Genomic DNA, 135553 nt, shown 5'->3' on the forward strand with positions numbered 1-135553 from the left:
TTTCAAGATGACTGAATCTTTTTGCTTTTATTTTAATTTTTGTGTCCAAAAAAAGCTTCAACAAATCCCAAAAAAAGAAAAGAGCGCAATAGCTCTGGTATCAAGTTTATACTTGTGCGGTTTCACTTCAACAGGTATACACCGATACCCTATTACTGAATATATTGTTGACAGCATTGGACTCACACTGTGACTGAGCCACAAATGAAATGGTTTGCACTTATATATAAGCATATCTCTTAGTAAATACAAACAGTATCTGGGAAATGCTTTTTCTGCAGAATGTTATCATAAAGTAGTGCACAATGCCAATTTTCCTTAAGTCATTTTGCCTGTTATGACAATGTATTTTTTGTTGTGTGCATGTTATGTAACACCATGCATTTGTGAGAAATGACACCCTAACCGTGTACCTTATCTTAAACTTGGCCATTATCTAAGTGTCCATTATTTTTTGGCGCAGACGATCATCAGGTCTGCAGAACTCCTCAGATAAAAAAGAACTTCTGTGCATCAGAAAACAAACCCTATCCTCCTCAGCACTTCCAGCTACCAGTGACTTTGATTGACCAACAAGGGAGAACAGAGGTTCAATGACACTTTCTGTTAAAGACTAATAAGGTCTTGCGGTTCAGGCGGGCAATGTAGAGAATGTCCCCTCTTCAAAACTAAATGGGTTTATTGGCAGGTAGCTGTCATTCAGCAGCAGGGAGAGCATTTTAGACAGACTGCTGAAGGGACACTAGAGTGTCACAGTCATTCACAATCTGATTTCTGGGTCCCAGTTCAGGACAGCGTCCAATTGGGAATCACTTATGAAGTGCCTGGTGATAACAAGCTAGCCCAAGGCTTCTATCAGGAGCAGACAGATTTGCACTTGAAGCCACCGTCCAAATGAAAACCCTATTCTGCTCAGAGGAAAGACTGAATCCAAGCCACTATTAGTATAGATTGCTGGCTTGTGGTATTCCATACACTCACGGGTGAAATAAAGCAAAAGGAGAAAGAGACCTAATCATTGGGTGTAGGCTCATAGCACATTTTAACAGAGCGATTCCAAGTCAAAGTTTTCATGATTGCCTCTTTTGGGACCTTCAATCAACACTTGCCTTCAACTAATGGAGTCTAGTCAGCTGGAGATGGCTCTGTTGGTGTGTGTAACCGTTGGCAATTTTGGCTTTAAGTTTGTCCACTTCATTTTTTGATGTGTGCTTTGTCATGAAGTGTGAAAGAGGAGACTTAAATGTATTGGATGAAACATCTTCAAACTTTTAAATATGTTGCTATGTGTCATTTTCACTCTTGAACTCTTGGCAATATTGTGAGAATCAAAATACAGGTGTGGTTCAAAGTAACTGCATGACTGGAAATAATCTCTTTTAGGTGAGAAGTTGTCTCCTTCTAGAGCTTGCCAGATGCAGACACATGACACCAGAGAACTCTCTGGACAATTACCTGCTTTGTTCTCACATATTCAGACTTTGCACTAGAGAGCTGGCAGGGCAGGCTGTTTAATATTCAAACCAACAGATTTGTTCTCTTACACACAGCTCTTCTGTGTAGATCTAAAAAATGTTATGGCTATACAACTGGATGCAAAGGAAAAACCCACTGCATGAGCTGGAGGTTGCTGGCCGATGCTAGCAAACAGATTGCCCCACCAAAAAGCTCCTTTGATTGCTTTGGTTCCTGGCAGATTGTTGCAATCGTCCATAGTTTGCACCACAAATGCTAACTTATCTGCAAACACTTGAGATTTACTCTCCAAGCTGCAGTGCGGTGCAACCTAAAAAACATTCACCTCCAGTGCAAAAAAAGTAAAAGAAAGTTGTGCCTTACCACTGCAACCAACACATTTCAAAAGGTACAACTTTTAATTTGATTACGAACAGACTACTGCTTGAACCCTCAGTCCAGCAGTGATCCCCATAGGGTGACAAACTTTAAACTACAGCAATGGCGATGTGAAAAGTTTGCAATGACAAAAGAAGAAAAAAGATGTCTTGATGCATTCTCAGTCATCCAGGGAAGTAAATCTCCAAAAAGCTGATTCTGTTCAGTCTCAGACTGAAGAAGTCACTTGGATGAGTGACGAAACATTTCTCCCACAAAATGCTAAGTCCAGATGAACAGAATCAACTTTTTGGAGAAGAAAAAAGATGTTGAGGGGGAAAACACAGTGGAGAGAGGAGTAGTTTATAACCACTAAGTATAGTGCTTCAAAACTAAATGCTTCTACTCTAGCCTTCCTTGCTGGGGAGAGGAATTTAAAAAAAAATTCTCACAAGCACCATATTATTTATTTTGTTTACTTTGATGTTTAATGTTAGTTAAGTTAGCTAGCAGAGCAGCTGATCAGGTTTTTGTAAGTGTTTATGATGCAATAGTGATGTACGCTGGTTGAAGAGGTCCCAAGTGTATTTTTGCCAAAATACATTCAATAATGAGTCTTTGCAGACAAATCTGCATTTTCCATGCAAACTACAGATGACCAGAGCAATTGCAAGGAGGGTTTTGATGCCTCTGGAAATCCCCGACCAACACACACTTTTCCTTGGCAACCAGGAAATCACCTACCTGTCTCTTGGCCTGTTTGCCTTGGGCTTTAGCGATTGATTTCATATCAACTGCCAGCAACCAGTCTGGGAATACACATTTTCCCCTTGCAACCAGTTGTTGACAGATGGTTGCTAACCCATCTATGCCTCTGCCTCTCTATGCCTGTGTGACTGGGGCCTTATAAGTGCACTTTCCAAATCATCATAAAGCACTTTAGATGGAGCATAATTGGTTAATTTTCACTAATCAGATTGCCTCCTGCTGCTCTTTTTCCAAAGTAAATTAATTTGCAAATAGAGATAGAACTAACAGATGCTATTTGTTATTCATTTCTATGTAATACGAGTCCTTTTCATTAGTTTACCAAGCCAGACAGTCTTAAATATCACAGGAAGGACTGTTAAAGAAGAAACACACACTAGAAAAACACAAAGTCTATGACTGTTCATAGCCCTGAACAGGTACCCCAGTCCTATTTGTAGGAGGTATGACTTTCATTTAATGCTGAGTGCTATTTTACCCTATTGTAAAATATAATGTAATCCATTTAGATTGAATACAAAAATCTAATTGAAATAGCTATGAATGCATTCAGACTTTTAAAAATGTGCAATGACCAGCAACAGCTCAAGTATAGCAGTCAAAGTAATCTTTACCTGCAGATCTATCATAGCCGTGCCATTTCACATATAAACTCCATTCAATCACAGCTGTCATTAAAGCTGTGTTTGATGGCCGCCTGCCTGCCTGCCTGACCTGAATTTGCCATTTGGCGCTCCCGTCTGAGCCCTATGAGAAACAAGACAAAGAATTGAGAATAAACCGGCAGGCGGGAGACAGAGAGTAAGGGATAGATGTGACTGAATTGTTGATTTGTGCACATCACAAGGAAGAGTTTGGATGGATACAGAGATGTAAAGGGAGAGAGTTGGTGGATGCAAAGAGACATCCCAGACTGGGAAACTCTTGCATCACAGCTTGAAGTCCATCAGAGCAAAAGAAATAAGGCAGTCTTGAAATGAACTCGAGGGAGACAGAAAGGGGGGAGAGTCAAAGGATCAAGATGAGTTGGAAGATGAGATGAGATCATGGGGATGAGCATCACTCGAATGTGTAACTAAGAAAAGTTGTATTTGGCCTTTTAAAAAAGTTGTTAAGTCAGCTCTTACTAAGCTAAGGAAAGTCTCCTATTCAAGAGAGTAGGGCTGTGTGATATGACCAAAATCTCATATACCGATATAAGACCTCTATCGTCCCGATAACGATATAAATCACAAAAATGTAACATTTTCTGTAAATTCTGTGAATCTCGGGCAGCTCGACTTGCGGGAAGTGTTTCCAGCCGTACGTCATGTAGCTGGAGTCGAGTATTTTAACCGATGCATGAAACGATACATTTTTAGACATAGGTTGGTAACGGCCGCCATTTTCTTTGTGAGTATTTATTACACGTCGTGCTGCGGGGAAAAGCCTGTTCTAACGTTTGAGTCTAAGGTTTATTTTTTAGCACCTGGCGGCTCTTGTTTTGCTTCTCATCCGTAAATAATCTGCTCTTTCTTTTTTTTCTTTTTTTTTTGTGTCCCGTTTGGATCTTTAGCCATCAGAGTTGTTGTCTTAAGGCCAAGAAAGATGCCAAGCGGATTTATTTTACCAAGTGGATCATCATGGCCTTGCCATATTGGTCCATTTGATTGACCTTTATTATAATTATGAATTTATTTTATTTTCGGTTGCTACAAACAGGACAGACATGACTGGGGGATAGGACAGGGAGAAAGAATGAAAGAAAGAGAGGGACAGAAAGAAAACCAAAGGGGAGAAGAGACGGTGAGAAAGGGGGGAAGAAAGAAAAAAAGAACAAACAAACAAAAAAAACCCCACCTGGATCACCTGTATGGAGAAAAAAAACAGAAGAGAAAGCAAACAACAAAGAGCAACATAATAAAAAAAAAAACCAGCATCATCACAATAAACTAGCTAGCAGTAGATAACAGTAGATACTAAATAATAAACGATATTGTGCAGCACGCAAGATAGACAGCGCACAATGTGCTTTGAGGCAGCAGCCAAGAAAGGTGTAGTCCGCGTCTGTGAACACCCGTGTGTACACCTGTGTGCACACCTGTGTGGATCAGCATGCTTGCATTCCAAAGGTTTCTCCATGTAACGATCTGCTAGGGAGTGTGGGGGGGCCACAGCCCCGTCCTCCAGGGTATGAAGCAGGTATGGAGGAGATCCAGGCCCCAGATATCCAGAGGCCCCAGAGTACAAGGACCCGAGGAGGACCACCAAAGGGGGGGGGGAACCGTGCCACCCTCCTGGGTAGAGCCCCAAAGGAGAGGTCACCCCACAGCTACGGAGCAGAGACCAGAGGGGGTTGCAGTGGCGTGCCCGCGGGCTCTGCCAGCAGCCAGCTGTGCCAGAGATGACCAAGCTTCAGGCCCAGAGGCCAGAGGCCTGAGGGCACTCCACCCCCTGGAAGGAGCCCAGCCGGGCCACAGGTGCCCGGCCCCGCCAATCGGCCACCAGGAGTGAGCCGGTACATACATGAGCGCCCAGCTCCAGACGACAAAGACCACCTACACACCAACGTCTGAGGGCATCAGCCACCAGCAGGGAGTGTGGTGAGGGGAGATAGGCCTCCGTACTTTAGAGGGCCTGAGATGTACCCAGAGAGGTTGAGTCTAAGACCCAACCTGACATATAGACACAGACGAACAGGCACACGCGGACACAAACGTGCATTCCCACCCCATATGCACAACCAAATACTCGGCACTCACCCAACGTGTAGACAGACACAAATAGACACTGCACAGACAGTCGCACTCCCCAAACATACTCTATATCCCAGGTCCAGGTACCCCCGCCCTCAGAGGGGCAAGCCGCACCTAGACCCAGGAGATGTAACCCTTCTCTCTGGGGTGGAGGCAAGCGGACCACCTCCTTATCTGCAGTAGCAGGGAGGCCCCGCATCCCAGACCCCAGTCTGATGGCCAGCACCTCCTCCCAGCCCCCCAGCCCTGACGGCTAACAGAACCGGGGTGAGTGAAGACCTCAAACCTCCCTACGCCCGCTCATATGTAGTGTTGCTGTGTGCTGTTCTAAAGTGCATTTAAAACTCAGGAGAGCATGGTACTAGCTTCCTCTCAGAGAGCAGCACGGCTCCTCCCGAAAACCCTTAGTGTCTAAATGCATTTAAAATTGAGGGTAGGGCACCAGCGCCAGAGGTGGGTTGGAGTACACCGACCATCCTCTGGATGCTGTAAAACGTGCCCACCCCCAAGGCCCTATATGTATGTGTTGTGTGAGAGTGTGAGTAATGTGGATGTCTAGGTTGCAGAATAAAATTGAGGCACAGGCGGCCAGAAGGGGACAGAGGGGGAGTGCCTCCCCTGCACCCTGGTGACATACCTGCACCCCAAGCCCTGCGTGTGTGGGTGGGTGTGGTAGAGCGGGAATAGGGAGGCAGCTGAGGATGGGGAGGGAAGAAAGGGCTCTTTTTTTGCTTCTCATCCGTTAATTATCTGCTCTTTCACGTGATTCAGTTTATTTTGAAAGGTCTCAACAGGATCTTGAGCTTTATTCTGAAAGGTTTATATGGAACATAAACAAGCGGACACGCGATGGTTTTACCGTCGTTGTTGGTAACCGCAACGCATAAAAACAGGCGCTTGTCCGTCCGTAGTGTGGTTATATTAAATATAAGAGAAAGAGAGAACTTTAAGAAATTAATATAGCCACTACAGTGACCATCAAAACGATGAAAAAATATTGCCGTAAACAGTTTATTTTGCGACACCACAAAACAAGCGATAGCGTAAAATGAAACGATAGACGTTTTTATATCGTCATCCGATATATATCATTATATCGAACAGCCCTACAAGAGAGTTATTTAACTTCTCGTATAAGGACTCACAATGTGAGCTCAGGCCATACAGAAATAGCGACAACCATTTTTTAACCAAAAAAATATATATCCAAGCATCACTGCAGTCTTGTCACTACTGAACACCACTTATCCTGACTTAACGCCATGTTGAGCCTTGTCAAGCACCTCTAGTCCGCGTCTGAGTGTCTCTGGGGCTGTGATTGGAGTGTCAGGCCGAAGCACAGCACAGCACTCCATAAAGTGGCTATCTGGTGCTCCATTTGGGAACACTTAAGACTCTCCCTCTGCTAATTATGTGGCTCTAATTAGCTTGCGGGTAGAATCCAGTAAATGCCTAATTGTCTATTGACATTATGCAATGAGCTACAACAAAACCCTCTATCTCTGTTACCGTATCGCCTGAACAGCGAAAACTATAGGCTGCTGAAAATGTCAGTCTTTGGGGTTTGAAGTGCATTTGCACAAGACGGCACAAAAAGGAAAGAGAATCCCAATATTCATATTCAGTATTCCAATCATGACTTTTCAAAGTCAGTGGAGATATGAAAGACTCAAGTCTGTCAGAGTTAGGCTGAAATATGTCTCCTTTTTTTTCTGGCTCTGCCTTCCAGTGTGTATTTATTCTTTTTATCAAATCTAAATTAAATGAGCTTTGTTGGTGGAAAATACTCATGAGCAACAAAAGTAACAATTTAACATAATGAGCAATGCTCAGCTGGCAAATGAAAAAGAGAGGGCATAAATTGATTAATGGTAACACTCACTCGTGCTATTGCGGGAGATCCCACGGGCATTTTCAGGATTCTCCAAAAACTCACATGCCTGTATAGAAAGTGTGAAAGAAGGGATGCTATATAGATGTAACCATTTGAAGATTCAGCCTTTTCTGCTTTGGGAATAAGCACATATTCAGTACCTTGTGTGTATCTGAAGGCACTTATGCCTAAACCTTTTCAAGTAGAAGAATTAACACACCACAACAGCAGTAACTGATGCATGTTATTTATGCATTTAATCCAGTCTCTCTGGTGTGCAGGTGGAACATTTGAAGCATCAGCAGGAACACGGTGAATGGTCAGCTTTCAAGGTAACATTCACCAGATGTAGTCATTTCAGTCCTCCTTTGATGTTGCGAGTAAAGTGAGGATGTAGAAAATGGATCAGGGTATTTTGATGTGCCACTTGAAGCATTTAATGTCTTTATGAAAACAACGACTGGTGCATTTTAGAGCCTTTCTCCTCTTGTCATATTTTGTTCGTGTATCGGACAGAAAATTGCTCCTATTTCAAAGCTTACTCACATTCATGGAGGAAGTACATCCTGTTCAGACAGACTCTGATGAGATCCAATTATCAGAGTAATAAACACAGAATGTAAAAGAAAATGCACCTTATCAAATAAAATTCTAATCTTGGGTTTTTCTGGCAAAATGAATCTTGTGTATAGCCTGTATTAAATGACTGACATATGAATATTACTCATATTTGTTGCTAGCTATTGTCTATAAAGACTAAAGAAAGACAGAAAACTTACTCTGCAATGAGAAAACGTATGTTTTCTTGGGCTACAAGCCTCTGATGATGATGAAATGTAACTGAAATATTTAAGCACATCGGCTGCCATGCTAACTAGCCGGTCATTACTAGTGAATTCAGACACTGGGGGAATAAATGGTTTATATTCCTGTTGCTGTTGTTGTCTCCCCTTTTCTATCATGTTAACAGAGGAGCTCTGAATCTAATTCAGTGAGTACCACAGAGGAGTTGTTTCGGGTCATAACGTGTCGAGTGTTAGCTGACAGGCGCTACCATTGGCTCATAATATTCTTCTCACACATTACATTCTGTCAGACGAGCTGCAGGTTGTTAACAACACTCATGACATGCGTGGCATCTGTCTTCTGGGAAACACGAAGAAAGTCAAGACCCCAACAGCCTCTGCTGTACATATTGCATCTTGCAAAAGTTGGCAAGCTAACACGTTGAAATAAAAAGCTAAAAGTGGTCGGACTTGTAGAAACACAGATTATACTTGAACTGTGCTTTCATGCTTGTTTACACCCACAATATTATTAACATTCTTGCTATAGTTTCTTAGATACAGTGGTTCTGACCCTCTCTGGCCACCTTGTACATTTTAGCCATTCACCATGATTGTTGGACTTCAGATTTTATCTCTCTAGCAATTTCCTTATAATGAACAAAGCAGCTCCATATAGCCATCCAGACTCTTCCATTAGCCTATCAGATCTGTACATGGACTATAACCATAGCTGTCTGTCATTCAGGTGATACAACAAAATGCATGCTGGGAGGATGTTCACAATCTGACATCATGGTGTGTGAACAATAACTTGGTCTTAAACATGACAAAGACCAAAGAAACCATTTCAGAGTTCAGGACTAAAAAGAAAACCATAGAGACACGCATACCTCTATACATCAATAGCAGATCAAAAGCAATTTTCCTGCACCCCAGCAAACACAGGTAAGGTTCAAATAAGGATTCCTTATTTCTTAAGAAGGATAAGCAGAGCAAACCTCGCCCCAAAAGCTGCTTTTCAACTTCTACAGATGCACAACAGAAAGCATTTTCACAAACTGCATGACAGCCTGGTACAGTAGTTGCACCAAAGCTGTCAAAGGCCCTCTAGCTTGTTGTGAAAATGGCTTAAAACATCATTGGCACAGAGCTACTGTCTTTGGAATATCTATACATCGGCAACTGCGTGAGGAATGCCAACCAAATTATGCAAGACTCTACAAACCCTGGACACCATTTGGTTAAGCTCCTCCCATCAGGCAGGTACCTCAGAGCTATCCTTACACATCCAAAGGCTGTGACACTGCTTCAGTCTGTGAATAACCTATGTACAATCTTAATTTCACAATGCATTTCATAACTTGTGCAATCATTTCATATACTGCTGATGAACTTGCACTCTTGTGATCCTATTTTAATGATGTTAATTGTAATTGTAGTATTTTTTTTTAATGTATACTAATACTCTCTTTATCAGGTTTATGGATATGTGTCACACTTTATTTCTTACTCAGTTTGCCACAGCAGAGAACTCGATGTATCTCATTTGCCAGATTTTTCTGCTGGATGCTCCTCCTGTCACAAAGCCCAAGGCACTTGTGCCTTCTCCCGGGATCAAACATTTGTTTAACTGTGTAAACCTACACAGAGACTACAGAACCAGTAATCCTGAATCTAAAAAATTTCACCCGTAATATGTGTCTAATAAGAAAATCTGTGAATTTATAGGCTTCATCAAACACATTCAGACAAGTTCGTATGTAATTATACTGTATTAAAAAAACATGTCCACTAAATTGCTACTTTAAAATACCTGTTCTTACAACCTTTCTAGCAAACCTCTTTGGAGAATCAGACATTTTCATTCTGTACAAAGGCAAGTAAAAGCAAAAATCTCCCCTTTTTCCCCCTCTTCAAAACCAATTCTAATTCATTTTGTGCTGTCAGGGGCTTCTCAGGACTCAGATTACTCACTATGGCAACAAACTTAAAAAAAAGGCTAAAGTCTAAAGAATGATACTGGCAAGAATTACTGACACTTCAACTGAAGTCACCTGGCAAGTGCTACTTGTTACTGTGGCTTACTATCTTTGTCCTAATCCCTGTTTGAGGGCAGGGAATAACAAAAAGGTATCATGTAAGGAGAGTTTTGCCCAGTAACAGCAGTGCGAGCATGAGAGAAAGTTCCTTTTGACAGAACCATTATTAATTCATTGAACTGTTTATAAATTTTATTGAAGCTTTTTTTTTTTTCTAAAGCTCACAAGCAGCCGCCTTGGGTAATGTGTGTGAGCAGGTGCACTCATATAAGTTTTTTTAAATGTCCGTGTGTGTGTGTGTGTGTGTGTGTGTGTGTGTGTGTGTGTGTGTGTGTGTGTGTGTGTGTTGGCTTGTTGGTATCACTTGGGGCCAAAACAACAGTTTCACTGAAATACAAACACAGCAGCTCTGCAGAAAACTGCAGAGAATTACATAGCTGCAGGTGTTGTTCATGGTATGGAGGGTCCGGTGAGAGCATTTCTGTCCATCATGTGTGCGCATGTTCAAGAAGATGTGTGCATGTGAGGCTTGTCTAGGCAGGGTACAAGGGGGATATCATGAGAACCAGTACCTGAGTATCACATCGGTGCATAGACTTTGGAGAAAATGTTACTTTTTTTGAGATACTAAAAGCACTGGACAGTAAACACAACATGTTAGTCAGTGCAGGTTGGGCAACATCTCTCCTGTAACTTGCAAGCAAGTCATCTTTATAGGTTAGATTTTAGACAATAAACAATTACACAGAATTTAAGATGAGGGAATAAGTGGTTGATAACTTTACATAAAAAACAAACACAATATTTGTATTTTGAATCTGCCACTCCCTGGTTTTCAACAACGTACTAGAAGTCACATGCGCAAGTCACATGCGCAACCCAGCAGGATTACAGCACAGTCGGCAACCTTAATAGACAATATATTTACTAATGAAATAGAAAACAGATCTATAAGTGGTCTCCTAATTAATGACATCAGTGATCATCTACCTGTTTTTGTAGTGTATAACAGCAATCACAGAAAGGTCAAGCAGGAAAATACAACAAAATACAAACGAGTGAGAACAGAGGAGTCCATAAATGCATTCAAAAGTGATTTACTCAAGCAAGAATGGGAGATGCTGTATAAGGAAAAAAATATTGATAAAGCTTATGAGATTTTTTAAGGAAAATTTAAACTGTTATATGATAGTCGTTGCCCAGTAAAGAAATATAGTAAAAAACAAAAATATGCAGAGTGCCCATGGATCACAAAAGGATTACAAAATGCATGTAAAAAGAAAAATACCTTATATCGTTAGCTTCATAGCATAATTGCCTAAGTCATTTGACTAAGTCAATGACTTAGGCACTTATGCTATGAAGCTAACGATATAGAGAATTTATAACGAACAGAAGTGCAGAAGCTGAAAATAAATACAAGAAATATAAAAATAAATTAACTAGTATTTTGAGGTCATGTAAAAAGGAATATTATGAGAAATTATTAAATATGAATAAAAATAATATTAAAGGGATTTGGAAAACATTAAATACCATCATTAAAAATGGTTCTAGCCAGTCAAATTATCCTTCTTATTTCGCTAATAATGATAGAAATATTACTAACATGAGTGATGTGGTTAATGAGTTCAATAAATTCTTTGTAAGTGTTGGGCCAGACTTGGCTGAAACAATTCCTGATATAACAGATTCTGCAGAGAAAGAAACTAAACTCATTGACTGCAATCCTCATTCAATGTTTTTAACGGTGGCAGAAAAAAAGGAAATCATTGATATTGTTGGGAAATCACAAACAAAAAATTCTACAGACTCTGATGACATTGATATGGAAATCGTTAAGAAAGTGATAGATGGCATCTCCAAACCCTTAACACACATTTGTAATTTGTCTCTACAAACTGGTGCATTCCCAACACAAATGAAAACAGCTAAAGTAATACCACTGTTTAAAAATGGAGATAGACACCAATTCACAAATTATAGGCCTTTTCAAAAATACTGGAAAAAGTTTTCATTAATAGACTTGACAAATTTATAGATAAACACAAAATAATAATGGACAGTCAGCATGGTTTCAGACCAAATAGATCAACATCTATGGCATTAATGGAACTAATTGAAAATATCACTAACAATATAGATCAAAGACAATGTATAGTTAGTGTTTTCATTGACCTAAAAAAAGCTTTTGACACAATTAATCATGAAATATTACTTGATAAACTGGAGTACTATGGCATTAGAGGAGTGGTGCTAGAGTGGGTCAGGAGTTATTTGAGAGACAGGCAACAATTTGTGAAGATTGGTGAATATCAATCAGAGTGCCTGGACATTGTTTGCGGAGTTCCACAGGGGTCAGTATTGGGACCAAAGCTGTTTATCCTCTACATCAATGATATATGTAAAACATCTGATATATTACAGTTTATTTTATTTGCAGATGATACAAATATTTTTTGTGCTGGCGAGAATTCACAGCAGCTTTTGGAAATTGTCACACAAGAAATGATTAAACTGAAAACATGGTTTGACAGAAACAAGTTATCACTAAATTTGAAAAAAACTACATTTATGTTATTTGGAAATTGTAAAAAAGATGCCGGAGCAAAATTGTTAATAAACAATGTTGAAATAGAGCAAGTTTCTGATACAAAATTTCTGGGTGTGATAATAGATAACAAAATCTGCTGGAAACCTCACATAAAGCATATACAAGCTAAACTGTGAAGAAGCATCTCTGTACTGAGTAAAGTTAAACATTTTTTGCCTTCCAAATCACTCCGGGTACTTTACTGTTCACTTATATTGCCATATTTGGAATACTATGTGGAAATCTGGGGAAATACATACAAAACTTCACTTCAACCACTATGTAAAATTCAGAAAAAAGCAATCAGGATGATTACTAAAGCAGGATTTAGAGACCATACTAACATCATGTTCTTGAAATTAAAAATTCTGAAGTTTATGGATCTTATAAAATATAAAACTGCAAAAATTATGTACAAAGCCAGATACAATATGTTACCAGGAAATGCACAGAGGATGTTTTTTGACAGAGAAGGGGACTATGAATTGAGGGGGAAATTAAATCTGAAGACTCTTAAAGCATGGACAAAGGTTAAAACCTTTTGTGTTACTATTTATGGGGTAAAACTGTGGAATAGTTTTACTGTGGACCTACAGCAATGCTCAAGCATTAGTCAGTTCATAAAGATGTTTCGAAAACTGCTTTTGGAAGAATATGAAACTGATAAAGTTGATCACCCATTGTGTGTATAAATATACTAAATTGTATCTAAATTATATCTATTTCTGTAGATATGTTTATACATGTTCTCCTTGTTTATTTAGCTGGGGTAAGTGATGATGGGAATTAGGTGAATAGTGGGATTCAATAAAATGTTGAGCATGGGGTAGGGATTAATAAGTATGTTATACTTCTTCCTACTCCATTTCAGACCTAATAATTGCCTAATAATTTCATGTCATTTAGACTTTGTTTTATTTTATTTTATTTTATTTTTTGTTTTATCTGAGCACATACGTGTGTGTGTGTGTATTTACATATATATTCGTATTTGTAAATGCAAGTATGTGTAGTTGTGTATATATTGGTTTTTTTTCTGTATATGTCTGAAATAAAGATACAATACAATACAATACAATACAACTACAGGAGCTGCTCTGCTATGGAAAACTAAGCTATCAAGCTTCTGGCAGACAGTGTTTGTTCTGATGTTAATGACAGAGAAGGTTTGGAAATGTGTAGTTATTGAGTCAGCAGAGTTTAGCACCTCAGTACATCGTGATCATGGTGTACGAGTTTGTACATAAGTTGCTGAGGTTTCAAAATTCTTGAAATTTTTTGTGTGTTACTAAATACATTTGTTTTCATGCTTTTACTATTTTTAAATATAGAAATGGCCCATCTTATAATTCAGCCTGTGTTTGTGTGTTTTGCTATTCTCTGCAAGTGGAATTCTCTCTCTGTTTTACTAAAGCAGTGGTTCCCAAACTTTTTTTGCTGGGCCCCCCTTTGTTTTACAAAAATGTTCGTGCCCCCCCCGCGTGCACACACGCACACACCCTCCAACCACACACACCCATATTTTGCTCCATTGCGGTTTATTTCACACCTCAAACATTTAGTAAACAATTAAGCAAATACAAGTAATCTGCGATAAATTACAGGTAGTAAGAAAATAAACTACTAACTAATTTACGCTACGTCCACACCAACACGGGTATTTTTGAAAACGCAGCTGTTTCGTCCACACGTAAACGGCGTTTCGAATCACCGAAAACTGCGATTTTTTTAAAACTCCTTTTTTGCGTTTACGCGTGGACGAGGAATAGAGTTCATCACGCATTGTCAAAGGTATGTGCCTTTTTTCACATCACGCTGTGCGCCACGTTATTGTTTACATGAGATGAATTGCAGAATGGCAGATAGAGAAAAAATACTGTTAATCTCACTATCTGTAGGTTTTACACGCTTACATATACACACGCAGTTACTGTCCCTCTATTTACAAAGGCAGAGGCATCACGGTGTGATTATTTTACGTGTAGTTGTTTTTTTCCTGTGTAATAATATTCAACATTGATATCAATACATTTTTCAAAGAATGCCTCTCTGTGCAAAATAGGTTTAAAAACATAAACAGCTGTGGGATACTGTTTGTCCGTGATTTGAACCGGGGGAACAAATCGTGGCAGGATCAGCCTGGTGTTATTTGTATCCAGCTGTAACTTTACTGTATAAAGTATAGTATAGTATGTATATCTTCAAAATGTCAGGAGTAGTTAGTCATTACCAGAAGTGTTTGTGAACTAAAAATCACGAATGTGGGATACTGTTTGTCCGTGATTTAAACAGCCCAGCGCTGCTCACGATGAAGGGAAAAGCAATTCTGCAGGGGAGACCTACCTCGGCACTTGTGCAGGTGAAGCCAAAGGGCAGATATGCTTCACCATATTTTCTAGTCTTTGGCTTAGAATGAAGTTGGTTTGGAAACATATTCAGCGATGCTTCCTCTCCTGCTTTGCATTTCTGTAGGCGCCCGTGCTAGCAGTGTCCAAGCGTTTTGTTTTTTTCCCCCCCTTTTCATCCCGTGCCCCCCGTCATGGCTCTGCGCCCCCACACTTTGGGAAGGTCTGTACTAAAACATGAACTGCAACATACCCTTGCCTTAATGTATTGACCTGGTGTTAGAAAATAGTAAAAGTTTCAACAAGAAGACTTGAAATATTTCAGAAGTTTGCTCTAAAATTCTTTGACTACTTTTCACACCTACCCAGTTTCACCTCTACCTTATCTGGGTCGTTTTCTGTTGCTTTCCTTCTTCTTCTTTTGTCTCCATAAACACACAGCACCCCCACATGCCTGTAGGATTTATAATTGATGCCTGGTGTTTGTTATGATAGAATAGTATTAGCTATATTATTTCTCCTTTTTGAACACCGTGCCAACAAATATACTCCCAATTACCTTCATCACACTGTTATTTCAGGTTGCTGATACTGTGATGTCCAGACATGAGCTTGCTGCGTCCAGCACTGTGTGCAGAAGTTCAGAAGACACAGGTGTTTTGTCACAGGCTGTCAGGCTGTGCAGATGTCTCCCCCCCCCCCCCCCCCCCCCCCCCCCCAGGCAGTAGCCACTGGTCATTCGGCACAACTCAGACTTGGCACCTTCTTTAATAGCAAGTACCAACTCCTCAGTATTTCTGGGAAAACCGGAGCTGTGTTAAGTTCAGAAATCTGCCCTGAAGCCTTACCATACTTTTTCATTTGGAGAACAAATACCTCGAAACACTCGCGGAAGCACACATGAGTACTCCCGGGCCCTTCACTTTAAAGCGTGATAATAATTCAAAGTAATTACCGAGGTGAGGTGTCTGAAAAACTCCCTTTTAAGCAGCTTTTTCCACCAAACATCAGCTCTCAGACATAATCACGACAAGCACTTAAGGTACATTAATACTCATGGGCTGAATGACTGATGGTGCACTATTATCACATAGTATTCTGTATCTGTATGTGACGAGGCGTGTGGATCTTTGATACAAAGACACAAATGGTTCAGTAAAGCGCCGATATTGGCAGCAGGTATGGCAGCTGCATGTCAAAGGGGTTGCCATGGTGACTGTGCACAGTCAGCTCAGCCATCCCCTCCCTTCCTCTCTCTCTGTGTGCCTCTTTCACTCACTTTTCTGTTTTTTTTGGTCCTAGTTATTTCGTCTCATACCAGTGGTCAGCTTTGTTTTGCTGTGGTGGCCTTGTGTTGCAACTGACAAAAGCATCACAGCAACATTCGCAGCATCACGACGCTCGTCATTAGCATGCACCAACAGAAGATCTCCCAGAACACACATTTGCAGGAAAGCGACACTGGAAATGGCATCATGCCTTCATATCCTGATAGCTCTTTCCCTCAGAGCACAGTAATTGGGGAGGAAAAAAGCCTGAGCGAACCCAGAGCTGATAATCACATCCTGACAAGAGAAATTATCGTGTTCAGTAGCAGAGCAGGGCAGTTGCGTGTCTCAGACACAAATGTCACACTGCTTTATGCTTCCCTGCCTTATATGCTGAGGTCATCAAGTGCCTGTATGTTAATTGCTTTCCCATGGACTCTGATTCGCAGAGAGTGCAGACCCCCTTTCAAATCTCTGGAGATCACAACCGGCACATTTCTTCATAATCTTAGGTTTTCTGGCTAGACCCATTTTGCGATTTCGTGCTGGCCTCAACCCACACCACTTATATATTAAACCTTCCTTTCCTTCAGTGTATTCTCACATCACTAATTAATGCAGCTTACGTAGTCTTGAAGCCAATCATTAATATAGTCGATTAGTGCAGAGAAGCTACAGCAGGAGAGGAAATGCAGATTATAATGGTTAAATGTCACCAATATTCTCACTGCGATGTGCGCCCATAATGACAACGAGCTCTGAAAATAGGAGTGATTGCTTGTGATGGGAGTCTCATGCAATGACTCAATGGGTTCTTTGTGTTTGAACTTGCATACAGGAGCTCGGTGACACACATACACAGGCATTCGCCGTGCAACACTAACGTTTAGATACACGCACACACACACAAATAAACTCATGGTCACATGCCAAGCCTTTTATTTTAGTCTTGCAATGAGCAATGTGGAGCACAAACACTGAGTCATGAAGTCACACACAAAGGGAAAATGATACAGAGTTTAATGCAGTCAGTACAACCACTTGCTTACAGAAATATATTACACGTATATTCAAGAACCTGAGCCATAACGTGGACAGATTCCCCCCCAACAAATTGAAGCATCTGACATATTCTCTCCGTTTCTTCCCTTTCATAAAGAAGGGAGCAGCTTGCTAAGAGAAATCTTTCTTCTTTTACAAATAAGACTGTGGCTTACAGAGCAGTGGGGAAGAACAGTAAGGTACAGAGCACTGCCACAGAAAGTCTTTTGGAACAGGATTTATAGTGCAACCAGCCAGTATTTGCCATCACTCCCATGTTTCTAGGGTTTACAGACAGCACAGTGTGTAACGAAACAGCCTTCTGTGTCTTCAAGACATCATCCATGTCCCGCAAATCCACTTCACAAGTTGTTTAGAAATGTAAGATGATGTTTCAGGGAACCAGTAAAATCAGCACTTTGAAAACAGGATTAACGTCAGGTTTATAGTAAGAGTGCGGTCCCTGGGTAGGTGTCTTAATCAAAAACAGCCAGTTAGTTTTAGCATTGAGGACTCCAGTAAGACTCAGAAGTGATTCCAATTGGATTACTAATTTGATGTCTAACACTTGCCATATTTTCCTTTCAACACAAATTTCACCTTTAGACCAGGTGGCAGAGCTGTAGAGACATTGTTTGTTTCCTTGGATGTCTGTGAAGAGTAAAAATGGGCTAATACTGATGTTTAATGTAAAGAACAGAAACTGCATTATTATGCTGCTACACAACAAAGAATAAGGCTGTTTCAGAAACAAGGGTCAGGAAATATTCCTTAAATCAGTAGTTTTGCAGATGTATTTGGTTTTGAGTTATCATACCACCATCATCCCCATCGCCAAGAAGACAGCTGTGGCCAGCCCAAATGACTACAGGCCTGTTGCACTTACGCCTGTAGTGATGAAGTGCTTTGAGAGACTGGTCTGTCAGCACATCAGGGCCGGTCTGCCTCCCACTCTGGACCCCCACCAATTTGCCTACAGGACAAATCGTTCCACCGAGGACGCTATCACCATAGCGCTCCACACTGCGCTGAGTCACCTGGAGCACCGAGGAAGCTATGTGAGAATGCTCTTTCTGGACTTCAGCTCAGCATTCAATCATATCATCCCGGAGATCCTGGTCCAGAAACGGTCTCACCTGGGACTCTCCACCCCCATCTGCCTCTGGATCAAGGACTTCCTGACAAATAGACCACAGTCTGTCAGACTCGGCCCCCACCGGTCCAGCACCATCACACTCAGCACCGGGTCTCCACAAGGATGTGTTTTGAGTCCCCTCCTGTTTACGCTCTACACATCCGACTGCTCCCCTACCCATCTCTCAAACACCATCATAAAGTTCGCGGATGACACCACAGTGGTTGGACTCATCTCAAGGGGGGATGAGTCGGACTACAGAGATGAGGTCAACAGACTGACTGAGTGGTGTTCAGTTAACAACCTCCAACTGAACACCACGAAAACTAAAGAACTTATCTTGGACTTCAGGAAGGGCAGAGCAGACCCGGCCCCACTTTACATTCACGGGAGCTGTGTGGAGAGGGTACACTCCATGAGGTTTCTGGGCGTGCAGATATCTGATGACCTCTCCTGGACTGCAAATATTACAGCGGTGGTTAAAAAGGCCCAGCAGCGTCTCCACTTTCTGAGAGTGCTCAGGAGGAACAACCTGGAGGAGAGGCTGCTGGTGACATTTTACAGAGCCACCATAGAGAGCATCCTAACGTACGGCATAACAACATGGTATGCAGGGTGCTCAGCTGCAGACAGGAAAGTACTGCAGAGGGTCATCAACACAGCCCAGAAGATCACTGGCTGCTCTCTGCCCAGCCTGGAGGTCACTGCAAACTCTCGGTACCTCAGCAGAGCTGGCAATATCATCAAGGACCACTCTCACCCCAGCAACCAACTGTTTGAACTATTACCGTCAGGCCGACGGTACAGGTCACATAAAACCAGGACAAACAGATTCAGGGATAGCTTCTTTCCCAGAGCTATCACCGTAGTAAATAAGCACAAAAACAATTGAACCTATTCCATACCGTCACTGTCATTATATTATGCTGCTATTCATACTGTCATCATATTAATGCTGCTATCCTGTATATATTGTACATACTATTGTTTGAGTACTTACGATTGGTTTTTTTTGTACTTTTTATATTTTACATTTATATTTATTATTGAAACTTGCACCAAGGGAGTGGCACTCCAATTTCGTTGTACTCTGTACAATGACAATAAAGGCTATTCTATTCTATAACAGTGGTAAATTATGGATTTTATTCATAAAATGTCTCAATAAAAAGGAAGGTTAAATTTTTCAAACTCACATGGGCCCACCCCTGGGCAAAAATTCACCCATATCACCTGCCATCTTTATTTGATTTACCTTTTACTTTGAGTAAGTTCACATCTGTAGCTCTCAACTCTCACTGGATGTTGGACAAAGAGAAGCTTAATAGTTGTTTTACCACTAGATCAAGGGGTTTTTAAAGTCTGGCCTGCAGGCCAGTGGTAGTTCTTGGTAGCATTTTACGTGGTTCATGACCTTGACAGGGAAAGACATGCTGCTGTATACTTTATAAATTCATAGTTCACACTACAGTGAAAAACAAGACCAGAGCAGGGCTCTTCTTTCATTTCCACTCTTCTCTTTGAGCCATACAGCCGACTAAACCTTCATAATGGTGACAAATACATTTTGTGCGTAAACAATATAATATAAAACACTGTCTTCTCAAAGACATTACAAAAGCTGACTAAAAGTGTTTGGGTGCATTTTCAATGCAATCCTCTATTATGCTTTGGCTCCCAAATCGGTAATCAGTCATGAAAAATTTAACAACGTCTGACCTACAGTTGAGGTCAGAAGTTTAAATACATTCACCGTGGGCATGAATGTCATGAATGCCTTTGAGCTGTTCTTTTTTCAGGTTGGAAAGATGGTACAGCATACATCTTTAATGACTTTGAAAAACAAATTACGTGCACAAGTTTGAATTTGTTTTGCATTTTCTCTAATCGACGCAGGGTCACAATTATACAAACAGGCTCAAATACTTACAAAGATTTACTGAAGTCTTTTAATAAGTGGTGCTGAATGTTCTACAGTATTTTTTGACTTGACAACGCCAAGGCCTCTTAACTTCTCGTTGGTGATCATGATTGACTACAACTGGGAGTGTCATAGTCCCTGTGTCTCCCCGGTGGCTCAGCGTCAGGCTACATGTTTTTTTGTTATTGTTTTTCTCCGCTTTCTCTCTCTTTTGTCTCTGCCTGCCTGGGTGGAACACATTACGGGTTCCCGCCATTGGTACACACACCTGGGCTGATTAACCACCTGCTGCTTGTTAACCTGGTTTCCTGGCCACTACCTCAGCCAGTGGCTCATGGCTTCTTGTCAGTGGATCGTTGATAACCTTAGCTAGTGCAGCCCCAGCAAATCCTAGTCTCCATACGAATCTCTTGCTTGTTTTCTTGTTCTAAATAAACTTTTGACTTTTCATTCTAAGAACTATGGGTCTGCGCTTGAGTCCATTCGGTTCTGTGACAGGTAGTTTCTCTTTGCCAAGGTGACAAGGATTTGGCGCACTCACCGAACTGACCACTACAATGGGAAAATTCAAGAAAATTTGCAGCAGCCATTACGGACAAGTCAAATCCCATTTGGAAAAAAAAAAAACATTTTATGGCCAGACAAGACAAATATTGAGCTGCTTGGCCACAGTGACAAAAGGTATGTTTGGAGGAGAAAATGTGTCTTTTAAACTTCAAACAACTGTACCAAATATCAAGTACATTGATAGGTATGTTGCACAAAGTTATTGGAATAATGAAGAAGGAGGACTACCTCCAGATTTTTCAACTTCACCTCAAACCAACAGCTAGAAGGCTGAAACTTGGACACAACTGGGTGTTCCAACAGGAAAAATCTTAAAATACACATCAAGACTGGTTTTAGAATGGATAAACAGGCTAACATTGGAATTTGAGGGAAGCTGACCTCAATCATGTTAAAAAATTGTGGACCACAGCCAGAATCTGCACTAACCAACCAGTTTAAATGAACTCTACCAATTCTAATATCCAGCCGAAATTATGCCAGAAACGTATTGTTCACTATCAAAAGGATCTGGTTGAGGTACAACTTGTTAACAGACATTAAACCAAACGCTGGGACCTAATTTTGTGTGTATTAGAGAAACTTCAAAATTAATTCAAACTTCTACATCCAAGTAATTAAAATGTATGCTGTGCAATCATTCTTCCCTGGAAAAACAAACAGTTCAAAGAAATCATTAAGAGCCCTGGATCACCGTGACATTTGGGCCCACGGTGAGTGGATGACCTGCCCATGAACATTAAGGTGAGCTAGGTGTTAGTTTGTTTTTCCTGTGTAAGTCTCAGGCTTATGTTTGTTGAACAAGGGTACTTAGAAAAGCTATCTTTCAAATGAAATGTGTCCACTGTATGCATACTGTTTTGGTTTCCAGGTTTTTGTATTAACCTCTTTGTCTGACTGAGCCAGCCACCTTCCCATACAGAAATATTTTTTGATAGGGTCTAATGGCTTCAAGTTTGATACAGCAAGAGCAATTACTGAGTGCTGAGTGCTCCGTGAATTGCCAATTATACAGTTGGCTCAACATGTTTAGGTCAGCCCAACCACACTTTAAAAGTTCAACAAGTTATTTCAGCCCAACAGATGGATAGCCTCTTTGGCTTCACGCAATATGACCGGTTTAGCTTTCTAAAAGGTCTTACATTCACTCCTTAAACTTTGTAGTAGCATTACAAAAAGTCTTTCCTCTATTAATAATTAAAAGTTCATGCACATTTTCCTTTAGTTAAGTTGCATCTTTACCAGTTAATAAAGCGCTAACAAATGCCATGTCAGTGACAAGCATCTTAAAATGAGTAACTGGAGTTGTGGCTCAGGTGTATGTGAGGCTTGTCTGAAACCCCCAGCCCGCTTACTGCATCCCAATCACCTGGCATGCTTGCCCAGTGAGACTACCCACACAACAGGACAATCATGCCAAATCCCCTGTTCAGCCAGGGGCAACCGCGGCAGGTAAGGCAGACAACAAAAGGGAAGAAAAGAAGGTATGTTGTAGGGGATCTAGTATCAAAGGATTCATTTTGTAAGGAATTTATGGAAGTGATTTCTGGGGAGCTAACCATATTTCTTGGCTATAACCCCCTGCTCAGCCTCCTTTATGCTCAGCGGACTTACTTTCAAGGTTCATCCAGCTCAGCTGCTTGGACAGATGCCATGCTAGGAGGTTTTGAAGCCACAGGTTTATCTCAGTTGATGGCCTGCACATCAGTCAGGAGCCCATAGTAGGATGCCATGGGTTGTTTTCCATCTTCCATCTCTGAGCCTTATGCTCATGATTCACCTGACAGTGGATCTATCACGTTATTCAAGTGTGTGCAAGCATTTGTTGACTTCCTGGGTTAAAAAGGGGTTAAGAGTCATCTATTAAACTCCACTATAGCTTTTTCCTTCCAACTTCTGGGGATATTTCCTGTGCTAGGCTGGAACTTGTACATTAAGCAAGCTTTGATTGTCAGATGGGCTGATAACCCTTCTGCCTCCCTTCCCAGCATCTGTCAATCACTGTGGAGGCTGTGAGCCACAAGAAGCATAAGAAGCTACACAGCCAGAAGGGAAGAGAGTGACACACAGAAAGAATTAAACAGGAAACCAGATTGAAACACACACACAGTTTTATACTGTATACAGAAAGGAGAGACTAAGGAAGCTGCTTTCCACCACTACAGGTTCAAACCAGCAATGCACTGGCTTAACTCAATTGAAGCCTGTTTCAGCATTTCTGATCATTAAACCAGTGCCAGAATTAAGGATGGAACGACATCCCCCATTGCTTCCATTAATCTATTAGTGTTTATTGACTGATCTAGTTCTTTGCTTGGAGATAATCATGTTTCCACAGTGAGCCCCATTTACTTTACTTCCTTTGCTGATTTGACAGATTTGCTTGTTGCTGAGAAAAGCTAACATCCACAAACTGTTACACACTGGGGCACTGCTATTGCTGGGGTTGTGTCCTTTACACGTCATACTCTGAATGCTGCTGATTAGTGTGCACTGAGGCCTGAGAGCTGAAAGATACTTTAACCAGTATAATAGCTTAGAAATGGGGGAAGAGTCAATGGGTTCAAATGTAATTAAACAAAGAAAATCTCCTTTTTTAGCTGATTAATTGATATATTTATTATATATTTTTATCATTTATAGTAACTGGCAAAAGTTTTACTTTGTAAAAAAATTATTGGCAGACAACAAACTTACGCTGCATCATCAGGCTGTTTTAAGGAAAGCCCAGTCTATTGTTGCTGATCGTAAGCACCCTCTTTATTCTGACTTTGAATGAATGTCGTCAGGACGACGTTATAGGATGCCACTATCTAAGGAGATGCTGTGATGTTATTGTTGTGTTAAACATTTGTATATGTATATGTTTAAATGTGGGTTAATATGAAGTGACTTGATTGATTCATTTACGACTTGGTGAGCCGAAGGCAATTTTCCATTGATGTGGATGATAAAATTATTATATTCTATCCTATTTATGTGAATAAAATAGTTTTTTAAATGAATCTAATGTACTTTAATGGCTCATTCACACCAGCGTTCAGACAATGCAAGCTCAATGTTTTTTAGATTACAAAGACTTTTAAGACTACATGATGAAAATCATGGACCATTTAGCAGCTGAAGTGACGGATAGAAAGATGAGAAATGCACTTAAACAGTGATAAATGTTTCATCTCTATTTAGCTGACGGCAAAAAACACAATTCAAGTTAACCGACAGTGAATTCAGTATGTTAAACTTTGGTGTATTTTGACACATTAATTTGTGCTTTTTGCAAACAAGTGGCAAAGTGTCTCAACAATGCTCAACCTTTCTGCGAAGAGAAGGCATCAGTCAAAAATCCTGAGACGGGGCTGTATTAGATTTCTGCCACGATTCCAAACTTAACTTTCAGACCACGAGGCAATGTCAAAAGAGCTTTCAGTTCCTATTGATTTTGTCATGTATTAAACACACAGCAGTGGCAGCCAACTTCAGAACTGTAAAATTCAAACATGAAGAGAATGCAGTCCCTTGAACACACAGCAGAGTAAACTAATTACTTTTAATAAAAGTAGAAGGCTGAAATGGGTTTTTACAGTACTTCAATTGGTTGCGGTCGCAATCTTTCTTGTGAACAGATTAATGAAAACCTTTTACATGACACCTCACCAGCCAGAACCTGTTTCAAACAGGTATTTTTCCCCCACTTCAGCAGCTGCAGCAGCAGTAGAAGGTAATTTCTGTAAATTAATGGTTGCACGCTGCCTTCATGACACCTGCCTCTTCATCAAATTCCAATGACACTATTGTGAGAAACCCATACAGGATTATACAAACAAAGACTGGAGGTGTGATGAAATGCCAGAGCAAAAAGAACTGATCATCAGCATGTGTGAGATGCCCACCTGTAATTATGTAACACTGTGTGTGTATGCGGATCTTAATTAAATCCACATATATGTTTACTTATGCAAGCATTTGAGTTTTATTGATGTGCACATCTGCTTTTAGAGGATTTGAGGACATCCATGCATGTACGGGAATGTGCATACCTCTGAGCCTGTGTGTCTGTGTGACAGTAATAAATGTGCTGAGAGGGAGGTGGCAGAGGAGAGTGATGGATCGCCTATGCGCTGCAGGCTGAGTCTCCAGGGAGGGACACTGCTACATCCTACCAGGGAGGGACAACTTAGAGTAATTGGGTCACTGGTGCTGGGGAGGAGAGTTTCCACCCAGCCATGCTTTTAACTGAGAGAGCAGCACAGAAGGTAAGGAGAAGAGTAGAAAGCAAGGTAGGAAAAGTGATAAATAATGAGAATGTGGTCTTTGTGAAGGGAGCAGGCAGAGGCAGGGAAAAGCACGAAAAAACAAAAGCTAAAAACGGAGCAATAAAAAAACAAGCAGAAGAATCACAGTTGGAAAGAAATGAGCCGCTACTTTGGTTTTGATATCGTCTAGAAAAGCTCCAGTGATTACAAGGAGCCATGGATTCAAAGTTTTTTGGCTTTTGTGCAAGCAGATTTCATCCTGCATGGCATGGCCTCATGTTGGGAAGTATGCAATATGTAGAAAACAGGCTGAGGTAGCGCTTATGTTCATGCTCTGCTTCTCTTCTTCCAGTGGAGCTCAGCGGTTAAATCAGATCAAACTCTTCTTTAATGAACAGAAAGAGGTGCAAAAGACCCGTCTGGGAGTCTTCAGGCCGCTTATGGCTTCTGAAAGAGAGACTGAAACACACGAGAAGAAAGAGGCAGAGATGGAAGGAGGGAGACAGAGAGGGAGATGTGGGCGTCCTCTTCTTCTCTGGCAAGAATTAAAGGTCAGAGATTGAGTATTGTGTAAATCTATCACTACAATGCCGGAAGGCTAATACGCTAGAGCTGGCTGCCTCCCTGCTGATTCTGTTTCTCCTGCACTAACCTGAATAGTTTATGAACCTATACCTGATATTATATGTAGTTTTGTTGACTATGCATCTTTTCAATTTGTTATGATAACCCAAAATATTTTGGCTTAATATATATAATAAAGGCTGAAATAAGTGATTTTTGACATCACATAATTAAAAAAATAAAGTTGTTAGACACTACTGATGCCAAAAAAATGTAATACTTCCATTGTGATATTTTAGCACTGTTGGTACTGCATTTTATCAATCAACTTCAAGAAACTATAGTCCAGCTACTATATTTCCCCAAACTTTTTTGGTCCAGCTCTACTGACCCAGTTTTTCCTTCTTGTGAAACAATGTAAAATGCTCAACTTTGTAGGCAGTGAAATTTAAGCCCCAGTCACTCAAGAATGAGACTAGCTGCTGACTCTTTAGCAAGCTCTGGTTATTTGGCGAGATTGGTGAAGGTTTGCAGTTTGTATCACAAGTACTTGCAACAGGGAATACTGATTCCCATCTGGGCACCAGATGATTTCTAGGCCTTACTGACCAAGGCCATAAGTATTCAAAATATCATTTCATTTGATATTATTCACACAGATGACAAATATTTCCCAAGTTTTTCAAAACTGCAACATGCATTTCAAACAATCATTTCTGATTTCATGATTGCAAACGTCATATAGTTGCATCAAAGTATATTTTAATTTCCTGGAGAGCAGCACAAGTAGGTTGTAAACAAGACAGACAAATAAAAGCTGACAGAAAAACTTGAATATCCATAACCGTGGAAAACATCCATTTCAAGACTACCGGTTATGTGCGCCAGTCAGTGGCATTCCACCGGGGCAAGCAGGGCAGGAGTGATTGTCCAGTGAAAACAGGTATCAATTTAAACCAGAGTAGATACATGATGTCTCTCCTTAAATCTCAAACAGTGTTCCATATCATTGTCTTTTTGCTTCCTATAAATTACTTTAATTTTGTTGTCCCAGTTGGCTATTGCTTCTGGAAGTCAGCTTGACTCATTTTGAGCCAACAGAATCTGTAGTTTCAGGCATTTTCATGGGTATGTCTGTTTCCAGTTAACCAGTTATCCAGTTCCAGTTTTGGCAGCAGCTTTTTTTGGTTGTTTGCATTTGCACATTGTGGATAAACCTGACTTATAAAAGAACAACATGCCGAATGAGCTGCTCCCAGCTTTGCTTTCACTGCTTTCAGATCGTTTAAGTTCTGTGAGTTATTGTAAATGCGAATATATGTGTGTGTAAACAAAGGTAGCAGTAGCAGATACTGTAAATGAGCAAATTCCTCTGTGTTTTTCAACTTGTGTGGTGTAGAGGAGTTAGAGTATAGTGTGAAAACAAGGAGAGCCTTGATAATAGAGATGAGACATCAACTCTTACCACATCCACCTTAATAAAGCAGTGGAGGTAAACAGGTTCATAATCTCTGTTTGACTTTCTATAAAAGTCACCTTAGACCACTGGTGTCTGCCTCATTTGCAAATATAGTTACTAAATCATCAACAGCCAAAGGTTTTGCGATTGCCTTGTAATATTTGCAGTCTCTCTTTTGCACTGATGGAGTCATTACAGGTTGCTCATTACTTTTCTTAAATGTAATGCAGAACATCAGTTATATGTTATAGTACTCATATTAGTTTTGCCCTGACGTACACTGGTAACAAAAAAACTGAGACTAGAGTCCCACACATTGACACAAATCCCTAACCCAATGAGGCCAAACATACAATCTTTATATATGACCAGATAGCAGTTGAAATCTAGAGACTTCAAATCAGTTACCACAGTGATTCTACCTTTGAAATATGTAGAGATAGAAATAAAAGCTACAAAAATACAGGCCTGGCTGCTCATCATTGTTTCTGTTACCTGTTGAAGATCAGGCAGAGCTGGGCTGAGTCACTAGGAGTTGTTTGCTAGCTTGTGTTAGCGTGCTGTTCGGACAGATGCTTGCAAAGAGCCAGAGATGTGTTGCTTCTGTCCTGGATGCAGTTTGTACTTTACCACCTGTGCGTGTCCTTTCTTGCAATAAAGATACAAGATAAAGTCCATTAAAAGTTGTAGACCACTCCACAAGTTACCTCCTCCCTGAACAGGTGATTGAGCTGTAAATGTACAGGAACAAAAGGGTGTGTTTGATTTCTTTTTTTGGTGGTGGTGTGGTGTGTGTGTGTGTGTGTGTGTGTGTGGGGGGGGGGGGGGGGGGGGCGCGTCTATCTACCTCTTGTACAGATACCCTTACCATAAAACAGAAAGTGACGTAAATTTTGCAGAAACTGTAGGGTTGTTTTCCTCCATGGCCTATCAAAGCTCCATTGGTGTTATTGAAAAGACATGTTTGACTTTAAGGCTCCCTGTATATGTCCTGTGACACTTAGAGCTTTGGTTGCACTTGTAAGATCAGTTTATTTTGATGCACATGCTACCGTTTTGCAAATTGTGCACAGTAATATCTATTTTCATTTTTGTTACAGTTTTGAGTGTATCTCAAAAATGAAATTATGAAGACACATTTAAAACAAATTTCCTGTGGCTGGACACTATTTTGTGCAACTTTTTCTCTTTTACAATTTTGAGGGATATGCATTTGACATTTCTGTAACTAGAAACATGTAAAAACATTGTATTTCTTTGCAGTTTATTGCTTTTTTAAAGCAATTTATGTAGTTACTAGGGACTTATTACATGCATATTATTAACATTTGGGATATAAATGTATAATGTATATGATGTATAAAAATGTATAAAAACTACAGCATGTAAAAATGTAAAGACAAGCTCTGGCTAACTTGTTTTCTTTGTCTGGCTGAAAAGTATTAAGAACCCTTGTATTGCGAATAGCAACAGAGTTTTAATGTAATTACTGATTTTTGTACAGTCACGTATGATATTATTGTGTTATTGAAAAATGTGATGGGATTACAGTAACATCTCAATTTGGATGTTACACCAAATGCTGCTTTTTTGCTTTCTACACAGTTTACCTGCATGCATTTAAAGCCTCCTGAAATATTTATGGTCAACAGAGCCGGGACAAGCCGGTACAAGCTAGTGACTAAAATAAAGGTTTGCCTAAAGTAGAGATGTTTGGCCCTAATGCACCATGTTTGGCAAAAAAGAAACATATCATATCATCACACGAAGCACAGTGGTGGAGAGATAAAATGCTGTGGTGGGACCTTGCGAGAGCTGTGCATAAACAGATTCCTGCAACCTGGATGAACTGATGTAACAAGAAGTGGGCCCAAATTCCCCCACAACAATGTGAAAAACTGATAAAATCAAAGAGAAAATAATTATTTCAAGTTACAGTTGCTAAAGGTGGTTCTACAAGCTGCTGAATCAGGGGTCATTTTTAGTTTTTCACAAGACTGTGATTGGAGTGAGCCAGATAACTGCATACATATATATATATTCTTATTCTATTGTTTGTAGTCGCTTTGCTTATATTATTTGCATCTGCTTTCATTATGTAACAAACTGCAATAAAGATGTTATTTAACTTGGAGTATTAAATTCTCCATTCTCGCATTCATGAAAGAAATTAATATGTTGACAAACTCAGGGGAACAGATTTGTCATTTTACAAAAAAAATGCCTCTAATGAGCCATTTTTCTCTGCAGAAAAAGTCAAGTGTTTTACATCTCCAGCAGGCACATCATCGAACAGTAAGAGCCACCTTGGATAAACAGACAAACAGAAAAGCACCGCCTACAGAAACTCCAGCTCCATCAACAGAAGAAGAAGAAAGATGCAACTGTAGCCACACTGACAAGTAATTTCTGTGAACACCCCAGTAAATACAGGACCAAAAAAAAAAAAGAGGAATTGTACATTAAATTTTATGCCTCGCCACATCAAAAATAGTGGTTATTGTTTGATTTCAACTTTAGGCGTTGTTGCACTGTTACCCACAAAGACTCGACAGTGTAATCGTGAAAAATGGGAACAGGAGAATCAAATCACTTTTTTTTTTTTTATTGTCACATCACATGTGCAGGCACTCTGGCACAGCACATGCGAGTGAAATTCTTGTGTGCGAGCCCCACAAGCAACAGAGATGTGCAAACACAACAACACAAACGAGCAAAATACAAGAATGGCCAACCTGAAACTAATAAATATATGTACAATATATAATAGTGTATGCATTTCTGGATGTGTATACTAAATATTTTCCTACGTGTGTGTGTGTGTGTGTGTGTGTGTGTGTGTGTGTGTGTGTGTGTGTGTGTGTATACACATTTTTACAAATTAAATAGTAAAAAAATAAAATAAAATAATAATAATAATAATAATAATAATAATAATAATAATAATAATAATAAAATATATAAAATATACAGAGTTGAATATGTGCAAAACAAGTGGCAGATCTGACATACTGTAAAGGTCAAAACCTTGAATCAAACCATTGTGGAAGAAAATATGACAATCCTAGAGAAAAGAAACTCACTCTTTCTATAACTCCTACACTGATGTTTTCTCCTGTTCATATTTGTATCTCATCTTACTCTTCTGTCCCTCACTTCTTCCGTCGTTATCTAGTCCTCACATCTTTGCTCCCATTCTTCTCGCCGTCTAATTTCCTCAGTGCCTTGTTCTCCTGCACCACTATCCATCAGCTGTTCAACCAGCCCTCCAACCTTAGATGCAATATCACTGCAAGTCTGCAGAACGTCTTTGTATCTGATCCATTTATTGAGTTTGCATTATGACTAAAAATGGTTGAGAAGCAAAAAACATTGCTCTGTTTAGCCGTTGTGGAGTAAATGAATTTTAAACCACAAGTTAGACCACCGAGCTTGCAAGTTTCATATTTTAATTGGGGGGGAAAAAACGCATTACTAAAATTTCATTATTTCAAACAGGTCTTATTAATATGATGCCTTGACACGGAGACTGCAAGCGCATTCTTTTATAGATGCAGGATTTTACTTAAAAGTTTTATAGGCAGTTAACCCCTGAGATATTTATTTTTTCTCTGCTATGAAACTGTGTGATGTATGATCAGCCAAGCAAATATGAGTTGCATAGTCAATAAAATTCATTAACTCATGACTTCTGGACATGAATTGACTTTATGTCTAAAAATCAAAACTGACTGTCAAATGTAAGAGGCCCAGAGTTTAGCAAATCACAAATGAAGGGAGGAATTCAATAAAATATACTTTTATTAGGTTGTAATACTTCCAGAAAAGGCAATTAGTCTGTGCTATTTTGCAATCCCAATTTATGCGTCTGGAAGATCAGAAAATTAATGTTTAATTCTCGGAAGCTTCATAAGTGGATGTCATTTTAAATGTAATTCCCCATAGATGATATTAATTATTTAAAAGAATATACTGTAATGCCTATCTGTGTAATTAATTCTTAAGTTTTTGACAAGAATAATAAATAATAAACTCACTTTACTTTTTAATAGACCTCCAGGCAACATAGTGATGCAAATGAAAGCTGACAGATCACCTGAGAATCAACAATTTTAATGGAATAGTTCACGGAAAAAATCTTTTTTCTGTCATGTTTTTCACCCCCTCCAGTTTCAGCGCTCAAACCCCTGAGTATAATCTGACTGTTCTGCAGCAAAATGATCAAACTGTGAATTTAAAAGTCAACCACAGTATTTACCTCACTCTCGCCTATATTTCACTTGATGATAATAACCTAGTCAAATCGCACTATTCACCATAAGGTGCAACTTTTCTTCAAAATGCTCTGCTTATGCCGCTATTTCAGCTGTTAAAGAAAGGACTGGGATGAAACAAAGACACTAGTTGAAGAAACAGCAATGTCAATCACATGAAACACTTTGCTCTGAATGAAATATCTCCACTGCTGTCAAATGAATTGATATTCATGGTGTAGCATCATTAAGCTGATGTTTCTGGCTTTTGAAATATGTCTCAATGGCTACTGAATAGATATATGGACAGTTAAGTCAGTATGTTTTAGCACAATGGGACATTTTTCTGTGAAAAAAAAGTGGAATGGATTATGAATCAAACAAATAATATTAATTTAACAAACAATTTAACAAAAGTACTGCAGTAACTGTGTAGGAGGCTCAGGTCGGGGGTTGGAGCCTATCTCAGCTTCGAGAAACAGGGTACACCTTGGACAGGTCACAAGTCTATCGCAGGGCTTACACAGAGAGACAGACAACCATTCACACTCACATTCATGTAACCTATGGGCAATTTAGAATCACCAGTTAACCTAACCCCACTTGAGGAACTCTTGGATTGCTTTTGCAATATGTTCTAGGCCAGTATCTGATGATATATGTCTGATAAGTTTTGCAGTATTTGGCTGAATCTAAGAAGAAAGTACAGCTCCGTACGCCACAGAACTCAACCTGGTCACGTGATCAGGAAACACTTGTTGCCGTCTTCCACTTTCACTGACAAGCCCATGCCATCACACTACCATCATCATGTTTAACAGATGATGTTTTTTGCTTTAGATCTTGTTTAGGTCAGGGTTATTTTTTCCTGCAATCAGAGTCCTGATCAGGAGCTGCCCGACCATCGCGCATTGTGGTAGGAATAGCTAATCTGTATGAAGTGATAAATGGCCTTGAACTCTATACCTGTTTGGAACATGGCCAATTACAGGTCAATTGAACTAACTATAGATAGACTATAGGTATGCATATGTATCGAACAATACAAAATTTTTAATTTATTTTATCAACTTTTCTTCTGACGATGCTGTCTGTGTTGAGAGCTCAGTGGATCTGCGTTCGACTACTCCTGCCCCAAGTGGAGGAGTTCAAGTATCTCGGGGTCTTGTTCGCGAGTGATGGGAGAAGGGAGGGACAGACGGATTGGGGCTGCAGCTGCAGTAATGCGGACGCTGCACCGGTCCGTCGTGGTGAAGAGGGAGCTGAGTGTAAAAGCGAAGCTCTCAATTTACCCAGCGTCAGATTATCAACCTGTCCAGGGTGTACTCTGCCTTTCATCCTGTGGTAGCTGGAATAGGCTAGTAACGCAGATAAAAATAAGCAGAAGAGAATGGATGGATGCATTTGGTTTCAGTTTATACATATGAGGCATATTTTGTTTTTGGATTGTAGTTTATCTGTTCCTGCCTTTATGGCATGTTGTATCTCTGTTCTCTGATATGACCCATAGTAACATTAGATTATTTAGTACCCCGCAGGGAGCAAAACAATATGCCACAACCTCACTGTTACATAGAATTCAATTTTCTCAAATGCTTCCTGTGTCCACCTATTCCACACAATGTAAAATGTCAGTGGTGATGTCATAACATACAGGTTTATCAGCCATGTTTTGTATTTCAGATACCTTTGTTTATTTTTTAAATACTATAGCTAGATGTGGTCATTGAAAGATCTGCCACCTAGACCAACTTTTCTTTACATTTTCAAATGAGATGAGTTAAGCTTTATTTCAGTGTCCCATTTGAACATTTATGCTTTACATTGAAATTCATATTAATTTTCACTTGATTTCTAGAATAACTCACAGGTTTAAATAATAGTTTTTGTTAGGTTTTGGAAAAGTTTTGAAAAGTGTTATAGTACCCCTAATGAAAAAATATTTAAAGGGGGGCTGACAGTATCTCCAACACTGCCAGCAAGTTGTCTATAAATGTGACAGACATGAAATATATAATAATATATAGCTGAAATATTAACATTATATCATCATCGCACTATATGACATTGCATTCTTATCAACTAATGATACTACTACTACTACTACTACTAATAATAATAATAATAATAATAATAATAATGATAATAATAACTGTTAAACATAACCTGCTTTACATTCTTTAGGGAATGTTTAAGGATTTTGTTTACTTGATTAGACAGGCTAATTGTATTTTGTTTGTTTTTTTCCTTTCCCTTTCTTTTCTTTTCTTTTCTTTTCTTTGTTTTTTTAAGGTCAGTGTTGCCCTGTTACTACAGAATACTCTTTTCTTCCTCTGAGTACTGGAAATACACAAATAAAGTGTTCTTTGTTCCTACCTTTTATGTGTCTTTTTTTTTCCAAATATCAGACTGTAAGAGTTTAAATAAAAACATTTCTCTGTTTGATAGTTAAAAATGTAGAACAGGTATTTTATTTAATAAAAGAATCACAATTCATGTTTATTAACAGATAAATTAGTACATCATACCATGATATGTAACATATAGTGTGACATTTTCTTTACTGTGACAAGTATGGTTTGTCATGAAATTACTACTATTTGACTACTTTTATGATTAAATGGCACAAAGGAATATGAAGATAAAACCAGTCTTATCAACCTTTACCTAAATAATAGCCTTGGAACTTTTTCAATATTGTGATATTTCACAATTTTTAGTGTCTGGCACCAAAAAAAAAAAAAAAAATTCTAATGAACACAACCAAATTTACTAATAACCGAAGCATCTGGCATGCATAATCAGAAGATCATTCTATATATTCAAGTTTCATCTATATATTCAGACTTTGATTGTAATATATATATAATATTTTCCTAAAGGGCATTCCATAAAATAAATATAAATATATATATATATATATATATATATATATATATATATATATATATATATATATATATATATATATAAATACACCCAGCACGCCCCTGCGGGCGGTTTATCCTTCAAGCTCGGGTCCTCTACCAGAGGCCTGGGAGCTTGAGGGTCCTGCGCAGTATCTTAGCTGTTCCCAGGACTGCGCTCTTCTGGACAGAGATCTCCGATGTTGTTCCCGGGATCTGCTGGAGCCACTCGCCTAGCTTGGGAGTCACCGCACCTAGTGCTCCGATTACCACGGGGACCACCGTTACCTTCACCCTCCACATCCTCTCGAGCTCTTCTCTGAGCCCTTGGTATTTCTCCAGCTTCTCGTGTTCCTTCTTCCTGATATTGCTGTCATTCGGAACCGCTACATCGATCACTACGGCCGTCTTCTTCTGTTTGTCTACCACCACTATGTCCGGTTGGTTAGCCACCACCATTTTGTCCGTCTGTATCTGGAAGTCCCACAGGATCTTAGCTCGGTCATTCTCCACCACCCTTGCGGGCATCTCCCATTTTGACCTCGGGACTTCCAGGTTATACTCGGCACAGATGTTCCTGTACACTATGCCGGCCACTTGGTTATGGCGTTCCATGTATGCCTTGCCTGCTAGCATCTTGCACCCTGCTGTTATGTGCTGGATTGTCTCTGGGGCATCTTTACACAGCCTGCACCTGGGGTCTTGCCTGGTGTGATAGACCCCAGCCTCTATGGATCTTGTGCTCAGAGCTTGTTCTTGTGCTGCCATGATTAGTGCCTCTGTGCTGTCTTTCAGTCCAGCTTTGTCCAGCCACTGGTAGGATTTCTGGATATCAGCCACCTCCTCTATCTGCCGGTGGTACATACCGTGCAGGGGCCTGTCCTTCCATGATGGTTCCTCGTCTCCCTCCTCTTTCTTGGGTTTCTGCTGCCTGAGGTATTCACTGAGCACTCGGTCAGTTGGGGCCATCTTCCCAATGTATTCTTGGATGTTCGTTGTCTCATCCTGGACTGTGGTGCTGACACTCACCAGTCCCCGGCCCCCTTCGTTCCGCTTAGCGTACAGCCTCAGGGTGCTGGACTTGGGGTGAAACCCTCCATGCATGGTAAGGAGCTTTCTTGTCTTTATGTCAGTGGCTTCTATCTCCTCCTTTGGCCAGCCTATTACCCCAGCAGGGTACCTGATCACGGGCAGGGCGTACGTGTTGATGGCCCGGATCTTGTTCTTACCATTCAGCTGACTCCTCAGGACTTGCCTGACCCTCTGCAGGTACTTGGTGGTTGCAGCTTTTCTAGCGGCCTCTTCATGGTTCCCATTTGCCTGCGGGATCCCCAGGTACTTGTAACTGTCCTCTATGTCTGCAATGTTGCCTTCTGGTAGTTCAATCCCCTCAGTTCTGACTACCTTCCCTCTCTTTGTTACCATCCGGCTACACTTCTCCAGTCCGAACGACATTCCAATGTCATTGCTGTATAGCCTGGTAGTGTGGATCAGTGAATCGATGTCTCGTTCACTCTTGGCATACAGCTTGATGTCATCCATGTACAGGAGGTGGCTGACAACTGCTCCGTTCTGTAGTCGGTATCCGTAGCCAGTCTTGTTAATGATCTCACTGAGGGGGTTCAGGCCTATGCAGAACAGCAGTGGGGACAGAGCATCTCCTTGGTAGATCCCGCACTTGATGGTGACTTGTGCTATGGGCTTGGAGTTGGCCTCTAGTGTTGTACGCCACATCCCCATTGAGTTCCTGATGAAGGCTCTTAGGGTCCCATTGATCTTGTACAATTCTAGGCATTCCAGTATCCAGCTGTGGGGCATTGAGTCATAGGCCTTCTTGTAATCAATCCAGGCAGTGCACAGGTTGGTCAGGCTGGTCTTGCAGTCTCGGCTGACTGTTCTGTCTACCAGTAGCTGGTGTTTTGCGCCTCTGGTATTCTTGCCAATTCCTTTCTGTGTCCCGCTTATGTATTGACCCATGTGCCTGTTCATCTTAGCCGATATGATGCCTGACAGGAGCTTCCATGTAGTACTGAGGCAGGTTATTGGTCGGTAGTTGGAGGGGACCGGTCCCTTCTTGGGGTCCTTGGGGATCAGGACCGTCCGGCCTTCAGTTAGCCATTCCGGGTGTCTCTCGTTAACTAGCAGCTGGTTCATTTGTGCTGCCAGACGCTCGTGGAGTGCAGTCAGCTTCTTTAGCCAGTAGGCGTGAACCATGTCGGGCCCTGGTGCTGTCCAACTCTTCATACTGGAGACCCTTTCTTGGATATCTGCCACTGTGATGGTTACTGGACCCTGTTCCTCTAGCCACTGAGCATTGCCGTTATGGGTTGCATCCTTCTCCCATATGCTCTTCCAGTATTGCTCCGTCTCCAGCCTTGGTGGTGCTGTTCTCTTATTGTTCCCTTGCCACTGAGAGTACACCTTTGCTGGTTCTGTGGAGAACAGCTGGTTTATTCTCCTGCCTTCTATCTCTCTGGTGTACCTCCTCAAGCGGCTGGCCAAGGCTGTGAGTCTTTGCTTGGCAGTTTCCAAGGCCTCAGGTATGGACAGCTTGCTGTATTTCTTAGGCACCTTATTTGTCGCACCTTTCTGCAACTCCGTTAGTTGGCTAACCTCCCTCCGTGCTACTTTGATCTTGCCCTCTAGCCTCCTTCTCCATGGAGGGTACTGCCCCTTGTCGCTGTTCAACTTGTAGCCAAGCATCTCACTGATCACTGCTGCCGTATTGTAGATCAGCTTGTTAGTGTCGGTAATCGTGGTTGTAGGTATTGCCCGTAGTGCTGCATTAACATCATCTAGCAGACCTTCTGAGGGTACTTCACGTAATCTTGGTAACTGGCTACGGGGGATCCAGGTTTCAAGCTTGGCCATGATCCTATTTTTCAGGTCAGTTCCTCTCGCACTTGGGGCTATGTACCCAATCTCGGGTGCGGGTGATGATATCGCCCCCTTGACCTGGCGTCCTGACTCCTCCTTGCCGTAGCATTTGTGTTGTACCTCGTCAATCTCTAGCTGTGAGAGCAGTCCCTTCTTTCGAATGTTGGAACACTGAGCTACTAGTTGTTTCGCCGTCATTGTGGATGTTGGGTATCGAAGAATCCATAGGTCCCTCATCCTATTCATGTAGCCCCTTCCGCCGGGGTTACTTGTGTGGTAGCATTAAGATAAGATAAGATAAGATAAGATAACCTTTATTAGTCCCACACGTGGGAAATTTGTTTTGTCACAGCAGGAAGTGGACAGTGCAAAAGTTATGACGCAAAAATTAGAATACAATAAGAATAAATACAGTACACAGCTGTACAGAATAGAATAAAATAATATACTATATACAGTAGAATAAAATAGAATAAAAATATACAATAAGATAAAAATAGAATACGAATGCTATATACAACTGAGTAAAAATACAACGATGCCAGAAAAGATTATTGCACTTAGTGTTATTGCACATGTGTGGATGTGTGTGTGTGTTCAGTTAAAGTCTTTCCAACAACGCCCTGTTTTCGTCTCTTGCCCACTGATGCCTTCTTGTTCCAGTAGCCCACTTTTCGTCAGGGTGCCCTGGCTCCTCAACACCTGACGCGGACCTTGTTGATCCGGGCGACGTCCGAGCCGGCATGCCTTCATGTTTATCTGTCTCGCTCATGTCTGCGGTAGGCTTGCTTAGCATAGGGGGTCTAGCCTTAGGACCCTTACTGGATACAGACGCCCCAGGCAGGAATCGAACTTGCAATCCTCTGTTCCAAAGGCGTGTAGTCTAACCACTACGCTATCCAGCTGCTGGACAGTCATTTAAGCACAAATGTCAGTGGTCTTGTGGCTCATCTGTCATGCACTGGTAACTAGGGGGTTTAGCAATCAGAATCAGAATCAGAATCAGAATACTTTATTGATCCCTGGGGGAAATTATTTTTTGTTACAGTGCTCCATAATGTGTTCAATGTGTTCAAGAGCACATTCAGAAGTCACACACTAATTGCATCTAGGCCTATTAATCAGCCTTTTTACCTCCTGGCAAACTGGCTGAGTGTCAATCTAACAAAACAGCATCAATCCAAATGAAATTAAAGCCTCCCGGAAAAGCTAATTAGTATTAGTTAAGGTTAGGTAACCGTGTGTTTGAGCCCTATTACACAAGATTTCATCACTGCACAGTGATCACAGCAAGTCCAGGAAAGGACAGTCATATCTGACCCACCTTCTGCTTAGTCTGGCCTTAGCCGGCTGCACCTTCACACCAGTGGAGGCTGACCAAACAGGTGGTCTGAGACTGTGTGTGAAGCTCCAGAGAATATGAAGTAAACGTTCTAAAAGAGGTTTAATCTGCAGTGTGTTGCTTTCAAACTGCACTGTTGTTTTACTCCTGCTGCAAAATCAACCCATTTCTAAATGAAGAAGTGTGGTAAGAGTAGAAACATTTAAATATTTTTAAAAAAAAAATCATAAAATATTAGTCTTTGAAAAAATTCTCATCAATTTTCAATACCTATAATTTAAGCCACATAAAGAATGAATTCAGCACAAGCTCCTCTTAAGTGCTGAGTCAACCTAGTAGTTCAGCTTCACTCTTCTTGAAAATAAAATGTGTATTAATGTGGGATTTACTAATGACATTTCAGTTTTTAAGATTTAAGATTTTATTTTATTTATTTATTTATTTATTGCTGATATTAAGTGCTCAATGGTGTAGACGCGGACAGAGGAGAGGCAAAAAATGATGGAAACATAAATCAGAATTAAATTTGGGTCACATTAACTCAAATGACAGCTAGCTGAAGCTTTCAGTTATTAAAAAAAAAGCCAGCAGATGAGTGCTGGAAGGAGCTAAATGATCTGTGCACATATTGCAGGTGCACTGCTAAATAACAACCCTGCTCAGTAAACGAGGTTATGAAAGGAAATATTCTCAGCTATTAACAGATGAGACTAATAACAAAAAAAACCCCACGGATGATCTGATATCGTCGTGTTGGTGTTGTTCCCGGAACAACATAGTAAATGTTGTTCCAGGATCAATATTGCAAGTGACCAATCACATTGTTGTGACGTTATTCTTTGGCGCGCCAAGCCATTCGTGCATTTATGAAATTCCAGTGTTGCAAGGACAATATCAATTCTGCTTAGCGTTTATTAAAGGGTTAGGGTCAGGGTCAGGGTTTGTTGATCGGCGGACAGAGGCGGTTTCTCGCAGCTCAAGTACAGTTTTTTGTTTTACGGCAGTTTTTCCCGAAGTCGCAGAAGTATGAAGTCACAACATTCTGATTGGTCACTTGCAATGTTGATCCTGGAACAACATTTACTATGTTGATCTGGGAACAACACCAACACAACGATATCAGATCATGCAAAAAGCACACAGATGAAATTGGTAAAATAAGCACAATAAACACTAGTATATGCTCATATAGCTTGCACTGTTGCCATGTTTGCAATGGTGAATGAGTTCCTTCAAAGCCTGCTGGATAAGTGTGGCAGTGATTTTGCTGTCACTGTCAATAAATCCCCTGAAAATACTAAAATCAACAGTAGCTATAAGGAATGGTCTGTTTAGCTGAACTCTGATATAAATTACATTCTGTGCTGCAGAGCTCAGTCTTCATATATGCACACACACGCACACACACACACACACACACACACACACACACACACACACACACACACACACACACACACGGTTTAACTGTGGAGATCAGCTGAATACAATGAGGTCATTGTTTGAGATGATAAGTGGGCTGTGGCCATCAGAAGATGGGTACAATGTGGTCATACATAGTAAGATAGACATGGTCAGCAACAATACTCAGGTAGGCAATGGTGTGTAAATGATTCTCAATGTGCCCCAGAAGCTATCTGAACCTCAGTGGGTCATCTGAGTTGCCCACTGAGTTGCTGCCATTTGATTGCTGATTAGGTATTTGCATTATTGAGCAGTTAAAAATGTACATCTAATGAAGTGGCTGGTGAGTGCGCTTTAAACTAAGCACATTCATTACAAAGAGCATACTATCACTTATTTTAAGCCATTCTCAAATACATCATTGCAGTTCTGTAAATGTTCCTATTTTGAAGAAAATGTGCTAAAAGCTTCAGCTTCATTTTGTTGAAAGAAAAAGTTAGAAAAAGTTAGAGACCCATATTTAAAGTCCATGAATCAAAAATGGTAAAAGGTCTGTATTTGTACAGTGCTTTACTTAGTCCCCAAGGACCCCAAAGCACTTTACACTACATTCAGTCATTCACACACTGGTGATGGCAAGCTACATTGTAGCCACAGCTGCCCTGGGGCGCACTGACAGAAGCAAGGCTGTAGGCCTTAAAGCATTAGGCAATGGGTAAAGTGTCTTGCCCAATGACACAGCGACCGAGACTGTTGGAGCCGGGGCTCAAACCGGCAACCTTCCGATTACAAGACGAATTGCCAACTCTTGAGCCACGATTTCACACAGATGTTTACACATAGATATTTCTGGTCAGAGTCTGACATTAGAAAGCCATTTAAACGAAACGGGAAGCCTTGTTTATGGCTCAAATCAAATCTGACAGCAAGCTATGCACATACACGCATGTTCAGAAGCCAGTTATTTTCCCTGACACAAGTGTGATGAATTATAACCTAATGTCTTGGCCAATGGTGTTATCCTCAAAGTCCATTTTTACAAGTCATTTTAAGTGCTTCCTGTATATAATGTTGCTATTATAGTACAAAAGCTCAAATTTAGTAGATTACATATTAGATCGAGGCTTCATAACTTCCATTCAAACAGAAGAAGTAGGCGGCTGTGAGATTATTCACTGTTACGCTGTTAAACACAGAGCTAGTCAGTGCTCCTTTCAGCAAAAGAACTTTTGTAATCCCACATTTTCTGACTGGAATTGTTCCAGACCTCCATCTTTTGTGCTTTTACAGCTACAAAATATTAGACTCAGCCCAACCCCTTTCCTTTCATCTAACCTCCTCTCAATCAGGCCCCCCAGTTCTGTTCCTCACCCTTCTGTCAACATCTATCAGCATCCCTTCAATCAGCTGCTGCACTCTCTCCTCAGCAAGTTGTTTCTGAACATGCTGATCCAAGAACAGGTAATGAGGCAAAAGCGAACAATGGGTCACTATGGTGATTGAGCTGCGGGTGGTGAAAAGCCTCCCGTTTTCTAACAACGTGTTCCTCTGATTGACCTGTGGGCAGTCTGTTATAATCTCTGAAAGCTTTGGCTCACCTCACGGCTCAACTGGCACAGCAATATGCTTTCTCTTTCTCTGTCCCTCCTACTAATCCCTCTCTTTTTACCCCCCTACATTCACTTGTCCTAATCGCAGCCTCTCCGAACCAGACTTTTTCCCTCCCTCACCCCCCTCCTATACTTCCATTCAGTTCATCCCTGCAATTCAATTTCATCTGCTATATTAGCACGGGGCAGGAAATCCTTATCTTGCCACAACATGTATATAGGAAATAAATTAAAAGAACATGAAACAACAAGGCCATAAATATGAATAAGGATTAAAGTTGGTAAGCTGTCAAATTTACTCAGCCAAAGTTGGTTTCGCAACAAAGGATTCATATTCATGAAGCCATATGTGCCACGAGAGCTAAATATCAGTCCCTTGGCTGTAATAAACAACGCTGCCTTTTATATTCTGCTTTATCAGATACACAATCAATATGCAAATTATTTTTAGGGAGCTAATTCTGCCAAAAAATACAAAAAAAACCTCAACATGCTGATCTAAGTCTAGTTTTATCCTGGAACGGGCCCCCTGTCTCTCCACACAGAGTGCCAGGCAGGCTTTTAATGCTCTTCACCACCTCCACTCATATCAGTGCACACACACACACACACACACACACACACACACACACACACACACACACACACACACACACACACACACACACACACACACACACACATTTGGCTTCTAAATGCCAAATGCCTGCCTAATGAATACAAACACAAATGCACTAACACAAGCCTAATGACATGCAGCCACCTTCTTGTGCATTCCACTGAAACCCACGTTTACACATTCCCTGACTACAAGCAAGCCAAGGATGCATGTGTCAGACTGTGTGCTTGCCCATATCCACCTCACTGTTAACCTCCTATACTACAGTGTATCGAGAATAATGCTTTTTGACCATTTCTGTTCTTATCTCTGGCTCTTTATCATCCCCCTTTTTACACACTTTACCAATGGCCAAATCGCACCACCTGTGCACTCAGGCCCTGTCCTGCTGTACGTATAGCATGTTGCTGCCCTGGCCCAACGCCACTGCAGATGGGAGGCACCAGAGAGGAGACGTTACAAGTATGAGCTTTGAAATGGTAAAAAGATCTGTTTATAGTGCAGTGCAGATGAAAGTGAGCCGCAAGGAGATGCACAAGGCCGAGGGGGGAGGGGGGGGGGGGGGGTTGTGGCAGGATGAGGTATATATGGAAGGAAAGAGAGGATAAGAGAGGCTTGTTTCTGCAGCCCGCACACACCTCAGCTAACCTACTGCCACTTGGCACCTGGAAGGATTAACTCTTTCTCTGTTCGTCTCGTCCTTATCTCTCATCCTTGATTACTGCTGTCATATTGCAAAAGGATAAAGAACATGAAAGGTTCAGGTGGAGGTGAAAATGAGATGTATAAAATGCATTGCATGGACATGCAAATCTGAATGTGCAAAGGTCTGTGTTCAGCACAAATCTACATTCCCCGTGTTGTATATGAGCATTAATATGCGTAACAGTGTGTACTCATGTGCATTATGTATCCGTGAAAAGCAAAAAGCAGAACACTGCGGCCCCCTCCTCTTTACTTACACTGCATTGCTATGTTTTTACACTTTTGTTACACTACACTGCCCAGTCTCTCCATGCAGATCACTAAAGCTTCATCTCACTGTGCTGCTTTAGGTAGCCTCAGTCACATGGGCTCTGCTGAGGTATATAACCCTCAGTGAGGTTTAGTGTACATATTGATTTCAGTGAGCCAAAAGCTAAAATATCAGTATCTGTGAAAAAGTTCAAAGTGAGATTTCAAGGTTTCTTTGCTTTACATCTGAACTTTTTTTTTTTGAGATTAAATATTTCATTTGACTCTTTTCTGTGTTCTGTATGTATAGAGAACATTTCACATGAAAAAGTGTTTTAGTTCAACTGAATTTAAACTACGTAAACCTTAAGAAACTCTGAATAAATCCCAACTCACCTGGTCCAGACAGCTGTGCAGGGCTGGGCAGGCGCGGTGACATCAAAGCACAGCTCAGAGCAAACACAGAAGGGAAGCTGGGGGGGAAATAATAACATGAGGAAAAAGCCTGAAAGCGAGAATAAGCAAGTTGTGTGTGGAGAAAACATGAATAATGGATAGCAAGTAGAAGTCATGCAGATGAGAACAAATAGACTCCCAATAAGAGGGGCATTAAAATAGACTATGTGACACACAGCACTGATAAAAACTTTTGTGGTGGCTTGCACATACACACGTATATTAATGTGAACCAAACAGAGGAACAATCTCCTGATGTGTTTGACAGTAATGAGGCAGAGGCAGAGTGCTGGTTTTGAGGAGAAAAGCCTGCAAGCAACAGACAGGCAAGCAGAGCATGTCAAATCACCCTTATGTGGGACAAAATCATTATGTCACCACAGTCTAATCTGGCAGCTTCAAACCTCAATTGGTCTTTTGGCAAAACAAGGGTCAGTGGCAGATGGGCAGAGGCTGGAACTGTGGAGCTAGCTGCCGGCCACACAAATGCACTGACTGAATCTCTAACCTCATTTACACCAGTTTCTGTTTGGCTCCCGGGGGCGCAACCTAAGTTCCAAGCCCAAGTAAATTTAGGCCAGGCCAGAGGAGACTGTAGCATCAACGCCTTTGGTCACTGGAGGGTCGCTTGCAGCTGTCGCAGCATGCACATCAAGCGTTAAAAGTGCACATTTGCTGCAGGACTCAAGACTGTTGAAGGAATGTGAGAGTGAAACAAAAAAGCAGGGAGTGCAGCATCTGTACAGTTACTTTGCTGCAGAGACAGAAATGCAGGCAGAGATAACAACCTGGGGGGAAAGGCCTGTGCTGGAAGAAGAGCCTTTTATTTGGTCCCTTTAATTAAGATGTCATAATTAAGTCTGTGTTTTGGCAATAAATTAAACAACTGTTCAAAGACTAAAACGCTTTCCCCTTCCTTGTGAATATGAATGAAGATGACAGGACAAAAACGTCTGCAGCCAAGCGGCAAAAAGTCATCAAATGTTTAATTTTCGCAACACGACAACTGCTCCATAAAAAAGACGCATTATCACTACTATTACTCTTATTATTAATACTTGTCTACTGTAAATCTGAGACTTAAGTAGGCTGATTTTATTTAAATACATTTTTAAAAAGACCCTTAATAACATCAAGTCATCATTTCAAAAAGAGACATTTTCTTTTAGTTCCTTTCTATTAAGGTAATCACACCTTTTTATATGCTAGTCAGAATTAACAAATGTCTAATTTACCAGCGAAATGCATTGCTAACTCAAATCAATAGATGTGTTAAGATGTGGGCCTGCATGACTGAACCTAATTTTCAGTGTTAAAGAACTTTTTAATTATAGAAAAGGCAAAAATCATTTCAAGATGTAAGTTGCACAGAATTCTTTTTCTATTCAAAGTTGACAAAGCTGGCAAAGTTCCAAGAGAGTGTGTTATTGAAATCTTAATTGTATGGACATTAAGCCTTCAACAATTTTAAAAAAGTGGTCTTGTTTGCAGCTATTTGCAAACTTTTTGGCACATGAGGGGCGCATACCAAAATATCTAGTTACACAGAAACTGCTGCTTTTTGCTGTCTGGCAGAAGAAACTGAAACACCCACATACTTACCTCAGCGAGGCTGAGCCAAGGCTTCTATAAGGGACAACAGATTTATTTTCATCTAGTTCAACAGTGCAGTGCTTTCTGATTAATAATGATACAGATATTTTATTAGTATGTTTACCCTCAAATGCCAGGAACTGTTAGAATGCAACAGTGCGTTTTCTCACTTGTGTACTTAAGTACAATTAAGATGCACTTTACTTAATTGATGCAGCCCTACTTTGTGCTACTTTACATTCTTAATTCACTAATCTTCATAATTTTATACCTTTTGTATACAAGGCACATAACAAGCTAATAAAATATGATACATTAATCTTTTGTTCATGTGTTATGTTCATTTATATATCCGTATTAAATCCTGTTAAAAAAAAAACAGAACACATCTAAAATGCACATAACCCAAACCATTTACAAACAGGGGTGGAAATCGACAACCACTTTCAGTTAAGACTTCCAAATTGTCAAATCCTCTGGCTTTGTACTTCTCTAACTTTATCTGTCCCTTTCATCAGTGCTGGCATGTCTTACCGACAGTTGCGCATTACAAAACAATGACATCAAATTCATGACGGTTAAGCTTTTACACACTTGAGCCATGAGTTTTTGATTATGATTGGAAACCATGTTCAGGGATAATAAAACAGCTGTGCTGACAAACTGATCAGAATTATGGAATTTGGCTGTAAGCCTGTTCTTGTTTGCAGTGGCGATAGACAAGTTGATAACGTGGATGAAGTCAGACAGGAGTCTCAGTGGGCTATGATGTTTACAGACAACATTGTGATCTGCAGCGAGAGTAGGGAGCACGTAGAAGAGAAGCTTGAGAGGTGGAGATATGCTCTGGAGAGAAGGGGAATGAAACTCAATAGAAGCAAGAAAAAATACATGTGTGTGAATGAGAAGGAGACAGGTGTAACTGTGAAGATGCAAGGAGTAGATGTAGTGAAGCTGTCACTTGGTGTTCGCTCGCTCTGCGGTAGAGTATCACTTCCTGTTCCTGCTCAAAGGAACAGGAAGTGAACAGTGGTGTTTCTGAGTAGCTTATTTGCTTAGCAATATAATTAACAACTTTTAAATACATTCTTTTTCATAGTATAATCTTCACGTGCTTCATCCGAAGCACACTTTCTGTGTACTCACTACCTAATTTATAGCCAAAGTATTCACTCACTGTCTCTGTACTGTTTTGCTAGCTTAGCTTAGCTCGTAGCCGACTCGTTAGCACCATGGCTACTTCACCTGTCCCTCCTGCACTTTCTTGCTCATTGTGTCAGATGTTTAGTTACTCCTCGGCCTCCTTTAGCAATAAGGATATCTGTAACAAATGTAGCATATTTGCAGCTCTGGAGGCCAGGATTACTGAATTGGAGACTCGGCTTCGCACCCTTCATTCACCCATAGCTAGCCAGGCCCCTGTAGCTGGTGCAGCCGAAGATAGCGTAGGCCCCGCTAGCTGTTCCCCGGCAGACCCCAAGCAGCTGGGGAAAGAGAGCGGCTGGGTGACGGTGAGGAGGAAGCATAGTCCTAAACAGAAGCTCCAGGTACACCACCAACCCGTTCATGTGTCTAACCGTTTTTCCCCACTCGGCGACACACCCGCCGGGGGTCAAACTCTGGTAATTGGTGATTCTGTTCTCAGACATGTGAAGCTAGAGACACCGGCAACCATAGTCAATTGTCTTCCAGGGGCCAGAGCAGGCGACACTGAAGGAAATTTAAAACTGCTGGCTAAGGGTAAACGTAAATTCAGTAAAATCATAATTCACGTCGGCAGTAATGACACCCGGTTACGCCAATCGGAGGTCACTAAAATCAATATTGAATCGGTGTGCAACTTTGCCAAAACAATGTCGGACTCTATAGTTTTCTCTGGTCCCCTCCCCAATCAGACCAGGAGTGACATGTTTAGCCGCATGTTCTCCTTAAATTGCTGGCTGTCTGAGTGGTGTCCCAGAAACGATGTGGGCTTCATAGATAATTGGCAAACCTTCTGGAGGAAACCTGGTCTTGTTAGGAGAGACGGCATCCATCCCACTTTGGATGGAGCAGCTCTCATTTCTAGAAATATGGACAAATTTATTAAACCCCCCAAAATATGACTATCCAGAGTTGGGACCAGGAAGCAGAGTTGCAGTCTTACACGCCTCTCTGCAGCTTCTCTCCTCCTGCTACCCCCCCCAAAAACCCATCTCCATAGAGACTGTGTCAGCTTCCAAAAAGACAAAAAACAAACTAAAAACCAGCAACAAACAACTTAAACATAAACAATTACAAAGAAAGAACAATACAGTATCCACATCTGAACCAAACAGTGAAATGTGGATTATTAAATATTAGGTCTCTCTCCTCCAAGTCTCTGTTAGTACATGACTTAATAATTGATCAACAAATTGATTTACTCTGCCTTACAGAAACCTGGTTGCAGCAGGATGATTATGTTAGTTTAAATGAATCAACACCCCCGAGTCATTCTAACTACCAGAAATCTCGAAGCACAGGCCAAGGGGGCGGTGTGGCAGCAATTTTTCACACCAGCCTATTAATTAATGAAAGACCAAGACAGACTTTTAATTCATTTGAAAGCCTGATGCTTAACATTGTCCACCCCAGCTGTGAAACTCAGAAACCAGTCTTACTTGTTATCATCTATCGTCCACCTGGGCCTTACACAGAGTTTCTGTCTGATTTCTCAGACTTTATATCTAATTTAGTTCTGAGCTCAGATAAAATAATTATTGTGGGTGATTTTAACATCCATGTAGATGCTAAAAATGACAGCCTCAACATGGCATTTAATCTGTTATTAGACTCAATTGGTTTCTCTCAAAATGTAAAAGAACCCACCCACCACTTTAATCACACTCTAGATCTTGTTTTAACATATGGCATAGAAACTGAACATTTAACAGTGTTTCCTGAAAACCCTCTCCTGTCTGATCATTTCCTGATAACATTTACATTTACAATAATTGATTACACAGCGGTGGAGAGTAGACTTTATCAAAGTAGATGTCTTTCTGAAAGCGCTGTAACTAAGTTTAAGAATATAATCCACCCACTGTTATCATCTTCAATGCCCTGTACCAACATAGAGCAGAGCAGCTATCTGAACGCTACTCCAACAGAGGTCGATTATCTTGTTAATAATTTCACCTCCTCACTACGTACGACTCTGGATACTGTAGCTCCTGTGAAAACTAAGGTCTCTAATCAGAAGTACCTGACTCCATGGTATAATTCTCAAACACGTACCCTAAAGCAGATGACTCGTAATCTGGAGAGGAAATGGCGTGTCACAAATTTAGAGGATCATCATTTAGCCTGGAGAAATAGTTTGCTGCTTTATAAGAAAGCCCTCCGCAAAGCCAGAACATCTTACTATTCATCACTGATTGAAGAAAATAAGAACAACCCCAGGTTTCTCTTCAGCACTGTAGCCAGGCTGACAAAAAGTCAGAGCTCTTTTGAGCCAACCATCCCTTTAACGTTAACTAGTAATGACTTCATGAACTTCTTCACAAATAAAATTTTTATCATTAGAGAAAAAATTACCAACAATCATCCCACAGATGTAATATTATCTACAGCTACTCTTAGTACCATTGATGTTAAGTTAGGCTACGTTCACACTGCAGGCGAAAGCGCATCAAATCCGATTTTTTTGACCCTATGCGACTCATATCCGATCATGGTGTGACAGTGTGAACGGCACAAATCCGATATTTTCAAATCCAATCTGGGTCACTTTCGTATGTGGTACTGAATCCGATACATATCCGATGTTTCAGAAAGCGACTGCTGTGTGAACGGACAAGTCGCATTAAATCCGTCTTTTACGTCACTGACATAAGACAGACGCCAATTATCAGCGCCAGAGAAGCGCCCGAGAAGACATCGCGAACGCTTCCTGGTCATCCGGTGAGACTGCTGGGAAGACAACGTTGGAGAAACGTGAACATTTTATTTGTACTGCATAACCTGCAGATTCTGACAGAAATCTGCAACTATCCTTTGAAGCACCGCTCCTCTAAAACAGCAATAAGGATCATTATTAGGTTATTTACATTATTATGTAAATAACAAAATAACTTAAAGCAAAAATTGGGAAACATGAAGTCCGAAGTCTTTATATTAAGGGCCATCAGTCAAACAATATAGTTTGCTCTGGGTCTAAACAGAGCGCGTTGTGTGTGACGTCTTCTTTTGCGCATGCGGGCCGCTTTGAGCGTTCACACTAGAGAGCGTTTGCTGTCGCATTTTATTTGTAGTGTGAACGAGCAGACAAAAAAATCGGATTTGATCAAAAAATCGGAATTGAGCATTAAGACCTGCAGTGTGAACGTAGCCTTAGACGCTTTTTCTCTAATTGATCTTTCTGAGTTAACTTCAATAATTACTTCCTCCAAGCCATCAACGTGTCTTTTAGACCCCATTCCTACAAAACTGCTCAAAGAAGTCCTGCCATTAATTAATTCTTCGATCTTAAATATGATCAACCTATCTCTAATGATCGGCTATGTACCACAGGCCTTCAAGCTAGCTGTAGTTAAACCTTTACTCAAAAAGCCATCTCTAGACCCAGCAGTCTTAGCTAATTATAGGCCAATCTCCAACCTTCCTTTCATATCAAAAATCCTTGAAAGAGTAGTTGCCAAACAGCTAACAGATCATCTGCAGAGGAATGGTTTATTTGAAGAGTTTCAGTCAGGTTTCAGAGCTCAGCACAGTACAGAAACAGCTTTAGTGAAGGTTACAAATGATCTTCTTATGGCCTCTGACAGTGGACTCATCTCTGTGCTTGTCCTGCTAGACCTTAGTGCAGCATTCGATACTGTTGACCATAATATCCTATTAGAGCGATTAGAACATGCTGTAGGTATTACAGGTACTGCACTGCAGTGGTTTGTATCATATCTATCTAATAGACTCCAATTTGGGCATGTAAATGGAGAGTCCTCTTCACACACTGAGGTTAATTATGGAGTTCCACAGGGTTCAGTGCTAGGATCAATTCTGTTTACATTATACATGCTTCCCTTAGGCAGCATCATTAGAAGACATAGCATACATTTTCACTGCTATGCTGATGACACCCAGCTCTATCTGTCCATGAAGCCAGATAACACACACCAATTAGTTAAACTGCAGGAATGTCTTAAAGACATAAAGACCTGGATGGCCGCTAACTTTCTGCTTCTTAATTCAGATAAAACTGAGGTTATTGTACTCGGCCCTGAAAAGCCTAGAAATATGGTATCTAACCAGATTCTTACTCTGGATGGCATAACCTTGGCCTCCAGTAATGCTGTGAGGAACCTTGGTGTGATTTTTGACCAGGACATGTCCTTCAACGCACATATTAAACAAATATGTAAGACTGCGTTCTTCCATTTGCGCAACATCTCTAAAATTAGAAATATCCTGTCTCAGAGTGACGCTGAAAAACTAGTTCATGCATTTATTACTTCCAGGCTGGACTACTGTAATTCATTATTATCAGGATGTCCAAAAAACTCACTGAAAAGCCTTCAGCTAATCCAAAATGCTGCAGCAAGAGTACTGACAGGGACTAGAAAGAGAGAGCAGATTTCTCCTGTTTTGGCTTCCCTTCATTGGCTTCCTGTTAAATCCAGAATTGAATTCAAAATCCTGCTCCTCACATACAAGGTCTTAAATAATCAAGCCCCATCTTATCTTAATGACCTTGTAGTACCATATCACCCTATTAGAGCACTTCGGTCTCGCTCTGCAGGCCTACTTGTTGTTCCTAGAGTATTTAAAAGTAAAATGGGAGGCAGAGCCTTCAGTTTTCAGGCCCCTCTTCTGTGGAACCAGCTTCCAGTTTGGATTCGGGAGACAGACACTATCTCTACTTTTAAGATTAGGCTTAAAACTTTCCTTTTTGCTAAAGCATATAGTTAGGGCTGGACCAGGTGACCCTGAATCCTCCCTTAGTTATGCTGCAATAGATGTAGGCTGCCGGGGGATTCCCATGATGCATTGAGTTTTTCCTTTCCAGTCACCTTTCTCACTCACTATGTATTAATAGACCTCTCTGCATTGAATCATATCTGTTATTAACCTCTGTCTCTCTTCCACAGCATGTCTTTTATCCTGTCTTCCTTCTCTCACCCCAACCGGTCGCAGCAGATGGCCGCCCCTCCCTGAGCCTGGTTCTGCCGGAGGTTTCTTCCTGTTAAAAGGGAGTTTTTCCTTCCAACTGTCGCCAAAGTGCTTGCTCATAGGGGGTCATATGATTGTTGGGTTTTTCTCTGTATCTATGAAGCGCCTTGAGGCGACTTATGTTGTGATTTGGCGCTATATAAATAAAACTGAATTGAATTGAATTGAATTGAATAGATGAGTTTAAATACCTGGGGTGCATCCATCCAAAGCAAGAGAGGTGAAGAAGAAAGTGTAAGCGTGGTGGAGTGGATGGAGGTGAGTCTTAAGAGTGATATGTGACAGAGGGATAACAGCAAGAGTGAAAGGGAATGTTTACAACACAGTAGGGAGACTTCCTATGGTGTATGATTTGGAGACGGTGGTGCTGACAAAAAGACATGTGGCAGATCTTAACATTTTTGTTGGGAGTGACCAAAAGTTAGTACATCAGAGTGACATCTCAGGCTAATAGCTTTAGAAACAAAGAAAGAGGAAGACCGCAGAGAAGGCTGTAATGGATGCAGTGAACGAGGACATGGAGAGGGTTGGTGTGATACAGGAGGATGATACATTGTGGCAACTCATAAAGGAAACAGCAAAAAAAAAAGAAGAAGAAGAAGAAGGGAAGACGGTAAAGAATTTATTGGCAGTGTTACACTATATTGCACAAAAGTATTCACTCATCCAGCCAAATCAATAAATTCAGGTGTTCCAATCACTTCCATGGCCACAGGTGTATAAAACCAAGCACATAGGCATGGAATGGGTCGGTCTCAGGAGCTCAGTGAATTCCAGTGTGGTACTGTGATCGGATGACAGCTGTGCAACAAGTCCAGTCATAAAATTTCCTCTTTACTAAATATTTCAAGTCAACTGTTAATTGTATTGTAACAAAGTGGAAGTGATTGAAAAAACAGCCACAAAGTGACAGGCCAAGTAAAATGACAGAGCAGGATCAATGGATGCTGAAGCACATAGTGCGCAGAGGTCACCAACTTTCTGCAGGGTCAATCACTACACACCTCCAAACTTCAGATTAGCTCAAGAACAGCGCTTCATGGATTGGGTTTCCATGGCCGAGCAGCTGCATCCAAGCCTTACATTGCCAAGCGCAACGCAAGGTGTCAGATGCAGTGGTGTAAAGCATGCAGGGTAGACGTGTTCTCTGGAGTGATTTATTATGCTTCTCCATAGGGCAATCAGATGGATGGGTCTGGGTTTGGCAGTTGCCAAAGAACCTATTTGTCTGACTGCATTTTGCCAAGTGTAAAGTTTGGTGGGGTTTTTTCAGTGTTTGTTCTCTGTCCTGTAGTTCCAGTAAAAAAACTCTTAAAGCTTCAGCACACCAAGACATTTTGGACAATTTCATTATCCCAACTTTGTACGAACAATTTGAGAATGGACCCGTCCTGTTCCACCATGACTGTGCACAAAGCAAGTCCTGACCTCAACCCGGCAGAACACCCTTGGGATGAATTAGAGCAGAAACTGTGAGCCAGGCCTTCTCATCCAACATAAGTGTCTGACCTCACAAATGTGCTTCTAAAACAATGGTCAAACGTTCCCACAAACACACTCCTGAACCTTGCAGAAAGCCTTCCCAGAAGAATTGAAGCTGTTATAGCTGCAAAAGGATGGGCTGCCGTCATATAAAACCCTATGGATGAAAAATGGGATGCCATTCAAGTTCAGATTTGAGCATTCTAGTGTATCAGCGCCATCTATACAATAAAAATAAAAACCAAAGTAAAAACCCACAAGCATCATGTTGCTCATGATAATGAAAAACTGAAGGTTCTGCTATGTTATAGTACATAAACTAGGTGAATTTTGCTCAACCACAGTTACAGCAAAAGGGTTCACACAATGAAGCATTTGTTATAATAGTCCAATGTGCTAATAATATCATTTTCAAAGGGAGACAATTTTCTATATTGTTGCAGATAACTGATTATTTTTTCACTGTTGTTAGATACATTGTTATTATTAAAGTATAGATTAGAGGTGCAAACAAAGGCAATACTTTGAGCGGTTTTAATAAATACTCCTTTCAACAGCTTTCTTTAGAGGCTCTATTTTGTTCCTTACCGCATTCAGCTGCAATAATAGGAAGAATTGTCAGTGCCAGTTCTTTTGTAAGGATCACATTCAGTCACTAATCACAAATACAACACTGATCTAGTCTAAAGAGACTGCTACAACTCTGCTGCTACAACTCTATCAAACACAGGGCACTACATTGTGGCCATTGTGTCTCCTGCTTTATTTGTATTTTGATGTGGAAATGAGATTGGCCAACCTTACAGTGGTACAGACATTCTAATCTTTACTGTAATTTTAATGTATTATAAAGTCTACACCCACAGTTTTAGTGGTTATTTGTACACTTCTCTGTAAAAACAAGACATCCCAGATAATACTGTATTGTGTTAAAAAATGTGTATTTGTACTCCATATCGCCATGATAATTATAGCAGTCCGTGATGACTAATTGGTGCTAAAGGAGACTATAATGGGATTCTGTAGGAGTGTATATAATGTTCTGAACTTATTTGCATACAAAAAGGCCCTGGTGGATTTTTAAAGTGCTGTGATCCGACTGTGGCTTTCTTTGAGGGACTGCTAAGTAAAGAATAGCTATTTGTATCAAATGAGTATCTGCGGCACTTGAAATTCTTCTGCAGTCACACAGGTAGCTCCAGTCAGCGGCCTTTATAGTACTCACGCCCGTATGATGAAACCAAGCATTACACAGTCAACTACCCCTCCTTAGCAGCTGGTTTACAATCTTTCCCACACCCCACAAAACACGAGGAAAACAACATTACATAACGCTGAAGTTGGAGCTAGAGTCGACTCAACTGTCGAATGAGGGGGTGGTGGGGGATCCTCAATATTTAACACACCTCATCCTACATTCACTTTGACTTGGGCCGAGGAATAACCTTCTGATCTCATCCATCAAAGGTTACTCAGCCAGTCACCTCACATCTCCCTTTATACCCGAGTCTAATCGGCACTGATTGGCTTATGAAAACCCTAATCACTGAAAATTACTTTCAGTGTGATGCCGGTATGTGTGAGTTCTGAATAACTTTAAAATGACGAGTGACTCCAGGAGGGTTTTTCTGTGCCTACTTGATTTTAAGTAGCTGTGCACAGTCACTCTATGGATGTGGTTTTGAAAACTAATGAGACAGAGCAGAAAGCTCTCCTCCACAAAGATGGGGACAGCCAAATCCCTGATGAAAAAACATTACAATGTTCTTGTTGCAAACCTCACAAGCATGGCCTATATACTGTGTATGACACCTCAATCTGGACTTTAGTTGTTCTTGAAGGCATCTTTATCCATACGCCAACTATACTATGTCCGTGTAAACTGATATGGAGTTAGTGACCTTATTCTTTTTAACAGTTTTAGTGCCTCATATTAGCCTTGTCAACTCAGTGGAGAGGACTCATATAAAGGTTTGGACCCAGGCAATCTCATTCCAAGTCTGATATTGCTAAAGGACAACCGCTAATGCATCCAACTAACTCGGCTGTGAACTCATCATTTTATCTGAAGGTATTATGTAATATACTTCATGTTTCATCTGTCTCATACCGTTGTCTGCTATTAAAGAGTTATTTCAGTGACTAAATCATGGTTAACATTTTCACCTGCATGGCTCAGTGGATAGCAAATTTAGCTTGTCAACCACTGTGACTCAGATGTGTTCTTTTCTTTTTAGCAAACAATCATGGACCCCAGAGGATGGGAAACCTCATGATGTTTTATCTTAACACCACTTTGTGTTTGACCTTTGTAGTTTTTGGTTAATTGCTGTAAAATTTTGGGGAGATATCCATGGATCCCAGTGGATCTTAATGGCTTTGATCCTTCTCGGTCTGGATCATAGTTTCTACTTAATCAGTGAAACACAGCAACATACATGGGAAGGGTGAGCAGATAGTCATGGTTCCCAGAAAATCCAGAAAATGCATCCTAATAACTCTGGTAATTAGCTGGCAGCAACACAGTGCATTTAGGCATGCAGACACGGCATGTGACCTGCTAAAGATCACACTGAGCATCAGCATGGGACATAAAGGTGATTTAAGTGACTCGAACGTGGCTGGTCTCAGTAATTCAGAAACTGTTGATCTACTGGGATTTTCCCACACAAGCATTTCTAGGCTTTACAGAGAATGACCTGAAACCGAGAAAAAGATCCAGTGAGCACCGGTTCTCTCACCGGTGAAAATACCTTGTCAATATCAAATGTCAGCAGGGAATGTCCAGACTAGTTTGAGCTGATAGGAAGGTAAAAGTCACTCAAAGAGAATTTTACAGCCAAGGTTTGCAGACGAGCATCCCCAATGAGACATGGAATCGTGAAGCAGATGGGCAGCAGAAGACCATGTCGAGTAGCAAAGTGTAGTTCAATTGAGGTGAAAGACAAAAAGCAAACTGTGCTGACTGCAAACTGATGCAAAAACTAGACGACAAAAAAAAAAGAAAAGAAAAGAAAGGGACAAATCTTGAAGAGATACAATAAAACTAGCTGAAAAACGCCAGATGCCAAGCTGAAACGCTTGGCATCTGGGTTGAATAAAGACGATCGGGCACTGAACCAAAGAGAAACAGGGGAGGTGACTGATTAGATGACTAAACAAAGGCAATACTAATTGGGGTGGGGAAAGTAATCAAAAGGCAGACAAAGAAAGTAAGTATGAAAACAGGGGCACAAGAAGAAGGGAACAGAGTAATCTGGGAAATGACAAACAGAGAGACACAGATAAGAAAACAGGAGGCGAGTGGAAAGAGAAAACATAAGGGAAGAGAACTAGGAAATAAAGCATGATCTTAGATCAACTAGAACCCGAATCCAGGACACACTTAATGTGAATAATATTAGTCTTTTACTTTCACTCCACACAGAAGGCTTTTTGACTTCACATACTGCAGATAATGAAACACGCTGACTTGATGAGTGTCTGTGTCCTAGCAGTGACCGCATTTTATCGGTGCTCCCAAAAAGACTTTGCCAGTTTATAGTCACACAAATCTCAATTATACTTGTAACACTAATTCTTATAATACTGTTATTCAGACACCTGCTGCCATACCTATTCTAATTGAACCCTCCCTCAATTCCCCCCTTTCCGGTGTTGATGTGCTACTAAAATTTCCTGCAGAAAAACTGTAACACTTTTAAATAAAAAGGGGGCAAACACACTAAATGACAGGACAGGAGGGGCCCGAAACAGATGGCTGTTCCCTCTACATAAATAAATTGACCATAAATTCAATTCATTTCTCCCTGGTGTGTGTGTGTGTGTGTGTGTGTGTGTGTGTGTGTGTGTGTGTGTGTGTGTGTGTGTGTGTGTGTGTGTGTGTGTGTGTGTGTGTGTGTGTGTGTGTAAGAGAGAGAGAGAGAGACTTAGAGAGCTTATAAGCAGGAGGAGACTTTTTCTTTTTGTGCACAGTCGCACTGAATTAAATCAAATTGAACGTTTCTTTATCACATCACGACCAATGAGGCTAATTCCAAATGATTTTCTGTTTAAGAATTGGCAGTAATGTCTATTGTAAGCTATACAATACTGGGATACTGGTTTCCTACTTGTCACTCCAACATATTAGAACTGAACAGTGATTGATAGAGCAAGGAGAATAGGAGAGAGAGAGAGAGAGAGAGAGAGAGAGAGAGAGAGAGAGAGAGAGAGAGAGAGAGAGAGCGAGCGAGAGAGAGAGAGGTGGTTAAGCCTATCCGGAGGAAGAAGCAACTAGCCAAGAAGCCTCAGCAGTTACACTTGCCAAAACGGTTCCATTTAGCCAGCAGGCTACACTTGCAGCATTCACCGTTTAAATGTGAATGAACAATTTTGCATACGTGTTCGAGCCACAGTCGCTCCGCGTCTCTTCCTGTCTGCGCTGTGCTGGAGAGGCAGCTGGGAATAGGATTTTCTTTAACATAACTTAACGGCGGCAGCAGTTGTTGGACCGGCGTTTTTCTTTTTTCTTTTTTCCCCGGCGCCTCCTCGCAGCGGATTTACAAAGCCTCTCCGGAACCCGCAATGAAATTCAGCACCCTGGACAGAGACTAAGCGTTTCAGCACCCGGGGCAGCGATTCACCGTCCAGTGGAGGTAAGCCAGCAGGAGTTAGCAGAAGCCCTTCTGCCTTCACGGTGGTGACGGGAAAGAGCAGGTTATTAAAAGGAGACCAAATGACTCCTGAACGTGCTATCACTTGTCTCAGCGCTGCTTCGGAGCGGGATGTGCGCACATGCCAGACATTGAAACGGTGATGCTGAGAGGTTGAAATCACAGAAAGCACAGTTTCCTCGCTAGTAAGTTTAAAAAAGATTGGTAGGTGTAAAGCTTTCCCAGTTCTGCCACTTTCCCTCGTTCTTGTTCAGACTCTTTTTGGGGGGCTTATTTTAGGCGCTCCTTTAAAGGAATTCGTGCTATGTGTGTGTGTGTGTGTGTCGGGGGGGGGGGGGGGGGGGGGCTAAAGTAATTGCCAAGCATTACTTGTTTCTACAGCTATTTGAATGATTAGATTTGTCGCCATGCTTCGATAAGCAGGGGGCTTCCGTCCCCCCCTCACCCCCTCACCCCCGCCGGTTTCCATTTAAGGCAGCTGTTTATTTTGAAGAGTCAGCGCGTGCCCGGGCGGCAGCGGCTCGTGCCTCCGGTCTGCGCGGAAAATCAGTCCATCCGTGTTCAGAGGCCCCCAACAGCCTCCGTACCCAACACACACACACACATAGACGTTCACACCGCCCCCACAGCACGCGACTGTTAATCCTTACGACCCCTGTGCTTTCCCACCTCATCGATATTTGAGCCTTTCTATTTGATAATGGGCACAAGAAAGAAAGGTGCTCCTCCCTTTTAGCACACACGCATTTACTTCAATATTTCTTTCTTTTTCGGAGAGAACAAGCCTCGGTTTCAATTTCTCGCCTCATTTCTGAGTTTTTAAAGCCACCAGCCGTGGCTTTAACCAGATGACTCCAAAGGTTAATCTTGCAGGTGTAACCACTGTGAAGCTTCAGATGATTAAAGTGTGTGTTAGGCCGTATAGTTATAGGTGTGTGATAACCAGTTCCTTTAGCTACCAGTCAGAACTATAGTTTGGTAATTATTGGAGTGTATATAAGAGGACAAAATCAGTCCACGAGCTCAAACTGTAAACCTTTGAAGTTTGAATACATGCTGTTTTCCTGTTATTGTATGTCATGTAACAGTAAGATGTTATTTGGGGGGTGGACTGTGTGTGGAGCTGAGACTAAAAGGCCTTTTTCATAAACTTTCTTACGCCTCATAGATTAAAACAATGAGCATATTAATCATTAAACCACTCATGAATAAAACCCACAGGCCTTGTGTCAAGTGATAGCAAATATTGTCACATTAAAGGTTTTCTCTTTTTTTTTAATACCCATTTAATCTAAGCAGCACATTAGCCATTGCTGGGATTAACCACGTGACCTTTTGGTTTCCAGACTGGTGCTTAAACTTGATGTGACCACCCAGCTTGTTCACTCCATGCATTGCTTGATCTGTCGGCTGCAGCTCTTTTGCACGAAGAAATTAGCTTTCAAAATGTGAAAGAAGAAAAATGCCAGTGTCAGGGCTGCTTTGAATAAGAGGTGACCCCTGTGGTTTTTGGTGGCTTTTTTTTTTTTTTTTTTTTGCCTGCGGCACTCCAACAGGCTCTGATAGCCCTTCAGACACACTCTCACACACATGCATACGCTCTAACTGTGTGTAAACTCACAGTGATGTAAGCCTCAGTTTTTAAAGCCTTGATTTTAATGATGTTCATTAGGATTTTGATTACACTGAATGTGTGATAACTCTCGGCACTGCGTTAAGTGTGTCTGATATGTCGGCTCAGACTCTGAGTGACAAGAATTAAGTGGGAGGAAGCATGAAGTGTGAATCACAGCGGAGATGTTGCCACGGGGCTCCACTCCTGTGTCCTTGAAAGAAAGAAAGCATATATTGATATGCCAGTGTTGCCTCTGGGTTATTAAGCTCTGGGCACCACTGTATAGAAATTGCTGCTCTATATCATTGGGATGAACTAAATGCAAATTAATCTTTCATGCTCAATTTATTATCCAATAAACAGACCATGAATTTGAATTTTAATAGTGGCCCTACAGAGGGCACACCCCAGAATTGCCTTTTACCTCTCTGTAAACTGCATTTATTTTGTGAAAATTGCAGTGGCTGCAGTGAACATGAGATGCTCTGAGTTCAGGGCAGTTGTCCTGAGGCATTTCATTTTCTTGTACCATGAAAGCAGTGCCAGTTTAACATTCATTTCCCACCTAGAGGGTTACTTCTCAACTGGGGTTGTTCACACTGTCTCAAACCATGCCTCATTGAGAAACATGGCACGGCACAACCACAGCCTTAGGGTCAGCAGTTGGGAGTTCACACTGGCATCCACAACACAGCTTGTTGATGGGCTTTGCTTTAGATTTTTCTTCTTTTTTTCTTTTTTTGCATTACATAGATTGCAGAACCGCGTTGCTTTTCATGAGTATGCATTTTACATGCTCATTGCACAGTGGATCATGTTTCTGCATGCCCGGAATTCCATTTGTGGAGTCTCTTAAAATTCAGGCCTTTGCTAGAAATGCAATTAGATCCCATATTGCTATAAATACACGATGGGCCGATCTGAAGGCCACCGAACAGGCAGAGGCAGTGAACACCCACTCACCCTCCTCACTCCACATCACTCCCCCTTCCTAATCGAAATCCTCTCCCCCTCACCCCGCCACATGGTGAGTTGTGGGCAATTTGAATGGTCAGCAGAAGACAGTCAGGAAGCAATGGCTGTCACACAGAATACTGGGCCACAGTGAGCCTCATCAGTATAAAATCTACATGTCCGCAGAAGTGTGGTTATTCCCTCCTAGGTGTGTTTCTTTTGGTCCTGTTGCAGAGATAGAAACTGGATTCATGAGAGTGCTCTGTCTTTCCTGTGCTAGGCTCTACTGGGCAAAGCGTGCTACGCTAAACTGTGTGGTTCTGTGTTGTGCCTTGCTTTGCTGTGCTCAGTGTCGTTAGCCGAAACACAGCTGCTATTGCATCTGATGCAGTGAGCACACAGCTCGTCTCACCGGTTCCCTGCCACTGGTTTTGCACTCATGTATTGCTATGCTTCGGAGGGCTATAATCTCACTGACATAATGGCACCCACTCCAATCAATAGCCAAATGGCACAGTGAATCGATAGCTACAATACTGTACAATAACGTGGCCTGGGAGAGACAGAGGAGAAAAGCAGCATGCAGCCATCGTGTTTAACTCTGAAAAACCCTTTGAATATATACTCCTTAACCCCTGGAGGGTCTTAGAAAAATGCATACACTATCGGTCTTAGAGCCACAAATCGACCCAAGACTCTCCAGGAGTTAATTATGGATCAAAAATACCAGCCTTGTTAACGATCCATGCATTATGGATTGCTGCATGACCTACGCTAATATAAGCACAGCAGTTGGAAAAATACTGGCACCACTTTCCAGGCTTGCTTTCCTCACTCTCTAATCACCACATCCCACACACAAACAGCACAAAACTGGAGCCTGAACTACTGTAAAATATAAAAGTTTGCATAGTGCACAGAGGAAAGTCCTGAGTAAATATTCATCATTTGTCGTACTTGGAAGCTTTTTTTTTTTTTTTTTCAGATTTTCTTGAAAACACAAACCAGTGGGTGTCAATATTAGGCAAGGGGAAAGCATTCACACATTTAGCCTTTTCAATTAACAGTTGTTGGTTTTCCCTGAGGACCCAGAAAATTCATTTGGTTTTTAAGTATTAGTCAAGCTTTTATCTAAACCTAGCTTAAAGAACTGTGCGATGGGGGGAGTATGGAGTATATTCAGAGGTTTATCTGATAGAATCCAGCTAGTATTTCAAACTGTAGAAAAGGCGCCTTTAAATGATCCAGTTTTAAACGTTTTGTCTGCACCGTTCTCAGAGATAATGTTATGCACAGAGAAAAAGACCAAGACGGCTCTGGGAAGAATACAAATTGCAAAGGTAACTAGGTAAGGGTCACAGCTAGAGCTAAATAACGGCTGTTATTCCAGCAGAGAAGCAAATTGCCCTGAATGGAAGATAAGAAGTTTATCTTTCTGTCTGTTCCACACTTTAACACTGCTAGAACCAAGATATGATTAGATCCAGCCTTTAAAAAAATCACTGCCACCCTAAATGGCACTTTCTCTGTTAGAGGGCAATTTGGCAATCTGCTCAGCATCTCATAAAGCAGCTACACTGGACGTTTATAAATCAAAGACTTCAAATCTCAGAGTGTGGCTAGAGGAGAAAACAAATGTACCCATGTGAATTTTTAAACAATCACTCCAAGCTTTGTTGTGGTAGCATAAAATTCCACCTGCACCATCCGTATGGTGGTTAAAGATTTTATTTTAGTTTTTTTTTTTATCTCTGCTTTGACTGTGGATGTTTTTTTTGCTCGCAGCTCACTAATTTGCTCCAGTGGAGGATTGTTGACCAAAAAAAACATAAAGGGACCTGTAGCAGGAGCAGAATGCAAATCTGCCTCTTGTCCTGCGTATATGCAGAAATGTTTGGCATGTCATTACCACAAATGTCACCATGTAACTAGCAGCTAGTGCTGTTCCCCTCACACAACGGCATGCACAGCACACCTACATTTTTTAATGCCACCCATATACCCACCCACGCCCCGCATATACACATGCTTGCGCACTGAATGCTTTAAAGAGAGTGTGATTGTGCGGGTATATAGAAGTGAAATATTGGAGCCATTGCAGCCCTCCAGGCATGCAGTTATCAGGGATATAGAACTGATGGGAAATCAATCAGCTCAAGTGGAGTGGCCTGGCCTGTGCTGAAGAGAATCTTGTCTTTTTTTAGGTGCATGCCTTGATGTCTGCAGCTTACGTTCTAACCACGGGTAGATGTAGAGAGATTTGTTCTAATATATGGTTAAGTATGGTCAACAGTGGTTAGAAAGGGCCAAGAACAGATTGTGGTTTGGGTAATAATGTGTGTAGGGTAATTTCCAATAAACCAAGTTCAAAAAAGAAGAGTCTATGGCTGACGCGTGTTCCTGGTTTCCAAAAGAAATGCTTCCAGTTGCATTATGATTTGAAGACTGTTTATTTATTACAAACGGAAGATGTAACAATGAACTCCTTCCTAAAAAGCATGAAAGTTCCAAAAAATAGCAGTTATCCAGAACTAGCTGTGCACACGGTCAGAAAACCGTGAGACTCCTAACCTCTCTGTCCATGCTCCTCCCCTTCCCTCTCACACAGGGTTTCATGCTACTATTGCACTTACATAATTAAAGTGAGAGGTACCCCCTTTTAGGTTCCAATCCCAAAACAGTGACTTAAAATTACTTTATGTAAACACATATATTTTCACATTTATTAATCCTGAAAAGATGACTTATGTAATGAATCTATGAATTATAAACAAACATGAACTCAATCGTAAATAAAAATATAAAGCAGACGTCTGGCGCTTACATTACCGGCCCCTAATTGTTCTAATAATGTATTGCCTTAGAACAATTACCACATTTTTAACTTTACAAACTTAATATGAACCATGTTAGACACATCCAATGTTTAAACACATGACAAAATATTATTTATAGACAAATGAATTGTCCAATACTTTGCCAATCAGCTTTGCAAAGTATATTAAGGCTGGTTTCTGTCCATTTCCAAAAGAACAGATGAAAAAGAATAAGAAAGAAAAGAAGGAAAGAGAGAAAGAAGGAAAGAGCCAGAGGTTGCTAGCACATGGCTCATCGTAGGGGCTTAGTCTTTACCACTAGCCCATTCAGATTCCACAAGCAGACAAATCTTGGTGATGGGTCTGTCCAAAACATTAGTCTTTGTCTTTATCCGTACTCGGCGAACGAGACCCTTCTTGTCTGGAACAGTTTTGATGATCTTTCCCATAATCCATGAGTTTCGTGGTGCACAGTCGTCCACAAGAAGAACGACATCTCCTTCTGCAAAGTTTCTTGATGCTGTGGCCCACCGCTGACGTTCCTGAAGTTGAGGTAGGTATTCTTTAGTCCATCTCTTCCAAAATAGATTGGACATATATTGCACCTGTTTCCATCTACGTCGTGAGTAGAGGTCATTCTGGTCAAACAATCCTGGAGGCAATGAAGGTTTTGTTTTCAACAACAAAAGATGATTAGGTGTCAGAGCCTCCAAATCATTTGGGTCGCTTGATGCCCTGGTGATTGGTCGGCTGTTGATGATCGACTCTGCCTCACATAAGACTGTATGAAGGCATTCTTCTTCCAGAACTTGTTCTCTCACAGTAGAATTCAGCACTTTTCGTATTGATCTTATCAACCTCTCCCATGCTCCGCCATGATGTGAAGCAGTGGGAGGGTTAAATGTCCACTTAATTCCATGCTGTTGAAATAGATGCTGAAACGGTGAAGTGTTCCAGTCAGCGATTGCTTCCTTCAGCTCACGATTGGCAGCAACAAAATTCGTCCCATTATCTGAGCGAATCTCCTTCACTTGTCCTCTCCATGCTATGAAGCGCCGGATTGCATTTATGCATGAATCTGTGTCTAATGATGAGGCCAGCTCTATGTGTACTGCACGAACCGCTAAACAAGTGAATATAACACCGTATCTTTTTAAGATGGTTCTTCCACGTCTTACTTCGAATGGGCCGAAGTAGTCTACACCAACCCGGGTGAAGGGTGGATCATCTGGCAACACTCGCTCTTGTGGAAGATCAGCCATCAGTTGTTTCCCAACTCTCCCATGCAAGCGACGACATGTCACACACTTTGCGATGATCTTTCTAATGGCTGTGTTGGCACTTGGGATCCAAAACTTCTGTCGCAATTCAGAGAGCATGTGATTGCGCCCTCCATGCCCAGTTTCTTCATGTATCTGTTGGAGGACTAAGTCAGAAATGTGAAAGTCTCTAGACAGGATAATAGGCTGCTTAGCGATTTCCGGCATAGCTGCCCAGCTCAATCTTCCACCAACTCTCAACAGATCTTCCTGTAGTACAGGGTTCAGTTTGTATAAGTGGCTATTGCGCTTCACACTTTGTCCCTTGTGAAGAGCCGAAACCTCTTCCGAGAATTTCTCCTTTTGGCAAAATCTGATTATATCGAGCTCTGCTTGATTCAGGTCTTCCACTGAAATTTGTGTAGGCTTAAAGCTTGTCCTGAAACTGTCAATCTGACTTTGCCTCAGCTGTCGATCATTGTCAAGGCTATTCTCCACACTGGTTACGCATAGCTCTTTACGTTTTTGACAGAGACTCCAAAGTAAGGCTTTAAGTTTCAGGAACCACGCCACCACTCTTTTCAACTTTGTCCATGATGAGAAGTAATTTATCAGTCTCTTGAATGGAGCAACATTTTCTTCCACCTCTATTTTGTTTACTGTGGCTCTCTTGATCTCAGGATCACCAGAAGCGATCTCCGAACAATTCAGTGGAGTGTTAGGCCAAAACTCTACTGGACTGCGAAGAAAATCTGGCCCAGACACCCACGTTCTGTTCTTCATAAATTCATCTACTCTTTGCCCTCTTGAGGCGCAGTCAGCAGGATTCTTGTCTGTGCTGATGTGTTTCCACTGTTCCACATCAGAGCCTTTCAGAATAGCTGCAACTCTGTTTGCCACAAACGTACGAAAACGCGTGGTCTCATTCCGGAGATACTGGAGCACCACCGTACTGTCTGTCCAAAAAACTGATTCTGCAAGATTCAGTTGTAGCTCTCTTCTCAGGACACTATCCATCCTAATGGCTACTGTAGCAGCAGTCAATTCCAGGCGGGGTATGGTAGGAGGCCTGAGAGGCGCCACTCTGGACTTGCCCATCATAAATGCACATTGTGTCTCATTGCTCATGTTACGCATGAGTAGGTAGCTGACTGAGCCATATGCATCCTCACTTGCGTCTGCAAAGTGATGTAGTTGTGCAAATACATCATTTCCAAAATCTTTGGGCTTGAAACATCTTGCAACTGAGAAGTGTTCCAAAGCAGGAAGGCTAGTTAACCAGTCAGTCCACCGCCTCTTTATGTGCTCAGGTAAGTCGTCATCCCACCCGATCTTCAATCTGCACAATTCCTGCAGGATAATCTTTGCTGGCAAGACTGCTGGCGCCAAAATGCCTAATGGGTCATACACTGATCCAATGACAGAAAGAAGTCCTCTTCTTGTGAATGGGCGATCTTTGATGTTGATCTTAAATCTGAATGTGTCTGACTCAACACACCAATTGAGACCAAGGGCCCTCTCAAGTGGAAGTTTGCCATGATCCAGGTCCAGGCTTTTCATTTCTGCTGCCAGTTCAGACTTTGGGATGGAGTCAAGCACCTTCCTTCGGTTGCTCACCCATTTGTTGAGACGGAAGCCTCCGTTGGCACAGATTTTCATTAGATCTTGACACATTGATATAGCTGCCTCCTCCGTAGCGACAGACTTGAGACAGCCATCAACGTAAAAGTTCTGCAATACTGTTTGAACAACTTCAGCTCTGAACTGCCTACTCTGGTCTTCAGCACACTTCCTCAAAGCGAAATTGGCACAACTGGGTGAGGATGTGGCCCCAAACAAATGCACAGTCATCTTGTGCTCAGTCAAAGCTTGATTGCAGTCGCCACCTGTCCACCAGAGGAACCTAAGTAAGTCAGAGTCACCGTCGGGCACCTTCACCTGGTGAAACATTGCTTCAACGTCTGCCATAATTGCAACAGGTTCCTGTCTAAATTGTATGACAACACCAATGAGACTGCTGGTCAAATCTGGACCCTGAAGAAGTTGATCATTCAGGGATGTGCCCTGATAGGACGCTGCACAGTCGAACACAACTCTTAATTTCTGTTTCACAGGGTGGTACACGGCGTGATGGGGTATATACCACACTTTTCCTTCTTTGTGCGCCAGTTCACCATTTGACAGTTGTACTGCATAGCCCTTTTTAAGAAGGTCTTCCATGAAGTCTGTGTACTCTTGTCGGAAGCAGTCATTCCTGAGAAATTTAAGCCTCAAGTTACGTGCTCGTTGTTCAGCGACTGAGCGATTATTTGGCATGTTGACCAATCTGTTCTTCAGAGGTAGACATATTGTATAGTGGCCATCCATCAGTTTTGCAGATTCCATGGCCATGTCCATAAACTGATGGTCCTCTCTTGACATTTCCACTTCATCATGTTTTCTTCCCTCTGGAAAATCCACCATGAACTGTTGAAGCCACAGGTTCTCTAAACGGCTCACTGATATGCGGTTTGCATTAGCCTTGGCTGGGTTTCTCTTGTCTGCATGACAGCCAGTTTCTCTCAAAGGTCCATTCACAGTCCAACCTAGCTTGGTTCTTACAGCATACGGTCCATTACCTACACTGCTTACAACCTCCCATGGCTCCATTGCTTTAGGTACATTTGCTCCGATAAGCAATCCAATGTCAGTCTCAATTCGAGGCAGTTTTACTTCTTTAAGGTAAGGCCACTTTTCGAGATCTTTCTGTAGGGGTATGTTTTCTTTTCCTACAGGTGTGTGAAGACATCTGGCAGATCAATAAAGTCGTCACCAGATAAACTACTGACCTCCAAGCCTGACACTACATGAGTACAGACAGGTTTCTCTTTATTCATAGTTTTCAGTAGTATGTCAGTTTTCCTTCCAGTGATCTTCAATTTGTCCATTAATGTCTCCGTACAGAATGTGGCAGAGCTTCCTGGGTCCAAGAAGGCGTAAGTCTGCACTACTACACTTCCCTTTTTGGCTTTGACCTGTACAGGAACTATTGCAAGTGTGCAGTCATCTTCCCCGGCCCCAGCTGGCCCACAATCCTCAGACTCTGCACAGACAAAGGCACTTAAGATCGTTTGACTTTCACTGTTCTTAGTTTTCTTCTCTGTGTCAGCGTCTGTGTCCCTTTTCTTGATATGCAACAATGTATGATGAGCAAGAGAACATACCTCACAGCTCACCTTTCTCTTACAAAGTTTGCTCATGTGACCTTGCTTCAAACAGCTAAAACACAGTCCTTTGCCTTTCAAAAATTCCAACTTTTCGTTGTGTGGCTTGCCCTTAAACTTACCACACAGGTCTATGATGTGCCCACCGTTACAGAACAGACATGCCTGTGGAGTGGGTTTCACATAATTTGTGTTTTCCATTGGCTTTGTGTCTTTCTCCTGAATGTCCAGTGGTATGGCACTGGTGGTGAATGACTTCTTCATTACAACCCTTTTCTGATCCTTGTTACTGTTTTGTTTAATGGTGAATGGTTTAGCAGTGGTGCTATCCTTTATGTCACCAAAAACAGGGTGAAGTGCAATTTTGGCTTGTTTATTAATAAACTCCACCAAATCATTGAACTTGACTCGTCTGTCGCCTCGCTCTTGCATACCACACACAACAGATCTCCACCTTTCACGTAACTTGTATGGAAGTTTTGCTACAATGGCTTTCAGGCTTGCGACGTTATCAAGTTCCTCCATGTAACTCACTTCAGCCATGGTGTTACAGCAAGCTGTCAGAAAGAGTGAAAACGCATTTAAAGCTTCTGCATCTTCTGGCTTGATAGGTGACCAGTTTGAGACCTTGTTCATGTAGGCTACAGCAACTTTGTAGTCATTTCCAAAATGCTCTTTAAGGAGCTGTTTAGCCTTGTGATAGCCTACATCTGGCTTCATATGAAGGCAGCTCTTTATTAGCTCTTTCGGCTGTCCATTAGTGAACTGCTCTAAGAAGTAGAGGCGATCCTTAGGACTTTCAGTGCGAGACTCTACTCCGTGCTCAAAGGCGCTTACAAATGTATTGTAATCTAGAGGATCACCACTGAAGGTAGGGATGTCTAAAGGTGGCAATGTCATCATTTTTTGTTGTTTCACCATCAGCTCCGTTATATTATTCTGACGTGTCATAACAGTACAGAGTGTTTCAACTGCTTGCTCATCTGCTGCAAAATCCACTCTAGACTGCTGCGTACCAATAGGGTGATTTTGTAAAGGCATGAATTCCCCATATCCATTTTCTGTGTTGGTGACTGGAGTTTGACTTACAGGTAATGGTATGAATCCAGAATCAATAGTTGTTGGGTATGCAGGACTCACATGTGACGAGCGCTCATTTTCAAAATTCTCTAATACCTTTAATTTCGCATCAGAGGCGGCAATAGCAGTTTGCAGATCTAGCTGCTCTCTTTTTGCTTTCAACTCAGTTTCCTGTCGTTCAAGCTCTTGTTTTTGTTTGAGAGCAGTTGCTTGTGCGAGCAATGTGGCTCTCTCCATTTCAGCTTTGAGGCGTACTGAGGAAGCAGTGGACACTTGGCTCCCAACGGCTGACCTGCGCCTCCTGCTTTTACTGCTTAATGCAGCGGACATCACAGAAACACTGTCGGAAGGCTGGATGTCTGCATCACACTGTCTAGCTTGTTCTGTGCGCTCCTCAGCTGCTTTAACCCATGTTTCCACATGTTGCATAAATCCACGAATACGACTAGCATTAGGTTCATACCAAGAACTTTGGTCCTTTTCAAATTCTTCCTCATGCATTAATACTCTCAAACTATCATTTATCTTACACAGTTCTCCAAATGAATCTTGGTAGTCTAAACGCAATTTCTGCTTAACAGCATTCACGTTAGCATCATCTTCCATTAGCCGTTCGAGCTGATTAGCTTGGCTAGTTAGGTGGCCTAGCTTAGCCTTTCTAGACTGGGTCAACCTGTGCAGCTTTTCCTCGACAGCCTTTTCTGTCATTTTTGGTTCTCTTTTTCCACACACTAGTTCTTCATCACTCTCATGCATTATGACAAATTTCCACAGTAGCAAAGCTTGTTTTCACTGCTTACCGTGATTCTTCCTCCAAGTAGGCTATACCTTCAATCCACAGTGCACGGCGTTGCTAAACATGATCCTTTTCAGTATTCCTTTTCCCAAAAAAGGAGCAAGAGGGTTTTCTGACTAAATGTAGGGTAATTTCCAATAAACCAAGTTCAAAAAAGAAGAGTCTATGGCTGACGCGTGTTCCTGGTTTCCAAAAGAAATGCTTCCAGTTGCATTATGATTTGAAGACTGTTTATTTATTACAAACGGAAGATGTAACAATGAACTCCTTCCTAAAAAGCATGAAAGTTCCAAAAAATAGCAGTTATCCAGAACTAGCTGTGCACACGGTCAGAAAACCGTGAGACTCCTAACCTCTCTGTCCATGCTCCTCCCCTTCCCTCTCACACAGGGTTTCATGCTACTATTGCACTTACATAATTAAAGTGAGAGGTACCCCCTTTTAGGTTCCAATCCCAAAACAGTGACTTAAAATTACTTTATGTAAACACATATATTTTCACATTTATTAATCCTGAAAAGATGACTTATGTAATGAATCTATGAATTATAAACAAACATGAACTCAATCGTAAATAAAAATATAAAGCAGACGTCTGGCGCTTACAATGTGTATATGTGAAGCTTAAATAATTATTGGTCTTTCGCAGAAACAGGGGTGGAGGTACTAATGTTGTTTACTGCTACAAGACCTCAGGGGAGCAGAGTGGATGTTGGGGGCATGTCTGTTTTTTTAGAAGACAAACTGCAGTTTGCATCCCATTTCCTAATGTTGCTGTGTTTTACAAATAACGCAGTCGTTGTGCCAGGCTTTGTAGAAAAGTCTATGTATACGTTCTAAACGTATACTTCATATTTTATTTAACCTGTAAACTACTCTATTTAAATTTTATTTTCTGGCGCCTCAGGATGGAATAAGAGTGAGGGGTTTGTTTTTCTTTGGAGAAAAAAATGAATAGGGAAACACTCATTTCTTCAGACCTTGGTATGTGCTTAAAGACATTTCTAAAACCTGTGCGTATTTTGCGTGCATAAGTTAAAATATAATCTTTCATGACTTCAGGGGGCACAAAGAATATGAAAAAGTAGTTTGGTTTAAATTTATTATGTCCAGATATCCTTGTAACCAGCCTAAAAGTAGTGTTCCTTTATCCATGAGCCTGATGAAGAACTGAGTGAAATGCAGTGCTTTTGCTCTGAGTCCTTGATTATAGTTTTACAGACTGAGTGCGCAGTATCTACCGCAAACACTCATGGCTAGTTTATTATGAATATGTTCTGGTCTTGAAATGAACTATTGTGCATAAATACTGTACATGTTTTGCCCTCTTTTTAAGATTCTTTTCCTCTATATAAATATCTATCTCTAACCTTACCTATCCTACAGCCATATTTACTTGCCGCAATATGAGGGGAGTGTTGCAGAATGAAACTCAGAAGATCTGTTACATCTCTGTGTCAACCTCATTTCTAATTCATGCATGTTATTGTTGCTCTGCAGCTGCATATATGTTCTCTGAGGTGCACAGGCCAAACCTGAATCACATACAAAAATGAAGAGAACAAGGTAATGTGCTGTAGCTAGAGGCTCTAGAGGATTTAAGTGTCCATAAACATTAATATGCTATATTATCCCACTGAGACTGTTTCCTTTATGGTGATTTTAAGTAGGAGAGTAAACCCATTTTCACATTTTCATGCAGACTTCTCAATGGCTTTATCTTGTGAGGAGGTAGAGACAGGAAGTGCACGTCTGTATGCGTGTTCCATTTTTACATTTTTCAGGGCACTTATAGGAAACAGCTTACAACATGCACAACCTCGCTCGTTTAAATGCTCGGACTGTCAGCAAAACAAGGATTCACATTAATCTGTCAGCATGTGTGTTTGGCTGTGAATGCATTTGGCCACATACACACGTCCATGGATAACGAGGGTGTCACAGCAATGCTGCAGTTTCTGCTGTGTAATACTATTAAAAGGGAAATAAACAGCAATATTCCATGTTTGTCCACATTTTGAATGTGTTTCACATTTCCATCTTATTATATTATTACTGCGAGTATGCACACTGGATAAGATGCTTTCTGTGTATATTTCTTTACATGTGTGCACGTGTGTATTTTCTAGATGAGTTGATTTCTTCTAATTTGTGAATGCGCGGTATGTGAGTACTGTATGTCTGGATTAGTCTTAAGTGTGTGTTTTGCAGTGTGCGTGTGTGTTTTTAAATGCGTGTTGGTTTATGCCTCTGTGTGACAGTAGATGTTTGCATTTGTGAGCAAAGAGGAGTCTACGAGTGACAGCGAAGTGTCAGCGGGGATATGATTTCAAGAACCATGAATCACTTTGTGCTGCTTTTAATTTAGCATTACAGAAGGCAGGAAAGGTTTTAGTAGAGAAGAGAGAAGGCATTATGGCATTTCTCACATTTTGGAGTTCTGTTATTACACTAGTGAGGGATACAGATGGGTGATGAATGCAAAGAACAGGAATGAGAAAAATAGCAGATGCTTCCATTTAAGATTAAGAGTTGGTAAATAATGTGTAGAGTGTGAATCAGTAGAATCAGTAAGGCATCACTTTTTATTAGCTAAAAAGCAAACCTGGAGCTACGTGAAACAGAAGCTGCCCGGTAGTTCAAACAGCCAAGTTGATCCTCCTTCACACCCACATGACATACTCCCCTAACAGCAGCGTATATCCAATGCGCCCTTTCAATCATGGCGGTGTACTTAAGCTGTCAGTGATCTGCTCACTATTTGCTGCCACACTGCTCACCTGAAACCTATGCTATCATTCTGTGCATGAAGCATTTAAAAGCCCCTATAATCTATTCCACAAGCTTGGCTAACTGAAATGGTTTTCACTCAAGCTGCAACCTCCAGGGCTGAAAAATGAATCCAAAATGCTCAAGTGCCAAAAAGTGCAGTTCCTGAAGAGGCCACTTGAGGAATCCCTATAGACTTCAGCCATGAAATCAGTCCCTGTAGTTTCTTTCTCCCAGCAAAATAACCAAATCCCATTTGGATTTTGCGAAAGATAAAAATCGCGAGTGTTTTCTCATTGCCTGGCGGTTGTGCCTACACAGCTGTTTGCTGTGCCACGCCTCTACAAATTCAAGTCACCGAACTGGACCTCTGTTCGTTATTGCTCTTTGTGTCAGTGCCTTTTGAAGCAGTTATCTGACAAACATTATGTGCTGCTTCGAAGTAGAGCACATCCAAGAAGTTTCTGCTCTAGTTTCAAACACTGCGATTGTGTTATTATCTTAGTCTGAGCCTCTTATCACTAATCAGCATTTGTTTCTATCTGTGGGATACAACCATACATCCATACGGTTAATGGATGAAGTCTACTTAACAAGTTTGCTAGTGTTTATATTCATCTTGAAATCCAAATTTTGTCAGTTTAGGTTCTGAAAAGCAATGTTCAAAATGTGGCTATGTACATCTTTTATATACAGGCTACACAGTAGATTTCCACTGACAAACTATATGAAAAAGTATTACGCTGCACCAACTGCAAGATGGTTTATGTCAGCTTTTGCCTCATTTTTTCTCATTTATAGGTTCACACTAAAGTTGACTTTTTTTTCTGTACTTAGCAATAGTATTTTGCATCAGATTGCAAAAGAATGGTGAACATTAATAATAGCTTTTAAGACATTTTTCATTTGGGTTGAAGAGCTGTTAGCAAGTGAGTGACAGATCAGTGTACCAGTATGACAGGGAGGCTTGCCTTGCTGGTTGACTTGTCTGCCATTGCTGGTTAAGAAGCAAAATGAATTGAGATCATCTGGAAAAACAAACAAAAAAAGACTGTCTGAAAATCTGCCAAACACAGCTTGTGGTGTACATCAAGGGCCTCGTTATGTGCGTCTATTTCTGTATTGTGCAAAGAGTCACCCTTTGTGTAGATGTCATCAAGTTGTTTTCAATTATGTGTCACCATATGTCTGTTTGTACAGCTATATGCTGCCCGCTCATTATGGTGTTGTCTAAGTTGGGCAAGGGCTAGAGGTGCACATGAGACAGATTTCACTCCACTGGAGACATAAAAAGATTATCAAAGTAGCCACGGCACATTTTGCTGACAGTCTCCTGCTGTTCTGTTTTTTATTTGCTCCCGGACAAAACCAGTCAGGGTTATATTGGTTAAGGCGGTGTCCAAACCAAATATATACAGTAGATAATAAGGGAACACCGCTAGATCGTCCTCTAAGCATCCTTATTAGTAATTTTAAACTGTTCCTGTAGGGAACATTGTTTGGACAACCTTTGTAAAGCTGGCAATGCTGTGCAGGTGTGATTGTGCATAATTACAGTTTGTGCTTTTTTTCCTTGTAATTAAGTCTGGCCCATCGAGTCAGCACCCAAGCTAGCCTAGGCTCCATGTACAATGCAACAAAACAGAGGCTTGCGTGATTTAATTACCGTACAATCACACAGTTCACACACATGTGCACACAAACAACAGCAAGCCAACAAGGCTCATACTCTCTTCTGCAGCTCTCTGTATTCCCCTCTCGTTTGTCACTCGCTGCCCTTTGCCAGCCCTCTACAAATTCACTGGGTTTGTGAGGTGCAGGAGGATAGCCACCATGGCAGGGAATTAACCCTGCTGTATGGGGCCACCTGACCCGTCTGTAAGACATTATTGCCTGTGTGTTGTACGTTTCAGCCCACCGAGTGCAGTAACTATTGTGTATATCATCATCGATACAGATCAAGCCTGACGAAGGGAAAAGTCAGACACCCTGAGCTGGACTGGAGCCAGGACTGGTAGACTGATTAGTCCATAGTGGCTGCTGGTAGATGTTGCTGGGGGGATAAATTCAGCTCCATATGACTGTTACTCCGGCTCGGAAAAGCAGAAGCAGCTGCTGCTGTGTCACTGCCCCTCGGCTGTGGAAGGAGACTCTGGAGATACAGGACAACTCTCCTCCCCTTTTCCCCAAGCTTGCTTTCTCCCCCCTCTCTGCCGTTACTCTTTTCCTCTATCTCTTCCCACTGCACCTCCCCCTCTCTCCCATCTTTCTTGCTTCCTTTCTCAGCAGCACTTAAACACCAGCACCAACAGGCAGTAGATAATGCAAGGACACACACACGCACCCAACAGTGATGTACTCTCACGTGTACTGCTTCGTTTTCTGTGTGGGCTCAAACACAAAAGATTGGTCCTTCTTATCTTTCCTGTTGTCAGACTGCCCAAATGTGTGTGTGTGTGTGTGTGTGTGTCTGTGTGTTTAGAAACGCACACTTGTGTATGGAAGTGCACTTTTGAACAAAGCAGATGAGAATTTGCCTACATACAAATGTGTGTGAGTGCTTGTGTCTTGTTTTCAGTGATGAGCACTTTTTTTAACTAGCCTGTCTCTCAACTCAGCACGGCACTAATAGGCATTCAGCAAGCCACTCTGCACTGCAATTAGCCGAAAACCACGGGAAAAACATTGATAAACAAAGATGAAACAATTTACGCCCTGCCCATTGCAAAACCCTCAATCGAAGTCAGATGCTATTATCATCCCGGCAATATATTTCGGCAGGTGGAAGCCCGCTCTGCCAAACAGATACTACTATACCCTTGAAACACATCAAACAAAAGCAGATGCAAGTGCCTGTTTGCTCAAACACTTATTAAAATCCCATATAGGCCACTTATGTGGGTGTTGTTACTGGAATCAGAGTTAAAGCAGTGGTGGCTGTTTCATCCTTGTCCCCACAGTGCTATGGCAGAGAGTATCAGGGGCTACTAGCCATAGTTTCATGTCAGAGCCAAAGTCAGGGAATGCAGCCACCATCGTGACTGAAAAGCTCCATCATCCAGCAAACACGGTCATCTATCCTGAGCTGACTGCAGAGCAAAAGAGATAGCTTGAGGAATTTAAAACAAAAAAAATGGAAAAAAGAAAAACATGAATTGTTTGCTCTTTCTTTTCTCATTGGCTTTCTATCTATACCATCAGCCATTGCTATAGATTTCTCTCATTTCGAGCTATTTCTTAGCTGAAAATGTTTACACTTAATGAAACAGACCAGCCCACTCCCTGATGCCTGATGCCTTTGAACATTATTCTTAGCCTCAGCAGATCAATATCAACTATGTTCCCTGTCGGTCTGTTTGCAATCACTAAAACTTGGTAGTAATGAATTTTTTTTCACCTCAAACTCTCTGGAGCTGTGTGATGAAACCAGCAGCATCTCCATCTCTTACTAGGCTTTACTTGTGAATGCTGTCAGGCCAAATATCTCTCATATCTTGTTGTTTTTAATCTCTTGCCAATAATTGAAGCATGCCAGGAAGGAAATGCTTGTATTACCAATCACAGCAGCCACTTACATTGATGCAAGTTGTTGGAAACCAAGTGGAGGTCGGAAATTGAATAAGGGGCCGGACTGTATCAAACCAGCAGACAGACAGCTGGTCTGCACATTGTACTGGTCAAACAAGTGGTCTGCTGGCACCCTTTTTAAATCTGAGACGGTCAACAGGAGTCAAAAATGTTGACTGGTGCCTTGCATCACTGGACACTGGAGTAAGTTTTACAAGGTCTCAGTCAATGGCCATGACAAGCTACAAGCGACATGTTTGCACTCTAGACGGCACTGGGGAACCCGTGCATCTATATTCTGAAGCTCATCTGTCTAAGAAAAAACAAATTTACAATTCCCACTAGCCCTGAACAGGAGTATGCACATGTACACAGTGAAAATATACTAAAAAGAGGGATAAAGTGCAGCCTGAGGACAAGATAAAGACAGTCTACGTATCTAAAATGATAAAAACTTCAATATTATAGGATTTTACTAGATAAGCCTACTAAACACAAAACATAATTGGTATATTGAGGATCAAAACAGCAGGATTTCCTTAAAAAGGGCAGAAAAAATAAAGAAAAACAGCTATAAACAGTGATAAGAGGACTGAGGAATTCAGAAGGGTACCTGACCTAATGTTAAAACTGTGGCTGTAATTACTGATAGGAAAACCACTGTTATATAGTCATTTCAAAACCACACAGCTAGTTTGCTATAAGCAGTTGCAAAAATAATATGAGCTCACTTCATATGTAGAAGGGTGCAAAACCGTTTCAATCATCCTATAACTCGTGCGAGGCTTGGTCTGAAACGTTTCTGTGTCAATTTTGGTGAAGATTGGGGGGAAAATGTTTGTGAAAATTTAAAAAGAAAAGAAAATCCTTCATAAAGATTGCATCAGTTAGTTTGATCAATCAATCTCAGTTTTTCAGGTTTGAGAAAGAAGATCATCTGGGCCTATTTTAGGGAAGATTGTGGTATGAGAAATATTTAATTATTTAAAGTTTTAACATGGTGATGCCGTGGTTAGTGCCGTCGTCTCACAGCAAGAAGATCTTGAGTTTAAATCTGCTGCTCTGCCGGAGCCTTTCTGTATGTGGCTTGCATGTTCTCCCCATGCGTGTGTTCGATCTCTCTAGGAACTCCAGCTTCTTCACACAGTCCACAGGCATGCATGTTAGCCTAAATTAGCAGCTGTCGAAAGGTCTGATTGTAAACATCAATGATTGTCAATGGTTGTGCACCACCTTTTGCCCTATGACATCTGCGATAGGCTTCAACCCCACCGATGACCCTAAATTGAATAAAATGGATTGGTGGATACCTCAAATACAACACAGAAAAAATATTACACAAAAATATCAACATCATAGGACACTGTGAAATCATCTTTGATCCAATGAATCCAGCATTGTCTTATTTTTGAAAATGGTTTTTGAAATTGATTCGTTTCTGAACAGAGGTTTAACTAAATTATGCTTCCGCTTTCTTGGTTGCAATGATTGCACTTCCCCACTTTCTTCATGATTATGACATGAAGTATACTTACTTTTGAAACACAATACTTACAAATTCAGCCTCGCTAAGACGATTTTGAGTCCAGGAAGATAAAAAATAAAGAGACACTTTGTTATGAGATTGGTCAGGCTATCGTTACATCCTAACCCACAACTTATGTAACAATATTATTAGTAGTAATAATAATAATAATAATAATAATAATAATAATAATAATAATGAATAAATAAATAATATTGAAGCAGAAAATAACAAGTGTTGTAAATAATTTGGGTGTTTTAGACGAACTGCTACTCCCTGCATTCAAAATTCAGTTCTGAATTCTGACTGTTTAATTGTATTCACAAAGTATTCGACAATAACATGAAAAGTGAATAGTGAAAGAGTGAACGGGGTGATTTCAGACAGTCCTGGACTGTACGGTTTGTCTTTGGGCTTTTTATAACCTGCTGACAATGAACAGGACCTACAGATTGTTGAAATGATTGGCAGGGCATCACGGTTTCATCACTGTCACCATTTTTCCTGCCTCTGCTTTCAGTCAGTGGGTTTAAAGACTACAGTCTATTGTTTATTTTTTATCTGAAATTTAGCTAAATCAAATTAGGCTCTGTTATGTACAGTGTGGGCTGGGAGCGCTCTGTGTCTGTATTAAAAACTATTTTGCACAGATACTCATCCCATTCTTCATTCCAGAGCAGAGTTAACATGATTCATGATTATTGTCTAACAGCAAGCCTTGCTTTGTGTCCCCCTCCCCCATTTCTAGCCCTGCAGACTGCTGTGGTTTCTGCCTGATCAATGTGTGTTCTTACCAACTCCATCTCTTTCTAATTAAGATATTTCACTGTGTTCTCCATAAGGATTTCACAGAAAGGTCAAGCTGACTATTTTCCCATTTGGGTCTCAGCACATTTGCAAAGGTCCTGCTCGCCATGACGACTGATCTACATATTTCCACGTGACAAAATACCAGCAACTGATGGCATTACAGATTTTGGGAGGTGTGAGACGTTGGGCTGCTCCTTGTTCAAGCCGCTTCAACGCCATCGGACTTATTTACTGGCATAATCGCCTAATGTTTCATCAGCGCTTTCCGATGGGACAAATGATCTCTATAAAACACAAGGAAACAAATTAACCACCGGTGTCAAGATTTTAATGGTTCCAATTAGTCAACACTTTGGGGAATGTGTATTATTAAGAATGATTGCATGCCACTTACAATCTGCAAATTCCACCTAGTTTGTAGCAGTCGCAAGCAATCTTTCCAACAGTTTCTACACTTGTTTTACAGGCCTAACATTACTGTAAGTGGCGTTGATTTAGTGCGGTGAACATCATCTGAGAGCGGGGTATTCAGTCAGGCCGACATTGCCACCCTAAGCCCACGCACACACAAATCTCCACATGCCAACAATATCAGAGCGGCTTATCCTGTTTTCATGTTGAAAGGGATAGAAGCTAAATATTCAGCCTATTATATATTTTAGGTAAACATGTTTTCTCCAGTTTGTGTCTTTCCTCTTAAGTGTTGCCCGTTCGTAATGAGGCCAAATGGGTATTTCACACTTTAACTTTCTATTTATTTTTGGTGTTCCTATAACTTTCTATCACAACTGAGGGCTGTGATTTAAATGCAGAGCTGCCAGTAACTCCTGACTGATTTGTTCCCAGATTACATCCTTTGGAACATTATTCTTTTGGCAGCAACTCGTTTCTCTGCAGTGGTCTGATTCCAGACAGAGACAGTAACCAATCAGTTACCCTTAGCAAGCTTTCCAGAATTTTGTGGAGCCAGCCAGAACAGCTTCTGTTTTCCATTGTTGTATAGATGAAAACAATCCTTTGCTCACTTTAGTACTTTCCTCTGCAAGTGAAACAGCACTTTGCATTTCAAGTGTGTGCCAGCATGCTAGCAGGCTGCAATGCTTATGCTAAATAGAGGTAACCAAAGTATGAAATAAACTGAATTTCTGAGTGTCTAAATGGAGTAGATGACAAGCTGGATCACCTAAAGTTTATGAAAAACCAAGAATTAGTGTGACTAACTTCATGGCAAGTCAGCCTGTTGGAGTAGTTCTGGAGAAATTATAGTCTGAGTCGCTATTGTCAACCTACTGATGGCAGTAGAGAAAAATTCAGGAGGATGACTAAAATCATTCATGGTCCTCAGAGATCTGTTTATGTAAATTTTGCCCTGCTGTTGGAGTTAGATAACAATTCAGCAGGTACCAGAGTACACTGTCTCAGCTGGGGACAGAGAATGTTGAGCAAAACTTCTCATTTATTGCATATGCTGGTATGTTATTCATATAGCTATTAGCTTTCATTTACAAACTAAAATAATTATTCCTTGGTTGTAAACCTTCTTGATATGTTGCACTTTACTTCCATCTCTCCTTCTGTATATCTGAATATCTGAATATCAAACAATAGCTGGTTTTCCACTGTTGTTTTATGATGTTCCAATAACGCTCATTGGTCACTTAGGATATTAATTCATGGTTTCAGACAAATGTGTAAAATTTTATCATTATTCTTAGAGATTCACTAATACACCAGGTAAATATCAATAATACCTGAGGAGCTGAAGTATCTCAGAGTCTTTTTCATGAGTGAGGGGAGAGTGGAGTGGACTGAAAGAAAGATTGTTCCAGCGTCTGCAGTGATGCAGACCCTTTACTGCTGTGGTGAAGAGAGAGCCGAGTGTGAAAGCTGACTGAAGTTCAGTTGAAGTTGTCAGTTTACTGGTCAGTCTATGTTCCCACACCTACTTATAACCAGTAGAGACCAAAGGACAGCTGTGGAAATTAGCTTCGTCCACTGAGTGTCTGACATACGGGTCTCAGAGTAGAGCTGCTACTCCTCCACATTGAATGCCAGTTGAGGTGGTTTGAGGAAGGATGCCTCCTGGGCATCTACTAGGTGCTTCAAGCATGTCCTACCAGGAGGAGGCCCCGGGGCAGACCCAGGACATGCTGGAGAGATTACATCTCTCACAGCCTTGGTGTCATGGTCCTGGGTCGTGCGACCCAGTGTTTTGTGTTTTAGCCTATTTTGATGTTTATTCTTTGTTTAGGATCACTAAGGCAGTCCAGCCATTTGTACATATTACCCGTGTATTAAGTCTCCCTTGCCCTTCGTGTGTTTATGTCTGCGTGTCTTATATTGTCAAGTCCATGCTGTCGGTTATGTCATCTCCCCTGTACTACGTCTCCCCGGTTCATGTGTCTTGTCTAATCTCCATGTTTCCTGTTTTACTTTGAAAGTCTGTATTCACGGTCAGTGTATTCAGTTTCACTCCTTCTGTCCTGTCGTTAAGTTCATGTGTGTCAGCTGTGTTCCCATGTGTGGCCACTTCCCCTGATCATCCCTCATGTGTATTTAGTCTCTGTGTTTCATACAGTCTGTCTCGCGTCGTCTGTGTTACCACCTCCTGTGTTCTGTACCTCCAGCCATAGTCTTTCCTTAGTTTTGTCCAGTTTAGGTTTTCTGTTGAGTACTACACGTATGCTGCCCTCATTCTGTTTTTGTTCTTTTCATCAGCCATAATAAAAGGCTCGTTTTGTTGGAATCCACTCCTGCATCCTCGTTTGTGTTCGCACCTGGGTCCACCACACACCTTTCCGCACGGTCTGCCTCCGCAGACCGTGACAGTACGACGCGAGCATGCCGGACCCAGCGACACATGACATGGAGATCGTCCGGACAGTGGAGTCGCTATGCGACCGATGGCTGCACTGTCCCAGAGAGGGGGAACGGGAAGAGTTAGCCCGCCAAGTAGGGGTGTGCATGTCCGTGTTCCCCTGGTTATGGGAGACGCTGCACCCCCTCGTCAGCGACTTTCTCGTCTCCACTCTCCGACTCCGCCCGCAGCAGCAGCGGCCCGGCGAGCGTGAGTCGTCACCAGAGCCATGCTGTTGCAGTGTTACCCCGCTACCTCATGAACCAGTGGCGGTCAGAGTCGGAACGGTGAGGCTCACCACCGACACACACACTTCATCGGCTTCCGCATCTTCGCCACCGCCTGTCTGCACGGAGATGCCCGAGGCTATTGACTTCGGTGAGGAGGAGCGGCAGCAGGTGTTGCGGGCGTATTGGGAGGACGAGCTACGCTGGAAGCCCTGGCTTATCTCTGAGGAGGAGCTTCTGCCAGCCGCCCCGCCTCGGACCGGCCGCCCGTCCTCGCCGCCTCGATCGGACTACACTTCTCCCGCTTCTTATCTGGCGCGGATGTGGTCGGAAGACGAGGAGCCGCTCGCCACAGAAATCCAAGTTCCGTCCGCGTCCACTTCAAGACGGAAGCGACGTTCACGTCGCCGTCGCTCATCGCTACGGCATGTGTCGCCCTCCACTGAGCTACACGAGGAAGCTGTGGGGGGCATGGATTCCGACCTCGAGGGGCGGCAGCGCGCCGCATGCGCGCAACTGCAGGAGGAGCTATGGGAGGAGCCATGGCTCGCTCCTCACTACGGTGAGATCTTCCGCGGGACACGCCTAGCCCTTGGGGGCCCCCGGAGTTGCCTGGAGCTCCCGCCTGCCGCACCGCCAACACTCGCCGCCTCAGCCTCTGCGACGCCGCAAGAGGCTCCACTTTCCACGTCAACGGGACCCACGGCCAAGAAGAAACGGCGTTCGCGTCGCCACCGCATCGCCCGACGCTCGGAGGTTAGTGACGATGTTTTGTGTCCACCTAATCGCTCTGGATGTACTGAGAGCAAGGGGCTCGGAGGGACAATAAATGTCTCAGAGATGAAGACCCCGTGTACCGGTACTGTTAACTCTGTCACCCCCCCAGGCACCGTGTCACAGTCTGTTTTCTCGGAGGCCAGTGAAGAAGCTGTCTTTCCCGTGCCTCTGGCTACTGATATTGAAGGTGTTACTCTCGTGCCTACGTTTTGTATTGACAATAAAGCTAAGTTTTCTGGTGTTGGGCATGCTGTTTTTGGGGACGCCACACTGCCCTCACAGTACTGTGAACCTGACACTGCCAAACCGGCCATAGGCACTTCGGTTTTGGGGATCAACCCGTGCGATGTTCTGTTAAACCCTGTTATTATGAGTGTGCAGGCTGAGGGGGAGGTTAGGGAGATAGAGTGTAAAGTGTGTAAAGTAAAGTGAGCTTGTTAGTCCCCATAGGGAAATAGTTCCTCTGCATTTAACCCATTCACCCAGTGAAGCAGTGGGCAGCCACCAGTGCAGCGCCCAGGGAGCAGTGTGTAGGGACGGTACCTTGCTCAGGGGTACCTCAGGGTAGCCGTTCAGTGGAGTCGAACCCCCGACCTTCCGATCATGGGGCCACCACTCTACCTACTGAGCTATCCCTACCCCCTAGGATAGAGAAGACGCTGCACACCCAGGACATGCGTCTTTCGCTAAGGAGGCTTCTTTTAAGACTGTTACGGCATCTGGAGCCTTTTCGAAGACTGTGTCTCAGCCCCTGCTATCCATTGACTATAAATCACGTGAGAAAACGTCTGATCTGACTAGTAATAAGACTGTATTCCCTTTGACTAGCACCCACCTTTTGGGGTCTTTTTTCCCTGTTCCCAAGCCGAATAATGAATGTTCTGCTTATGTAACTAGCCCAGCGCAAGAAGGAACGTCTGGTGTTGATCGGGAAATTGTATGTTATGTTCCGGCGCTAATCGGGCCCCAGGTTCCTCACTCTGCTGATGATTTGACCAGAGTGAGTGCTTTGGGGTCCGACATCAGCAACCGCTCTTCTGCACCAGTCCGCCGGGGCTGGACGAGTATTAAGGGCCTGCCGGGTTTTCCTATGTCTGTGAATGGCATTGTGATTTCTGTTAATACTAAAGTGAAGGTCTGTTTATGTTGTGCTTTCCCCTTATCTAATGACAAGGCTGTATTTTGTGTTTCCAAGACTGTCGGGGGGGGGCGCCACGCTAATCATCACAAACCAGCTAGCCCTTTAACCGCACCCCTGGGCCAGGGCCTTTTGACTGCAGTTAATGAACTGGCCGATCTAAGGACAATTCAGCCGGATTGCTCAGAGCCAGTCCACTATGTTTTCTATGCCACGCCAAGTCCATGTGCATCCCACTCACTAGCTTTCTACAGCCGCCTAGTGTGTGGGGCTGAACCCCTCCTTAACTCAGTCTCGCCAACAGGGCTCTTAGACTCCAGTAAGTGTAGTTGTCTCCCATGTGACTGCCAAATTATTGTGTTCAAATCATCTGCACCTAGTCCTGGTTGTGTTATGTGGGTTCATGCATCGAGTCTTGGCTTTAAGAGTCATGCTTCCTGGGACAACATAACTGTCACTTGTGTCACTGAGCCACCTTGCTTCTGGTCTGAAATATTGTTTGAATCGTGCTCCAAGACAGAAGGAGTGTTTAGCTCCCCAAGAAGGGCAACTAAGGACAATTCGGACTGTGTTAAGGACTTAGAGACATCAAGGTCCTTGTCTGTCGTTGCTCCTCTGCTTACATCTGCCAAGGACAGTGTCCGGAGCTTCGTGCTCACTCCCAGGGTGGCTGTGGCGTTACCTGACCTCTCACCTGCGTCTGATCTCCAGGTAGAGGCAGTGGACACCCAGCCAGCACCTGAGCTAGCTCCCACCACCAGGGTCAGGGCAGCCGGAGGTCAGCCATATCCTGCGTTTACACCCCAGGCGGGAATGGCTGCCGTCCGGTTTGTTCCTACACCCAGGTGGGTTCCCAAAGTTATGCCAGTCAGTACACAGCTGAGCTCCGCACCCAGCCTCGGCGCTCAGGTGGGAGCGGTTGTCGCTCTGCAGGCGCCTGCACCGGCTCATGTTTCCATTGGAGGCTCAAGAGAGTCATCGCCACCACGACAGCCTCCTGCTCTGCTCCCTGTCCAGGTGGCAGCCCTGCTCCCGGTCCAGCCAGGGGCCTCCTTAACTGTTCACCCTGCGCCTGCTGCTGGATGCCCGGGTGTGCCTATCCGGCATCCTGCAGCATCCACACCACTTCACGTCATGCCAGCTGGAGGGCCCGAGGAGCCCCTCCGGCCTCATGTCTCGTCAGCTGGAGGGTCCGAGGGGCCCGTTCAGCCTCATGTCTCCGCTGGAGGGTCCGAGGGGCCCGTTCAGCCTCATGTCTCCGCTGGAGGGTCCGAGGGGCCCGTTCAGCCTCATGTCTCAGCTGGAGGGCCCGAGGGGCCCGTCCAGCAACCTGCCACGTCTGCTGGAGGGCCCGAGGAGCCCGTCCAGCACCATGCCACGTCTGCTGGGGGGCCCGAGGAGCCCGTCCAGCACCATGCCACGTCGGCTGGGGGGCCCGAGCCGCCCATCCAGCCACCTTCTGCGTCGTCTGCTGCAGCCTCAGAGTCGCCGTCTGCTGCAGCCTCAGAGTCGCCGTCTGCTGCAGCCTCAGAGTCGTCGTCTGCTGCAGCCTCAGAGCCGTCGTCGGCTGCAGCCTCAGAGCCGTCGTCGGCTGCAGCCTCAGAGCCGGCGTCTTCGTCTGGTCCGGCCTCATCAGAGTCGTCGTCGGCTGCAGCCTCGTCTGGTCCGGCCTCATCGGAGTCTTCAGCCTCGTCTGGTCCTGTGTCCACCGGGCCTCGGCCAGTGCGCCTGACACTGCTCCGTCGCCGCTGCCTTCCGCGCGGCCGGCCCCCTGAACTGCTCCGTCGTCTTCTGCGCGGCCGGCCTCCGGACCGGCTCTGTCACCTGTGCCGCCCGCCTGGTCGGCCCCCCGACCATGTGACCCGTGTACTCTTGTGCCTGTGGGCTCTGGGTCGGCCCCCTGAACTTTGTTTGGACTTTGGTCTTGTGCTCCTGTGTGTTCTGTTGTTCGTTTTGTTTCCTGTTCTGGTCCCTCCGTCCTGGTCCCCCGCCTCCCGCCCTGGGTGGGGTTTTTCTGTTTTTGTTTGGTTTCTCTGTTTTGGGCTGTCGGGAGCCAGCCCTTGGGGGGGGGTATTGTCATGGTCCTGGGTCGTGCGACCCAGTGTTTTGTGTTTTAGCCTATTTTGATGTTTATTCTTTGTTTAGGATCACTAAGGCAGTCCAGCCATTTGTACATATTACCCGTGTATTAAGTCTCCCTTGCCCTTCGTGTGTTTATGTCTGCGTGTCTTATATTGTCAAGTCCATGCTGTCGGTTATGTCATCTCCCCTGTACTACGTCTCCCCGGTTCATGTGTCTTGTCTAATCTCCATGTTTCCTGTTTTACTTTGAAAGTCTGTATTCACGGTCAGTGTATTCAGTTTCACTCCTTCTGTCCTGTCGTTAAGTTCATGTGTGTCAGCTGTGTTCCCATGTGTGGCCACTTCCCCTGATCATCCCTCATGTGTATTTAGTCTCTGTGTTTCATACAGTCTGTCTCGCGTCGTCTGTGTTACCACCTCCTGTGTTCTGTACCTCCAGCCATAGTCTTTCCTTAGTTTTGTCCAGTTTAGGTTTTCTGTTGAGTACTACACGTATGCTGCCCTCATTCTGTTTTTGTTCTTTTCATCAGCCATAATAAAAGGCTCGTTTTGTTGGAATCCACTCCTGCATCCTCGTTTGTGTTCGCACCTGGGTCCACCACACACCTTTCCGCACGGTCTGCCTCCGCAGACCGTGACACTTGGGAATGTCTTTGTGTCCTCTGGGAAAAGCTGGAGTACGTCGCCAGGGAGAGGGAGGTCTGGGTCTCTGCTTAGACTGCTGCCCCAGCTGTGGAAAATGGATAGATGGATTTATCACTGAGAGTGGCTGATTTTTATCTGTTGTGTCACATTAAATTTACAGTGGTCAAATGTTCAAATGCGAGCTGAAAGACTGGAAAACAGTTCAGTTGTTTTTACAAAAAGAACGAATAAATGACAACAAAAAAAATTCTGCATCAGCGATCAGCCAAATTGATCATCGTTACATCATTATTAGCCTCCTTAATCACTGATGTATGAATTTTCATGCACATTAATTATGCAAGATGTGTTTTGTGGGGCTAGAATGACCTTTGACCACAAAAACCTAACAATTTCATCCTTAACCCCCGTGAACATCTCTGCCGTAATATTGGCAAGATATCGAGTTCACAAGAATAGAACAGATGGGCAAACAACTCAAGCACATAATGCCTGTGGCCACTGCAGAGGCATGTAAGAGAAAAAACAATGAGACACAAAAAGAAAAGCATCACACCACAAAGAGAACCAATTAGAAAAGAAAGAAAACAGACATATATGAATCAAAATGATAATTTAAAGATATTTAAAAAAAAAAATAACCAGCAGGAATTGAATGGAAACATTCAGCAGGGAGAAAAACAATAATAAGAATTCAATAGACAACAGTAAGGCCAATAGAAGAAAAGAAATGTATTGTCTTTGTAGAACTACGTACATATGTTAAATAGATCTCTCATTCCCTGCCATTGCTTGAATCTGCCAATTTATTCTTTGGATAAACATTAGCATATTTTTTCTAGACATGCTGGACCCGTGTTAGCAGAATATGAGTAATCACTACCGCTGTTTACAGGAGATATTACACACCAAAGGCTCATTAACCAAACGGCTCCCAGATAAATGCCTGTGCTCCACTAAGAGTCGGAAAGTCTGGAAACGGCAGGACTGCAGAGAATCCATCTGACCTGTCCTATTGATTGTCACAAAGCATGTTTGCCCACATCAGGTCTCAAAGCTAAACTCTAGACTAAGACCGTCACCTCATGCACCCCTTAGCAGCAGTAATTGCAGAGCTTTACACTTCAGGCAACTGAGGCTTTGTCTTTCCAGCCCCAGCCCTGCTCCCATTGCCTGTCTTGGTGAACGGGCTTGCCAACTTGCTATGTCACCATGGGATCTTAGAGAGTGAGGTGTTGCTTGTCCTATATCAACCCTCTCCAGCCCCACCTACCTCTCATTTTAGGAAACAGAGGAAGTGCAGAGCAGACAGACAGTAAGCAAGCGTGCGTGCATACGATAAGGGGAATGTGAGTTCTGCTTGTGAGACCTTGTTTTTGTCTTTCAGAGTTCTGGCATGTTTGCCTCCAAATGAGAGGCATGGTATGTCAGATATAAGTAAAACTGCACAGAGATAAACAGAGAAAGAGACTTAAAAGCACGCCGCCGCCAAAGGTGTGCGCCTGTGTGTGAATGATAGAACGCTTTTGTCGCTCATCGTCTTTCTGCTCACGGCTGCGGTTAATTATTCACCAGGGTTGCGCTGCAGAGATGAACTGAGGGGCTTTGGGATAAAGGCATTGGAGGAGGAAGATGAAATTATAAAATCCTAATGACGGAACTCCGGCTGAATGGTAATTTCTTCAATTGATTTTGAAGAGGTGCCCAGACAGAACTGGCATGGAGAGACATTGAGATGGAGTGAGGGAGAGGATTCCTTCCTCGCTCTCCTTGTTTCACTCTCTCTCTGGACATGTTCCAGCCCTCTACACCTCTGGCCTCAGCCGCCTTTTTATCCTGTACTTAAGTTTCATCGCCACACATCTGTCCTTTTGTTTCAATCTCTCCTACTTAACCTCAACTTCTCACCTTCATTTACACAATCTGTTCACATATCTCTACGATGGGATCATCTTATGAACTATTATCCCATTTTACTCTTCACTCATATATATGCAGGACCCCAAATTGCAGGTCCCAGTCGTCTTTGAGGTGAACTGGAGTCTAAATTCTTTGGACTGAGAATGCAAACCGAACTTAAATGAGCATGAATGGATTTCAGTAAGGAAATGGAAGTTGACATCTCATGGTTAATGGAGTAAATCCAAGGACAAATCTGTAGTGATCTGTAGTCACATATTAAATTATACTTTTTCAAAGTTGCAGTGGTCTGAAGAGAGAGAGAGAGAGAGAGAGAGAGAGAGAGAGAGAGAGAGAGAGAGAGAGAGAACAACCCTGTGTATTGCATTTGCAGTATTATACCAAGTTTATTTACATTTTTGCATTTTTCCACATATTTGCTGTTTAGAAGAAATGTTATCGATGAAAAACAGCATAAATATCCACATAAACAATATCAAAGATATTCACTGTCAAACTGAAGGCCCTTGCACCTTATGTGCATGAACCCTTATTAGTCATTATAACTCTGGAGGGTCTGTAGTTGACATTGACCAAATACAAAGAAAATAAAATCCCCGGGAGAAGTTTAAAAAAGCTGCACCGGTCCGTCGTGGTGAAGAGGGAGCTGAGTGTAAAAGCGAAGCTCTCAATTTACCGGTCGATCTACGTCCCTACCCTCACCTATGGCCACGAGCTGTGGGTAGTGACCAAAAGAACGAGATCGCGGATAGAAGCGGCAGAAATGAGCTTCCTCCGAAGGGTGGCTGGCCTCTCCCTTAGAGATAGGGTGAGAAGTTCGGCCATCCGGGAGGGGCTCAGAGTAGAGCAGCTGCTGCTCCACATCGAAAGGAGCCAGCTGAGGTGGTTCGGGCATCTGACAAGGATGCCCCCTGGGCGCCTCCTGGGTGAGGTGTTCCAGGCATGTCCCACCGGGAGGAGGCCCCGGGGCAGACCCAGGACACGCTGGAGAGATTATATCTCTCGGCTGGCCTGGGAACGCCTTGGTATTCCCCCGGATAAGCTGGAGGAGGTGGCTGGGGAGAGGGAGGTCTGGGCCTCTTTGCTTAGGCTGCTGCCCCCGCGACCCGGCCCCGGACAAAGCGGATGAAAATGGATGGATGGATGGAAGTTTAAAAAAGTATAACCCCTGAAAATGACAAAAATGGCATCAAACTTTTCTCTTCAAATCAAACTTCCTTTGGGGTTTAGGTCATGGAGGCTTTTTTGTGTCTTTTCTGTTATGTGTGTGTACCAAATTTCAAGCACAGCTCCTGTTTACGTACATTCCCTGTACTTTCAAGAGAGTATATGTCCTTGTAAAGGCTGCAAATAATCCTACTAACAAACTGGACAGACATAATAGAGCCTCTACACTGTCAGCACTCGGGCCTAAATAAAGAATATATCAACCAGGATAAAATTCTTTTGCATTTTTTATCAATAAATAAAAACCAGATGAACTTTCTAATAAAAAAAAAAAACATTGGAATGGACAAATGGACTATGCACTGTTTAAAGTCTTATTCAGTGGTCTGCAGCATCTGGAATCCCACAGTTCAGCTCCTGATTAGAATAAGCTTCCTACTGCTATACTGGCATTAATGAGAGCCTACTTACATTCATTAATGTGTCTGCCTGTGTGAAGTTACTGGTTCTTGGAAAAACAAAGTGGTCCATGAGCTTAACTCGTTACATCGAAAGAAATGCCAAGAAACAGCTAAGGGAAGCTATTACATGCAAACAGCATCCTAACATTTGTAAAAAGGTATGCTAATGTTAACTCAACACTGCTAAATGTAGTATAAGTGAAGTGGATTTAATGTGCTTTCAGTTGGACATCTTTTGTGTTCCCGTCAGAAGAAATTAGCCACCTCCAGAATTAATAACGGCACTCCATATAAAGTCTATATCATGGGTGCGAAAGCCTGAACCAGCCCGTCACAGGTTTCAGTCCTGCCGACTGGATGGCTTTGTACAAGAAACAAAGAGGGCATAATTTTCCCCCCTTTTTTCCCAGTCTTAATGCAGCGTTGTGTTGCATTAAGTATGGATCACCTCGTGAGAGTGAGAAACTGTTAATTTCATAGGAGCCACAGGTCTGAATCATCATCAGTTTTACAGCCTTCCTACTGTCAAAGACATTACCCACGGCCTGCCATCAGCTCGCAAGTAAGATGGTTTAAGCCAAAGAGCCGTGACGGCATGTTTTTGATTTACCACGCTAGCATTTCTTTGTAATGACACTAGACTGGCTGAATGTGGAAAAAACATTTTTAGAGTATAGCTGTACTTTTTCATAAGAAAAGGAAACATTTGGAAGTTATTTAAATAAGTCATTATGCATTGGCTTCACCGGTTGGGCCCACTTGAAATCAAATTGAGCTATTTGTGGTCCATGAGGTAAATGACTTTGACATCGCGGCTCTATGTGACGACTAAAAAAATACTGCCTCTTTTTTGCCATCTCTTCCCAAGCTAAACCAAACAGTAAACAGGATTTCAGTGAACAAGTAGGCCAAATGAATCATCTTGTGAAAGGTGTTGCCGCTCTGTAGTAGAGAGGAAGTGTTGTTGCGGTAATGCTGATTCTAGGCTGAGCAGGGCAAAGAGAAAGAGAGCCGTTCTGCTCAAGAGTGTGAATTATATCGTCAACGGGATACACTGTGGAAAGTGCATCAGTTGAATCAGTGCGGAGAACTGAAAAAGAGTATTTTCCACTACCCTCGACAAACAAGAATAAACCTGTAGCCTTCGTAACATCAACAAGGACAAGGGTTTCCAAATTTTTGATAACCGAGTACCAGTTACGGGAGACAACGTATGATTAAGCTCCACACAGGAAAAATTCCCTCTTCAAACAATTTTTAGTTGGTGTTTGTTCAGAAGATGGTCCTTTATTTGGGCTTTTTTCTTTTGACTTTTAGGGGGGGGGGGGGGTTGTTGTTGTTGTTGTTTTAAGAAACCAGCTAAATTCCTACATCCTCTGCCTCCTGTATTTTTCAGTTTCTAAAAAGGCTGTCTGATGGACAGAACAAGAGAGTTGCAATTAAAAAGAAATTTTGCCTCGGTCTCGTTCTGCAGTGCTATGTCACTGTGGAACTGCAGATGGATAAAATGTACAGTAGTGCATTTCAGCCAGACATTAAAGCACCATATGAGGGAACGATCATCTCTTATCACACCTGACAATCATCGACTCATCGAATAACAAACTGAAAGAAATGATGATGTATGTACGGTGGCCCTGAGAGGCCAAACGGACTGCAACTTAAGAAAACACTAGCAATAAGAAAAATGCTGCAAAAGCACACAAAACACAACAGAAATAGGAAAAAAGAAAACAGAAATAGGAAAAACAGATTTCCAAAAGTTCAAGGGAAGTGTTTCTGGGGAGACAATAACCTGACGGACCAGTTGCAGGAACCAAAATAAGAGTGGAGGATCTATCGGTTTTGTGAGGAAAGAAAAGATGAGAGGTAAGTGTGTTAGCCTAACTATTAGCCTAAAAATCTGTCATCAGTATTATATGAATCATGATAAAACACACCTACCATCTTTTGGGTTCCTGCAACTAGTCCGTCGGGTTATTGTCTCCCCAGAAACACTTCCCTTGTGTTTTTTCCTATTTCTGTTTTCTTTTTTCCTATTTCCGCTGTTGTTTTTCCTATTTCCGTTGTGTTTTGTGTGCTTTTGCAGCGTTTTTCTTATTGCTGGTGTTTTCTTAAGTTGCAGTCCGTTTGGCCTCTCAGGGCCACCGTATGTATGTCATAAGAATAGAGATTGTCGAAGTTCTGCATCAGTAACAGGTCAACATACAGAAAACACTTACAGAATAAACTAAACCCTGAACATTTCATAGAGTCTAGTGACTATAACCCATACCCATTATAAGAAAAATGACCAAATGTCTTATTCTGTGCCACTGTGCACGATTGCCCACATAAATAAACTGATTACCCCAGGACGTCTGATAAGGAATACAAGACATCTCACTAAAGACAGATGAAATACTGAAATAACGAGAAACACAAAAATTGCTCTTTTAATCCTGCAGGATACATTGTTTGATGATATATCCAACAGGCCTCACTTTGAAGAAGCCTCCCCTCTCTATTGTTGCCTTACTTCAATACCCCTGAACCATACATAGCAAACACTATGTCCAACAGAATGGAAAAACTGTAGCTATGTGAGATCCCTCGTTATTATTTCTAATGTTACTCTTGTCTTCTCAAATCTCCAGTAGTCTTCTCTGCATAACAAAATCAACATGTTATTAACTCAACTACATACTGCATGTGGCCCTGCATGAGATTCTTTGAAGGCTTTTGGGGTTGTGGTTGCTTTAATTGTGGCATCATAGTTCACACAGTTCAAACATGGAACATTTCCAGGGGAAAGAGGACTTGAAAGATGGGACTTTAAAAATTTATCTCTGAAATTACTCGATTGCTTTGAAGCGAATACTGGAGAATTAACAAACTCTTTGACAAAAGTAGGGCCAGTAGACAGGATGTGCCAGTGTTTTATATAACAACATTTGTAAGAGACTGGAGGATGGGTGAATAAATAGAGGTCAAAATCACAACTAGAATTTTTTATGAGTAGGGGGACGAGAGTTTATTTCTGTCCATTTGCATGACCTTAGATAGACTCATGCTTAAAATCCTTTGATCATATTTATTTTTCTGAGAAACAGCAACACAAATCATCAGATTTTTCTAAAACCCTTCCTCAGAGAACAAAGTATTTTTATCTGCGGTAGTTGAGTGCAAGATAAAACCTTTCCTTAAACTATGTGGATGATAACTTGAGGACAAAATAATTTGTATTAGAAATGCCGAGCAAAGCCACATGCTGATTTCTTTCTCATGTGATGTAATATTAGAAATAACAGGCTCTGCATATGTTAGGCTGTTTAAACCTTTTGAGTTGGGCCGCGTCTGCCTTTTTGTTTAGGTTACCACCTTCAGCCCTCATGTTACAAGCTCAGCTGAGCAAAGAGTGTCTCAGGCAAAGCTCATATTTAGTCATTAATCCTCTCGTGTCACTCTCTGAACAAATCCAAAGCAATGTTTAAACATATGAAAAGCAGCATTCCTCTTGTCAAATACAGTTGTGCTTCTCAAAGAGAAATTCAGTGTTGAACTGAATAGTGGCAATATAATGGGACATTTTTAATGAAATCACAATGCCCTTTTAAGCCAAGTTTTTACGTTTTTATAATTGTTTTAATATATACATTTCTTATGGATGGAGCAGTGAGTCCAAAGCTCACTATCTATAGGAGATTATCTATGAATTTTGATGTGATTGCCCAGGATAGTGACATCATTAGCATGTTAAACCAAATTTAACTAGTTTTTGCCTGTTTAGTCCCATATAAACATATAAACAGTAAATTGTGGTTGCAATTGTATCATTTTATTTTAGACTTGGCAGTATCCTCAAGGGTAAATAAATGCTCCTGTGCCTGACATCCATGAGAAGAAACTAGAAAAATGTGGGAGGAGAAGGTAAATACACTCAGTGCTGCTCTCAGTCAATAGCTGCTGTTGAGTTACCATTGAGCAAAGCACTTAACCTCCAACCGAGCCAGCGCATTCGCTCAGTAGATCTGTATAGATGGATCTTCGAAAGCTAGGCTTACTTGAATTAAAAAGACATTTTCCATCCTTACCTCCACTTTTACAGTTTTACACCACCCTGTGCAAGCACAGCACACTCACACCTGAGCACACACGCAGTGACATACAAACACACATCGTTCTGATCCTTCCTCTAGTTCTGTCAGCCCCCTGAGGCGTTTCACCCTCTCGTTCCTGTCTCCATTCGTCCTCATCCTCAGTGACACCGTGCCGTCCTGACCAGGCCTGTTACCCTGTTATCCGTGCAGCGGGCCGCAGAGGAGAGCAAAAGGCACTGTGATTGACAGAGATAAGGCCTCTAATTAAGGCAGTGATTGGGGGCTCTGGAGGGGGCTTAGCTTCCTGGCAGGCAGAGGAGAGGAGACGTATCCAGGGCGCCCAGCCCCTCTGCAATTAGACGCACATCTGCTATCAGCGATCAGCTCGTTGTCCCTGGAAAAGGGAGACTTTCTGGAGCACATTGCCTGTCAATGTCATTCATTGTCCCTTTTCCTTCCCTTGTACAACCTGCTTCCACCACACCCGATAGACTGTGAAGATACTGATCATGCCACGCAGACGCGAACACAAACAGTACAGGAGAGTGCACTGAACATTCACAGAAAGTTTTTTAGTCCTCATACAAAAGCAGTAGCTAGGCAAATACCCATTCATGCATATACTTTACAGTTTATTGTGCACACATGTGTTCAGTCATCATGGATGAATACATGCAATCAGAGCTAAGATTCCTAAACGCCTCTTGTTTTAGGTCTTTTAAATCCTGCATATATAAATTCATGCAGACCTCATCAGAGGATGTGTTTGAGTAAATAGGATAAATGCACGTACACTACAAATAAAAGTGAACACACCCAGTTGTACTGTGGCCACAGACACAAATTTACCATACCATTAGCATGCACAACCCTGTCTCAGTGCTCTTACTGCAAGCTTTGGATTTACACTTTGAAAGCATGATCAGCCTGTGGAGATTTTACAGCCTGGGTGAAATGTCAGATCATCTAAGCACCAAGTTTTATGACTCTAATCTGGACAGCTGACACAGACACAGGGCCTACTAGCATGTTCGAAATGGAATAATAGTACATTATGACACACAAGAGCATACATCACGGGAGTTCTTTGCTGCTGGAGAGGGTTGTCGGATCGGGCCAATTTATGAGCCGATATGTCTACAGCCTAATTCCAAATATGAGGGAGCCGTCATTTGAATAATCTACACCGAGAGAGCGGAAGGCTAAGCGATATTTAACATGATGAATATGCCTGAGCTGTACAACTTGTGCTATCTGCTGAAGTCTTAAATCTAGACTCCTCGCCAGGGGGAGCGGGGTGAGAATATGGATGGAGCAAGCTTAAGTCAGTCTACGGCTTTCACAAAGAGAAAGGAGGAGAAAGGCCACACACTTGAATTGAAGAAACTTCAGGAGAGAGACACAGGGGGCCAGTTACGCATAGTCACCAACTAAAGAGATTTCTCAACAGAGACGTCTGCTGAAAAGGCAAATTAGTCTAGGACCAGGCATAATCCTTGTCTGTGAAACTGGCCACGAGTGTTTTCTCTACAGGGAACCAGGTCTTTATTATATCCTTACTCTTCAATATTGCACCCCAGACTGCCAGGAGACAGGTCGCCTCTGCAACAAAGGAATTTTGCTTTGACATGGTCTGTTAAACACCCTGGTTGGCTCCTCTCATCTGTGCATGACTGTTTTAAGTCATTAAAAAAAGTTACTGCAGGTTGTGTAGGTTCAGTTGTGATCCCAAGCAACTGTTCTTGGTGTCTTGGAATTTACTGTTAACATGAAGAGAGCAAACTTAGCATTGAATTAAAGACGCATTGCAAGGTGTGCACCGAGAATGCTCAATATAATTGGGAGCACAAGAAAGTCCGTTGGCTCTGTGAGAAGAGAGTAAGGGAGAGATGGAGCCCCTCAGTGCAGGTCAAACAGGTTCTGTGAAATAAGAAAGAAATCAGGACAAGGGAGATGAAGAGGCAGAGAGGGATCATAGTGGGAAGGAGGGGAGGAATCTGTGAGCTCGCTCAAGGAGAGAAATGGGAGAATTGGAGCATTTTCCCCTTGTGGATACTCAACGTTTATGACCAGACAGACAGAGACAAAAGAAGAGAGAAAAATATATATGTGCATTCTTTATACCTGCGTTTAGCCCTCGCATGGCTAAATCCTTCTTCTAATGTTAACTCGTTAAATTTTTGTCCTGCCTATCAAGTCCAGCTGTCAGTCAAGGCAGAATTGACCTGGATTAAATAATAAACTCAACATAGATCTGACACGATCATTTAGAAATACACAGCTCCTTGGCACTTTTCAACTTTTCCTTGAATGTCTGATTTAGGATCATAGATCATATTTAAACAAAGGCACAGTTTGGTAAGCTTTTCTGATTTTAAAGCTTTGAGTTAACCATCATGGTTCTCATAATGCTATATTTTTAGAGCCAGAAGTGACTACAATTAGCAATAATTATAGTGATCAGCTAATGCTAGCAATGTTGATTAGTAAGCATCCATCAGTTGTAGTGGTGCATCTGCTAATTAGTGTTAAATAGCATACAAATACAATGGTAGCATTTCAGTCACCATAACTGGAGCACAGATGGCTTGGATGGCTGTAGAGCTAACTGCAAAGCGTGTCATATTACTTGTTAGATAAGTGCATTGAAAATTCTCCAAAAGCACCAACACCACAATCATGGCAGAGAGCACGTTCAGCCAGTTGTGAGTTGAGTTATTTTATGAATACTGATTTTGCTCCTAAAGCAAAATCTTTAGGAGCAAAATCATGCTACTTCTGTACTGTAAGGTCCGCAAGTCTTATTTATTTATTCAGTAGGTTTTTAGACTATAGCCTCCATAATGTATGCATGTGAACTGCACATAAATATTGTTAAAATATGTTTTCTGTACTGACATGCCTTCATTGCATTTAGCTTTTCTGTCTAAGGTGATCCAATTATTCCACAATATAGTGGCACACAAAACCACTTTGCTTCAGCATTTGCAGCATTACACTCTGAAAGTGTCTTACTGCTGCATGCAAACTGAATATATCAGCTCTATGAAAGTCTCATTATTATAGCCGGGGAGCTCATGCATGTTCTGTTGTTAGCAGGCACTTTGGTGCTGCCTTCTTCTAGCTTCTGCTCTTTTTCTCTTGTCAAGATGCATTTTATGTCTCTAGCATTTTTGTGTTGTGATAATTTAAAGCATTTGTTGTGATATGCCGAGGCGCCGGAGTCTGATAGAATCTGTGAATGTGAGGCAGAGTGAAGGCTGAGTATTTATGAATGGCCTTTAACAGCAGGGGAGAGATGAACTGCTGGATTTTCCCTGCTCTTGTTTCTTCGCCTGCTCTCTCCTTCTCCCACCGCGAGTCAGTGCGTGCCGTCCTATTGTGCACAACATTCAGGCTTAGTGTGAAAATCAGCAGATGGATAATTTTGTTTGTATGATTAGTGAGGATGCGTGGGTGTGTGTGTTTCTGTCTGTGTATGAAGAAAGAGAGCGGGTGAGAGAGAGCTAAGGAGCAGGGAATAATTTATGACCGCTGTACCCTATAATTAGCAAAAACTAAATTGCGTGTCAATGTAGGAGGCAGTTAAATAGGGCTCAGCTTCTGTCAGAGGACATTACAAACCTCAAAAAGAACTGCAGTAGCAAACAACACTGTTTCCACTGACTACCGCTCTAAGCTCAAACAAAAAAAAATGTGTCTGTAATAGGAGCCTATGGCCTGAATGGTTTCAGACCCAGTTTGGCGAGACCAAACTGCCAATAACTTTCTGATGAATTGCTAATTCTGATTACTTTTTTTGCCTTTAATCTGTTAATAAAGGCAGAAGGCACAGCCCAAAGGCGGAATCAATTGGAAAACACGGAGAATATTCTGGAGAAAAAAACACCAATTGACGTTTTTTAATTCTTCCTCTATACACTCTGTTGCCTATGAAGGTGCAGGCTTGCCCGAGGTGTGTGTGTGTGTGTGTGTGTGTGTGTGTGTGTGTGTGTGTGTGTGTGTGCGTGCGTGCGTGCGTGCGTGCGTGCGTGCGTGCGTGGTATGCACCAGCGTAGCATTTCCACAGATTGAGGCTGTTCACGTCTGAAAGGGCTGACAGCAGTTGGCTGATTGATCAGATTGACTTTTTAGCTTGCAACAGCACCACCTCCCACCCACCCGGCTTCGTCTGAGACCTTGAGTTAGGATGGGACAATATTTTTTCGCACTGTTCAAATTGATTCACAAGGCAGTGTTCACAATAGAGGTCAAGCAGCATAACATGTAATATCTAAATCAAAACCTAAATTGATTTGTGTAATTCTTTTGTCTTGCTGCTCAGCGGTTCAAGAATGGGATTGTTTGGTGAATTCAAAAACGTCAATGCTACCTATGTAAAAATACAGCGTGTACCTTAGTACAAAAAATGAAAATGGCCATGATAATAAATGTAAACCTGAAACAACTGATCAGTGTTGTTGTTCACACAGTGCAGTTCAAACATTTCTTATTAAAGTAAAGCAGCTTTATAAATCCAGTTAAATCATGAAATACAGTGATTTTATCTTAAAATTAAGAAATATGTAGACGACTTAAATAATTCAATTGAGTTTAATTTTATTTAGATTTTATTGGCACCAAATCACCTCAACATTCACCTCAAAACCCCAACAATAGGATGATCCCCTTTCAACAAGCACTTGGTGACAGTGGGAAGGAAAAACTTCCTTTTAACAGGAAGACACCACCAGGAGGCTCAAGGAGGGGCAGCCATCTGGTCATAACCAGTTGGGGGAGAGGGAAGGGAAGGCAGGACAAGACAAACTGTGAAGAGAGAATAGAGTAATAACAACTAGTGACTGAATGTAAAGTGGTGTAAAAACACATAGAAATGTTCAGCATTTCATGGCAACCCCCCAGTAGCCTAGACCTATTGCAGCATAACTAAGGGAGTCTTCAGGTTCACCTGATCCAGCCCTAACTATCAGGCCGGACCCAAATGCAGGACTCGAAGACAATGGAGTGAAAAAACAAAGATACAAAAAAATCCAAAAACTAATACGAGGTGGAAACTAGAACAGAGAGACTAAGGAACTCACAGATAACTCCTGAAAACATAGGATGAGGAGATAACACAACAAAAAGAGGAAGACAGAGGACTTAAATACACAGGATAACGCGAGGATGGGAGGGAACACAGCTGGAACTAATACAGACTAACAGAACATTGGAAGCAAAACTGAACACACTGAACACCAGACGAGAAACTGTCAAAATAAAACAGGAAGTATGGAGACTAAGACTAAGACACAGGGGCTTGACACTGAGACCAGGTTGAAACAGATACAGGGACCTGAGTGACTGGGGAGACAGGAAGGGAGCACCGAGCGCGGAGACTCGAAATACACAAACATGAAAATAAGACTGGCTAAGCGTGGAGCGTGGATCACAGGCGAGGCATGGAAACAGAAACCTAAAAAATAGATGAAAAATCTGAGATCAGAAAAAAACTAATATTACAAAAATCCGATACAGAACTAAAAGAACCAGAACTGTTCTGTATGTACTACAACAAAATCCAAAGTATTTCACCACAGAGTATTTTTCTACAACAACATAACGTTTTTTATTACTCTATATTGTATTATGACTTATTATCAGATGCTGGTTGTTGAGCCAGGAAACAGCCCTTTAGCATTCACTGGCATCCTGATGTCCTAAGACAGAAGGCTGACAATGATTAAGGTGGCTGGGCCTTGGCCAGCTTAGCCCGCCGGGTGGTTGTATTTTCTGTCTTGATAAAGCGAGGCCATCAAATTAAAACAACTCCACAAGTCATCACTTGCAGTCTGATATAACTTTCAGGCTTTTTATGAAAGTTTCTCTCTTCGTTCCACAGCTTAATTGTCACGTAATTAATACCTCAGATTGAAATCGCTCGTCTTAATGGCGCCTCTGCATTGTTTATGAGCATTGTTTGAAAAGCGTGACATACCAGAAGTTTATTAGTGTGCCCCATCTGTTTGCCGGGCTCTGCGTGTACATGAGACAACCTGATGTCACTCTTTGATGCCTTTCTTCTGATCTCCATAATTAATTTAAAGATGCCTGCATTAAGTGAAACAGAATATGCTATTTAAATAGATGCCACTGTTGCTTGACAAAGCTTCTGCAGAAACGTGGTGGTGCACCAGCTCAAATTGTTAAATTAATTGCTCCCTTAAATTGTATTAATGGTGCAATTAATCAGTTTTATTAATTCCATAATATTGCACCCACTATAATAAATTTTAGATTTGACATGATTATTTTCTAAGCAAATAATAGAATACTTGTGCACTAATGGTTTCTCATTGACTCTAAGGCCTTCCATCACAAAGCACTATGTCTGGCGGTAATGAAACATTTAGCTGTGATTGTGGATAGGGATTCACAAGTTAATAAAGCTAATTTAAATTAAAAAGCCAGGTCTTCTTGCTCAGAACACTCATAGGTAGTCAGTATCTTTTTTGTAACTCTTCTTTAACAGAAATATTTAAGTTTGTGGTGTTAGCCTTATGACTTTTACACCAGGTTAGAGGAGCTTCTTTCCCTCTAATTCAAGTAATTTTCAAAGTAAACTGCCATGAGAAGCTATAATGTAAAAACAAAGTATAAAAATATAAAACAAGTGAAAATTAATTGCTGTACCTTTATGCCTTTTTAAAAAAAAATCTGCTAACATATTTTACATGGGTTGTTCTCCAAAACTCTAATTGGCGGTGTGATTACCACGCCACTGAGTTGAGTTAGTATTTGTACTTCAAACAAAGGGGACTGATCTGAGCTGTTACGTTGGAGTCGGTGCTAATAAATGTTGAGCAGCAGTTTCTTTTGCTGAAATGATTGCAATGGCAAAAATAGAGAGCACCAATCGAGTCTATACACAGACTGGCAGAGCTTTGAAAACGAGGAAATAGCAGATGGCTACGGCAGCAGATTACCGACTATTGCGTTAGCATTATGAGGAAGCCAGAAGCCGCAATTACATCCCATTACACGTTAAATTTTATTTCACAGAAGAAATATCTTTGAACAAGTCAGTATGTTGTGTTTATATTGATTTTCACGATTGCATGCCATATTGCTACCAAGCACAGGACAGTTGTTGCAGTTTGCATGGCGACGATGTTTACAGAGAGAAGCGCATCTGGCTTAGGATTGGACACTCTGCACGAAACTCCCTGGGCTAGACAGACAGGTCATAAAGTCACATGATTTTCAGTGTGGCTGTTGAAACTGAGATCACATTGCAAGACATAGGATCTGTGTTTGGATCGCATATGGAATCAGCCTAAATCAGAACTGGAAAAGAACAATCTGATTGCATGGGATTTGTGTTGTCTCCACTGCACTAAAAACAGATCTGAGTCACATATGAGAGAGGGAGAAAAAAATTCGCTTTGTGCCATTTCTGCCTGCAGTCTGGACATCAAACAGCGTGAACAGACCCTGCTGGTGTTAGATGAGTAAAACACTGAGTCACTGTGGATGTCAGAAGATCCTTAATTCAAGCAGTCAGTGTTTGTCAATGTTTGCATCCTGGTTTACACTGTTTAGCAAATAGTCCATCCATCCATGCTCTGACCACTTCTCTGACTAGAGTAGCAGAAAGACCTGAGCCTAACCCAGCTGACTTTAGGATACAGAAGGCTTGCCCCCTGGACAGATCAGCAGCACATCAAAGGAAGCAAGCAGTCAGTGTGCACAGATTCTCTCAGTTGGTTGGTTTTTTATGGTTAAATTAAGCATTAATCTTACTGGACACGTACGCACTTAGAGGCATTGGAGAGTGCAGCAGTTAAGACCTTTTTTATTCACCATTCATAGTCTTTATATGTGAGAAAACTGAAATATAAATAATTTTGCATTATCACTGATCATATCTTGTGGTCCATGATTGTAACTTTTGCAACAGTAAATAAAGGGTGTAATGTAATGAAGCTGGAGATGTTAGCAGAAAGTTGTAGGCTGGACAAAGTTTTATTGTGAAACAGTGTGTGCCCATAGCACACCTACATTCTGGAAATTCAACTAAAGTAACACACAGCAAATATAACTTCAATTTAATTTTTAATTTATTTTTTTTATATAGAGCCAAATCACAGCAACAGTTGCCTCAATGCCTTTATATTTTAAGGTAAAGACCCTACAATAATACAAAGAAAACAGAAAATCCCAACAACCATATGACCTCTATGAGCAAGTAGGCGACCGTAGGAAGGGAAAGAAACCTCCAGCAGAACCAGGCTCAGGGAGTTATGGCCATTTGCCAAACGGTTGGGGTGAGGGAAGGAAGACGGGACTAAACACATGCTGTGGAAGAGAGCCAGAGACTAATAATAAGTAATGATTAAACGCAGAGAGGTGTATAGACACATAGTGAGTGAAGACTAAACACTCAATGCATCATGGGAATCCCCCAGCAGCTTAGACCTATTTCAGCGTAACTTAGGGAGGATTCAGGGTCACCAGATCCAGCCCTAACTATTTCGTTTCGCAAAAAGGAAAGTTCCTTCCTGTAGTGAGTGATTTTTTTTAAAACATAAAAGTTTATCTGGCATTGCTGTGCTAGTGTTTGTTCTTCAACATCACACTGATCAAAGAAACACGATTGTACCTGACCAGTCAGGCTGTTGGGGCGCCACAGCTGAAGAAAAAGTACTAAAGTAAGCTTCACTTATTAGAAGTAGTTGTACAAAGACGGAGGAAGTCTGTGCAGGTGGATGAATGGGCCGAACATTTTATTACTTTTAGACTTACCTTGTGCTTTTGTCAGGAGTAGTTTTAGTTTTAGGTTTTGGAAGAGATCACTGATGATAACCACTTCTTAGTAGGTTTTTAGGCAGAAAGCTCTTTTTTTGTTTTTTTGTTTTTATATGACCATAACATTACAAGTTATATTAGTCACTTAAAGTGAGGGAGTTTTTCCTCAAGTTCTCACTGAATCATATAACATACTCAAAATCACCTGTGTGGATCTGCATGGTTGTTACATATTAGTGTAACATGATTAACCTTCATACGGCCATCCAGTAATGTTGGTAGATGGCTCGTTTTTTGTCTCATAAAGAATTAAATGAGAAGTTTTTATTGGAGAAATGGATATTGAGATGGATTCACCAAAATAGGTGAAATGTATTCATGTCTCGTGTATCTTTTGCGCACCTGTGTCTTCTAAGCTGGCTAGCCGACTACTTGTGGGCATGTCTTGCAGAGTTACCTGAATTTCATTCAGACTTGAAATATCTGTGAATCCCAGAGCTTCTGGACAGATTACAGATAACACAGTTGAACTCTGGGCAGTTTGTTAATAATAACAGCTCTTCCTCCCATGCCTTTGAAATGAAGGTAGATCAAAGCTGGTCCTCCTGTGCTTCTCAGGGAGTTCAGCTGTAACTCAGCAGGGGAGCCGCCAGGGCTGTAGCCGGCACTATCTTTCCTGCCATCGCACTTTCAAAGGTTTGTGGTCAGCATCTGTCCATCTTCAGTTTTAGAGGTATTAACACTTGTTAGGAAGCTTATAAAGCACTTAACGGAGGCTAATACGGTGGCCTTGAGTTGCAAACAACAACAACAAAACTAAAAACACAGCATTTTTGACTGCATTTTTTTTTTAGGCATACAAGTTCTCGCCAACGCCGTCTCTCCTCTCCTACTCTTCACCATCCCCCAGCACACACATACACACACAAACACTGTGACATAAACACAGTCAAAAGAGAGGAGAGAAACTATCACAAGGGTAATTGACAGCAAAGGCTTTCGCATCCAGATGAAGTGCAACAAGAGTGCATAAATTAGATAAATAACAAATGAAATGTTTTGGTTTATTTTAATTTACTGCTTTTTTTTGCCTATTTGGAGGTGAATCTCTGGAGCGCTGGAACTATTGATCAGCAAGATCCCTGTACACTTTAAGCTTGTCACTTTAAAGCCACAGTCTTCTTTTATATTTCCAGGTAGCCTGCTGTTATAGTGGTTCGGAAGAGGTTTGAAGACGCCTTTGTGTGATTGTTAGTAATCTGAGTCACAGGAAATAAGTACTTGCTTTTAGTATGCTGTGTGATACTGCAAAAGTTGCAGTCTTTGCATTTTATGTGCTCTTACTTTCCGTTCTCAGCTGGAGGATGTGTAAAATGGACATTTCTGCTATGAGAATAGCATTTTGGAGTGCCGTGTACAGTCACTAGGGTACAATAAGTACTCACCATCTGAATATATTCTCAAGTAATTTTCCCAGCATTGTCGTAATTGCTTATGTCCAGTGTATGTGAAGGCTAAAAAGCTCCAGCTTCACAGTTGTATTATCCCATTAAAAATTGCACGCTGCTGTGTAGAGTAATAACAACATGCCAAAAGCTGCAGCAATCTCTTCACAATGAAACAACTAATAATCACTAGTAAACCTTAGTGAACAACAACCACGGGGAATGAAGACGAGCAAAATATAAGGCCATTTAACAGACAAAAGCAGCCGCGGCAAACAGATTAAGTATTTCCGATTTTCTAAAGTTATAGTCAGTAAATATAAATTGCGTGAATCCTTCACTCACGCCACGCATAGGCACTTGTGAGCACTGAAGTCATGCCCAAACACACCTCGGTATAAAGCAGCTGCCAAGAAATTCGACACCTCTCAGTGTGTCGCACGGCAAACAATTGTCTAATCCTGAGTGAAATATTGTTTTCCATTTCATTATCATAGAAAACAGGTGCAGCCTTCAGCAAACACCGTACCCATGAGACTCATTCAAAGCTTTGCAACATTTTGTCAAATACCGCTTCAGTCATAATAGAAAGCACACGAACAGAATCTAACAAAGATCCTCTTTCTCTGCCAAACTCCTCTTAAGGTAAATGATTTTATATTCCATTTAAAAAAAGCAATCATCCTTAAAACTGGGGACATTTCTCACATCATCAATAGATTTTCTCCACTTACTTCATGGCAAATTATTTTTTAAGACTGAACGTTAAGATTAAATGACTTGTTGAAAGGGACAATTTTTCCTGTTTTTTTCCTCCCCCCTCTAATCATGAATCCCTAGCTGCTAATATTTAAATCAGATTCTTCTGCAAAGGATATCCGATTTAACTCCTTGCTCATTAGCAACACTTCAAATCCTCCCTGTATCACATCTCTTTTTGCTTTTTAGTCGATCCCGTGGAACAGCAACCCTTGCTCCCTTGTCTCATTCTCCCTCTCCTTGCTCTCTAGTTGCTCTTCCCCCTGAGGACAGCGCATGAAGGTGACTGGCCTTGCCCTTTTACCTACCAACGCATATCTGTTTTATGCAAAGTAGTAGCAACAGCAGGTTGAGTGGGTGTTTAATTGAGATGGACAACAAAGTAAGCTTTACTGGTTACACCGGAGAGAACTATCAGGATTGTCACTTCCTACATTTTAGCCAGTAACGTAATATAGGACCTGTGAGGGTTTGATGTCTTTGAGATGTCATTTTCTCCATAAGTGGGATAAAAGCAAACAGAACAGTGCTTGTTCTGGAATGAAGCATGACTGGAATGAAGCCATCTCCCTTAGGGTGGCCAGATTAGAAATTGCAACACTGAACACACGGGGAGGAATTGCAAAGCATGGCAAAAGAGTACGCTGAAAAAGGGAGATGGGAGCGAAAGGGGGTTGGGTTATTGACACAAAGATTAAATGGATCTCCCTGTAAAACTGCTGGATGAAAATCACTTCTTTCCCTGGTTGATCACACACCCAAATGATCGTTACTGAAATAAATATGAGAGTTTGGATCACATGGGTAAATCAATATGCTTGTTAGACTCAGAGACATCAGAGAATTAAAAGCTAGAGGAGTGCGTAATAGCGTGTTACCATGGTACAGCTTCAGTGCCATGCCACAGATGTTTGTCTGAGTCTGTGTGTGTGTGTGTGTGTGTGTGTGTGTGTGTGTGTGTGTGTGTGTGTGTGTGTGTGTGTGTGTGTGTGTGTGTGTGTGTGTGTGTGTGAAGAAGTGGGGTAATGATAATCACTGCGGTACTTTATGCCCTTTTGTGGCCCTCAATTTAAAAAATTAAAAGGGAGTCACACTATTGCTTAAAGGGACAATCCAATTATCAGCGTGAGAGGAAGGAAAAGTGCTTGAAGGTGTGCCTTGAGAAAAAACGTAATTATTCAGGAATCACTAATTGTTATTGCTTGGCTTTAGTTCCACAAAGCCCAAAGCTGGGGGATTTGTGTGCAGGATGGTGCTGCTTCACTGACTGCCATTTGGGAATTTTGGAAAACTGAGAGAAAATGAGGGGCTATATCTTTAGGGATGAGGATGCGTTTCTTTGATTAAAACTGACAGCAGCATTAGAGGTGAAAGCACACTTGGGTATAAGGTATATTTTGCAGGTCAATTCAAATGTCCTAAATCACCAGTATAACCAGCAATATTATTTTTGGAAGATCAAGTTTGAACAGAGAGCAGTAATGTTGAGACCCAGTGGATTTTTCTCATTTTGTTCTTTGGAAATAATGGAAAATGGGGTTCTCGTTCCCTGCAGACAAAGTATAAGCTTAAAAATGCCATGCAAAACTGGCAGAACATTGCATTTTCACCTTAAATCTGTTTTTATATTAAAAATGTAAAAAAGAAATGGGATCACTTGCATTGACTTTCACTATGCACTTCAGAGACGTTTTAGTTTCTTTCTCTTCATTTTTTTAGTTTTCAGTTTTATGACCCACAACTTTAGTGTTTGTTTAATTAAATTTAACATTTACTTTGGCAGACAGCTTGGTGTATCCCGCGTGGTATAAAGCGTACTTGTTTCTGTTCTGCAAACAGGAAAAGACTATAGACTAAACTAACTACGTAATTTCATTCTATGCACTGCTCTGTATTAAGCACAATATGCTTAATTGGATGCACTTCTTCATTACACTCTATTCCACTTCCTGTCAGCTGCCAGTTGAAGACAGGTTACCATGGTTACCCACCCTCGTTTGAGATGAACCAAGTAATGATTAACAAATTTCAAAGTAAAGTATATTATGCCTTGCAACATGAAGCCAATTAAACTCTCAGAATGAAGAGTTATTCACATTAGAGCTCAGCTGCCTTGATCACAGTCCAGCAATAGTCCACATTTCACTGTGGGATATTTATGCTGCCATAATGTCCAGTGCTGCTTTCCTATAAATATAATGGCCTTTGCACAGTATCAGTCACACATTGAGGTTCCTGACATATTAAAATATCCATATACTCATTAGTACATGACTACGGAATTTTACAAGGAAAACTATTCTGCAGCCTCTAACACTTCACACACTATTTCAAGGCCTTAAACTTCAAGGGTTTGGGTGTCACATGTTTGACAGACTGAGGCTAATTGAGAGGTAGGGTATAAGAGTACAAAGTTTTAAAAAAAAGAAAAGAAAAAGAAGCAGAGAGAAAGAAGTGAACATTTTTTTCCCGTGGAATACTTTTGCTCAGCTTACTTTTTCCTTTGTCTAAAAACTTAAAGCTTTATATGTTGCCAACATTTCATTTCATCTTAAATTAGATTGTATCTACTACTGTATATGCAATACACTAACAAACATGTTGGCATGATTTTATAGTCTGACTGCTATTACAGAGGCTACTAACAATACAAGGTGGCAGGGAGGTGCAGAAGTCAAACCTGTCAACTCACCACCTAGGGGCCCTGTTGTGTGGTGTTTTCATGTTCTCCTTCTGCCTGAGTGGGCTCTCTCCAGGTGCTGCTCCCACAGTCCAAAGACATGCATGTTAGTTTAAATGGCAAATTCTAAATTCACTGCAGGTGTGAATGTGAGTGCGAATGGTTATTTGTCACTTTGTGTTAGCCCTGCGAATGAGACTGGTGACCTCTCCTGTGTACCCTAACTTTCACCCTGTAACAGCTGGGATCAGCCCCAGCACCCTCAAGACCTCGCAAGTGGCAGAAAGCAGATGGATAAAGTTACAATGATATTTGTTATTAACTTTCAAACTGTAATTTGATATCATGTTCATACAAAGGCAAAAACTGAATCTCACTCAGCTTGAGTTCCGCATGAAGATTTGGATCCGTGTCTCTGAGGTACTTTGATATGTTTGAGGTTTTTACTTATTGCCTGAGTGATTAGAGATAAATTATCTCGATGTATGACTCGTCTCACTCGCTGTACTTGCACTTACTCCCCAATCTCTCCAATCCGTGTGGTGCCTATGATAACATATGCACCCACAGTACAATAGAAAAACACTATCATCAAGCTTTTATTGATTTGGCACTTTTGCCATCTATATTATGAAACACCAATTACTTCGACACATTTAAATTGCACTGAAATCAAATTTTCACCAATATTAGTCACACTGAGTAAAAATAAATGCTGTAAGCAGCACAAAATTTCCAGACCTACAATTTCTTCTTCCATAAATGATGTCTGTTAGCTCAGTTTCCTGTTGTAATGATCCAATTTCATTTTTATTATGTTTTGGGTATTATTATTCTTATTTTTTAATTAATTTTTTTGTCGATTTCTAACCAAAAATCAACCAAAATTTAATGGCGAATATTCCTTCTAAATTTCCAAGTACTGCAGTTTACCTTAATATCATGATACTGCATCCGTAATAGGAAAAAGTTTTATTGATGTTACACAAATCAGTTATTGTTTATCTTTGTTAAAACGAAAAATGATAGAGATGGGCGGCATAGCCGATCAGTGGATAACACCGTTGCCTCACAGCAAGATGGTCCAGTCTTGGGCTTTTCTGTTTCCATGTTCTGCATGGGTTCTCTCCAGGCATTCCAGCTTCCTCCCACACTCCAAAAACATGCATGGGATTAGGTTAATAAGTGATACTAAATTGGCTGTAGGTGTGAACGTGAGATGAATCGTTGGCTGTTTATATATGCTAGCCCTGAGACAGACTGGCGACCTGTCGAGAGTGTATCCTGCCTCTCCACCCTGGTTAGGTTCCAGCGCCTTGCGACACTGAAATAGATAATCGTTAGAAAATGCATGGATGCATGGATGACAAAAGACTAGACCTCAGAATTCGCCAATCAGAGGGAATTAATCAACGATTGGCTCTTACTTCTGCCAGAACTTTGAAAGTAGCACAGTAATGCAGTGTTTACATTTAATATGATCCCTGTCTAAACTGGTTATAGAAGAATTACAAGAATATCAGGTTAAGATGTTTGACGGTAATGACCATTTAAACTGCATCTTCTTTGGACGGTACCTCAAGTGTCTTGTGTCTTGCCTCACGTGTATACATTAGGCAACCAGTCATCTTCGCCCCCTGTGTCAGTGACTAAATGCTGGGTGGGATGTCAGAGGGCTGCTCTTCACTTTGATGATGATTCACTGTGGCATGGTGCCTTTGATCCTCTCCCCAGCTTTGTGAATAAAGAATACACTTTGATTGACGCTGCGCACATTATGGCCGTTTGAGAGTTGGCAGAGGAGAAAAAGACATGTCTGTCATGTTGAAAAGCCCCTTGTCTCTGCTGCTAAGGGCCAAGTTGGAGGAAAAACACTTTTGAGCTGCTTTCAACATCTAACCCTATACAATGCCTATTATTGGAGCCTATCCTGCACAGCAGCTATCTATCCTTTGTCATGTGCAGCATGTTTGATTCAATAGTGTTTGATCAACACCCACGGCTATTTAAAAGCAGAGACAGCCCAAATACAGATTGGGTTAGTTACAGTTATGGGCTGAAATGAACCTTCAGTGCTTATCACACACACACAATGTGACATGGCAAAGTAGAATAAGGATCAGCCTTAATCAACCATAATGGGTGATAAAATGAGCTTAGCTACTGCTACAAATCACAGCCTTCTTCTTAGTTTCAGATCCTTCTCAGTATTCTAACCCAGTGCAACCTTATAAGCAATCACAAGCATATTATACAGGGATAACAAGAAAACAAGAGAATAGCAATATAAGAGCAGCTAGTAACGTACAAACCTAGTGTATTGTGTTTTGACTAACTGATGTCTCTGCTTTGAATTGCACAAAATAGATGGAAAAGGACTAAACCTGCCAAAAATGACAACAGAAAGCAAAATAAATGTCCTCACAATTTGAATTCACCACCACAGCAATTCATTAGGAATAATAGAAATACACTGTAAATAATGTATCGCACAAGAGCTTAAGCCTCTGGTGGTTATAGAACATTGTGTCACACGGAGTCTTCAGCGTAAATGGGGAAATCAAGCAGTCAGCTTTGAATGCAGCTGGGTTTGTTATTGGTCCCAGTAGGGAACGTGAGACACGTTTTAACATGTATTCAGGGATCTGGGGATTTAATACCTTTCTGTGTTATAATCAGCGCAGGATATATTCGATCAGTGTGTGGTTACCGAACATTGTGAAGCTGTGAAATACGGGATAAAGGTGTGACCTAGAGATTGCAATCCTTTCAGCAGCCTTTCAGGCAAGAAAAGATGGAGTTTTCTGAGAGCTTTCGTGCGTTTGCACGTGCTCACTCACATACACAGTGCATGTGTGTTAAGTTACTGTGTGTGTGCACAAGCATTTGTTCAGCTGAGCTGTGCTGAGCTGTACCCTGTGTACTGAGAAAATTCAAAGCAATCTGCTATCTCTCCTCAACCTAGCCAAGCGCTGACTGTAACACAAAGGACAGCGCAGAACACCTGCTGAGATGATGGAGATGGCTTGCAGCCAAGACAGCATATGGGTCTCATTCTGGTCCTAATGAAGACAACCTGACATAAATATCGGACAAAACGGCCCACTCTCGAGACCTGCGCTGTCCCACTGCAACGTTGCTGACATCGACGTAAACATTTGATCATCCTTGAGGTTTTGAGGCAGGAGGAAGCATGGAGAGACAACGACACTGGCAGTGTAATGCGATATGTTTAATGCATAACAATACAGTTTCCAAAAAGCATAAACAGCTCAGTGTTCTTTGAAACCTACAGGTAAGGGAGAACGCCATCCACTGTCGCAGGATGAAATGTTTTTGCTGCTGTAAACAAGTGCAAGCCCACAACCTTTACTGAGTGTATGAAGTGTCAGAACACCTCAGTGTTAAAAGAGAAGCTTCTCGGAGCTTGAAAGACTTTACTTTTCTCAAGCTCTGAATCTGTGTCAAAAAAAAGACAAACATCAATCCAGCAGGAACATGGGTAATTAAGTGAAGTCAGAGCTTGAAAAGGTTCTGTTTTCAGGCTCATTTTCAAAAGCAGCACCTGCACACTACACCATTTAAAACGAGTATAGGGTTTTGAATTGATTTTTTCTTCTGTTTTGTTTTTTTCCACATGGTAGAGAGTGAAAGAATCCTGTGCCAAAGTGCTGTTCTTGCAGCTGCACTGCCCTGTTCTTTGGCTTAAACTGACCTCCTTCACTGATTTTTAGGACAAACAGAACAGCAAAGCAAACATGTCACTTGATGCCCCAACCTCTGGTCCTGTTGTGATCAGTGTGGACGTCTGCAGCCAGTCAGAGAGGCTAACTGTTAAAATAACTGCCTGACAAGGAAGCTCTGGCTGTTTAGAGAGATAATGGCCTGGACCACAGACACAATAATAGCCTCCCTCTGTGAAGAAATGTTGTCCTGCCAGTTCACAGCCCCCCGTGGTGCCTATTTATAGTAAACCATAATTAATACGCAGTATAATTGAAGCCTCTGAGTAGAGCTGAAACATACAGACTCCTATAAATAGAGGCTCCCTGCGCCAAAGGGAGGGGAGGAAAAAGTCATGCAGAGATGTGAAATCGCAGCTGTCAAATCTCATATCAGTGGACATTTCTTTTCTTTTTTTTCTAATTCAGCGTTAACTAATCTTCAGCCTTGAGAAATACATTATAATTCTGAACGGAATATGCTAAGCAGAGCAGTGCGCCTCTGTCATCACTTCACGCAGACAAAGAGATTTTTTCACAGTCTGTGGCAGATGGGATTAATAATAATCTAATATTGTCAAAGTTCATCAGCTTCCTGCTTCGTAGGGCGCACCAGCAGCAACGAATCACAGCGATGACATCTTGGGATCCATGTTTCGCAGCTCAAGTCATAATTCCTCCAAGGTTCAAACCATCCAATTTGGCACTCTCATATTATCACTCCGGCCGTAATCCGTTCATTAGCGAAACAATCTCAAAGTCTTTTTTGATAATTAATGGCATTTAAATGATGATTCGATGTACGGTATATGTGGAAGCAGTCTTCCTTATAGCATGTTAATGATCCACAGCATTCTGCTAATCAGTCAATTAATCACCATCTTATGAATTTAATCTCTTACTTAGGCCCTGTTCTACATAATGGGTTTTAAACATTCAAATCCATGCTTGGATTACAAATGAGGCGCACTCTGGTACCGTGCACTCAAACTGGGCTTCCACTGGCAGTCCTTGATTTGACATGTTATTAGATAACATGTTGTTTTTGTATTCTTCAACGAAATGGGGGTATAACCCAGTGCACCCTTTTAAATTCTTGCAGGGGTGCCATTAAAGCTGTATTTTTCTGTATGTGCTTTTAGGGTGTACACGGTGCAGTTCATGTTTTCTAAAGGGGGTATTTTCTGATGAAAAACAACCTCTCTGCAATCTTTGGATCTCATTCAAAAAGCTCAAAAGCCCATTTTTGCTTTAGTGATTTCACACAGCGGGTGTGAAAACAAGCTCATGTTTATTTATGTCATACTTAAATCTCTCATATCAAGAGCACAGTTAGTCAAACTAGGAGTAAAATCCCAGTTTCTAAATTACAATAGTAAAGTCCACAGTGGTGGATCACTTTTAATGCATGTCTCGATTGGCTTTTTGCAAAGAAGGTAATCAATATCACTAAAAGGCTTGCCATTGTTTTGCTAAAGTGGTCAGAAAGTGGCTTGGGCAGGAAATTTAGGCTTTGACTTTCCATTTTTGTTAGAAACACAGTTGACATATTTGAGGTTGGAGTATTTCTTGTTTTAGTGTTTTTCCAATTTTGGTTCTACTTTCAAAGGCAAACTTTTATTTAAAAAAAAGACAGTTTAAGAGTGGCTGTTGAAAGCACTGCTTTTACTAACTATTTTATATCATGTAGGCTGTGTGAAGGGCAAAGGCAGTACCCAAATGCAGGACTCAGAATAACATTACCAAAACAAAGAAAATCAAACCTTCAGCTCAACAAGGACCACATACTGCAAGTGAGGACACAACCAGGAGGGACAACATAACAAAGAGGAAAGGAAGACTTAGAGAATATATACATACTAGGTAATTAGGGAAATGGGAAAACAAACACTGAGACTAAGACATAAGAATTTGACAGAACTAAACAGGGGCATGACTGGAGAGACAGAGACATAAACGAACAGGGAGACTTTTCACAGGAGACGCTGAGGACAAGACACAGAGACAAAACTAGGGCACGAAAAGAAATTAACATAATCAAATATGAAACCATCAACTAGAAATATAAATAACAAAACTCTGAGGCACTAGGAGAGTACATCATAGACAGAAGGTCACGGGACTCAAACATAAACCGTAAAGACCTATGATAGAACATGTGCACAGAACTATAATACAACGATAATTAAAAATGAGAAAGACCTAGAAAAAACTCAAACTCAAAACACTTGGTCAATAACTCAGGGACCATGACATTTTCATAATGATTTACTAATGCATTATACACTCAAGTTGCTATTTGTGTTAACGAGCAGTTGAACAACCCACTACCACCTCTTAAACTGCTCATAAACCCAATAATCAGGTGGCTGTGGGAGAGCGAGTCATCTACTAATTGCAAGGTTTGTGGGTCAGTCCTCTGGCTTCTCCAGTCTACATGCCCAAGTATCCTTGGCCAAGATGCTGAACCCCAAGTTCCTCCTGATTTGTTCATCAGAGTGTGACTATTGTAGATAGAAAGCACTTGGAGAAAAAGTGGCTGTATGAGTGTGTGTGAATGAGACATGTTGTATGGAAGCACTTTGAGTGCTTAAGTAGAGTAGGAAAGTCCTACTTACCATTTACATCTAATCAGTCAGCTCAGTACTTTAAGGATGTAGTAATGCTTTAGATGAGTTGCTAAAGTTCAGAGCATTAGATGATTTATGTGACTTCAAACGTGGCATGGTTGTTGGTGCCAGACTGGCTGCTGTTGTAATGCAATTTTCCTGCCTCCGCATTCACCAAATCTCAATCCAAAGGCATACCTTAGGGATTTGGTGAGATGGGAAATTCACATCATATGCAGCTTACAAATGAGCAGCATTTGTGTGATACTATCATGTCAATATGGAGCAAAATCTGCGAGGAATTGTTCTGGCACTTTATTGAATGAATGTCAGAAGAATTAAGATGGTACTGAAGGCTTGAAGTGTGTAGTACCAAAGAATATATATGACCCAACAACTTTTAGGTGTCCAGATTTGGGAGAATACTAAACAAACCAGACAAAACCTACTCATCAATAACATAGTAAAGTATATAACTGAAGACCTAATGACTGAGAACATGAGAATTCATCAGTTCACGTATTACTTCTTTATAACAACAGAAAAGAAAAACAATCAGTATCGGCTGGTACAATCTTTTTCATTTCTATGTTATTTTTTTATTATATTGACATTTGTTGAAAATTGAATGATGCAAAGTAAAATCACACCAGTTGTGTTTTCTGTTTTCCTGACAATAACAGGATATTTTCCACACTGCAGAAATTTTGAGTTAGACTTGCGTTAGCCAAACAACTTTTGTTTGTACGAGCAGCACATATTGAATGTTGCAGTCGTCTTGATTTGAAGCATGCTTGGGCTGACAGAAACACTAATGTGATTTATGTGCGTTCTGCCTGAAGGATCCGGTGACAGGAGTAGGCAGAAATGAACAGAACAGAGCGACAGATAAACACTAGTTCCCGCTCAATGTGAAACTCGACAAACTCAAACTGATTGAGACGTTTCTGCTCAATTAGCACATTTCACTTTCTTTTCTCAAACCTCGATTTTTCCTTTTTTTCTCTTTTCTCCACGCTAATATTTAGACTTGTTGAGTTATTTATGGATGAGGTCAGTGCAGAAGTTAAGCTCCTGCTGGCTAGTTAAGTGCTTGGCATCTGTTTTTTTTTTTTTTTTTTTTTTTTTTTTTTTTTTTTATTAATTTTTTTTATTTTTCACAGATGAACACACAGCCTCCCCAAACCGAACCTGTCACACGCTCCGACACACACATCAGCTCAAATATTAAACAGGTCAAAACAGAAACACCTTGAAACATCATTCAGCAAAAAAAACAGAGTGTGAAGAGTAATTGTAACTGGAGCTTAAACTGAAGGTAAAATGAAACATGGACAGGGTTATTATTATCAATATCATTCATGATGCACTTTTTTTACACAGAGAACGCATGAATGATAGCTGAAATCTGTTCTGCAGTCACTGAAACAAAAGTCACCATAGCCGCTAAAAAAATCCTGCTGCATACATGCTGCAATCGCACTTTCCTCGTTTCCTTGAAACTGCACCGAACTGACTCAGTATATGTGCAGGAAATGAACTCTTTGCCGTCGTTTATCCCATTTACCCTTGCCTAGGAAGAAAATGCAGTGCCAAGCAATGTTTAAAAAAAAAGAAATAAATGAATGGGGGGGAAAAATGAAAGAAAGAGGCGTAGAGCAGTTAGCTACTGTGTGTGACTTTAAAATTGGCTTCTACAAGTTTCTGTAATAAATCCTCTATTAATTTAGCTCCAGAATTAAACTACAGGGTATTATGGCCCCAAATATGCTGAATATATTAACATTTCCACGGAAGCATATTAAGTCGTGCAACCAGATGTCATGTGAGATATCACAAACAATAGAGAGGAAATAACATCCTGAAGCAGTTTTACATGTGCAATATGCTCTGTCCCATCAATAGTGAAACGGGCTATATTTGAGCCAAGCTGACACATTACTTGGCTCCTCATATGTGGAAGGCCGTTGGCAATGAAACTGTGTTATATGGCCCAGTAGTGCTGACAGGTTTCTTTCTCCTTCTCCTCTACCCCCCCACCCCCTCTTTATTTCTTCCTCCTTTAGGCTTTGGAGAGGCCGGCACGTGGCAAGAAGAGGAGGGGGTAGGATGGATCTTCAGCCCGGTGTAAGAGCCTCCCCCCGGGGAAGCCGGCGTCAGACGCAAGACCTCACGGGCCGTTGACCTGCTGTCTCCGTGATTTATGGCGGCTGGGGGCCTCTGGCCACTGCAGACTCCTCTCCTCTCTCTCCTCCACTTCCCTTCACGCACACTGCAGGACCGCAAGGAGCCACACACACTGCACCACCGTCCACAGGAGCATTCAAAAAGGGATTCCTTGCACATGCCAAGCTGCACCACAAGCGTGCATATATCCACTGCATACAAAAATAAACACCCCCATAAACATTCCTACACTGCGGCACCGTGCCCCGCCATCCAGTCACATGTCCATTAGACAAAGCCTGCTCTCAGAGTCGGCTCCATTTGACGGCGTGTGGATTACGATCAGTTATGGTGTGTCAGCTGTGGAGCCCTTGGTGTAGCTACTGCTCAGGGGCAGAGTTGGATCAATGGAAGTGCGTTGAGTAACGAGGAGATGTCCCTGTTTTCGCGTGGTCTGAGAGCAATCAGCAGTTAGCGTCGTACCCCACACAGAGCTCTGCTTCTACGCTGCAATAATCATCGTCCTCTATGGACTATTAGTGCAGTGACTTATTTTATTATGAAATAAACTGTAGCAGGACATCTGCTCCTGTGCACACAACATCTGTCAGAGCACCTTAAATACCATTTTTCCCCCTCCAGCCTTAAAGGTTTGGAGTGTCCAGATTACTTTATTTTTATTTTCACAAGCTGTGGCCTGACAGTGAGAGCCAAGAGGTGCCCTCGCCATGGTGTTGCCACCCCCAGACAAACGCCACGTTTGCCTGACCACCATCGTCATCATGACCAGCATGGCCTTCATGGATGCCTACCTGGTGGAGCAGAACCAGGGTCCCAGGAAAATCGGTGTGTGCATAATAGTGCTAGTCGGGGATGTGTGCTTTCTCATAGTACTACGATATGTGGCAGTTTGGGTCGGTGCTGAGGTGCGCACCGCCCGACGAGGATACGCCATGATCCTGTGGTTTCTGTACATCTTTGTGCTGGAGATCAAACTCTACTTTGTCTTCCAGAATTGCAAGGCTGACAGGAAAAGTCTGGAGACAGTAGCACGGAAAGCATTGACGTTACTATTATCCGTGTGTGTGCCTGGGTTATACTTAGTTTTAGTGGCTCTGGATAGCATGGAATATGTGAGAACTTTCCGAAAGAAGGAGGACATGAGGAGTCGTCTCTTCTGGGTGGCTCTGGATCTTCTGGACCTGCTAGATATCCAAGCTAACCTGTGGGAGCCCCAGCGGACAGGCCTGCCCATCTGGGCTGAGGGCCTGATGTTCTTCTACTGCTACATCCTGCTGCTTATTCTGCCCTGTGTGTCGCTCAGTGAAATCAGCATGCAAGGGGAGCACATGTCACCCCAGAAAATGATGCTGTACCCAGTCCTAAGCCTGGTCACCATTAACGTGGTCACTATCCTAATACGTGGTGTAAACATGGTGTTGTTTCAGGACAGTCGGGTCTCCACAATCTTCGTCGGGAAGAACGTGGTGGCCATCGCGACCAAGGCCTCCACCTTCCTGGAGTATCGCAGACAGGTGAAAGAGTTCCCCCACCCACAGAATGCAATGGCACTAGAGCTGCAGCAGAACTCAGTCAGCCACACACAGCCACTGCCCAACGCCACCAGTTTGCCACACGAACCCTCACCGGCGCAGGATGTCATCGACACATGACCGCCAGCGCTAGACTCAGCAACAGTACAAAATAAGTGAAAGCTCTAGGAGTGGAGGACAGAGAATAGAGAAATCAGCTGCATGACAGGATGATATTCTGCTCTTGTCAAGCCCACACGAACTGCTGTGAAACCATAAAAGAGATTTCTAGCATCACCTGCCTGTCAGAATATACTGTAAACCTACACTTGACTGAGTGCAGCGAGCAGACTTTTCAAGTCAAAACAAAAGTTTTTATCGTGCTGTTGTGTTTTTAATTGTCTCAAATGTTTTAAAAGTTCAAACTTTATTTAGAGACAATCTCCACAAGGCTCTGACCAGTGACATTAAGTCGTGTAAAATGGACAGCTGGTTCCCCTTCAGTGAGTATCTTGCATTTTTTTTTTTAAAGGTCACTTTTATGACAGTGCATCTGTGGCATTTCCTTTGAATTCCAGCACCAAAGGACATACCACTCAGCGTGAAGCACTGATGGAAAAGAGGAGCAGAGAGTGACAAGGGTCATTCATGAGAGGCGATCTGTTCTGGCTATCTGTGCTAGAGCAAGGTTGATGGCTTCTATGTTTGGGTCTGTTGAGGAAGGTTCTCTGTGGGAAATGCTACAGACCAAAAGTCTGATCAAAGCACCGGTGCAAATCACTATACCATCCACTGCAGGCATCCCAGAGTGCGTTAAAGTGAAACGATATGTGTTTGTGTGCATGCGTGCACGCGAGAGTGTGTATGTCTGAAGGGCTTGCGTGTTGACCATGGGAGGTTTAGCCTATTTCAAGCTGTTTTGGAGCAGATGAAAGTGTTTGATGGGTGTGACGAACTGCAAATGAAACAAAAACATGTAGATGTCAGAAGCGAAATAAGATGATGGGGGAAAGATACTCCTTGTTTCCTGTACTGTACATTCCTTTAAAACTATCTCAAGCCTTGAGAATCCCAAGTATGCCTCACAAGAGAATTGACAAACATAAAGAAATAAAATAACACAGAAAAAAGACATTTCAGATGTTATTCAGTTCATTATTATTATTATTATTATTATTATTATTATTATTATTATTATTATGTACATTCTTTACATGTTGGAGGTCAATGATGTTTTAATAAAAGTAGAAATTAATAATAACAAGATGGTGGTTTCTTTATTCGGTGCTGAGTATAATTAAATAAATATAGGGTTTTTTTATTCAGTTAAAGATTATTTGGTGCTTGTGTTATATTTTGAGAGCAACAGCTTCCTAACATCAACATATTTTTCACAAAACAATCCACACAGCACATAAATATTTAGACTGTGCAGCCTTTTTCTGGGATCTTGGAGCATTTTGTCCCTAAGGCTACCAATTTTGGGGGAATGCAGTCAATGAATTTATTCTCAAAATGTGATAATAATGTATGAACCTTTTGTCGGTTTCGCTCTTTTCCTCCCAGTTCTCATTATCACCTTCCAGCTTTTTTTTTAATTTGTTTTGTTCTATTACCAGTTATCACCTCTGTATTGACCGGGTATCAGTTATCAAACAAAACTTTTTTCAGCCAATGAGAAGCCTTCGTGTCTCCATAGAGACTTGTATCAAAGGATCGGGGTGTTTCAGAAGAAGGTGGAGAGGTCAGCCACATGAGGAGATTCATTTTTTACCGTCATCAGGTCATCTAACTTCTGTTAACTGCTGATCTCAGCTCAAAGGGACACACTCTCAGACGCTGAGTGGCCCAACTCAATTAACGATAACTGTCATCCGCAGAGTCGCAAAGAGACTGAATGGCATTTTCTTCTTACAGTTTTCAGAAAAAAGGTGAGAGTCTGCGTAAAATGTTAATAAAAAGGAATACATGGTTTTGCAAAGTAATTAAACTTAATTGACGGCAACATGTTGAAAATGTTGAAACTAAGAAATCGTAATGCTCTCTGATTTTTTTATGCCAGCAAAAAAGTCAGTGCAAGGACATGTTTGCCACTGTGTTGCATCACCTCTTCTGCTAACAACACTCTGGTAAGCGTCTGGGAACTGACGAAACCAATTGCTATAGTTTTTAAAAGCAAAATGGTTTCCCATTCTTGCTTGATGTCGAATTTCAGCCACTTCTTTTGTCATATTGTTTTATTCCATGATGCATAATAGATTTTTTTAATTTAAAAAAACATACTTATTCCATACCCAGTTCTCAAATTGTCCTTTGCGTAGGTAGTCAAATGAAATCAAAATCAAATCACTTTTATTGTCACATCACATGTGCAGGTACATTGGTACAGCACATGTGAGCGAAATTCTTGTGTGCGAGCTTCACAAGCAACAGAGTTGTGCAAAATACAATAATGTAAACAAGCAAAATACAAGAATGGCTACATCTGAAACTAATAAATATATGTACAATATATAATAGTATATGCATTTCTGATTTCTGGATGTGTATACTAAATATTTTTCTACGTGTGTGTGTGTGTGTGTGTGTGTGTGTGTGTGTGTGTGTGTGTGTGTGTGTGTGTGTGTGTGTGTGTACACATATTTTACAAATTAAATAGAGTAAACAATAAGTAGAATATTTAAAATAAATAAAATAAAATATACAGAGTGAGACATGTGCAAAACAGTGGCATTACTGTACAGTATGGAGTGCATAATGTTAAAGTTCCAGTAGTGAAGCTGAGGTGTCTATGAAGTGTTCAGCAGTCTGATGGCCTGATGGAAAAAGCGGTCTCTCAGTCTGCTGGTACTGCTGCAGAACCTCCTTCCTTTTTTTTTTTTTTTTTGCCTGTCCCATTTGGTTCTTTAGCCATCAGAATTGTTGTCTGAAGACCAACAAGGATACCCAATGGATTTACTTTGCCAAATGGATCATCGTGGCATTGCCGTATTGGTCCATTTGGTCGATCTTTGTTTTTATTATTTATTATATTTTATTTTCAGATGTTACAGACATGAGTGAGGGATAGGAAAGGGAGAAAGAAAGAGGAAGGAAAGGAAAAACAGAAGGGGAGAGGGACAGTGAGAAAGGGGGGGAGAAAAAAAATAAAAATCTCCTGGATCACCTGTTGAGAGAAGAATAGAAAACAAGCAAAAAAAGACAAAGCAACATACTAAACACAACACCATCGCATTAATCTAGCTAAGTGTAAACAGCAGTAAATACTAAATATTCAATGTTGTTGTGCAGCACGCAGGACAGATGTGCTTCGAAGTAGCAGCCAAGAAAGGTATAATTTGGGTCTACGAGCAGTGAACACCCGTGTGCATACCTGTGTGGATCAGCGCGCTTGCATTCCAAAGGTTTCTCCATGTAATGATCTGCTAGGGAGTGTGTGGGGGGGCCACAGCCCCGTCCTCCGGGGTGTGAAGCGGGTATGGAGGAGATCAAAACTCCAGACATCCAGAGGCCCCCAGAACACAAGAGACCATGGAAGACCAACAGAGGGGCAGCCGCGCCACTGTTCCAGTAAGAGCTGAGGAGAGTCCCAGATGAGGGCTCGCCCAGCAGCCGCGGAGCAGAAGTCAGGGGGAGTTGCAGTGACGTGCCCATGAGCTCCGCCGGCCCCCAGCTGTGCCTGAGTGACCGAGCCCCAGGCCGAGAGGCCGGGGGCACCCCACCTCCGAAGGGGCCCAGAGGTGGCGTCTGATACCCAACCTGACATATAGACACAGACATACAGGCACACACAGACACAAACATCCATTCCCCCTCCCCCATGCTTTCTACGTGTGTGTGTGTGTGTGTGTGTGTGTGTGTGTGTGTGTGTGTGTGTGTGTGTGTACACATATTTTACAAATTAAATAGAGTAAACAATAAGTAGAATATTTAAAATAAATAAAATAAAATATACAGAGTGAGACATGTGCAAAACAGTGGCATTACTGTACAGTATGGAGTGCATAATGTTAAAGTTCCAGTAGTGAAGCTGAGGTGTCTATGAAGTGTTCAGCAGTCTGATGGCCTGATGGAAAAAGCTGTCTCTCAGTCTGCTGGTACGGGACCGGATGCTGCAGAACCTCCTTCCTGATGGAAGTAGTCTGAACAGTTTATGGCTGGGGTGACTGGAGTCCTTGATGATCCTCCCCGCTTTCCTCAGGCACCGCTTCCTGTAGATGTCTTGGAGGGAGGGAAGCTCACCTCCAATTATCCGTTCAGAGCACCGCACTACTCGCTGGAGAGCTTTGCAGTTGTAGGCGGTGCTGTTGCCATATCAGGTGGTGATGCATCCAGTGAGGATGCTCTCAATGGCACAGTGATAGAAGGTCCTGAGGATGCGGGGGCTCATGCCGAATCTTTTCAGTCTCCTGAGAAAGAAGAGGTGCTGCTGCGCCTTCTTCACTGTTTTGTTTGTGTGTACTGACCACGTAAGATCCTCAGCCAGGTGTACGCCAAGGAACCGGAAGCTGCTCACTCTCTCCACAGCAGCGCCGCTGATGGTGATGGGGGTGTGTACTTCTCTGCACCTCCGGAAGTCCACTATCAACTCCTTTGTCTTTGCGACGTTGAGGGTGAGATGGTTGTCTTGACACCAGTGGGTCAGGGCGCTGACCTCCTCCCTGTAAGCCGTCTCATCACCGTTGGTGATAAGACCCACCACTGTAGTGTCGTCCGCAAACTTCACAATGATGTTGGAGCTGTTAGTGGCTGTGCAGTCGTAGGTGTAGAGTGAGTACAGGAGAGGGCTCAGTACACACCCCTGTGGAGCACCAGTGTTCAGTGTGATGGGGGATGAGGTGATGCTGCCCAGTCTGACCACTTGGCGTCTGTCAGACAGGAAGCTAAGGATCCAGCTGCAGAGGGAGCTGCTCAGTCCTAGATCCTGCAGTTTCCTGTCCAGCTTCGAGGGAACGATGGTATTGAATGCTGAGCTGTAATCTACAAACAGCATCCTCACATACGTGTCTCTCTTCTCCAGGTGTGACAGGGCAGTGTGTAGTGTCAGGGCTATGGCATCATCAGTGGACCTGTTGTGGCGGTATGCGAACTGTAGAGGGTCCAGTGAGTCGGGTAGTGCAGAGCAGATGAAGTCCCTGACCAGCTTCTCGAAGCATTTGCTTACGATGGGGGTCAGGGCTACAGGTCGCCAGTCGTTCAATGAGGAGATGGTGGAGGATTTGGGTACAGGGACGATGGTGGCCATTTTGAAGCAGGCTGGGACTACAGACAGAGAGAGGGAAAGGTTGAAGATGTGCGTGAACACTCCAGCCAGCTGAGCCGCGCATGACTTGAGGACGCGGCCGGGAATCCCGTCCGGACCAGTAGCTTTGCGTGCGTTCACCTTCCTGAAGCACCTCCGCACATCCTCCTCAGACACAGTGTGCGCACTGACGTCATCCGCGGTGCGCACACTGTCTGGTCTCATGGTGTTCGCTGTGTCGAATCTAGCGTAGAATACGTTTAGATCCTCACACAGAGAGGCCGTGGTCTGCGGTGTGCTGGTTTTCCCTCTAAAGTCTGTGATCGTGTTTAGTCCCTGCCACATACTCCGAGGGTTGTCAAACTGTTGCTCCACCCTGTCCCTGTACTCACGTTTGGCTGCTTTGATCGTCTTCCGGAGTTGGTAATGTGCGTGTTTGTAGTCCGATGTGTTCGCGGAGGCAAAGGCGGTGCTCCGTGCCGCCAGTTCCGCGCGAACATCTCCGTTAATCCAGGGTTTTTGATTTGGGAAGGATTTAACTGTTCTGGATGGGACGACATCTTCCACGCATTTCCTGATAAATCCGCAGACTGAGTCTGTGTATTCATCAATGTCCCTAACAGCCACGTGAAACATTTCCCAGTCCGCGTGATCAAAACAGTCCCGCAGCGCAGACTCCGATTGGTCCGTCCAACAGTGCACCGCCCTCCGGGTTGGAGCTTCCTGTTTCAGCTTCTGCCTGTAGGCGGGCAGGAGCAGGATGGAGCGGTGATCTGATTGGCCGAATGGGGCGCGGGGGAGGGCTTTGTACGCATCCCGGAAAGAGGTGTAGCAGTGATCGAGTAGCCGATCTCCACGGGTGTTAAAGTGGATGTGTTGGTGGAGTTTGGGTGAGACTTTCTTCAGGTTTCCCTTATTAAAGTCTCCGGCTGTGATAAACGCCGCCTCTGGGTGTGCGGTTTCCTCGCTGCTGATCGCGCTGTACAGTTCCCTGAGTGCTCGGTCAGTGTCGGCTTGTGGGGGAATGTAAACAGCCGTAATAATCACTGCTGTAAATTCCCTCGGTAGCCAGAATGGCCGGCACTTAACTCATTCACTGCCAGCCATTTTCAAATCAGGTAACTCCCCACTGCCAGGGTTTTTGAGCATTTTTACTCATTTTTGAAGAGCCACAGAAAACTGTGTGTTATGATCATATAAACGCTGAACCTACCAAAATGAAGAACAGACTCTCTTCTTTCATCCAAAAAAAAAGCTTGTTTCTACCATTTTCCATTCTTTAGTAATCAGCTGTAGAAGAGAGGTGGGTTCCACCAAAAATGCCTGTTTTGACCAAAAAAAGGGAGAAAACGAGCTTTTTGTGAAAAATACATTTCAAGCAGAAAAGTGCCTTTGACACTAATATTTCTTGCTTTGTGACACCTCTAACATATAAAATAGTTTTTTACTTCTATAAAACAGAAATAACACTGAGAAAGGTTATGTTTTATCAAAACAATTTATTTACAAATATATGAAAAAATAAAATTCACTGACAAGCTGCCCGAGGTTGTATTCTAGCCCCTCCCATTGAAAAACGTAATTGACGTCTATAGACGTCAATGGCAGTCAACGTAAGTTTTTCAATTGACGTCTATAGACGTCAATGGCAGTGAATGAGTTAATCATCAGGTACTCCAGGTCCGGTGAGCAGAAGGATTTGACCGGGTGCACGTTCGCATAATCACACCAGCTGTTGTTGATCATGAAACACACACCACCGCCTCTGCTTTTCCCAGTAAGATCCTGTGACCTGTCCGCGCAATGCACGGAGAACCCCGGTAGTTGTATTGCGGATAGCCAGGTTTCTGTGAGGCAGATCACGCAGCAGTCCCGCATCTCTCGCTGGAATGAGATCCGTGCCCGAAGCTCGCACAGCTTGTTCTCCAGAGACTACACATTAGCCAGTAATAAACTGGGTAACGGTGGTCTGTTAGTGCGCCGTCTCAGTCGAACCAGAACGCCAGATCTTCTCCCTCTGCGTCGGCGTTTGCGGCCTCCAGGGCCAGAGAACAAAGGCGTCTCAGGTGAGATGAATGGGGGGTCTGCGAACGGAGCGTCCGTGTTGCAAAACTTGAACTCCGGAAAGTTATAAGAAAGACCGTCTTTTATGTCCAGTAAGGTTTGTCGGTCGTACACAAGGAGACATGTGCTACTCGCGAAAAAATGAAGAACACAGAAAAAAGCTGTTGCTTGGGGGAGCTCGCGACAAGGCTGCCATACTCGGCGCCATCTTGAATCTCATTAGTACTATTTTAATGAAGCTAAATCAGATTGAAATAACTGCAAAGACCAAGATAAATATTTGTATTGATGGTATTTAAGCTTAATTACAGCTTAATTCAAAAATGGCATTGGCTAAAATTCCAATTTGAAATTACTATTTGCTAGCAAGGACACACTCCACAAATATGAATGAAAAACAGTTATTGATAATGAAGCAACAAGGTCAAAGGCTGCGATTTGGGCAAAGCCTCACTGAGGATTGACGGGACCTTTGAGAGAAGGTAGAGAAAAAAGCAGGGAAGGTGCGGCACAAAAAACACAGAGGTGTTTTGCACAAGCAGCAATTACAGGCGTATCAAATTCAGATAAATTATCTGTGGAAAGATGTAATTTGCTTTGCCTGTTGCGTTACTACAAATCCCTTGCAAAGCAGCGGTAATAATTCTAAAACTCAGGTAAAATTGTGCTTGCTTTGCAAATTGGTACAAGTTGTGCTGCATGTGCTTGCATACTGACTAGGGCCTTGTTTTAGCAAAATATACAAAATACGCAAAAAGGCAGTTTTCCAACTACTGTATGAAAAAAAGCAAAAGCTATTTGGAGAAATGCTTAATTACTTTCCGATTTCCTGTGTTGTTACTTTAGATTCATTACTTAATACAGAACACAGGGTTCGTATGTGACTTACGGTATTAGTTGCAAACTGACAGTCTCTTCTCATGGATTCTCCTCTGTAGAAACATATTGATTGTTCTTGCTGGTAGAGTATGAAATATTTCTGAGACGTGGAGCACGTCCACTTCATTCTGGTTGAATGTTTTCTGTTCAGCTCCTGTCTGCATTATTAAGGCTGACAAAGAAATGTTAACTTTGACATGGTGCGTTATTGCTGTTATTGGCAAGCCATTTCTTAATCTAATGGATCAGGTGACCCTGAAGCATCTCTTGGTTTTGGTGCGACTGGTTCAGTCTGCTGGGGGGCCTCCCATCATGCATTGAGCAGTTCTCCTTCACTCTCCATGTATTTATGTGCCACTGTTGCATATCAGTAACTTTGTGATTCCTGTCTTGTAGCTTGTACTGTTTGTTCTGTTATGCACATCTGTGCTTTTTTCTCTGCCCCTCACACAGCAAATTGTTGTGGAAAATTGCTACCCTCCATGGGCCTGAATGTGCTGAAAGATACTTCCTGTTAAGAGAGATTTTTTCTCAGCAGTTTAGTCAAGTGTTTACTTTAATTCCTTCTTCAGCATTTTAGGGTGTTTATGTAAAAATAGATTAACTACATCTCCCACTGTTTGAGAAATATACTATATGCTAGACCTGCTAGTGTGTTTAGACTAAATTATTTATAATCATAAAAAGCAATCATTTGTAGCATATTTAATCAATCCATTATGAAATTATTATGAATTTGGTGGAGGGAGGAGGCTTGTCATCCATAAGCCAATGTGCTCCTAATGACAGTGTCAAGCCAAGATAAATGGGGAACATGGGAAGGGTTGCAAATGCCCAGGAAAGGCATTCGGTATCAAATCTTTGCCAAATAAAATATGCAGATCATTGACAATGAGATTTCTATACTGGATCTGTTGAAGCCTGGGTTAACAAGACTGCCACCAGTGCTGCTGATCAGCAGGGTGTCAACGGAAGCTGTGCTATTGTTAGGCAAAGACAAAGGAGGAGAGGGGGAAAGCATGCTCGGATGGAGAGAGAGAGAGTAGGATGTCATGCAGGAGGGCATGCAAGAGGGTTGGTGTGACCAAAACGGATTAAAGGTTGGGGTGAGACAGAGGCACATGATCCTCTGTGCCAACCCCAAAGACATCAGCCTGAAAGAAAATTACACTGAAATATGTCGTTTCTCATATTTTTACAATCAAAGCGTCAAACATCACTTCCTAACAGAGACGAGCCAACTAACTTTTTTTAGATAGATGTGGTAGTAGAGCGGCGCTAAAAACTACTACAAAAGTTTACACTCAACAACTGGCCATTTCAACAAAATTAATTGTTTGTAGTCTCAGTAATAGCTCAGACCCAACAAATCGAGGCAGTCAGCCACATATTACAAGCTCAGCCGCAAAACCACTGGAATTATTTCCGGAGAGGACAAACTACAGCAGCAGCAGATTTTCAGGCATGTTTTGCAGTAAAAGCTTAACTTTACTTCAAACCTAAATACACCCACCTCCAAAACATTTGTGGAGGTTGCACTTAAAGAAGGCTGACAACATCAATTTCACTGTGGCGTAATGTGGAGGATAAGTTCAGTTTTTGGCGTCTAAGAATTTAACTTTAATCCTCAAGCCTTCTGGAGCTGAAGAAAGCACGAATCGTAGGGAGGTTGATGATTGTCATCGTTTATATTTTGTTCCAGTCACAGCAGCCTATAGTCCTTGCACTGTAGGGTGTGCAAATTATTGCATTTTTAATGGGAGCTAGTCTTAGTTAAACTATCCTGCTTAGGAAGCATCTATCGCAGCTTAAAGACATACTGTACTTATCTTCTGTTTCCCACTGCAATGAGGGATCATTTTCACATTTTAACATACCAGCATGCTAATACACATGCTAGGTGAATCTGTCTTGCGCAAACAGTTTGCAGTAAAATATCACCTTACACTGTTTACTGACAATCACCTGTCACATAGCGGAATAAATATAACTCCCCCCAAATCAATAATCCTTCAAAATCGTGTCACCTTACACTCTTTAATGTCATATCCAGCTTCCCATATTCACAGCATGCTTGTTAGCAGGGACAGCGGTTAATCGAGGTTTGACACCGCTCAACATAAATAAGGGGATTTCAAACATCTAATTACACACCTCATGTACTGCAAAATTAATTATTGCATGTAAACAGACCATTACTCTAAGTGTTGGAATGACACTGCTGTTATTTTCTTCAATTTGAACAGACTTCTAGATGCCTTGTTGGCTTTCTGATGCAACTCACGAAATGAAATCTCCACTCGTGTTTTTTACACGGTAGAGTCAGAAGAATGAAACCGAGAACGAAATCCTACATTTAATTAAAAACATCCTCCTGAATATGAACATAAGCTACAGAACCGTTCCACGGTACTAGAACTTTTATATGTATGTCCAAATCTTTTTTCTTTCTTATTGTTAGACTTACAGCATAACAGCATAATGCCGCTATTGTTTGAATAAATCTTGTCAGCGCAAGTGGTTGGGGTGGGGGGAAGTAAATGGCAAACTTGGGAATAGAATAAATTACCTGTGCCTGCCTCTGCAACAGATCACCTTTCCGAGACCCTCTGAGCGAGAGACTCATCTATAAATCACCAAGACTGCACATCAGGAATGTAATTGTGCTCTCTCCATATGTAATAAGTTGGTAAAAGTGCCTTTTCTCTCTCTGCATCTGATTTACTGTGTATCCACGACTTCCTGCAGCACTTAGTCTCAGCTAATTTAAATCAGAACCAATAAGATGAGCGTAGCATTACCGGTACTGCAGAATTTCTCTGAACCACCTTTGTATTTGCTGACTTGAAGGAGTTTCTTCTCCGGTGGCTCTTTCGGTGTTTTACTTGTTAGTAAATGTCTCTGTTCTCATTCCATAGTCACCTCTGTGGCTACACAACGCTGCTGCTGCACACCCCATTGTGCACAGTAATCTGTATGTAAATCACTCACTGACTCCACCATATAACTGCACTGTATTTATTGCCCACTGGACAACAAACAGTCACCTTCAGTCTTGCAGAATCATGCTAAAAGTTTTGCAAGTATTTGTTTAATACTTAACATTTGCTTAATTCACAATAGAACATAAAAAACATCAGATTTTAAAACTTGGAAATTTTGCTATTTCATGAAACATTTTAGCTCGTTTTGAAGTATTTTGAAGTCATTTGGTAGTAACTTGTCTCAAAATAGCCAGGATAGGGGCCTGGCTGAACCAGACCTTAACTAAATGAAAACATGACAAAATAAGCATGAAATACAACAATGTTCCTCTTTCTTCTGGTCCATCAGCTGGTCTCCTCATTTTTCAGATGTTTCAGTCTGTTGGTAAAAGAAGAGGGGATGCCACACACTAAAATATGGATCTATCCCAACTTTTTTAAGACATGCTGCTGCCATCAAAGTCGAAATTGCCGTTTTTTTTCTATCAGTTAAGTTTTACATTTGATGTGTTTTCCATATTCTGTTGTGAATAAATATGGGTCTGTCCCTGCATTTCTCAAATTGGGGTTTGTGCCTCGGATATTCATCTTTCTATCAGAGGTCAGTTTGAACACTTTGTTGAAGTCATCTAATAAACTGGCAATTAAACTAGATTGCAAGTCAACATATTCATTCAATGATTTGTATTGCCTTTAATGGAAACGTTTGACAAGAAAATGATTGGATATGTTTTTCATTTCATGGCTTTACATAATTTTTATACCTTCTAATCCTTTTTTTTTTGACAAAGTAAATATTACCGTATTACCAGAAACTCTAATGTTGACTTACAAATTCATGAAATTTGATCTGCTTTCATAGGCCAACCGCAGCCAGTGTTTAAATAAAGGTTAGATAATTGTTTGTTTAACTACATGCAGCCAAAGTCCACTCAAACATAAACCAGAAAAACAGTAAAAATATTGTCCGTTGCATACAGATTCTGCAAATGAATATCCAGATAACTGTTCATAGAAATGAGTCAGACTTAAATACGGATACAAACACGCAGGTTTCTAAACGTACTGTTGAACATTTAAAGCCTAAACTGTGAAAATAGGATTTAACCATTTCCATAGCCACCCAATCTGTAAGCACATGCCCCCTCGTGTTAAACAGACACACGGCCCAGTGAAATTCTCACAAAAAGCCAGCACTTTGCTGCTACAGTAGCTGGTGAACACACTGGAGCATTTAGCAGCTAAAGAGCCAGATATTTCCCTCAGGAGTTCATGGAAACCAAAACAAAATTTCAAAGGAAGTGAATATTGGACTGCTTGACATTTGTAAAGTGGACAGAAATGCACTTGTAAATGAGCGCTAATGCTGATCAAGGCTGCTCTGTGTTTAAGCATGTTTACTGTAGTAAGAGGTGAATATGCCCGTCACAATGTGAAAAAAAGATGTAAGAGGGAAAAAACACAGCAACTGCTACAAAGGAACACTTAATAATTACTTAATGCTAGTGTCCTTGTTCAAACAAATAAAAATTAATTGCACTTAAATACACAAATAGAGGGAAAAAATGAATGGAAAAAAAGAAGAAATAGTTCTGATTTATTTGTTAATCACTTAACAAGCTGAACAAAACATAATTTTCCAACAAAGGAGGCTGTACCCCATTGTGATACCCTGAATTATGGATGTGGTTTCTTCTGGCAAAAAAAAAGAAAAGAAAGTGATGTATCTGAGTCAGCTTTCCTGTTTTTATTTAAAATTAGATTTGACTCTGGGTGTGAATCTATATTTCAGGCAACAAATGAAAGCCTTGGACTCCTTCCAACACTAATGTGCTCTTTTAATGATTGATCTCTGCAGAACGGCCTAACAAAAGTCCTCAACACTCGGTGATCTATTACACATACTGATTCTAACCTTGATTAAAAGGGTTCAATGCTCACTCGCCATTAGTGGATGTTTCTAGGTGGTCTTATCAAAACTATCAGCAACATTGCTGGCGTCACCAAGGCTGGCTACTTAATATTCATACACAGATAGATAAGAAGGTATTGTGTTACCTTCACGAAGTGTACAGCGTGTGCAGAATGGATTAATCACTGAGTCACAATGCACAGGGGAATAGACTGTGGGAGCTGTCATAAACAGATAAGCATAAATGAAAGCTGAGCGTGCGTGGCGGTAGAAAGTCCTGCTGCTAGTTGTGAAAAGAGCTGACTGTCCTCTGAGTTTATGGCTTGATTTCTGTGCTTTCTTAAAAGTGACTTCATTATCAGCTGGATTGCTAAAAACAGCCAGTGACCGCAGGTTATGGCTCTGATAATATCACTGTCTTTATCATTATTCAGTGTATTTTAATTTTATCTAGTTATAAAGTTTGCAGACGATTTTAAATACCAGGGAAAGGTCACATGGTTTTAGTAGAGTACCACAGCGATGTACCACTTAAGGGTTGTGAACTGTTAGCTTAAAAATGTTATATGCCTCCCCCCCCAACAGAGACACAAGGGAGTCAAGGATTCAAAAAGACACTAAAGAAAACCATTACAGTCCAACTTGACACATCCCAGTGACTAAGAAAGGAATTCCTCTTAGAGGGAGGGGTCTTTACCTCCTTCTCCCTGGCCACTTTCTCCAGCTATTCTGTCACTAAGGCATTCCCAAGCCAACTGAGAGATATAATCTTTCCAGCATGTTCTGATGCTACTCTGGAGCCTCCTCCTGATGGGACATGCCTGGAACACATCACCTAGAAGGCATCAAGGAGGCATCCTGCTCCATCTCACCTGGAGTCAGAATCTTTTGTGGTAAATGTAATTGTCCCTGCGAAGTAGCCAGACTCGAACGTCAAGGAAGGTGGTAGGGAAACAGACGCAGACATTTCAGTAGTGATGTGACGTTCTGTATCGAGGCTTCGAAGCTTGTGTCGAGTAATTGAGGGAGCGTTTCCGCGATGCGCGTATCGAGGCTTGCTTCATTTATGGGAGGAGCTGAAAATGATGACGTCCGAAGCCTCGCTGCCCGGCTGTACCACGCGACTGGTTCAGGAAGTGGTTCGAACTTTGCCGCGAGATATGACAGCGATATAAACCCCTCAGACTTCATTCAAAAATGTGGGTGTTTGATGGAGAGTTGCGGTTAGTGAGAGTTTGGAGACTGTTTGGAGGTTTATGAGAGTGAGGAGAGAAAGTCAGGAGAGAATGGAGCCAGCTAAGAAGAGGAGGATGTCCTCCCCTGTGTGGGAACATTTTGATCTTATTCCTCCCAACAAGGTATGTAAATTTCTACAGAAGATGTATTTTCATAGTACTGATGGTGCAATACAATTTATGTTAAGCTGTCTTGACTTTTGTACAAGGTGAAGTGTTTGCTATGTGCCAGGGAGCTGGGATATAACAACAACACCTCATCCATGCTTAGGCACTACAGAGCTTTGCATGAGAATAAGGGGAACACCGATTGTGGAGCAAGACCAGGTGAGCCATCAAATGCAATGATAATATAGCATGCTGTAATGTTACTAAATGATATAACAATATTATACAGCTGTTATAAGTTACGTGTGTGATATTTATATTTGTTCTTTGTCTTTATTGTCTTTCCTCAGGAGAACAATCTCAAATAGATGAAGACCTGGTTACCATGGTGATTGAGGACTCCCAGCCATTTAGCATTGTGGAGGACAAAGGATTCAAAAGATTTGTTAAATCATTAAATCCTAGCTATGTTCTCCCCACTAAAAGGTCATAAAAGCAGTAAAAATGTAGTTTTTACAGAATAAAATGGCAGGCAGGACTGAGGCTCAAAGCCTCAGTGTGTAGCTGTCCATTCCTCAACGTTACAAAAGCACAACTACTGTCCACACCCCAACCACACCTCACCTCACAGTAAATGATCATTTCCATTTTAAGCATTTCCAAATAATCATTTTCCATACTGCCAGTATAAATATACACAGTATACTGCCATCACTACAATATACATGTTTTACACACTCCTTTTGTTGTTGACATTTACAGGCTGTGTGCAAAATGCCACACTCTTCAAATTCATGCCAACTAATATTTTTACATCCAGTAGGTGTCCTACTAGAGCAAATGAAGCTTCAAGAAGCTTTGCGCTGGGATGAACCAATTGGATGAAAAGCTTCAGTGCTTCATGAAGCTTCATCTGCCCATCACTACATTTCAGGTTTCCAGAGGTACGCAACGCTCCTCTCTCCTCTGAATCTGGCAGAGACTGGCTTTAAATAGGGCCATCAATTTCCCTTCAATTAGCCCAGCCAGTACCACTCACTTGAACTGAGGGATCTAAAACGCTACACAGATGATTAAAAAGACACAAAACCTCTTCACACTTCTAATTGGCACGTTTAAACAACTGTAAACTAAGGCTGTATTAACGAAAAGAAAAAGATCCAACAAATCCCTTTAAACCTTGAGACAAACAAAAGGAAGCATTTCTATGGACAAAGAAACCCCTCCACTTGGTTCGACCTGCTGATGTCATGTGTGACATCATCAGGACTTTAAAATGAGGAAATGCTAGGCGGGCGTTTCCCCACACCTGACCCTGAAGACTGAAAAGAAAAACCAAAGTAAGTATGAACAAATGACTTAATCTGTAACATAATAAAATATAAAGAAACATGTAACTGAGTATTTGCCTTAATTTGCAGAATGTTTGATTTGCCGGCAACAGAACGCTTACACAAACAAACCCGGGATAGTGAGTGCAGCAATGTTACTGGACAAATAGCAAATCATAGCAAATAAATAGAAACAGAATAGTGTGTATAATGTGCACAGAAAAAAAAGGTCAACACATATGGGACAAATGGAGAGCATTGCAACTGCTCATCCACTTTGTCACCGTCCCCACCAGACACAAACACCTATAGAGGGTTGTAATCTCTGTCAGCAGCAGCATAACCGCTAACCTCACCTGACACAGTAACGTGCAGAAAAGCTACAAATTAATGCCTAAAAATGCCGCAATTTAGGAGTCTGATGCTCACACCCAGACCGCCCATCTTCTCACTGATTTTAAACTGACAACCAATAGCAGTATTACTTTAGTGGTATAATAATGTTCCATGACTCCAATAATTAAAAAAAAAAAAATTGGCTGATCTTCTCTACAAGGTAGTGTCCTTGAACACACCTGGCCTGGTTCCAGCACGCCTGCTGTTTTTACATCAGTCCCTGAAAAGTCTTGTTCGGGCAACTTGCGTTTTAGCTTCTGTGATGTCTGCTGGAGGTCCTCCACTTATAATTAGAATTTTGTTTTTCTACATCGCAATAAGTCAAGTCTGGCAAATAAACTAAAACTGATGTTCCTAGATCTAAAAATACCATCCAAGCTTGAAGCAACCCAGAACTGCACGTGGAGATGGTTACGAAAGAGAAAAAGTCCAAAGTGAAATCAGATTGTTTTTAATTTGGCATGTGCTGAGTTTCAGAATTCTATATTTGAAGGAAAAAATGTCCATCCCGGTTTTCCCTCCAAGGCACGAGCGATAAGCAGAGTTCTGTCCTTTCCTTATAAGATTCCTAATTATTCAAAGTAACACTCAGGTATGCCATTCAGCGTGTTAGTACGAGCTCGGGAGCAGCTTGGGAGAACAAGAAAACAGAGACTGCTTTAGGTTGCCTTCCCAATCGACTCAAAGGTTTATTTAGTACATAACAGCTTATATAGAGAAAAAAAAAGGTTCGTGTGTCAGCTTTCCCAGTTCAAACCGGTACAGACCAAATAAGGAAACGTCTTCCTGCCTTGTGAGCAAAGAAGTATCCTGTGTGTAGTTTATCAGTTCAGCTACAATTTATGATCATCCCAGCAAAATACACTCCTAGACATAGAATACAGAGTTCTTTCATTAGTGAATTCTGAAACAAACCACCTGGCCTTTAACGAGCCTTTTTCTAAGAGATAAAGAAAAAGGGAGGATGGGAGTAAGGAAGTGGTCTCGTCTCTGTGGTGTTTTCGACCTTGGGGTACCAGCCTGTGAGTCTTACACATCAATTCTTGGGTCAGAGAGAAAGAGAAAAACAACTATTAAATGGGCCTTATTGAGTAACTCTTTTCTGTATAATATCACAATAAAACAATATCCTGTAAATGCTACCATGGTATCAAAATATCACAACAATATTCACACTCCACAAACACTAATATTGAAAATAATATATATGCTAATTTAACACTGAAAAAACTTTAGAGTATCTGAAATCTTATTTTCTTCTAGGTCTACATGTCACTATGTGGACAAGCTCAGGTCAGCCAGATGGAATTGTGATACTCAGGGGGAGCATGCAGTGATTGTCCAGTGAAGAACAGACATCAATTAAAATGTACCAAAGTGAAAATGGTGGGTTTTGGGGTTTTTTGTTTTTTTTTTCTTTTTTTGCAGTGACTATTGTCTCTGGAAGCAGGCTCGACTATGTTTCCATTTAAGTCAACTTCACGCATTTACATGTCAGCAAAACTACAGGATTTAAGAAGAGCTATCAAACTGTGTTTGTGTTAATATTTAGTTAGCATTAGCAAGTAAACAAGCTTCTGTGGCTAAGGAGCAAGATGTGAAAACGGGTGTGGATCACAATCAGCCAAGGTTTCAGGTGAACCTATTGTGAAACCTAGCCCCACCCTATCATGTGATTTACTGAGGTCAAATGGCCCAGGATGTGAGTGGGTGTGAAGTCGTCTGATCTCAAAGCCGAATTATAGATGACATACAGTTAAAAGACAATCAGCTCAGAATCATAACATGGTATTTTTGGCTTTTTATCTGGATCTTGTTAAACAATTAAGAAAGATTGTTTTTTTTTTTTTGGGGGGGGGGGGGGGGTGTCTCTGTTTGCCTTTTTGTACTATGTATGCCACTGGACTGGAAACTCATGGCAAACATGGAGACTACATGTTTTTTTTTTAAAGCTACAGTTTTTTCAAAGCTGTTTTTTGTCAAAATTGTTCACAACAATGTGTGCGGATTATGGAAACCAGTGTGTTTTTGCAAGAACAACAAACTCCCATATGCCTTCATTTAATGAGGCAGGGATGGTGTCTCAAAACTTGGCCAAAATAAAAATCTGCTTGGCTGTTAAATATGACTGGGTAAGTTACAAAAAAAAAAAGAAGCTTCTTTTGTAATTTGGGTGCACTGTTCATTAAACAGAAGTTTATGGTCAAGGTTCAAATGCTAATTTTAGTATAGGGGAGTACAAACCAAACCTGAGGCTGAAGAAGCAACGTACACCCATTGACATGCTAAAGAATGGACGTAGTCACCTCAACATTACTTAGTGGTTTTGGCCAAAGCCATGTTTTGTTGAAGCTAGGAGTGGCTTAATCTGCCTCTTATCAACATTATTAGCCAGAGTTTTCTTCAGTTCCCAAATTCAAACACTGCAGCATT

General features: G+C 41.8%; 1 protein-coding gene and 1 long non-coding RNA gene across 2 annotated transcripts; both read left to right on the forward strand.

Annotated features, from left to right (window-relative positions):
• The first annotated feature begins 57163 nt into the window (after positions 1 to 57163).
• On the forward strand, positions 57164 to 118131 carry tmem121ab (transmembrane protein 121Ab). Its single transcript, XM_080883462.1, has 2 exons — positions 57164 to 57504; positions 115338 to 118131. Exon 2 carries the CDS (start codon positions 116166 to 116168, stop codon positions 117108 to 117110), a length of 945 nt encoding a protein of 314 aa, XP_080739588.1. The 5' UTR covers positions 57164 to 57504; positions 115338 to 116165; the 3' UTR covers positions 117111 to 118131.
• An 11705-nt stretch (positions 118132 to 129836) lies between these two features.
• On the forward strand, positions 129837 to 132207 carry LOC308397529. Its single transcript, XR_013971799.1, has 3 exons — positions 129837 to 131408; positions 131495 to 131612; positions 131744 to 132207. It is a non-coding gene; the product is annotated as an uncharacterized lncRNA (long non-coding RNA).
• Positions 132208 to 135553: the final 3346 nt, after the last annotated feature.

Source organism: Rhamphochromis sp. 'chilingali' (assembly GCF_963969265.1).
Source record: "Rhamphochromis sp. 'chilingali' genome assembly, chromosome: 5".
In the NCBI taxonomy this organism is placed as follows: Eukaryota; Metazoa; Chordata; class Actinopteri; order Cichliformes; family Cichlidae; genus Rhamphochromis; species Rhamphochromis sp. 'chilingali'.

What these genes read in the sequence shown, in the direction of transcription:
- tmem121ab (XM_080883462.1), top strand. Translation starts at nt 116,166, where the DNA reads ATGGTGTTGCCACCCCCAGACAAACGCCACGTTTGCCTGACCACCATC.